The sequence below is a fragment of the Enhydra lutris genome, unplaced genomic scaffold (assembly GCF_002288905.1).
Source record: "Enhydra lutris kenyoni isolate GAN:26980312 unplaced genomic scaffold, ASM228890v2 scaffoldscaffold7, whole genome shotgun sequence".
Lineage (NCBI taxonomy): Eukaryota > Metazoa > Chordata > Mammalia > Carnivora > Mustelidae > Enhydra > Enhydra lutris.
Window position 1 is genome coordinate 3,115,802 of NW_019154091.1, and position 144,179 is coordinate 3,259,980.

Sequence of the window (144,179 nt, forward strand, 5' to 3'; positions counted from 1 at the left end):
TTGTCTTTCGGTTTTGTCAACTGTTTCCTTTGCTATGCAGAAGCTTTTTTATCTTGATGAAGTCCCAATATTTCATTTTTGTCTTTGTTTCCCTTGCCTTTGGAGACGTGTCTAGCAAGAAGTTGCTGCAGCCAAGGTCACAGAGGTTGCTGCATATGTTCTCTAGGATTTTGATGGATTCCTATCTCACATTTAGGTCTTTCATCCATTTAGAGTCTATTTTTGTGTGTGGTGTAAGGAAATGGTCCAGTTTCATTCTTCTGCATGTGGCTGTCCAATTTTCTCAACATGTTATTAAAGAGACTGTCTTTTTTCCACTGGACATTCTTTCCTGCTTTGTCAAAGATTAGTTGACCATAGAGTTGAGGGTCTATTTCTGGGCTCTCTATTCTGTTCCATTGATCTATGTGTCTGTTTTTGTGCCAGTACCACACTGTCTTGATGATTATAGCTTTGTAATAGAGCTTAAAGTCAAGAATTGTGATGCCACCAGCTTTGACTTTCTTTTTCAACATTCCCCTGGCTATTTGGGGTCTTTTCTGGTTCCATACAAATTTTAGGATTATTTGTTCCAGCTCTGTGAAAAATGTCGACGGTATTTTGTTAGGGGTTGTATTGGATGTATAGATTGCTCTAGATAACATAGACATTTTCACAATATTTTTTCTTCCATCCCATGAGCATGGAAAATTTTTCCATTTCTTTGTGTCTTCCTCATTTTCTTTCATGAGTGTTCTATAGTTTTCTGAGTGTAGATCCTTTGCCTCTTTGGTTAGGTTTATTCCTAGGTATCTTATGGTTTTGGGTGTGATTGTAAATGGGGTCGACTCTTTAATTTTTCTTCTGTCTTGGTAGTATATAGAAATGCAATTTTTGTGCATTGATTTTATATGTTGGGGTTGGGTCACATTTCAGTATTAAATTAGGGTATTATCAGGAATACCTTAGGAGGGACACTTTTATCAGAATGTCTTTCCTTTGGGCAGGTGAGAGGGAATGATGCCAAATAAAGATGCATGCAAGGAACTAGTAAGAAGGTTGGAGCTGTACTTCTCCAACATGGACAGATACAGGGCTCAGCTGGAGATCCTGTTACAATGCAGGTTCTGTGTGAGGGGATGTGGAAAGTGAATGGTGTTGAGAGTTTTCTTTCCTAACAAACTCCCAGGTGATGCCCATGCTGCTGGTCACAAGACCCCAGATGTTGGATGAGGAGGGACTGAAACATCTGGTCTTAGAAGGCTTGGGTGGATGCACTGCTCTGAAGAAGCCCCTTGAGCACCAGGTGGAATGGGGCTGAGCAGAACAAACAGAGAAATCACTCAGGGCAGTTGAAGGTCAAGAAAGACCAGTTTGGCTCACTTGCTTAGAGTTATTCTTTCCTGGGGCCCCTGGGTGGCTCAGTTGGTTAAGCATCTGCCTTCAGCTCAGGTCATGATCCTAGAGTCCTGAGATGGAGCCCCACATTGGGCTCCTTGCTCAGTGGGCAGCCTGCTTTTCCCTCTGCCTGCCCCTCCTCCTGCTTGTGCTTTCTTCCTCTCTCTCTCTCTCTCTCTCTGTCAAATAAATAAATAAAATCTTAAAAAAAAAAAAAAGAGCTATTCTTTCCAGGGCAAAGAAGAGATCGATTGATAGATGGATAGATAGATAGATAGGCGCATAAGATTTAGTATCTTATTTTGTATTTCTGATTTTTGTTTTTTTTTTAAGAAAGGCAAACTGCACCTTATTTGGATGTATCTGGAGTCTTGGAAGCTTGACTACCCTATGTTCTCCTACAAATGGACCTTGAGAGCTTGTTTGGATGTTCTAGCAGGGGAGCGTAGCTACTGGTATACCCTTGACCGAAGAACGGTCCTCTCCTCTATTGGGGAAGGTTGTCCTCTTCGACAGAGTGCACAGCTTCAGGAGGGACGCACATGGAACGGTAAGGGACGAAGGGGACACCCTCCTAGCCAGCCAGATCAGCCAAGTCAACCCTGGCAATCAATGGGGTGACAGATGTTGCAGCCCAATCGTCCTCACATCCAGTATTTCTAATTTTATATTATATATATTTATTTATTTAAAACTCATTACATAGTACTCTCTTCAGTGGAATTGAAATCTACTTGTTGGCCCCTGATGAAGTTGTTGATTGTTGATGAGGCTATTCTAAGATTATACAGTCCTTCCCAAACTGAGAGAACTTTAGCTTCCTGACAGAATGCCTGGAGCAACATCTATTGGAAGATCTGGGAAGACAAAAATGTTTTCTTTTAAAATAAACTCCTATATTACAGAGAAGAATGCAACATGTGGATGAACTTCAATGCGTAAGCATAGCAGGGGCTGTGGTTGTAGCTTCGGGCTACACTCTTTTATTCTATCCAAGGTTTTCCTTTCTTCTGCAAAGAAGAATAGGGCAGTGGGGGGACAAGGTTAAGAAATCATGACCAAGATAATGCCGCTAAAGGACATAACTAGGTGCTCTTGTTTGTTTGTTTTTTTTTTTTTTTAATTGTTGATTTTCTCACTGCCATTTCCTCTTTCTTTAGTTTTTGCCTCATGAGGTTATTTCTGGATTCATTTCTAGCTCACTGCTCTTGACTTCCCTTCCCTCTGTACAAATAATATGGTGCTAGTCTGTCTTCCTTTTCTCCCTCTTGTTTGATGTTAATTCTTGGTCTTGGCCTCCACTGAGCCCCTTTTTGCCATCTTCTGCTCGTCTGTCCATCACTCCTGCTTAACTTCCTCAGAGATTGGAGTTACTAATGGCAGACTTTGGGTCAGAGTCCATGCTTGCCATTGTGAGGACTTGACAACCATGGAACTTATCTCACCAATGAGCTCCTACTACCGCTAGCTAATGTTTATTGAGTCCTAACTATGAACTATTAAAAAGTACATAAAAATAACCCCGTGCAGAGATATTCTACCTCTTCTTGGTAACCTGCACTACCACCCCACCTGCCTCCAGCTCAGTGGTGACTCCCAATGCAGAAATGAGAACTGAATTGACAATGACCCCCAGTGGACACTCAGGAGTGGGACCGAGATGACCAGTCCAATGACACTTCATCCCATAGCCTGCAGGGGATACATTACTTGGCTCTCTAGTGCCTGGAATTTTCCAAATAACCACATGACTCCAAATCAGCTTTGGTTTATTTTGCAACATGGCTGCTTTCCAATTACCCCTTGTCCCAATCATTTAAGAGGGATGCATTACAAAATCCAAATAATGGTTCTTTTCCTTGCCATGGTGTTGCTGGTAACCACTAGTTCTTATTTATTTATTTATTTATTTCATTAACTAAAAAACTTTGAGTCAAGATTTTAAAATTGGTATATAATGTCTTTAAAATGTTTTCTTGGGTTCTCTGACTAGGATGAAGGGGAGAGTACAGCAATAAAGGAGGGAACTTCTTGCCTGTGGATAACTGTGTAAGTGCCTATCCACAAAGAACTAAAAGATGGCTTTCTAAAGCTATTGCTTGGGAGTGAAAGAAGTTATGGTGGATGTGTACTTAAATGCAATGTTTTTTCCTTTTCTGACTTGAGTCATCCAGTGCCCCGAGCCACACTGAATGACCCCTCTGGGAGTGTCTAATAGTCTTGCTGCCTCTCTGGTATTTTGATCCTAGTAATCTACTCCAGATAGAAGAAAAATATCCAGCTATGCCATAGATTGCTCAGGCCAGTGCATTTGGGGACAGAGAGAGATCATCAGGTGACATTAAGAGGGTGATGACAGACCTCAGAATCAGGAGAACTGGTTGTTCCATTAGGTGGTTTCTCTCGTCCATTCCAAGTTATCAAAGTCTAATTACAAAGGATTTTATAAATATCTACATGTAGCAACCACCTGAATCTTTGGTACAAGGATGGCCTGGCTAAAATAGGAAATAAAACAAATGTAGAGTTCCATCTAGAATCAATTAATATCATAAGATAGTTGGTAAGAAGACTGGCATTATTATTCCTGATCCTATTCCCAGGAAAAAGAAGCCAAACTTGTATTTCTAGAATTTTTTCTAGGGAACTTGAGTGAGGAAGGAGAAGGAGGGTCAGACATGGAGTTTGGTGAGTGAGGAGAGAGAAGAGTTTGGGGTGTGGTGGGAGAGATGTTAGATGGGATACAGAGAAGGAATCAAAGATGGCTGAGGGCAGACTGACCCCTAACTTTAATAGCTCATATACATAAATATTTATTTAAGTTATAAATCAAGCTAACAGATGGTTAATAAACTAATAGTATCTTCCAGTCTTTATGAGCTGAATCCATAATGACTTGGAAGGCCAGGTTTGAATTGTAGAGTTTTCAGATTCTTGAGAGATACTTGCCAAAATATTGTGACCCACTGCCAGTCTCTGGGCTCCCTGCTTTTTACATCCTACCTCCTTCCTGCATCACATCATGAGGGTTCCCAGGCACACATGTACAGATGCCCCAGCCTCAAGCATAAGCTCTGGTCACATCTCTCACACTCCAACCTCCTGGCAAACGGGTTTCTCTAAGCCAACTCTTGGACATCAGGTTGCATATATTGGTGATATATTGGTGATAACTTTCTCGCTTAGGGGTTTGAACTCAGGGAAAATGACCAGAAAGGCCATAAAAGTGAGCTTGGGTTCAGTCTATAAGATGGAGATATGGGAGGGGTTCCAAGTAGGCACATCCCCTTGGCTTCATGGCTCTCCTGCCCTGTGGAGGGAGATACAGGTAGAGGAAGGCCAGACTGAGGCACTTGAAAGTAGAAGGGTCCCTCTTGCCCAGCTCCAACGCTAGTACTAAGTGGTAGAACTATCCAGTGTTCCCACAAAGAACACCCTTAGAAGTAGCAGGTAAATAGCCAAGCTATGACTTTGGAGGTTGAAAGACCCCAGGTCCACACTTGTCCAGGTAGTTACAGTCACTTGTCTTTGAGTGGACTGTAGTGGGCTGTACACAGACAGACATTTCTGTAGTCATCAGTGTGGACTGAAATGGGGAGACTTTCCTTCTCTCCATTTTCTAGGCACAGAACTGACCTAGGACCTGAGGTAGGACCTCCAAACAGGACAGAGAGCACTTGTCAATCTCCCTGGCTAGTGGAGAGCTCATATTTTAATTTGATTTAGAAAAATAAAGTCACATGGCATGTCTTGTACTTCATCCTAGTGTGATACATACATGGATAGTAACAAAACACAAGCCACATTATCCAACTTCTAAATCCTTATGGTGCTCTCTTATACCTGCTCTCTGCCCTGTTTATGTTTCCCTTTTTTTTTATTAGTCTTCTGCTTTATAAACTCCTTGAAGATATGAAGATGCTTATTCATAGTTTGGTTCTAGCTGAATCCACACATCAGATATACAGTAACTCATTTGTTGAGCTGAATAGAATGTTTCAGAATTATTAAAAATGAGTGTCTAAGGACATATTACCTCATTCCAATGTTTCTTGGAATGAGTGGGTTTTTTTCTATTTCTGTATTAATTTAGGTGAAGCATTCATTAAGCTTTCTTTTAAAGTAAGTAAATAAGCATGATCCTTTAAAACATTTTATAAATGGGAAAGAATGTCCAATGGAAAAAAGACAGCCTCTTCAATAAATGGTGTTGGGAAAATTGGACAGCCACATGCAGAAAAATGAAATTGGACCATTTCCTTACACCACACATGAAAATAGACTCAAAATGGATGAAGGACCTCAATGTGAGAAAGGAATCCATCAAAATCCTTGAGGAGAACACAGGCAGCAACCTCTTCGACCTCAGCCGCAGCAACATCTTCCTAGGAACATCGCCAAAGGCAAGGGAAGCAACGGTAAAAATGAACTATTGGGATTTTATCAAGATCAAAAGCTTTTGCACAGCAAAGGAAACAGTTAACAAAACCAAAAGACAACTGACAGAATGGGAGAAGATATTTGCAAATGACATATTAGATAAAGGGCTAGTGTCCAAAATCTATAAAGAACTTAGCAAACTCAACACCCAAAGAACAAATAATCCAATCAAGAAATGGGCAGAGGACATGAACAGACATTTCTGCAAAGAAGACATACAGATGGCCAACAGACACATGAAAAAGTGCTCCATATCACTCGGCATCAGGAAAATACAAATCAAAACCACAATGAGATATCACCTCACACCAGTCAGAATGGCTAAAATGAACAAGTCAGGAAATGACAGATGCTGGCGAGGATGCGGAGAAAGGGGAACCCTCCTACACTGTTGGTGGGAATGCAAGCTGGTGCAACCACTCTGGAAAACAGCATGGAGGTTCCTCAAAATGTTGAAAATAGAACTAACCTATGACCCAGCAATTGCACTACTGGGTATTTACCCTAAAGATACAAACGTAGTGAACCGAAGGGGCACGTGCACCCGAATGTTTATAGCAGCAATGTCTACAATAGCCAAACTATGGAAAGAACCTAGATGTCCATCAACAGATGAATGGATAAAGAAGGTGTGGTATATATACACAATGGAATACTACGCAGCCATCAAAAGAAATGAAATCTTGCCATTTGCGACGACGTGGATGGAACTAGAGGGTATGATGCTTAGCGAAATAAGTCAATCGGAGAAAGACAACTATCATATGATCTCCCTGATATGAGGGAGAGGAGATGCAACATAGGGGGTTAAGGGGGTAGGAGAAGAGTAAATGAAACAAGATGGGATTGGGAGGGAGACAAACCATAAGTGACTTGTAATCTCACAAAACAAACTGAGGGTTGATGGGGGGAGGGGGTTGGGGGAGGGGGGTGGGGTTATGGACATTGGGGAGGGTATGTGCTATGGTGAGTGCTGTGAAGTATGTAAACCTGGCGATTCACAGACCTGTACCCCTGGGAATAAAAATATATTATATGTTTATAAAAAATAAAATTAAAAATTAAAAAAATTTTTATAAATGTTTAGTTTCCAAAAAGAATATAATTTGACATATAATTTTTCTTAAAAAAGGTGAAATTCAAACAAAATCAGGACAAAGTTGTAGGAAAGTTAATAGCAATGACAGTTTCTGACATTTCTTGCTTTTTGTAGTTTCAAAATAGACTTTTTCTTCCTTTTTGGAATTTTGTGGTGCAAGAGCACCCTTAATAAGAGAAGCGATCATATGTAGAAAAATAACATTGTCTAGTACAAAATATTTTTGAGAGCATAAGTCATGACTAGAGAACCAGGATTTTGTAGGGATACTTTACAGTCACTTTTAGGCGATGTTTATAAAAAGCCTAACAAACTTGACCTTTACTTGGCAAAATCAGTCCATGAGGGTTTGAATTAAGCAACCAACTCAGTTGCTGGGGTTCTGGGGTTCTGACCCAGCAGCCATACTGATTGATTTTGGCAGTCATTTATTGGGTGTACACACAGAGATATGATCTTCTTGACTTTAGAGATACACCAGATTTCTTTTACATAAATAATGTGTAATAATTTTCTGATTAAAATGGGTATTTACATTGCGGTTGCACACATTACTATTTCACAATTATTGGGCATATGGGATGGTAGCCAATACTCTTAACAACCAGTAAGGCAAGATCACCAATCCACCAGAACAGAAGAGGCCAGAGTTTGGACAAAAACACGAGTTTTCCCTTGCTGGTTCCTAAGGTACTACAACTACCTAGATCATCCATTCCTTCCCTTGATGAAACCCTCATCAACCCAGGAGCATGACCACCACAACTTCCCAGCCCTAATCTGGAAAGGAAGCAGAGCAGATGTCTTAAAATGTGTCCCAGAATGCCATGGGCCCATCTGCAGGTCACAATGTATTTAACTCCTAGCACAAAAGACCAAAAGGAAGAAATGGGGGGAGGTGAGGGAATAAACAATAGCTGTGAGGTGATCTACTCACACTTCATTCCATTCCCTGAACGGAAACTTTCTCTAGAAAGTCAGAAAGAGTGACAGGAAGGCACCAAGATGATGATGAGCTCCTATAGATGTTTCTCAACTTCCATATTTTGATGGTCTCCATCAGTTGGAAAGGATGCCATTAACAAACTCTAAATCTGTAATTTCTCTGTAGTCTGCAGTAGCTCTCTGTCACCATAACTAGCTGTTTGGCAGGAGCCCTGATGCACTCAGCCAGGAGGCCCCACCAGAAACCAATGAAGGTCAGGCCCAAGTTGGGTAGCACCCCAGCTTCCACTCTTTTGTCCCGAGTTCTGTCTGAGCACACAATCCCAGACACATAAATGAGCCCTCTGTCACTTCATCATAAGCACTTCAAATTTATTGTACCATTTATTGAATACATTTTCCCTTCCATTGAGAAAACTCACTTGAAAGACTTTATGAAGTCTTGCAGTGAATTCAAATGGGAAAGGGTACAGATCCACTGGTGTTAAGCAGGATTGTGTGAAATAAACAGCCCTGTTTTGCTTAGAAAAATCTCCTAGATCAAAAAAAAAAGAGTGGGTTTTCAAGAGAAAGATGGGTTTTCAGAATTTGACTGTGCTGTATTGTACGATATATATGTGTGAGTTTTTTTTAAAAAATATTATTTATTTATTTATTTGAGAGTGAGAGAAAGAGAGAGAGAGAATAAGAGAGAGGGAGCATGAAAGCGGGGAGGGTCAGAGGGAGAAGGAGACTCCCCACTTAGCAGGGAGCCCAACATGGGGCTCCATCCCAGAATTCCAGGATCATGACCTGAGTCGAAGGCAGTCGCTTAACCAACTGAGCCACCCAGGCACCCCATACAATGGGTTTTTATTCTGTAAAAAATAAAGCATTTACAGCCTACAATTTTAAACTAAAACGACTGCTTTTGCTAATTGTATAGCTTGCTTTTTTTGGTAAAGTACAGTGACCAAGCACAGGCAATAATGACCAAAAATCTGACTTCAAATGAAATTTTGTATGCAATTTTTAATTAAGCAATCCGTGCAAACATTTTTTTTTTCTTCAATATCAGGAGGAAAGAAAACGACCACACTTGAGTGCCTGGTAGAAAAACAGAAAATGCTTTCTCATTGCAACCAGATTTCAAAGCAGTGGCGTGTAGGGAGGCAGGGCCCATGCCCTTAGTATTCCTCGGGATTGCTTGATTGCAAGTCTCGCAAATATGAATCAATTATGTTAGGAGGCACACCTTGCAAGAGGAGCCTGCAGAAGGAAAGGCCACCTAGAGAGGACAGAGAGGAAAAGGCAAAGTCAAAACCGTCTACATGAAAGATGACTCAAATACTACTTCCTGACTAGCTGCCTAGAAATGTGACTAATTACATTCCAGTTAGTTACAAAGATTCATTCAGCCCCTACTTGGAAATCTTCTGGGTTTAGTACATTTAAAATTTAAAGCACTTGGCAACTAGAAGGGAAAACAAGTTCCCAGCAGACCCACAGCAGTTTTTTGTTCCCTGCTATTATTCAATCTTAGTTGAAATTCCTGACTGGTTGGAAAGTATCTATTGTTCTTGGAGAGGTTTTAGGATTCTTCTACAGATGATTTAAGCCTTCTGACTGAATGGCAGATAAATGCAAGCCATGTTATGAATCAGTGGAAAGATCTGTTTCCTGTTTGTTAATGTACTTTTTTTTCCTTTTTTTAAGATTTTATTTATTTATTTTAGAGCATGGGCAGGGGGAGGGGGCAGAGGGAGAAGGAGAGAATCTCAAGCAGACTCTGCGCTGAGTGTGGAGTTGGATGTGGGGAGTATCTCATGACCCTGAGATCATGACCTGAGCAGAAATCAAGAATCAGATGCCCTTGTAATATTTTTTTTAGTTAAGTACAAAGAATTCCTATTCAAGCACACTGGATAAGAAAAAAGGGACCACTCTTCTAACTTTGGCTATTTATATCCTGTCAAAAGTGCAAAAACTGGGAAGATTTTGTTAAAAAGAGTAAAATCCATCCAATACCTTCTGAAGATGAAACACCTACTAATATTTCAAACTTACCTTCTAGGTTTCTAAATTACATTAAAAAAAAAAAAATCCCTCACAAGAGAACCCATGAAACCATAAAAATTCTTGGTCCTTTAAGGAAGTGCTTTACTACTTACTAATAAATTCACGTCCAGGCAAAAACAGCATGCCATTTGAACATTCTTAAAACTTATTTAATGCAAATTTGGGAAAGTCATTCTCCTTTTTTTAAAAAAAAAATTCAAATCACATATTGGTAGAAATGATGCCACTTATGTACATGTCCATTCCTTGATGCAAAGCGTCCAGAATGCTTGGGTATCATTTTCATCTACATTAAATGCTTTAATTCATGCTCTACTGCATTCAGCAACTTGCTCCATGTCAACAGGAGATTGTTGTGATGAATAAGTACTAGCTGTTAATTTCAAGATACTTAAATACAAATTAAAACTACAAAGTTAGAGATTTTAAAAAGTCTATTTTCATTGGATTACATAATGAAAATCATGCCATACTCAACAGGCTTTGTATGGCTTATGATAGTCATAAGCTTCATATGCCAAAACCATATGAAAGCTTACCTTAGATGGTAATATACATTCAAAAATCCTTACTGTGCTACGACTAAGGGAAAGAGAGAGAAAGAGAGAGAGAGAGAGAAGTTGTAAGCATTAATAAAGTTCTAAGAACAAAGTTGAGTGCTTGTTGGATGAAATTATAGTCACAATTACGATGAGGTGATTTCATTAATCCTTAGTCATGTGAAAGATGGAGGAAAATAGAAGCACGTGGAATGAAGGGCAGGGATCCAGTTACTTCAAAAGGATCATTAATATGTAAAACATTTATTAATATGCACAACCACTTTGCCTGAACAGGTGACAAAGCCAATCTGATTGTACAGTGAATATTTATGCTAAGAGCTTCCAAACCATTAGCTTAAAAAAAAAAAAACCTACAACATATATATATTGTGTTTTTCAACAAAAGAAAAACAAAGACAATAGACAAAGCATTAGTGCACATATATATATGTTGAAATTCTACAAGGCAAAATTATCAAGTAGGTATATTACACTAGCGTATCTGTAATATTGTATTCTGAACTGATTATATATGATCTAAATAAACAAAAGGCTTAAACAAACTTAGACTAGAAAGTGACTCTATGTTTAATCTACTAAACCTTAAAGAAAGAGCCCTAATTCTGTCATCTTTTGTAAGCTGACATTATCTCTAGGAATTGTAAACTCAGGCATCTAATGATTTACATCATTAGAGTTTACATCAGGTTGCTTACCCAGGCCTAAAAAACTTAACTCATTCTTCCAAATGGGGGTGTATTATACATAGAGGATAGGACTCATTTATTGCTTAATACACTTAGTAATAGGGCCTGGGATTTTCTTTCAAGTTCATAAATATATGAAATAATTTTGATCCTATGAAAATATCCAAAGTGCCCAACAGATAGATGGGTCACAGACACTCTACTGGTAAGTTTTTCATTGGAAATCTTAACTATGAAAGTTTCTAAATATTGGATCCAAAGATTTCCAAATATTCTTAATTGTGTCCTCTCTCCAACAAAAATGTCCAGAACACTTTTCTACCACTTAACAATTTAAAAACGTTAGTCTTCTGAATTTTAACATGAATCCAAGAAAACTATAATGAAAACTATCTTAAAGGAAGATCATATTTCTCTACATTCAAAAAATGAAAATATTAAAGAACTGTCACTGAGTCCCAAGTTTTAATCATCTGATGTCTACCATGAGGTCATCTTCAAATGCAGCTTTCTGGCTTTATTTATGGAGATGTGTGGTATGGTACTTAGTTTCCTGACAAAACACAGTGCCTACATTAATTAATATCCTTGAATAATTTGGCCTTCCTGTTCATGGCATAAACACCGTATGCCATGAGCTGCTAAGAAATACAATGAAAAGCAAATGAGAAAGTCAAGCTTTACATGCAAAGTGCGATTTCATGTAAGAGGAATGGAACAGAAAGTAGAAATATCCAGTGGGATATGAACTTTTAAAACCTGTTGTTGCCCCTCCAGGAAGACTGGTTGTCCAGGGGTATTTACTCCTTGATATATCACTGTAGAATTAGAATATTTGTACCAGTATTTATTTATTCTCAGTTGACATTCTTACCTTTTTTTTTTTTTTTCTCAGCTTAACTTGATTCAAATCACCTATTATCAGATAACAATCTGATGATCAACAATCTCGGCTTTACTCTTAGGACCAAAAGTGTTGACCAACACAGCACAGTTGATATTTTATTATGAACTTACATACAAGATACATTACTTGTATTATTAAATGCAATCCCTATACAACTTACTATACAATTACTATAAAGGATATATCATCCATATGTACAATATTATTTGTTACTATGGAGGACTCCAAATGGTGAACCATTTGTGAAATAATCATTTTATATCAATAGCAACATGTGTTTATTTTCAAAGCATGCAGACCTGGTACTGGGCTTTTGTTGTTGTTGTTCTTTATTAAATATTGAGACGTAAGTACCAACAATACCTTGAAAATAATAAGGCTAGGAGTTGAGAAACCAGATATATCTGCAACTGTTAACTGCATTTAGAGCTAGTAAACAGCTAAAATAATATTTAAACTTGTAAACACTATCTCAATAGTCACATTTGACATTTTCTAAGAATATTATTGTTTTATATTTGAGAGAAAAAATAAAAAAATTTCCTCTTGTTCAGTCATGAATCTACCATACTGTATTACTTGAGGATGGACAGAAATCAGAGCAGAAAGAAAACAGTTTTTTAAGTTATAAAAATTTTTTTTTCAACAACTATCTTTATTGTACTTATACTAGACTTAGGACTAAAACCTCTTTCTTACATTAGTATTTTAAGTACTTACTATTTTTTCTAAATAGATATTTACAAAGTTATCTTTCTGATTTTTGGACCATAATTTCATAACAGAGAGGTATAAAAAATAAAGATTTTGGTTATCATAAAATAATAAAATATAAACAATAAAATAAAACAATAAAATATAACAAGAAAAAGAGAAAAGACATTTGGATCATGTCACCCATTATCTCATAACAGTGACTCTGACATCTGTAGGAGTTCTCATGGTATCCCAAAATAGGTTTTGATTGTCAAGAAAAAACTTCAGTATAAAAATTAAACTCAATTACTATAAAAACTAATTAAGATGACAGGTTATTCTGAGACTTTTCTACCACATAAATCCTTACATGTTTTCTTGGTTTACATTAGTTGCAAAACTTCTAAAAACTAGTATAAATGTAATGCATACCTATAAATGGAAATTCTCTAATGAGATTTTAAAGGCAACAGATTATAATATGGATATGCTATATTCTATATGTGCAATAGTAAACACTAAATTAGCAAACTTACCCATATATATATTAAAGGTTTCACAAAATAGTAAACTAATTAAAAATAGTACAAATTCCTTAATTGCAGTTTCTTTAGATGGGTTTTTACACTAGACTTTTTTTTCTAATATAGATTATATCACCAAAGTCATATCTCACTAACTTTATTCACTCCCACTGTACCATACACATACTACCATTCCACTGAAATTAATATTCCTTTAGTTAATAAGAACTACAAGAGATGAAAATAAGTCTACTCAAATAAATCAGAGTGAGTGCAGTATGGAATAATGTCTTCTCTCCCAGAATTCTCTTTCCTCTTCCCCGGTCACCCCTAGACATTTTAGCAAACACTTTGGATTTTGCAGTAAGGGCAATAATCAAATCATTTTCTTTCATTTTAGTCTATACAAGAGATCTTCGATGTCATACCTTTCACCTCCAATTTGCATTCGATCTCCACAGTCCCAAGGTCATTGACTGCTTTGCAGCAGTAAGTGCCTCCATCATAGGGGCTGGGCTTGCGAATCTCCAGAGTACAGACCCCTTGGTTGCTGAACATCCTGTACCTTGGGTCATCCACAATAGCAACTTTGTTTTTCATCCAGGTTATTTTGGGCTGAAGATTGAAGTAAGTAAATAGGTCAGAACATATCAGTACCTACTGTAATAAGAGACCATTAAAACAGGGGACCAGATTTTAAAGAGTAGCTTAGAAAGAAAGTACATCTAAGAAGAATCCACATCTGTTTGAGCATTGTTTCTCTCAAATGAAATTCTACTTAGTGCTTGGCAAGAAGATAAATGAGCAGTTCTGAAGAAGCAAGCCAGACTTGTTCAGAGGACTGCTCTGGGGCTTTCTTCCCAAATGCTTCTTCAGAAGCATTCCAATTTGATCCACAGGTCCCTGAAGTCAGCTCGTCCTGGAGAATGTATATTGCTGGGCATTTTTCAGAAAATCCTCATAGGGTATCCTAACCATCTGCTTTTCTTCACTTCCTTTTCCTGACATTCTTTTCTAATTCTTTATGTGCTGCTTATGCCTCCCCACCATTTTATCTCTCCTCAAACACCTCTACTCATCATCCAGTGGAATGGGTCCACTTCAGATAATGCAAGATCAGTAAGGACCAGTCAGTCACCCAGGAAGACGACTCTATTCTCCTTGGCCTCTGAATTATATTTGATACCCTTGACCCTCCTTCTCCCTTCCCATATTGTCTTCTCCTCCCTTTGGTAAATGTATATTCTCCATGTTCTCTCTTCCGCCTTTTATATGCTTTTGCCTTGTTCAGACCCTAGAGACTTCATTCTCTGTCTCCTTCATACTATCACCTTCCTCCTTCCAAATGGGATCATTCACTGAGGATTACACCTTGGACTTTGCCTTTTCACTCACTACTGTCTTTCCTCAGTGATATCCTTTCTAGAGCTTCATCTCCAAGAGGTGGGAGGCTTCCAAATCAAGAGTCACAATCCTGGCCTTTCTCCTAAGCTCTGGTGAACCGCTCTTCTCCCTCCCGGTCATTCCCATTTGGATATATCCACGTTACTTCCAACTAAACGTGAATTCAGGATCTTCCTCTCATCTTCAGTCTACCTTCTTCCTTGACTTCTCTGTTCCTGCTCATGGTATAATGCAAGAAAAATGCCCCTTTGCAATTTTTAAAATTCTAGGGCACTTTTCCCACAGTGCCACCTAGGAATAGATACCTCTATGAGCAGCATTCATTACTTCATTTTTTTTTTTTTCAAATACCAATAAGAAACCTTAAAACCTTTCTGAATCTCTTCAATCAGATGTGATTCCTTCTTTCTGGGTGCTCTGTATCCTTATCCCAGCACATTTTAAATTCTGCCTTGCATTATAATATCATCATTATTTGCTTTAATCTGTTTCAGAGAATTTGGTGAATTAACATTACCACCTAATTTTTCAGGTAAAATGATACTACTTTCATCTCCTTACCTCTCAGCTCTTTTAAGAATAAGTGTTTTTGTTTTTTCTTAATAGGTATCCTTTAGTTAGTAAAGAAATATAAACAGGCTTTATTACTATATTTAAATGATGGACCTAATTAGCCACCAACACCATAATGCTGTACCTTCCTCCCATCCCAGAGAATGACACAATAACACTTGAAAAGTCAGTTTATATTATTACCCACAATAATACTGTGTCTAATATAAAAAAAGGGAATTGGGGACTATTTCTTAAATTTCACTAATGTGATTTAAAAAAAAAAAAAGAAGGTACCTTAGGATTTCCTCTCACACTGCAGTTCAGGGTAGCATTGTAACCAGCCACAGCATACGTGTTAACCAAAGGCTGAGTAAACATGGGTGCCTCTGTGAAATCGAAATCTTCATACACTGGATTTTTGTAGATTTTACCTTAGAAACAAGCATGAGAAATATACAAATTGGCCTGAGAATATATTATTCTTGGCATACTTTACTTATGGTTAAAATTCCCCTGAGCTTAAAAAAAAAACATGTAAAAACATGGGTGAATATCATACTACATTCATTCTGAAGGGTACAAAGAGACAGTCAATCCCACCTGGGACAGAAAGCCAGTGTGGTCCTCTGAGACTGAAAGAAATATTGAGAAGAATTTGGTGTCTGAGTATTTTGATCAACAGTGTGCTTTAATGTGAACGCAATAAGCAAGGGCTTTAAGGAGAGTGGCTAATTTGAAATCAAATTCCTATGTCTATGACTTGAGCCATTTCTAGGCCCACAGCCCAGAAATTAGAATGAATTAAGCTTGCATTTTAAAAAAAAAAAAGGAATATTAAAAATTTAAATATTTTACTGATAAAATGAACATTTTGCTTGAATATTTTTACCGTAATTTAAAAATGTGTGTTTATCAGTTTCTGAATTCCCATTTGTCACATCTCTTCTTCCAGGCCTTTCCATCTAGTCATGGAAAACTGAGGTTTCCAGATGTCTAGTTGTGATATGTTGATTTATAATAAGAAGTAGATATTTGGTCTTCTGGCCACATTTCTGGCACAGAGCTCCTAAAATCCTTAGAATTTCCTATGAGGGAGTTGTAAAAGGGTCTTTTTTACATTAATGAGGTGACCTTTGGACCCAAGGATGGGAATTGGTTGCCAGAGAAACCCAGCCCTGTGATTAGTAGGTTCAAACTCTCAGCCCCATCCCCAGAATTCCAGGGGCAGGAGAGGGGCTGGAGCTTGTGTTTAATCACAAAGACCAGTGATTTAATCAACCATGCCTATGTAGTGAAGCCTCTCTTAAAAAAAAAAAAAAAAGGAAATGCTTCTCACTCCCACAAATTGAAATTGAGTCCAGAACCCCCTTTAAACCAGTCCACTGCTAACTCACCATCCTTGGCAATCACAGCGCTCTCTTTAGTCATTGTTGCGTCCTCACTGAGGCCACACATATTTTCAGCAAAGACCCGGAAATAATATTCATTTCCTATGACCAGTTCAGTAATGGTGGCATTGGTTCGGTGATAATGCTCAATGACAGTGAACCATTCCTATGGGGAAAAAAAGTTTGTTTGAGAAAAATCATCTAAAAATACACAACTATTCCCACTGTTGATTAGAATAAATAACAGGGATGTTTCATTAACTAAAAGAAAAACAGCACTGATTTTTATATTGAGAGTAATAATGACATACATTTAATTTGTTTATACTTTACAACAGACTTATACTTGACTATGTATAATTTAATCTTCATTTACATATTAGATGCATATATCATAGATGTCAACTCCTACCTTTATATTTCCTTCGTAAGTATATAGTGTCTGTCACCTATCTCTTGCATAACGAAGTCTAATTATATGATTTTGTAAGTTGTTTTTTTTTTTTTTTTTAATTTGAGAGAGAGGGAGCATGAGAGGGGGAAGGGCTAAGCAGGGAGCCTGATGCGGGACTCAGTCCCAGGACTCCAGGACCATGACCTGAGCTGAAGGTAGTCGCTTAGCCAACTAAGCCACGCAAGTGCCCCTAATTATAGAATTTTAACTTAAGCTTACCTATTCTGAGGAAGAGATGACATTAAATCACTAGAGAAAAATTAATATCACCCAATAAATTTGCCTTCCAGGTCTTTGCTCAGATATTACCTCCTTCTTAATTGTTTACCCTCCCACCACTCTAGGCTATCACCTTAACCTGGCTAGGCTTTTTTCTTTTTTTTAATAGAAATTGCTACTTTAAATTACATTATATATTTACTATTTTACTTGTTTACTCGCTACCTCCTTCACTGAAATGGACACACCATGAAGGTAAAAAAAGACTTTTCTTCTCACTCCTGTATCTCCAGGGCCTATTAGAATACCTGGCACATAATAGGTACTGTGCAAAAAATAATGGTTTATTGGATACTTGAATAAATGAATGAGAACCCAAACAAATAATTTTCTTTTCAATTATTTTCTCATCATCCTGAGAAACATAGTGATCTCAAAGTTTATCTTGCAACCAGTAAAGAACCACATTGAAGCATGTATGTTCAGTATCACTAATTGAGAAAATATATTTTATGACAAAAAGTTCATAAAGGAAAAGGATTTTTCTCAGAATTTTTAGGGGCCATCATTATTTCTGTATTTTTGGATATTTTAAAGACACCAGACAAATTTAGTTATGCCCTCCTTTATTCCCAAAGCACTTTATTCCAACATTTGGTGTATTATTCTATCATTTGGTACTGTGATGTCTTTCTTCTTGCCTAGATTGTGAGTGATCTTTTCTTTTTTTTTCCAACCCAGCAGCTAGAACAGTGCTCAACACATAGTAAATAAATGAGTAAATTAACATGTTGGCACACACAATGAAAACAATGTTTATGAAGTGATGAATGACAATAGGAATTTAAGTGAAGAATAGCACCTGTAGCCACAGTGAGACAATGGTGTGGTGATCTCCTGGGACTTACACTGGGCAGAGGGAGCATTGTTTGGCCTATAGGTCTGCCCCTGCTGAAATGCAACAGACACACAGGAGTGCAGGGGTTAGGGATCAGCCTCTGTTGCCGGGTACAACTCAGTTACATGAAGCATTGGGAAAGTCCTGGTTCATCTGGAGTTGACTGAATATCCAAGAAGACAAACATTGAGCAAGTATGCTGGGGGTGGAAAAGTAGGGGGAGGGCGGTGCTTGAAGGACCCTCTATTAAAACCATGGTACCCATGGATTCACTGCCAGTATCTGGGCCAAGGTCCAAATAAGAGGCAAGGTCCAAACAAGGGCCAAACAAAACCTTCTCCCTTTCATAACTTAGGTCATAAAATTACAATCTGATGTGACTTCATAACTGAAGTTCTTCCTGAGATCTACTGGTGTAGATGCCGAACGACTTCCTATCAATATCATTAAGTATGATATTTTACTCTTCCTGTGAGAATGAAAAATGGCTCTATGCCATTGTGTGTCCAAACAGTCATTTATTCACTCATTCACTAACAGGTAGGGCAGTAGTGTAGGGTGTAGTGGATGGATTCGGATGCAGGAACACCTAGACTTTAACATTTAAAATCTGGTGATCTCAAGCAAGTCATTTATCCTTTCTGAGCCTCAGCTTCCTCAGCGATAAAATATAGGTAATACTAATTCATACTCTGACTGGGTTGCTTCTGGAACACACTAAGCTCCTTCCCTCTTCAGGACCTTGACACACACTGTTCCCTTTAGAATCCCTCTTTTCTAACTGATGTCTTTCTGTCCATGTTATGCAACATTTATCTTATAAGGAGAAAGAGTTGCACCGATTAAATTTGAGTTAGAATCCAGAGTGAGTAAATATTTGGTGAACAAATGAATTAAGTTTCATTTAGCATTGTGCCAGCTGCTTTATATTGTTTTAGCCCCTCGATAACCAAGCAAAGTTAAGTATTCATGTCGCTATTTTATAGATGAGGAAAATGGAGATCAAAGAAGTTAAGTGACTGTCCATGTACATGTGCTCTTAAGTGGCAATACTGGGATTCAAATCCAACTCTCTGTGACTCCTAAGGCTTTATCTTTTCCATGAGGCCACATTGTTTACCCATGCCCCCCACACATTCCTCACCACAGAGGACCTCATGCCCCACCTTTACCTCTGATAAAATGTGATTCTGCTGCTGCTGAACCAGAGAAAGCCAGACCTTACCATGCTCTTCTTGTCAGCCTTCTGGATTGTGTACCCTGTGATGGCTGCATTTCCATCATCCTTTGGTGGTATCCATGATAGAGCAACATTCTCTCCCCAAACATCCTCAATCTTCACCATTTGAGGTGGACCTGGACGGTCTATAAGATGAATTCACGGCATCACTGTAAGATCACTTTCCCTCTCAACTTCTGCAGTGGGTCCCTCCTTAACAGCACTTTTGCTTTCTGCTGATAACTGAGGTCCAGAGGCAGATGCTCCTCCTTCTGACATAGCATCAGAAGGTCAATGGTAGCCTAACACTATGTCCCAATGCCTGCGTCATCATCATTCACCTCACTTCATGTCATCATGTAGGCATTTTATCATCTCACATCATCATCAGAAAAAGGGTAAGTATAGTACAATGAGATATTTTGTCAGAGAGACCACATTAACTTTTATTACAGTATATGGTTATACTTGATCTGTTTTATTGCTAGTTATTGTTGTAAATCTCTTACTGTGCCTAATTTATAAATTGAACTTTATCACAGGTATGGGTGTATAAGACAAAGTATAGCATATATAGGGTTTGGTACTACCTGTGGTTTTAGACATCTGGGAACATGTCTCCATCAATAAAAGGGACTGCTATACCTCATTACAGGAGGATATTTGAAATATTCGTCCTTCCCTGCATTTCTACCCACATTTCCTTCATCATTCTTTTTTTTTTTTTTTAAGATTTTATTTATTCATTTGACAGACAGAGATCACAAGTTGGCAGAGAGGCAGGCAGAAAGAGAGAGTGGAGGAAGCTGGCTTCCCGCTGAGCAGAGAGCCCGATGTGGGGCTCGATCCCAGGACCCTGGGATCATGACCTGAGCTGAAGGCAGAGGCTTTAACCCACTGAGCCACCCAGGTACCCCTCCCTTCATCATTCTTAAACATCAGAGTAATGGAATGCACTCCAGCTAAGCCTCTCTGAAAACTCTTGACTTTCATCTTCATGGAAAGAAACGGATTTTGAAAAGAAAATTTAAATGAAACTTCAAACCTCATTAGTCATCCCTCCAAGGACAGGCTACTGGCAAAGAAGCACAAGGCTACCCTGCCTAATGGGAAATGTGAGCTGACTTGGGACTCCAAATCATAACAGCCCATTTGGGCCAAGCATCTCTGGTTTTTGGTGAGAGGCTCAGAGGCCACGGCCTGTGAGTGGGTTCCTCTGTTATACCCAAAAGATACCTTTAACGGGCATGAGGAAAACTTGTTTTATCTCTCTGCCAACATAAATTTGGAACTAGTAAAATAACTAGAATGATAATCATTATTTGTTGAGCACTTTGAGCGTGCAAGCAATGGCCCAAGCACTATAACTACCTGATAAAGTAACTACATGGCAAAGTAGAAAAGAAAATTTCTTTTGTATGTTTCAGAGGGCATCACTATTCCAGACCCTCCTATGCAGGCTCCCATTACAATGGAGCCCGGCCAGATCCAACCAAGGGCACAGGGTAGCCTCAATACTCTTCTCAACTTAACAAAAATCAAGAAAGTTTAGCTAGTAGGAAGAGAGTACTTAATTTAAAGGGCATGAACTTTTATCCAATCTGCCACAGGAAGTTGCTCCTTTGGTGAGAAAACCCCTAGTTTCATCAAATCTGCTGAAATATGATAATAAAAATGACTGGAAACAAGTCTTCTATAGCACTGCTCTTAAATGTATTTCTTGACATGGCAAAAATTATAGCAAGTGAGAAGGGTCCATCTGTTAGACTTCCTCCTTCTATTCCCTTAACTCTAGACAGAAGAACTACACTTATTTATTATTTGGACAAGTGAGTGAGTATCTAGCCTTACAGGATCAACCAATTTAGTGTTTAACCATTTATCTTTCTTACACTTAATAAAAACTTTTCATTCTCCATTAAAACTTTATTATTAGCAAATTTTAGGTGTAGTAGGAAACATGTAAATTGTGTCTAGAATCTACTATAGTCATAAAAAAATGCAAAAATTCAAAACAGAAGATATTTTGTCACCAAGGAGTTGAGAAACAGAATAAGAGAGAAGTGGATTATAAAGTAGTACACATGTTTTGTACTAAAAAGTATGTGCCTTAATTTTCTTTAACATGTATGCCCCAAGTCTCCAATGATTAGTATTTTCAGTCAGTAAGAAATTATTTTGAAATACCACCGTTACTAATTTATCTATATTTTCTAATTCTAGAAAAAGAATTTTTTTTTCTAGAAAAAGAATTTAACAAAAATTCTTACTCTTGCCTTAATGACAAGGACAATTAGACCAAATACTGCTTCGACAAAACATTCTAGTTCTTTCTTTCAAACCTACCAACGATCTGTATATCGATTGATGCAGTTTCCACATATTTTTCCACTTTGACTTGCAGATCATATTTCCCAGAGTGGCTCCTCTCTGCTTTTCTGATAAATATGATTGTATCAGTCTCAGAGTTACGAATGTTTATTTGATTCTTATCAATTTCTGCACCATCCTTCTTCCAAGTTAATTCTGGTCTTGGTTTTCCCTAAAAAGACAGAAAAAGTAGAGGGGGAGGGAAATCAGATGGTCTCAAGACTTTTTTTTCAGCGTTACAAAAAATGACAGTTGCTTACCCCATTCAAGGCAAAGTTGGAGACTGTCTGGTGGTCAGCAACTGTGGCAGAAACAGTGATACCCACATTGCCTGTTGTCTGCATTCTTTGTGCAAGGCACTATACTAGGTACATGATGTTTAATATTTCCTTTAATCTTCACAGCAAGATAATAAGTATCATTATCCTCACTTTTTGGATAAAGGACTTGCATCTTCCTTGGCTTTCCTTCTGATTTCACACACTGCATGTAGAAGGTAACTACCTCTTCTAAGCTGTAACTCCAAGTGCAATAAGGGAGGCCCAAATGGCTCTCCTTTAGCTTGTTTGTCATGGGATCCTGGGTTTGAATGAGCTCTGTGTGTATTCAAATGTGTGCAGAAACCTAAATTCTAATTCAAGAGCCATGCTTTCTGAGATAAGAGCCACAAGCTACACATGGCTATTTAAAATAAAACTAATTAAAATTAAGGAAAATGAAAAATTAACCTTCCCAGTTGCACTAGTTTCAAGTACCGCATTTCAAGTGCTCAATGGTCATATTTGGTTGGTGGCCACCACATTGGACATTGATGCTACAAAACATTTCCATCATTGTAGAAAATTCTATTGCTGGCTAGAGGCATAAAAAGAATCCAACAGGTAATGGGGTGGTGGTGCAGTGTTTGTGTGTGTGTGTGTGTGTGTGTGTGTGTACCAGACCAAAATTATTATTGTAGGTGAGGTCTGGTTAATCTTGTAAACAACAGATTCTTTTGCTGGAGCAATGATTTAACAATGTTTGCATCTTTCAGTTAGTGGCCTCAAGATTTCAACATTCAGTTATCCCTCTTCCTTTGGCTTGATTATGGGAACTAAGTACATGTTGTTTTCCTGAATGTTACACCAAGAGCTTCACTTAAAATGAAGATAAGTTTTATTACAGATGTGCAGGGCCAGAATCTTTAAGCTTTTCTTATTTGGTCATCCCCTTGGTATTTCCTCTCTGCCCAACCATAGTCCCTGAGCTTCAGACCAGTTCAACCTAGGCATCATTCATCTCATGGAGAAGGAGTATCTATCAGTTTAATAGTTTTCTCAACAAGCACGGGATTGTTTACTCACTCCCCATATCTCTTGCATTATTTATCTACTTTCCCTCTGAAGAAATCCTGAATCATGATGAGTTTAAGTGCTAGAGTAACTGTTTCTACTTCTTAAACACCCCAGCACTGAAAAAAGAAAATAAATGACCCTGAATCATTACCTGGAAAGGTATAACCAGATTGACAGCTTCACCAACTCTGCGGATATAAGTCTGCTTCAGGTGCCTTGGAATGCGAATCTTTGGAGGCTCTGAGTGAAAGTGGAATAGTATAATTTTGTGATCAGTAGGGTACACGGGAAATAGCCTTACAGAAGCACACTGGCATGATACTCACTGGGATATCCTTGTGCTGATGTCTCTACAGGAAAATCTCAGATGTGCCATTACCAGATAACGTACAGTAACTTTGGTTCTAAACATTTTTTTTTTCAATCAGAGATGTTTGCACAGTTTGACTCAACAGAATTTATCCTTGACCTCCTTGACTTTATGGTAACTTCCCATTTTTACAGTCATTAGAAGTCTAAAGCAACGTTATAGAAAAACAGCAAATTTTCTCTTAGGACCTTTGATATATTTTTCATAGGTTCTAACAGCAAGCATATTCTCCAGTGAACATTCCACAAAAGATCTATAGGCACCACATTAGGTGGTAGGACTGCTCATTTTTTCTCACCAGAAAAAAAACAAAAAAAAAGAGTTTAAGCACATAGCACTTGTTATTTGGGTAATTCTGTTGCAAGTGGATACTAACTCTCTCCCTGTGTGGCTATGACACAATTGGTGGCTCTAGCCCACTATGTACTGATGTTCATTAATTAACCACCATAAAGTACTAGGACATGTTGTTGCAAACCCATCAGAAACAGGGAGTCAAAAGCCTGTAGACTCACAATGATGAAGCAGTTCTCATCATTTGAAGGCTTAGTATGTGACAGACACTGGACAAAATACTTTTCATGAGGGGACTAATTTCAAATTCAAGGACATCTTGTAGGATAGGTACTGTTTTACTTCATGATAAAGAAACAGGAGGGCCCCTGGGTGGCTCAGTTGATTAAGTGGCTGACTTCAGCTCAGGTCATGATGCTGGAGTCCCGGGATTGAGTCCTGCATCAGCCTCCCAGCTCCACGGTGAGTCTGCTTCTCCCTCTGACCTTCACCCCTCTCGTGCTCTCTCTCACTCTCTCTCTCAAATAAATAAATAAAATAAAATAAAATAAAAAGGAAACAGGACTATAAGAGGTTAGGTAACTTGCCCTTGGTGACACAGCCAGGATTAGAAGCTGGAGTTAGCCTTAAGAGCCCATGCTCAGGAGTGTGGACTTCGGAGTCCGAGATCTGGGTTTGAGTCTTAGATCTAATATATAGGAGTTCTGGTTTCAGACTTTTCTTCCATAAAATCAGCATGATGAATGCATCTAATTTGTATGACTCTTGTGAGGATTAAATAAGGTTATCCATGTAAAGCATTCAGCATAATAGTTGAGACTAATAAGTGCTCAATAAACTTGAGGAGATGATGATGATGATGATGGTGACAATGATGACTACTGAATGTTGGGGCTGGAAGAAAACTTGGGAGATCCCCTAGCTCCCTAACTTTACAAATGAGGAAAAAGAAACTCAGCCAGATTCTGCAGTAAACTAAACAATCATCATAATAAAAGCTAACACATATGGAGAGCTTATTATGTGACTAGCATTCTGTTAAGCAGCAACATGGATCCATGTATTTAATTCTCAGAGCCTCTTGATGGGTCAGGTGCTATTATTATCCCCGATTTGCAGATGAAGAAATTAAGGCTCAGGAAGATCAAGTCTCTTGCCTGAGGTCACATGGCTAACACATGATGGAAACGGGATTCAACTTACAAAGGCTGTCTCTAGAATCTACTAAGAAAATGTGCAAGCTTCATGTTTCCTTTCACGCACCCATCCATCCATTCACCCAACCATCCACCCAAACATCTATCCCATAACTCACTTCTAAAAGGTTTCAGGCAGCCACAACACAAGTCTGTGGCAGAACATAGTCTAGAACCCAGATACCCAGGCCCCTGTCCAGTGTTCTTTCCCCTGAAGCGTCAACTCTCAGACATGTTGTCCCAGTATTCTATCATACTCTTAAACATTATCAAGGATCGCTCTCAAAAAAGCAACTTCTCAGCTTTTGTTTATATGTGCTGTATATATCAGTACTTACCCTATTAGAAATTAAAACAGGATATTTGAAATATTTAGTTATTCATTTAAAAATAAAACATAAATAACATTTTAATGGCATTAGTTTCTATTTAAGCACGTCTGCTTAATGTCTGACTTAATAGAGGAGATCTGGAATCTCCAACTTGTTCCTGCCTTCAATTTGCCTTCAATATGTTCCCTAAGTTGAAGTCATTTAGTGAAGAATATCTGGCTTCACACAGACTGGAGAAATATTCTAATAAGCTTTTTAGACAATTTTGGATATTCCTTTTTGACTCTAAACTAAAACATGATAAATTGTAATTTCTTTTTTTTTTAAGTTTTATTTATTTATTTGACAGACAGAGATCACAAGTAGGCAGAGAGGCAGGCAGAGGGTGGGGGTAGCAGGCTCCCCGCTGAGCAGAGAACCCGATGCGGGGCTCGATCCCAGGACCCTGAGATCATGACCTGAGCTGAAGGCAGAGGCTTTAACCCACTGAGCCACCCAGGCGCCCCGATAAATTGTAATTTCTTAAAGGTGAGGGACAATGTGGAATCTGAAACTATTTCAATTAACTTTTCACACTCTGTTACATTAAAAACCATTGGTCTAGCTTACATTTTTTTTTAATTTTATTATTTTATTTTTTTTTAAGATTTTATTTATTTATTTGACAGACAGAGATCACAAGTAGGCAGAGAGGCAGGCAGAGAGAGAGGGAGAAGCAGGCTCCCCACTGAGCAGACAGCCCAATGCGGGGCTCGATCCCAGGACCCCAGGATCATGACCTGAGCCGAAGGCAGATGCTTAACTGACTGAGCCACCCAGTTGGCCCACCTTGGCATGTACTTGATGAAGCATAAAAATTATTAATTTATTAAGCCTTGGTCCTCAAGGACACATTTTTCCTATGTTTATGTAGCAATGAAATGCAAAAGATGTACAGAGGCCTTACACTGCATATTGCAGTGCAGTGGTTGTCTCTAGAATAGCACTTGTGCAACTGAGTAAGAGGCTGAGCTAGTGACCTTTCTCAGAAAATTCTATTTTTACTTGAAAAAATGACTGCTATTTGGCAGGCATTTTGTAGAAAATGAAAGCAATGAGCCTATCACTTCAAATAAAACAACTTACAGTATTTGTTGTCAATGTTTCAGTGAAAAACTAGAATTTTGGAAAACTTATATCCACCCCCATAGACTTAACTGCTCTCAACACTTATAACTGTTCTCATTAAATAGGCAGTGATATTAATGGATGTAATTTTTTGATATTGAATAATGGAATGTGTCAGCATCTGGAAGATCTACATAATTTGGTGAAGCAATATTTCCCAAATGACAAATACATGTTAAAAACATGCATCAGTACAATGTATATTAAAAATGTAAGCTAGGGGCAGCTGGGTGGCTCAGTGGGTTGGGCTCAGGTCATGATCCTGGGGTCCTGGGATCGAGTTCCACTTTGTTCTCTCTCCCTCTACCCCTCCCCCTGCTCATGCTATCTCTCTCGCTCTCTCCATCTCTCAAATAAATAAATAAAATCTTAAAAAAAAAACATGCCAAGGCAAAGCTGGCTTTTTTACTTTAACTACGAGTTCAAGGTGGTGAGGAAGACAGAAATAACTAGCAGAGTTTGGTGGCACTGACTGGGTCTGTGCTGACCCATCCTTTGTGCACCACCAGTGCAGATGTCAAACACTGAAAAGGGCAACTAATGTGTTCATTTCATTATGAAGATGGTTCTGGCCTTGCAGACCCGTCGGAGCCATGTTGTTGCTGTCTGTTTGCCCTGCTGCATTCATGCTCCCTCTCTTTAGTGGAAATCGGCAGCTCAGTCAGAGTTGGCTCATGGAATCTGGCGAGGTTAACTAACTGGTCCTTGTACCGAGGTGCAAACCCTGACCTCACACTGGTGGAAAGGAGATGTTTTGTTCATTCCTAACTTCCAGAGGGGCACTGACTATATATCAAAGGAGTGATAGCAAAATAGAAAGATTTGAGAAAAAAGGGGATTAGAACATAAAACCAAATGATGTTGGAAATGGGGACAAAATTCTAAAAATCTTGCCACCTACCTATGATTTCCTTCACCAGAATGGGCTGGGAGTAGTACTTGGGCTCGCTGGCGCCTGCAGCGTTCACAGCCTTCACACGCACAAAGATCTTTGCATCCGTAGGCAGACCTGTGATGGTGAACTTGGTCTTGTCAATCAAATCTGTGTTTGCAACTATCCAATCTTCAGCTAAAACCCATGAAAGAGAAAGAAAACAAGGAGAAATGGTATTTAGTGAAAGAAATCACCCTAACTGGTACAGTCGGCTCCAAACTAGCATTTGACTCATAATTAAATCAGTTGGAGGAAATACGATTTTGGTCTGGAGTCATACTACATGGGTGAGCATTTTTCATATTTAAATGAAAAATGGTCTCGAATGGCTAAATGTAAATGACAGGAAGAAGGATAATCAGATCCTGCTATTTCTGAAAAACCTCTTATTCAAGATACCATGATACTAGAGTATCCTGAATTCTTGGGGACAGTTACTGTGATTCAGGAAATTAAAGTGATACTGGAGTATCCCGAATCACAGTAACTGTCCCCAAGAATTTTGTAGCAGTTCTATTCCAATTCGGTTTTATAAGGATTGACATAATCATGACATTTAGCCACCTATACATGTTAAACTTTGGAAAAGGAAAATGCTGTTCTTATGAATGAGAGACACAGACCTTTATGGTCACATAATTTCTCTGTTTCATCTTAGCTGGTTTTTTATTATGAGGCACTAATATGGGCCCAGGGAGTCTGATCATGCTCCCATTTATGAAGACAAGAAGCTAATATCCGTGGTAAAAAGGAAACACAGCTTGGGTGGGAGCCAAGACCTCTTAAGGAATTGGCATTCTTCTTTTTACCTTGATCAAAAATGTTGATATTTTTACAAGGTTTTGGTAAGCTTTGTCTATAACATCAAGAGAAGGGTTTGCAAATATTTCAACTTCTAAAGGTTTGTATGCATTATGCCCTCAGTGGGGGGGAAGGGGGAGAAAGCTTGTATTCCACATTATTAATTCACTGCCCACCCACTCCCTTGATCTCGAGGGGCTTTTTTGTGTGTGGGTGGTAGGTGTACTTCATGCTTGGTCATGGAACATTCCCAGAAACGTTTATCATAAGTAAAAAAGTTTGAAAGCTTTCATAGAATACTTTACCTGGTAGATCATATGCAGCCTCCCCATTTTCATCAGACTGTTTTGCTGATGTACCTTTGAGAATCCGTCATTAAAATTAATTAAAGACACCCACTTTCACACCAGAAGAATATCGTATCAGTAGTCAGCATTCTCTGTTAGTAAAGTATGCAAAGTATGCAAAGATATTTGTCTTCAGAGCAGTGACAAGAGACCAAACACATTAGGGAGGGGGGAGTTCCTCAGGAGAGCCACAGCCTGCTCTGTTCAGACTGCGGTTTTCATCCTGAGGCACCTGCCACAGAGAAGAGGAGGAGAAAAGAGGCTGGGCACTTCCAGCTGTGGGAACAAGAGGTAGAGAGGAACAAAGCAAGACCCTGAAGAGAAAAGAGGAGCAGGTCTTGGACTCCACAGAGGAGCAGCACACAGTGGACCAGTCTATCCTTTGACCTGTTCCTGCCCCCTCAGCCTGGGAGGGTCCTCCCAGGTACCCAGGGAACATAGTGCTCCCACCAGGGTGTTCAGTCATCACAGGCTGGGAGTGAGGGCACTTATGATAAAGCCAGCCCTGTCTTCCCAGCAGCTCTGGAGGCAGCCCCCCCTGTTGCCATGGCAACGAGTTCTGCAGTCAAGAAAACAAATTGAGTCTGCCTGGGTCCCTGAGTTTCACATGGGGTGGAGGGAATGTAGCTGGCTCCTGGACTGGTTGTGAGTACACCCCACTGGTTTGGGATGATGCCTTTCTAGTTTCTCAGGAGAGGAGCAGGGGATTGGAAGCCCATGGAACCTTCTCCTCTCTCTGATTCCATCCCTTCTGGGAGTATCAGGGAGAAGGAACAGGGAGACAGAATATCCTGGTGGCTGCAAGGGCATATGGATTGATAAAAATTTAAAAATTTCAATAGGACATCAAAAAAGAGATACATCTTTAAGCCAGTGGTCAGATTGGGAGCTACTGTGCTGGTATTTTCGTAGTGAAGAGACAGTTGATGAGGAAGTGAAAATAGGAGACAGAAAATGTGCTCGAAAGAGTAAAGACCTAGTAAAGGAGAAATTTCAAGAGAAAACAGGATGAAACAAGATCAGAGGGGAACAAAAAATAGCCCATCCCTTCACATCTGAACCACTTTTATTGAGGAAAATGAGAGGAAGAAAATGGTGTCGGAGGGATGGGGAAGGAATACGAAAGTTACTTGATACACGAGGAGAATTTTTAAGAAAGAAAAGAAAGAGCTAGTGTGAAGGAAGACAACAAAGAAGAGTAATGTGCTGCAGGCATTAAAAAAACAAAAAACCAAAACCCCAAAAACAAGAGAAAGGCAGACTCAAAACCAACACACGATCTTATAAAAGAACGAATTTTCTTACAGAATAAAACCTGACATATCTAAAAGCATTAAACACTACAGAAAATTAGTCTGGAGGACAACAGCCATTAAAAAGAATGAAGAATAGGGCAGCCACATAAAGAAAGAAAAGACCGCAAGAAGAAAGATATACACGTTATGAAAGAACTTCCATAGAAAGCTAATTCCAAAATGTTATGTGGCAAAATAGATACATAATAATGACTGTGTACATATATATATGTATAAATGCATATACATATATATCTACACAGACCACACACAAAATTATGTAAAATACACTTCGTTGTATTTTATCTAAGGTGGGTAACATCAAAATGACAGCCATCTATCATTTTGCTGTATCTTCTTACTTTTTAAACCTATCAGAAAGAAAAGAGTAAAGAATTTGCTCTGTTTCATACGTACACAAATGTTCGTGCTCAGCAGCCACATCACATGTAAGATTGGGAGATTTTGCTGCTGGGGTGATATAAATAAGAGTGGATTACTCAGGATTTTTTGAAATGGGGGGGAGGAGGTATGGAATGGGAATAAAATTTATTTTGAAGCACTCAAGAATATACCTGTTGCATTAGTGACACTACCCCACTCCCACACGGGGATACCTGGGAACTTTCTCATAATGTCCCCACTAGTTTTGGTTAGTGGCTTTCTAAGCCCTGCAGAAATCAAGCAGAGTGTTCTGGGAGCCAAGCAAATGAAAATGGAACTGTTCCCCGGATGCCTTGCCCCTCCCCCACCCCCTTTCTTGTTCCCTCGCAACCACAACAGACACCAATGGTGGTCATTTCAAGGGATGTCCCGATCCAGGGGCCTGGGATTTCCTTTTCAGCAGTTGTTTCTTCATATGAAGTTTCTTTTCCATAGAGGTTTTCCTCCTGGAAAGGTGCTTTATGTTCACATTCCTGATTTCTCAAATGTGCTCTGTAGCTTCTCTCCTTCACGTAAGATCCATGTTAAAGTTTGGGATCCAAAGAGTTTCCTCAGAGGTTGTCTTGGCCTATCATTTATAGAGATAGGAACACGCTTCCCGGGTGGACTATTTATCTACCTCCCGTCATCTAGAGTGGAACCTGAGTTCAAACTGGGGCAGTTTTATTCGTCAATTTTCAAATCATGTCAAGCAGGAAATCAAAAAACACAAGATGCTTTCAGTGAACTTCACATCATTTTTGGTTTTAGGTACACTCTGGCCCATATTTTCTTGTGTCATTTCTCTTTTTCTATCAACATTTTGGGGGGGGTGCTGTTTCTCTTCTCCTCTTAAATTTAAGTGATTAAATTTCCCATACAGAGACAAGTTCTGTCACATGTCAAATCTATTGAATACACTCTCTGGGGTTTAATGCTGCTTCCTCTAAGCACTGAAAGATATCCTTAATTCTTCTTCTTCTTTTTTTTTTTTAGGAAGATAGGAGATGATCACCAACTAGCCAAATATAATCTCTTTTTATTACGCAGAAATAGGCAACACTTTTGATAGCTGACCTCTGCTTAGTATAGGGTTTAGAATTCTAACTTGCTTCACCCCAACTAGACTTTTATTTTGCTTAGTACAATTTTAACCCTCAAATTCAAGAAGTGGAAATCCCTGAAGTTTTGTCAGACTCCCTTACTCCTACGTCTTAGACCTATCATGTTGTCTGATCTGGTAGACTAGCTAGGATACTTTTGAGATCTCCATTTGTTAGCATCGAGTACCAAAGAAGGGCTAAGTTTTTATCCACGTTAGAAGGATGACCTGTACCCATTGTCATTTTCTGCGGAAGGAGATTTCCCAAGAATGAACACCAAAAGAAAGGGGAGGAGTGTATCTCACCCATTGATGATGGTATTCATTTTAACTACCAGTTGTACTTACTTCCTTCAAAGCAATACTCTAGCACATAGCCATCTAAACCCGCCGCACCAATCTGGTCTGGGGGCCGCCACTTCATTGTGACAGTGTTGTCAGTTACAGAGTCAACAGTCAGAAGGGTAGGAGGGCTGGTTACAGCTTCAGAGATTAAAAAAGAGAGAGAGAGAGAGAGAGAGAGAGAGAGAGAAACAGAAGACATTAACTATGGTGTTACAGCATAAGCTGTAATAAAATGAACTAGGATACAAAAAAGTATGTACACAGAAGGCCCATCCATGTCTTAATAAAATTCAGTGAAGACTCCTCAAGCCTATACTGTGTGGAAGGCAAAGATTCGCCAGGCATAGAATTTTTTGAAATGCTGCCACACTTTCCCTCTAGTTTGGATTGGCGAGGGAGGCTGGGAGGCCCAAGGAAGTTGAAAAAAGTCAAATGAGATCTAATAACCCAGAGTAAATTTCCCAGAACCTTCTAACTTTAAAGTGCAAACTCTTGCACTAAATCTCCTTTCCATTGAAAGAAGGACTTCACTACCATAAAAGAGTGCGGACATCTTCTCTTGGTTTATTTGTCTTTAAAGAACTGACTTTGGGGCACCTGGGTGGCTCAGTGGGTTAAGCCTCTGCTTTCGGCTAGGGTCATGGTCTCAGGGTCCTGGGATCGAGCCCCTCATCGAGCCCCGCATCGAGCCCCACATCGAACTCTCTGCTCAGCAGGGTGCCTGCTCCCCCCCCCTCCCCCCGCCTCTGCCTGCTGCTCTGCCTTCTTGTCATCTCTCTCTCTCTGTCAAATAAATGAATACAAACTTAAAAAATAAAAAATAAAAAATAAAGAACTGAATTTGGATCAATAGATAACATTTAAGGTGTGTTCGTAAAGCAAAGAGATTAGTTTTCAAGTGTGCTTTGTTGAAGTGGTCTCTGTTTTAGTTACAATGCTTACACCTAGGTGCTGGGTTATACCTTCAGGACACATGGGGAGTGGTCCTGTGTCATTGGGCTCAGATAAGTGCCTGAAGAGGAAAGCAGCCTCCAGAGCCACCTATGGCTCTCACTGGAATTCTGGTAATAAATTCCAGGGTCTACATTATGAAGACATTCAACTCTACCAAAGCTGTTTTTCAGTTTCTTAGAAAATTGTCCCTAACTACCTCCAACCTTCTGCTCACCCACCACTCTAAGAAGCTTCCAGGTGTGCTCCATTTAGAGGTTGGAAGGGAGCAGTCACAAGCCAGGGCAGTGATCTGCATGAAAGAGGCGCATCTCTCTTGACTTACCCAAAGGAACAAAAGGCTTGGAGGGCATACTGGGCTTGGAGATGCCAATGGCATTGACCGCAAAGATGCGGACCTCATAGGCCACACCTTCAATCATCTTCTTGGGCTCAAAAGTTGTTTCTTTGCAGAGATCAAAATTTAGCCTCATCCATCTGGAGCTTTGTTTCTTCTTCCTCTCAATAAAGTATCCTGCAGGTGACACAAAGTGGAAATTGAGGTTTTTCCATGGTCTCCAAAATTAAACTTTGTCAGGTGTTAGAATTCTTAAAATTTCTCATATTCTCAGCACTTAAGTGAAGTAATCAGGTGTGCATATATTTTGTTGTTTGAGAGAGATTATAGGGAATATAAACATTAATGTTATAGGACCTGGATAAAAAGAATATAATATTAAAATATTAAAAATAATACAATAAAATTGTATAAGAAGAGAAGAAAGAAAAATGAATCACAGATATGTAAACTGTAGAAACTTATACCATTCCTATAGTTGAATAATAGATTTGGCTCCGAGTCCCAAGAGTGTAGGTAAGAAGAGGGAAATGACCAGTTTTATGAGTTTCAAGTAGAAAAAATTCTTGTTCCATAGGGGAAGCAAATTCTTCTAAGTATTTATCTCTAAAAGAAATTTCTTCATAGACATAGTTCTATGGAAGTAGACATTTACTGACTAGGACAATTTAAAGTTAGACTTATAGATGATGCAAAATTGGATATTAAATGTAAATGTCAAACAAAAAAAGAATAGGCAGTCAGATAATATTAGAGTTATCAGAGTTATTTAAATTGCAAGTACTTACAGAGAATTCCAACATATATTTCAATTTGAATGGATATTTAAAGTCACAGTATGATAGGTTTTCTTCTAAATGCAGTTTTTAAAAAGGCGCTCTATACTAATCAGCATAAAAAGGATTCCAACTCCACTGGCAGTTCCACGGACAGACTAACACGTAGTTACCTAAGATTGGGGACCCTCCATCATAGGCAGGAGGCTCCCAGTTCATGATGCACCAGTCATCTCCCACCTCTGTCACATTTGGTGCCACTGGAGGGTCAGGGATATCTGTAGTAAGCAAAAGAAATGGAGTAAATAGACTAGAATAAAAAAATAAAATAAAGTAAGCATATATGAGAGCACAAAGAAAAATGTCACTTGGAAAAAGGATTTTTGGTGATAATCATTGAAGCATTTTTTTTCTGAATAATTTTCCATTCTTACTGAAATGTACATAGTAACTAATTTAGGCAAAAAGTCACAGTCCATGTGGGATAAGGGATGATGGGCCCAATAAAGATAAAAATAATAATGAATTCAAGTTCTTTGGTGTTACAACATTAGAGAATAAGCCCCATATGGAACTCAAGACACTTGTTCTTTACCTTGAAAATGGTAACCAAGAAATTACTGCATAAATATCAGATGTGATTTTGTTTTGTGTTTTGTTTTTTTTTTTAAATACAAGGTGAACTTTCAGCAGAACTGAATCAAGGACTATTGTTATAAATCAGTTGGAAGAATAAAGATGTTGACTGGTAGAAATCCAAGTCAAAAATGGCAAGTTACCATGTCCTGTTATCATAGTTCAGTGCCTGATAAAGTGACCTTAGTTTCTGGTCCATTTGAAATATATTTCTTAAGGGAAAAATAAAGTGAGATGAAGAGACCATGAAAACTTGGACCATCAATAATCCACTGGACTCATTTTACCTGGTTTCAAACTTGTACTTAGAAGGTCATCTAAGGACTGATACAGATCTTACTCTTCTACAATGATTGTGATGTTGGAAATTGTTTAGCAATTGTATTTCAGTGAGTTTAGAGGGCACCGAAAGGGAATACAACTGTGAAAAGCTAATGACCAGCAGCCCCAAATGATTAACCTTAGTTATGCATTTATACAATTGGATCTAGGCAAGAAAAAAGAAGAGAAAAAGAAGGGAAGGGAGAGAAGGGAAGGAAATTTCAAAGATTTTTATTTATTTATTTATTTATTTTCATTTGAGAGAGAGACAGAGAAAGCAATAAGCAGAGGGAGAGGGAGAGGGAGAAGCAGACTCCTTCTGCTGGGAGCCTGATATGGGGAGCCTGATGTGGAGCTTGATCCCAGGACCTTGGATCATGACCTGAGCCAAAGGCAGAAGTATAACCATCTGACCCAGCCAGGTGCCTTGGGAAGGATATTTTTAAAAAAGGAAAGGAAAGAAAAGAGAAGGCAAGGAAAGAAAAGAAGTGGCAAAGATAGAAAAATGGTGATTTATAAAATATAGCTATACTGTGTTTTCCTTTGCTGGCTACCCAGAAGAGCTAAGAGAACCAAGAGCTGCCCAAGTCTACTCTCTCTATGGACATGTCGACTTGATTCTAGATGTTTGTTGACCCAGAGCACTTACCCACAACTTTAATTTTGATGCTTGCATGTGCTTCCCCAGCTTCATTTTTCAGATTTATGTGGTAAACACCAGAATCATCTCTTTCAGCAACATCAATGACCAGAGTGCTGCTGTCAGGGTAAGATTCTGCTCTTATCCGGCCACTGCCCTCCGTAATAGCCTAAGAAGGAGAGAAACAAAATATGGCATGACCTATATGACAAGGACTACTCCAGAATGCCTTAGAACTTAAGCTGGATGTGGTGCTAATGCCTAAAATACATGTTCTTAGTGTGATCCTCCACCAATTCTAAGGACAAAGGTATTAACATTCCATATTACACAGCAGGAAGCTGTGGGATTTGTCTCAAAAGCCCACTAACCATGAACTCACCAAAGAAAAATTTGGAGGACAAAAATATGACTGTAGAACTGTTATTTTAGGAGAGGAGTCTCTTTGGACGTGAAATTAGAACATTTAAATTCATATCAGGAACTAATCATGATTTGCTTATTTCCTTATAGGTCTTGAAAATTTAGAAATACCGAAAAGGGTTGAAGAAGACCACAATGCCTATTTTCCATACAAGTTGTTGAGTATTGATTTTTCCCTTCTAACAGGACATGAAAGAATGAATATCTAATTCCTTAAGTAAAGACAGGATAGGTTGGGCCTTCCATTATATTTTCTTTCTTTTTTTTCCTCCTCCTCCTCCTTCTTCTCCTCCTTTTCTTCTCCTTCACTTCTTTCCTTCTTTCTTTCTTAAACCAGAAATTTAAAACAGCATTCCAATTTTCTGATTCCTAGGTCATCTTCCTACATGACAATGAACAGCCAGTATACAAAGAGAAAACACAGAGATGGTCAAGGTAATTTAGAAACTGGGTAATTTTCTAATAACGATTAAATTAACTCTTTACTCTTTTGGGTTTGGATTAGGACTCACACGTCTTCAATAACAAAAGACTGTGACAACAATAAAAATACCTGCAATAGGTTATAGTTTTCATAATTCTTCTGTTTTATAATTGAAAGAAGATGTGGTATATATATATATATATATATATATATATATATATATATATATACATACAATGGAATACTATGCAGCCATCAAAAGAAATGCAATCTTGTCATTTGCAACGATGTGGATGGAACTAGAGGGTATTATGTTGAGCAAAATAAGTCAATCTGAGAAAGACAATGATCATATGCTCTCCCTGATATAAGGAATTTGAGAGGAAAAGTGGGAGGCTTGGTGGGTAGGGAAGGAAAAAATGAAACAAGATGGGATCAGGAGGGAGACAAAACATAAGAGACTCTTAACAAACAAACTGAGGTCTGCCAGGGGCAGGGGGGTAGGGAGAGGGTGGTGGGGTTATGGACATTGGGGAGGGTATGTGCTATGGTGAGTGCTGTGAAGTGTGTAAGCCTGACAATTCACAGACCTGTACCCCTGGGGCTAATAATACATTATATGTTAATAAAAAAAAAATTAAAAAAAAAAGAAAGTTTCCTCACATTAGCTAAATTCTAATTTTAAGATTATAGAAGATGTTCTGCTTTCTTTTTAACGTGAAAAGAAAAACACTTATTTAGGCTGGTGTTATATTATCTTCTTTAGTTTTCTACATTTTGTCTGCTTGTCTATTGTGCTATCATTTACATAGAGTACCATTCACACACTTTTTAGACATAGAGTTCTATGAATTTTTATAAACTTGTGTGATTGTGCAACCACCACCACAATCAAAATACAGACCACTTCTCTGGCCCCCAGTGGTATCCCCATGGTCCTTCACAGTCAACTCACTCACTCGACACTGGTCCCTGGCAACCACCAATCTGTTACTTGTCTTTCTAGTTTTCCTTTTTCTGTAATGTCATATAAAGGACTGAAACCATATGCAGTCTTTTGGATCTGTCATCTTTAACTTAGCATGATGCTCTTTAGATGCATCCATGTTACTACATGTTTTATTAGTACCTTCCTTTTCACTGTTGAGTAGTATCCGAGTGTATATTCCATGTACAGTTGGTGTATGCATGTACAAACTCTATGTTTGTACAACTGGACTTTTCGGTTGTTTCCAACTTTTGACAATTAAAATTAAAGATGTTATAAACATTCATGTACAAGTTTTTGTACAGACACATGTCTTCATTTCTCTAGGGTAAATACCTAGGAATTTTGTTGTGGAGTTTTATGGCAAGTGCATGTTTTCCTTTATAAAAACTACCAAACTGTTTTCCAAAGTGGGTGTACTAGTTTGCCTTTCCACCAGTGATATATGAGTCCTTAGTTGTTACATATCCTTATAAAGATTTGGTATTGTTAGTTTTTAGAAATATTTTTGTTGCTATTCAGCTTCTTTCATTCAGCATAATTATTCATCTAAGTTGTTGTATACATCAATAATTCATTCCTTTTTATTGCTAGTAGTATCCATTGTGTGAATATCCTGTAATCTGTTTATCCATTCATCTACTGATGGACATTTGTGTTGTTTGCAGTTTCTGGATATTATATATAAGGCTACTGGGGCCCCTGGTTGGTGTAGTTGGTTAAGTATCTGCCTGGTCCTGGGATCGAGCCTTCTTCCTTTCCCCTCTTCTTCCTTTTCCCCTCTCCCTCTGCTGCTCCTCTGCTTGTGCTCACTTCTCTCTCTCTCTGTGTCAAATAAATAAGTAAAACCTTTTAAAAAATTTTAAATAAGGCCACTATGACCATTTGTGACAGTTTTTTTATAGGTTACATTGAATTTTCTACATCTATGATTATATCATCTATAATAACAATAAGTAAAGTTTTATTTTTCCCTTTCCAATATGAGTATCTGTTATTTCTTTTTCTTGCCTGATTGCCCTGTCTAGAACTTCTATTATAATGTTGAATAGAAGTTGTGAGATGGGGGGCACCTGGGTAGCTCAGTTGATCAAGCAGCTGCCTTCAGTTTGGGTCATGATCTCAGGGTCCTGGGATTGAGCCCCACCCCCCTGTCTCCCTATCCCATTTGTGTTCTCTCTCTCAAATAAAATCTTAAATAAAAAAAGTTGTGAGGATGGACATCTCTCTTTTGCTGCTTATCTGAGGGGGGAAACATTCAATCTTTCACTATTAAGTAAAATGCCATTGTAGGATTTTCATAGATTTTTTTTTTTTTATCATGTTGAGGAAGTTCCTTTTACTTCCTAGTTTGCTGAGAGATATTTTTTAGGAATAGATTTTGGGTTTTGTCAAATGTTTTTCTTTATCTATGAGATGACCATGCTTACTTTTTTTTTGCTGGTTCGTTAATACAGTGAATTATATTAATTGATTTTCTTTTTTTAAAAAAGATTTTATTTATTTGTCAGAGAGAGAGCATGAGTACAAGCAGGGGGAATAGCAGGCAGAGGGAGAAGGAGGTTCCCCGCTGAGCATGGAGCCCAATGCGGAACTTGATCCCAGGACCCTGGATCATGACCTGAGCTGAAAGCAGATGCTTAACAAACTGAGCCATCCAAGCTTCCCTATATTAATTGATTTTCAAATGTGAAACCAATCTTTGCATTCCTGGGATAAAACCCAGTTGGTCATAATGTATTATTCCTTTTATATATTGTTGGATTTGATTTGCTAAATTCTATTTAGAATTTTTCATCTATGTTCATAAGTGATACTGGTTTATAGTCTCTTCTAATGCCTTTTCCTGGTTTTGCTATAAGGGAATAACTGGGCTTCAAAAATGAGTTGGGAAATACTCCTATTCTCTTTTCAATTTTCTGGAAGAGTTTATGTAGAATTGGTATTATTTTTTTCTTAAATCTTTGATAGAATTCTCCAATAAAGCCATCTAGGCCTGGAATTTTCTTTCTGAAAGGTTTTATCTACAAACTTCATTTCTTTAATTGATATGGGACTATTTAATACTGATTTAGTGGCATTCTGAAAAGTGGTATGCTCATAAACATTTTCTAATTTTCCTTGTGGTTCTTTTTTCTGATCCATGATTTATGCCAAAAAGTGTTAGTTTCCAAATATTTGAAAATTTTCCACATGTTATTGCTATTGATTTCTAATTAACCCCACTGTGATCAAAGAACATACTTTACATGACTTAAATACTTTTACATTTATTGAGACTTACTTATGGTCTATCTTGGAAATTTTCCATATGTAATTTTATTTATTTATTTATATTTTTAAAAGATTTTGTTTATTTATTTGACACAGAGAGAGAGAGAGAAAGCAAGAGCACAAGCAGGGAGAACAGCAGGCAGAGGGAGAAGCAGACTCTCTGCTGAGCAGGGAGTGCCCAATGTGACACTTGATCCCAGGACCCCAGGATCACAACCCCAGCCAAAGGCAGATGCTTAACGGACTGAGCCACCCAGGCACCCACCATATGTAATTTTAAAATAATGCCCATTCTGCATATGTCAGTGGAGTGTTCTATAAATGCTAATTAGATCAAGATGGTTGCCACTATTTTTCAAACCCAGAGTAGCCTTACTGATGGTCTGTCTACTTCTATCAACTACTGAGAGAAGAATATTGAAATCTCTAATTTATTTATTTTTCTTTGCAATTCTATTAACTTGTTATTTGTTTTCTACTTGTCTCATCTGTACTTTATGCCTCTTTTTCTGCCTTTTTTAAGATTAATTAAATATTTTTTGTGATTTTCATATTATGTCCTTTTTTGGCTTATTAACTATAACTTTTTATTATTTTAGTGGTTCCTTTAGGGCTTATGGTATACATGTTTTTCAGTCTACCTTCAGGTGATATTAAAATAGAATACCTCCCTTTCGACCCTCCTAATTCTTACCTTCCATTTCTCCCCTCTTGACCTTATGTTTCTATTGTCATAATTTTTACTTACATTTATGTTACAAACACTACAGCATATGGTTATTATTTTTAATGAGTCAATAATCTTTTTAAGAGATTTAAATAATAAGAAAAAAAACCTCTTATGTTTATCCATGTAGTTATCATTTCTGATGTTTTTTGTTCCTCTGTGAAATTGTTTCCATCTGGCATCATTTTCCTTCTGACTTAAGGACCTCTTTTTTTTTTTTTTTAAGATTTTATTTATTTATTTGACAGACAGAGATCACAAGTAGGTAGAGAGGCAGGCAGAGAGAGAGGAGGAAGCAGGCTCCCTGCTGAGCAGAGAGCCCTATGCGGGGCTTGATCCCAGTACCCAGGACCCTGGGATCATTACCTGAGCCGAAGGCAGAGGCTTTAACCCACGGAGCCACCCAGGCGCCCCTTAAGGACTTCTTTTAACATTCCTTGTTGTGCAGGTCTACCAGTGATGATATCTTTCAGCTTTTATATATCTGAAGACAATTTTATTTTGCCTTCATTTCTGAAAATTATTTTTTTTACTCAGTATAGAACTATAGACTGATAGGTTTCTTTTAGAATTTGTAGAATTTTTTAGAATTCAGGGGTGCCTGGGTGGCTTAGTCATTTATCATCTGCCTTTGGCTCAGGTCATGATCCCAGGATCCTGGGATTGAGTACCACATCAGGCTCCCTGCTAGGCAGGAAGCCTGCTTCTCCTTCTCCCCTTCACTGTGTTTCTTTCTGTAATATAAATAAATAAAAATCTTTAAAAAAAAAAAAAAGGAATTTTTTAGCATTCATAGAAATATAGGTTGATAGTTTTTTCCTTAAAGATGTTGCTCTACTGTTTTCTCACTTGCCTTGCTTCTAGAGACATCTGCTGTCACTGTTGTCTTTGTTTCTATACATTTAATGTGACTTTTTTCTCTGGTTACTTAAGTATTTTTTTCTTAATCAAGAATTTTGAGCAATTTGATTATAATGGGTCTTGATGTGGTTTTATTAATGTTCCTTGTACTTAGGTTTTAATGAGATTCCTGTACCTGAAATTTTAGTTTTTATCAAATTTGGAAAAATTTTGATCCTTATTTCTTTACATATTCTTCTGTCCTCTTTGGGAACTCACAATACACATTTATTTCCCTGCTTGAGATTGTCCCAAAGCTCAGTGATGTTCTTTTTTTTTTCCCACTAGAAAACAGAAACTCATTTTTTTTTTTATACTGAAATCAAAAGCAATAAAATAACAGCTTCTATGAAGTTTTTTTTTATACTGAAATCAAAAGCAATAAAATAACAGCTTCTATGAAGTTTTTTTTTTATACTGAAATCAAAAGTTTTAAGATTTTATTTATTTATTTGACAGACAGAGATCACAAGTAGGTAGAGAGGCAGGCAGAGAGAGAGGAGGAAGCAGGCTCCCTGCTGAGCAGAGAGCCCTATGCGGGGCTTGATCCCAGTACCCAGGACCCTGGGATCATTACCTGAGCCGAAGGCAGAGGCTTTAACCCACGGAGCCACCCAGGCGCCCCTTAAGGACTTCTTTTAACATTCCTTGTTGTGCAGGTCTACCAGTGATGATATCTTTCAGCTTTTATATATCTGAAGACAATTTTATTTTGCCTTCATTTCTGAAAATTATTTTTTTTACTCAGTATAGAACTATAGACTGATAGGTTTCTTTTAGAATTTGTAGAATTTTTTAGAATTCAGGGGTGCCTGGGTGGCTTAGTCATTTATCATCTGCCTTTGGCTCAGGTCATGATCCCAGGATCCTGGGATTGAGTACCACATCAGGCTCCCTGCTAGGCAGGAAGCCTGCTTCTCCTTCTCCCCTTCACTGTGTTTCTTTCTGTAATATAAATAAATAAAAATCTTTAAAAAAAAAAAAAAGGAATTTTTTAGCATTCATAGAAATATAGGTTGATAGTTTTTTCCTTAAAGATGTTGCTCTACTGTTTTCTCACTTGCCTTGCTTCTAGAGACATCTGCTGTCACTGTTGTCTTTGTTTCTATACATTTAATGTGACTTTTTTCTCTGGTTACTTAAGTATTTTTTTCTTAATCAAGAATTTTGAGCAATTTGATTATAATGGGTCTTGATGTGGTTTTATTAATGTTCCTTGTACTTAGGTTTTAATGAGATTCCTGTACCTGAAATTTTAGTTTTTATCAAATTTGGAAAAATTTTGATCCTTATTTCTTTACATATTCTTCTGTCCTCTTTGGGAACTCACAATACACATTTATTTCCCTGCTTGAGATTGTCCCAAAGCTCAGTGATGTTCTTTTTTTTTTCCCACTAGAAAACAGAAACTCATTTTTTTTTTTATACTGAAATCAAAAGCAATAAAATAACAGCTTCTATGAAGTTTTTTTTTATACTGAAATCAAAAGCAATAAAATAACAGCTTCTATGAAGTTTTTTTTTTATACTGAAATCAAAAGAAAACTCATTTTTTTTATTAAAAAATTATTGTTTTTAAAAATTTTTTATTGTTTTAAAAAAACTTTATTTATTTATTTGAGATAGAGAGAGAAAGCATGAGAGAGAGAGAGAGAGAGAGAGCAGGGTGGAGGGGCAGAGGGAGAGGGAGAAGCAGACTCCCCAGTGAGCAGAGAGCTCCGCATGGGGCTTGATCCCAGGACTCCTGGATCATGACCTGAGCTGAAAGTGGATGCTGAACCAAATGAGCCACCCAGGCACCCCTTCTTCTTCCTGTTCTTCTGTTTTGTTTTTTTTTTAAAGAAAGATAGAGTGGGGTTGAGGCGCAGAGGGAGGGAGAGAATCTTAAACAGCCTCCATGTCCAGATTGGAGCCTAACACAGGGCTCAAGATCATGACCCTGAGAATATGACCTGAGCTGAAATCAAGAGTCAGTTGCTTAACCAACTGAGCCAGCCAGATGCCCCAATAAATTACTTTTTGAAGCAGATTTAGACTCACTGCAAAACTGAGTGTAAAATATAGAGACTTCTCATAGATACCCTTCCCCACACATGCACAACCTCCTCCACAATTGACATCCCACATCAGAGTGGTATATTTGTTACAGCTGATGAACCTACATTGACACATCATTATCATTCAAAGTCTAAATTTACATTAGGGCTCACTCTTGTGTTTTACATTCTGTGGGTTTTGCCAAATCTATGATAGATGTCCATCATTATAATATCATATAGGATAGTTTCACTGCCTATAATATATTTCATAGGGAGCCAAAGAGTGACATTTGAACTAGTACTACTCCACCACTCCAACCTTATTTATTATTCTCCTCGTCATTCACTCTGATACAGAGTGGCTTTTTTTCACCTCCTTCAACTCCTGGCTTTTTTTCAACTCCTTTAACACATTAAGCTCATTTTCTCCTCTACTCTTGTCCCTTGCACTTGGAATGACTTTACCCAGAAATCTTTTTCCTTTGATCATCACATAATGGTTTCCTTGTTCTTCAGAAAGACTATGGTCATTTACCTCACAATCACTTGCTAATCATATTACTCTGTTTTTAAAAAAACCTTCATAACACTTATTACTATCCAAAGTGATTTTGTTCATTTACTTATTTAATAATTTATTGTCTGTTTCTCTTCCACTCCATTCTGTGATACCCATTAGAATGAAAAATGGGCCACAAGCAAAAGTATGAAATTGGACCATTTCTGACACCATCTACAAAAATAGACTCAAAATGAATGAAAGACCTAAATGTGAGATAGGAATCCATCAAAATCCTAGAGAACATAGGCAGCAACCTCTGTGACCTTGGCCGCAGCAACTTCTTGCTAGACATGTCTCCAAAGGCAAGGCAAACAAAGACGAAAATGAACTATTGAGATTTCATCAAGATAAAAAGCTTTTTGCACAGCAAAGGAAACAGTCGACAAAAACAAAAGACGAGGACAGAATGGGAGAACATATTTGCAAATGACATATCAGATAAAGGGCTAGTATCCAAAATCTAGAAAGAACTTATCAGACTTAATATCCAAAGAACAAATAATACAATTAAGAAATGGGCAGAAGACATGAACAGACATTTCTCCAAAGAAGACATATGAATGGCCAACAGATACATGAAAAAATGCTCCACATCACCTGGCATCAGGGAAATACAAATCAGAAGGACAATGAGATACCACTCACACCAGTCAGTATGGCTAAAATTAACAAGCCAAGAAACAACAGTTGTTGGCAAGGATGTGGAGAAAGGGGAACCCTCTCACACTGTTGGTGGGAATGCAAGCTGTTGCAGCCACTCTGGGAAACAGTATGGAAGTTCCTCAAGAGTTGAAAATAGAGCTAACCTATGACCCAGCAATTGCCTTACTGGGCATTTACCCCAAAGATACAGATGTAGTGATCCAAAGGGGCACCTTCACCCCAATGTTTATAGCAGCAATGTCCACAACAGCCAAACTATGGAAAGAGCCCAGTTCTCCATGAACAGATGAATGGATAAAGAAGATGTGGTGTAATATACAATGGAATACTACTTAGCCATCAAAAAATGAACTCTTGCCATTTGCAATGACATGGATGAAACCAGAGGGTATTATGGCAAGCGAAATAAGTCAATCAGAGAAAGACAATTATCATATGATCTCACTAATATGTGGAATTTAAGAAACACAACAGAAGATCATAGGGGAAGAGAGGGAAAGATAAAACAAGACAAAATCAGAGAGGGAGACAAACCATAAGAGACTCTTAACCATAGGAAATAAACTGAGGGTTGCTGGAAGGGAGGTGGATGGGGTAATGGGGTGATGGACATTAGGGGGCACAGGATGTAATGAGCACTGGGTATTATATAAGACCGATGAATCACTGACCTCTACCTCTGAAAATAATAATACATTATGTTAATTGAATTTAAATTTAAAAAGGAATTTTAAAAAAGAATGAAAAATGGTATCTTGTTCACTGTACATAAAAAGTTGCCTGGTGAAAAAACAAACAAACAACAACAAACACACACACAGACACAAACCTGCCTGGTCACATAGTAAATAGTTAGAAATATGAAAAGTAAATGAATGATGATTATATTTGCGTAAAAATTAGTCATCTTCCTTAATCAAAGGAATTATATCTCTACTGAACCCCTGTGTATATATTTGCTTTCTTCTTTCATCTAATTGAAAATGGGAAATGGGATCATCAGTGTTTGTGTGTGTGTGTGTGTGTGTGTGTGTGTAAGCAAAACAAACCTTATCTGCTCGGCTCCAAATGGCTTTGGGAGGTGGCTCTCCAGTGACAGGAATCTCAAGACGAAGCTTGCTTCCTGCAATTACTGTAACTGTATTGTCAGCATCAAGACCATCCAGGATGATCTTAGGAGGATCTAGAATATTAAACATAGCCTTTGTTATCAGACAATCATTTCTGTGTGAATATCTGGGCTAGTACTTTCCTAGTGGTAAACACTGGTAGTAACCAATATTTTATCTGGCTAAAAAGAATGTAAGAGGAGTCAAAGTAGTAGGTGCCGGGGACCTTGCAAAACAACTTCACTATAAGACTTCATAAGAATCAACTATTACGATTTATGACATACCAATTCATGCATTTTTTTCTTTAAATATCACAGTTTCGTATGTGTTATATTTCCAAGGTAAGCAAACAACAACAACAAAACATGAATATAAAACTCCGCAATGATTCATCTACTCACCAATAACATGAACTTTGGCAGGCAAAGTAACAGAGTAGGCATCTGGTGTAAATACATATTCACCTTCATCCTCAGTGAGAGCATTGGCTATCACTAGCTTGTGGATTCTAAGGAAACAAGAAAAACATTTCTAAGAATTTACAAAGATTTAGATGGTTTACCACCCAACTGAAGAGATACCTGGCCTTTATCTGATTAACTTGTTTAGTGCTAGCTGGAGAGAAAGATCAGGAAATCGAGAGAGAGAATATGAATGTGAAGGCTTAATTATCCTATTATTGACCTACACTGAATATTCATCTTGGAGTTTATGAAATTATCTGTATGAATACAACCTGCTTATCATGCATGCAAGAGTCCATTATTCTTGTCTCATCATATAGCTTTTAAAAAAGACTGAAATATAACATCTCACCAGTGCCACACTTTAAGATTTAAGAACTTACCAAGAATAATCTTGACCTTGGCTTTTTATCCCAAATCTAAAAGCAGTAGTTCTTAACTCTCTGGCAGGGGAGGCGGTCAGTGAATATCTGATGGACATCATGGATCCTCTCTCTAGAGAAAAGTGTGTATTTTTGTATACACAGACCTTGCTTTAGAGGATTCATGATCTCCTAGGATCCATAGATCCAAGGTTAAGAACTTTTGCCTTTTAAGATATTTGCTAGATTCCAGGGTATTATGTCCATCCCCAAAATTGTGGGAGGTCACATGACACTTATGAGTTAGGGACTGTTAATCCATTTTGATTCATTCCTTAACTAGGACTCAATATCAGTCCTTTAACCTCATGTTTAGATGGAAAGAATTGGTTAATGGCTTTTGAATAGACAAAGCACGAAGTCATGAGGTGCAGGTAAAGTTTCACTGGTAAGACAGGACGTAGAACAGAGAAATCACATGTTCTTGCTATTTGGAAGCAAAGAACCAGACACAGATCCTCTCTTTAGGACAACTCTCCAATCCTCCTCACCAAATATATAATTTAGGAAGTGAAGAGAGAGGATATGGAGACTAGCCCTCCCTTATGAGTCACCTGACTTGCTCACCTTCCCTTGTGAACAACCTTTAGACGGTCACTTTCCTGAACAGGTAGGCCATTTTTAGTCCATTTTCCTGTTATGTTTTCAGAGACTTCACACTTCAAGCAGATTTCTTTTCCAAGGTGTACAGTTTGATCAGTCAGAGGTGTCAAAACCTTCAGAGGTTTCACTACAGAAAAACAGATAATTATAGGTGCCAAACTCAAACTCCGGAGAGGCCAAGATGGTTTTCTTGTTTTGAAAATGAAAATGTGTTCCAGTGCAATTGATATGTTGGGGGCAACAGGAACATAACAAAAATTTTGTGTTTGATGATGCATGATTTGATTCATGAAAAAGAGAAAACAGCACCCAGCTGACTGAGCCAGGTAAGAACACACAAAATGCACTCACACACACGTCGAACATTTACCAGCTCCCTGAATTCACCCATGTGGTATGAGCCACACTCATGCACATCTGAAATTACCACTGTCCATTGAATTTCAAATAGCCTCTTTCCATCACTTCACAGTGGCTCACTAGTGGCAACACTTCCAACACCACTTACACAAGCAAATTCCAGGTCTCACTTAATGTAAAGTGCCATATTTATTAACTATTTGACATGTGTAAAACTGTGATACTGGTTTTTTTTAATTTGGTTCTTCTTTTTTAAAAATTTTTTTTTAATATACGGCTGACAAAATTTTTGAGTGTTGTGCCCATAACCTCACCTTCCCCATTAGTCTTGTGGTTTTATTGCATGACTTCATATAGCTCAATGATTTTAGAAATGCCTATGTTGCATTATAGCAGAACTGAATGTAGTTGCTTTATTTACTTATTTTTTTGGGGTGTGTGTGTGTGTGTGTGTGTGTGTGGTGTGTTTTGTTTTTGTTTTTGTTTGTAATTGCTTTAAATGAAACAAATTTCAGGTAAGGATCTGCCTATGGTTGAAAAACTTTTTTCACAGTAAACTAAAATGGCCGCTGTTCTGTGAAGTATAAGGAGTGTAACTGAGATAACCTCTGAATAACCCAGGGATCCTATGGATCACAACTGGACTATGAAAGAAGTCAGGAAGCAGGATTTCTGCTCTGTATGTATTATGAAACTTCCTGTGAGATTTGTTATTTTAATTCTCATGGTTAATTGGAAGAGACAGACTCTGCTGTTGAGGACTGACTACTATTTGGAGGCATTTGGGGAAGTACATAAATTCTCGTATGCCTCTGGATCCTGGTAGCAAATAATTTCTTACAAGGTTCTCATGTGAGCCTTCTTGGTTTGAGCAACTTTCTTCACACTCCAAATGTAATGCAGAATGTTGAATGTTTATTTAATGAATAGATAGCAAATTCACCCATGGCTTATGCAAACATCAGGATTTTATATGATATCTAAGTATTTACCATCTATTTATGTGGTCTTGGGATTAAAGTATTTCTTAACTATTTGGATAACTTCTCTGGAAGGTGATGTTTATACTCCCCAAAACTGTGTTTTACTGTTTTTTCCCCCTTTTAAAAAATTAACATATAAGGTATTATTTGTTTCAGAGGTACAGGTCTGTGAATCATCCATCAGTCTTACACAATTCACAGCACTCACCATAGCACATACCCTCCCCAGTGTCCATCACCCAGCCACCCTAACCCTTCCCCCTGTTTTTACTATTAAATTGAGTAGTTGGTTTCTATCTCAGAGACCCTGACTGATGTGACATAGACACTTAGTTAGGATGGAATCCAATTTTACATATTTAAAATTGCCAGAAGTAGAAATCAAATAGGTTGAAATTAAAATTGAATTAACAAATGCAACACCAATAGTTAGCCAACTTGGAAGACATCCAAGGACATCTTACTTACAGTCGACACTGAGCTTAGCAGACGATTGTCCTCCTGTTGTCATTACAGAATATTCTGCACTGTCAGCCTTCGTTGCTCCTTCTATGATCAAAATGTGTTTTTTGCCTTCAACTTTAATTCGGTATCTTGATTTTGGACCAGGGATAATCTCCTCACCATTCTTAAACCTGAGTTAAAATAGATTGTAAAATAGATTTTAAAAAGAGTTTTATAAAACTTTTATAAAACTCTTTTTTAGGAGATGGACATTTTTGGTCTTGGTTTTGTTTTTTTGTTGTTGTTGTTTTGTTTTGTTTTGTTTTGTTTTTTTGCTATATCCTGGGATCTAAGAACAATTTGTTGAATTAAAGAATGTATGGATCATTATATCAAATGGATTAATAATATAACAAGTAGTGTTTGAAAAATTACATTAGAAGAATGTAAGTCCCTTCTTCCCATTCAAGATCAATCCAATGAAGATGCTAAGAGTGGATTTTACCTCTTGACCCACACCAGTAAGAATAGCATCATTTAATTAAAAGTTAGCTATGATTCTAGATCAGAATAAACATTCTACTCTGTGCCAATTACCACAGATACATGCTGTGTAATTTACTATACTGCTTAATAAATGATTTCATTTTAGGATTCTGAAACTCTTTGCTTTAATTTTGAGGTTACTCACATAGAACTTGAGAAAACATTCCCTATCCAGACAAAAGAAATGCTTTTATTCTTTAAAGTAATTGATGATTCTTAGTCTAAAATATTTTCCTGTAGTACTGTAACAATAAGGTAACTATGAATTAAATGAAAAAAATATATGTAAGTATATTTTTTCATGTAAGTTGCCAGCATGCCATAGTGAGAGTAAGCACGGTATAGAAGTTAGGAACATCTACCGTATTTAGAGTCTAACAGACCCGGGCAACTGTAAATCACCCATTTCTTAGTAAGTGCCTACTTCCCTACATTATCAATCTAGATTTCCGGATTGCTTTCCAGCTTCATAGGTGAAAAAAACCCCAAGTATCTTCACAGTTTGAGTTACCACTTCTACGAACACAAATGAGATTGCAATTCTTTTCATATGTGTAAAAGCCATTTCCTGTTCTCCAATCCATGAAGGCACATTTTTTCAATCTATTAAAAGTGGACAGACCTCAGGAAAGCTATTTACCATTTCACATTGGCGTCATCTTCAGATACCTCACATTCTAATTCCACTCTTTCCCCACAGTAAGCATTCAAATCTTCCAGCTGTTTGGTTACCATAATTGGAGGCTCTAGTGTGAAAAAAGGGGGAATCAGAATCATTAAATGTTCAAAACCTGCTCATGACCACAGATTTGTTCACAGATTAAAGACCAACAGTAAGAAAGTATCATCCACCATAGGGCTATGGTTAGATGGTGGTAGACAGTTGGTGGGTTTTTTTTTTTACAGCTTTTTTTGGCAAAATAGCTGGTAACCCTGAGAAGGTTTTCTTAATTTCCTCAAATCAAAACAATTATTGTTCTGGAAAACAGGCAAAACATGTATCAAATATCCTTCTTTTGGCAAATGACTAACCATGTGGTAGAAATTTCTGATGAAGGAGAATCTATAACAGTATGATTCTTTGATTCTGGTTCTAGATGGATGATAGAGATTGCAGAGCTGTCTGTATTGAGAAGGTTCATGGACACCCTCAGGCTCTTTCACCATGTTTAAGTCAATGATCATCTTCAGCACCCTCCGTGTCAAACATTGATACCCCTTTATTAATGAAGCTGGTTTCAAGAGAAATCTATTTGTGATCAGCTGAATGTGTGAAATGAGGACTATCCAGTAGAGTTTGCTGGGTTTTAGAAACTATATCCAGAATAATTATATACAGCTTGCTTGAGTTAAAAGCATAAGGCATTTGGACTCAGCAGTTTTTTTCTCCCCTCAGCTTTTCTAGTCTTCAACAAACTTGACGATTAATTAGGATAACTTAAGATAATAATAATTAGTTATTATTAATTAATAACTGCCAGTGTAGAAGAGCTTCCATGCAGAGTCAATCTAACACCCAGGCTAACCCATTTCTAGAGGTACTATTACCTCTGCTCTGGAGCTCCAGAGCTCACCTTGTCATGCTCATTTTAATTACTACCCCTGGGAGGAAGAGTGCCGAGGCTGTTCAAGACTACAGTAAGAGATTTCATTTTACCTCTCACAAAGAGCTCGGTGGAACATTTCTCATCACCAGCTGTCACATAGTACTCTGAGTCATCAGTCAGTGCACAGTTATTGATAAACATGATTCTTTCACATCCTTTATGTTCAAAGATGTATCTGTGTTAAATAGGAGGGAGAGAACAGTTTGTGAACTTGATTTTATTCTTTGCTTTATTACCAGCAAATGTGGCTTATAATTCAGTAATGTTTGAAAGTCAGGGATATAATTTTGATCTGTAATTTATGTAGCACATCCTATGTAGTTAATAGAAAAAATGAAGCCAATTGTTATCTTTCTAATGCATAATGAAATACATATGCATATTTACATATAATATATAATTTCATTTTTTACATATAATATATAATTTCATCTATAAATTAGTACTCATATATTTGTTATTTAATTTTTTTAACCCATTGTTGGAAAATGGGGTTGGCTGAGGTTGTCAGGGAGATTTAGAACCTTGTACATTTTTTTAAATGACCAGTTCTTTTACTTTATAGGTAGACAGGGACTCAATCGTACTCATTGATTCATTGGTGCCACTCATTGCCTAGTGCAGTGTCACAACAGATTTTGTTAGGTGAATAAGTGATTATACGGTTTAAGCAATACTATGAACTTAATCACTAACATAGGCGGTAATTTTATATAATGTGATGGTCTTTTAAATGAGCTTAAGAACTAGTGTTATCATAACATAGTAAGCACCTACTGAAAAAGGACTTGAGCATTTGGAAACAAAAAACTAAAAGCCAGGAATATCACAAAATTTAATTGTCTGTGACTAGATTATGGGTAAGTATATTTGGGTATAATAGCAGACTAACAAGTTCTCATTTGGAAAATTCTCAAATTGAACACTTTAAGAATAAAGCATTACACAACATTTTCTAGATAAAGATAACATTAAAATTGTGTTTTTGGTAAATTCAAGCCACTTTCAAGAGATTTTTATCAGACTAAACATTATCATCACAAAGTCACTCTGTAGGCATGGCCCCATTAAGAAACTGGAAACCACCTAAATGTATTCCAGAAGTTACAGATTTTCAGGATTAAAGTCTTTTGTAAATGTACATGTGACTCCTGTTAACTTAAAAAAATATACTGGAGTTGAAAATCTCTCAGGCTGAGAGGATCTCTGTAAAGTAGTTTCATAATAGATTAGCGATACCATCAGACATCAGGGATTAGTCTGTTTCCTTCATTTGAGAGAGGGCCAAAAAATAAAACACAGTCCTTAGAAGCTCTTCTGGAAAACCATAAATTCTCTAATTGTAAGGTGTTATTTCCAGTTGTTATATCAAATATGTATTTCAAAATTTTATTTTAAAAATTGGGAGAAGTTTGACAATGCTCTTGACATTGTATTTGACAATAATCACATATAATGTATATTGGCACATCTGGAACTGGAATCACTCAAAAATAGTTTGTATAGAATTAAAACAAAAACCAAGGTTGTATTTATATAGCACGATAATTTTAATGGTTCCAAAATATATGAAAAGTTTTTACTCTCCCTCCATATGATTTTGCATTAAAAAGGTATAATAAAATGTTTTTATTCCCAGAAAATTGAGTCAGACTACTGTTAGATTTATATAGCTATCACTGATTATTTTCAAAGCCTACTTACTTTGTACTGGGTCGAATTTCTTGACCATTTTTATACCATTTCACCTCCAACTTTGGGTCTGCCAGTTCCACAACAAACCTCACTCTGCCTCCTTTATCAATTTGATATGCAGGATCAAGAATTTTTGCAAAAGCTGGTAGAGAGAAAAAGCAAAACTATGTCAGTATGTGCATATATACGCTGTGAACTTAGTCGATGTGTCTAAGCACCTGAAACTAAATGAAAAATTGAGACTTGAAGTAGAAAAAAATTAGGAATCTTCCAAATTATCCTCTATATTTTAGAATTCTGTGTTGATTTATATATGACAAGATGGTCTAAAAATTTGAAGAGAGTCCACATGTTTTTGAAAGAAACATAAGAATTATTGAAGAGCAAAGAAACTGAGGGCTGCTGGAGGGGAGGTGGGTAGGGGGATGGTGAAACTGGGTGATGGGCATTAAGGAGGGCACATGATGTGATGAGCCCTGGGTGTTACATGCAACTGATGAATTACTGAACTCTACATCTGAAACGAATGATGTGCTATATGTTGGCTAATAGAATTTAAATTTAAAAAATGGAAAAAAGAAAGGAAAAAAATAACTATTGAAGAACCTTTAAAAGTGATTGTTCTAATTCTTCAGGAAATTATAAAGCATCCAAATGAAACTGAGCTTGAAGAGCATGCCTGTTCTTCTAGCAAGATTACTATCAGGATCATTGGCATTCTACTTGTACTCCCTGTATATGATAGTTTTTTTAATCACAGAGTTTACGAGATAAACTCAATGACTCATAAGATTAAATTGAATGCCTTTGACTAATTGAAATAGTAGGCTTATCCAAGTTTTCATACTGTGGAAACTTCCCCAAATAATGACACATTTAAAACACTCCTTATATAAAAATGGTTAGGAACTTGGGATCAGAACACTGTAAATGACAAAGAACATAGTAGTTTTAAAAAAAATCTTTGAAAGGTCCTAAGCAGTTGTTAACTTCTTTGCTTGATTTAATCATTTTTCCCTGATTTTAATATAATACTCATTTAGACAGTTTGGAAGATACACACAATTGTGGAATGCCTCATGAAATTTTTATGCTTGCATTTCCATCATTCCAAGTTTGTTATACTATTTCTTAATCAGCTCACCTCCTCATACCTTAACATAATAAACACCAGCTTTAAAAAAGTTATCTATCATTTACCTCAAGACATCAATTGAGAGCTAAGTGATAAGAATTAGATGGGCCAGTTGGAGGAAAAGAGATGTCAGCTTGGCATTCGCATGTTTGTGACTTTACCATCTCAGACACCTCTTAATAATAAAACTTAAAAAAGTTTTGAAGCTTTGAAATAGTGGGAATGGCTGAGTTATGTAAACAAGCAAAAACAAAACTCTTCTGTATTTCTTTGGGTCTAATTGTTCAACCAGTTTACAGGGAGGTTTAGAAATAAAAGGCAGATTTTTAAAAAGAGGTGGATAAATTAAATAGATAAATTCTATTTGGACACCCAGGTTGAGCGCCTAAATAAATAAATTCTATTTGGACCTTAACAAACAATAAACAATAATAGGACTGATATGTTACGTTTTCGTGTCACAAAACGTATAACTGACAATGACCAAGTACAGGAAATTTTGAAGAGCTTATGAACAATTTAAAATGTATTTCTTTTTTTTTTTTTAATTTAAATCGCAACATTTGAAAGTTTTTAAAGAGATATTTAAAACCACAACAAAATGCAGTCACTTCAGATCTTTATGCAGAGGAGCATAGCTATTTTACAAAATAATCTGATAACTGCATTTGGTGTGAGAAGTGATTTCCCCACTCCCCAGTAAACGAGTAGAAGAATACGATGGTAAAACAAAGGAACATAGAACCAACTCTACCTAAGTAAGAATCAAGAATTTGAGAGGGAGGGAGATGTGGAGTCTGGAGAAAGGGGCCACTAAGAAATCCCCAGTGACAGCGAAGGTACTTGATGTTCCATTACGTGTTGTATGTGGTACTTGTAAAGTAAATCTCCATTACCTTAAACTTTCGCTAGCTGTCGGCTACCGTCCTAGCTACTGATGTGCAGAGCGGGGAGCTACTTCGCCTGAAGTCACAGGTAACGAAGAGAAGGGTAACGACTGCAAATGCCACCCCACCCGTCCCCACCTCAAACCCAGCCAGAGACCGGAAGGTCTGCTGCGTAGAGGAGGCGGTCCCCGCAGCCACACCCCCCAGAGGACTCACCTGCGCTCTTTTTCTCCACCCTGCGCATGCGCTTGAGCCGCTTGAGCATGCCACGCAGGTCGGTGATCCCGTACTGGAAGGCGATCCTTTCGTACTCGTTGGGGTTTGCGTTCTTCAGCAGTTCCCACACGTCTACCTCGGGTTCTTCCTCCTGCTGCTTCACCTCCCTAACCGGGGAAAACCATTCCCTAGTTTAGTAGCCGCCCACCGGCCCTTAAGGACAATGAAGGTCGGAGTATGGTACCCATTTCTCGGTTCAGGGTTAAAAGCCCCCACACCCCCTTTTTTAAAGCCTGAGTACGTAGAACCCGCAGTCTCAAGGAAGCTTTCAGGCAGTTAAAGATTAGATGTATGCACTTATATTAGCACTCTCGTTTTCTTGGTTAAAAACAGAATATTAGGAATAGAGAAAGAAAATATTCTGAATATGTTTTTATTTATTTTCACTTGAAAGTGTAAGGAGAAGGTGAGATTTTGAGGATAATAGATCAGTTGTCACCTAGGATATGGGTACTGAAATAATTTCGAAAAGTGGATCGAGAATGAGAAGAGTTAAACATTGGTTTATGAAAGAAAAATGATCTCTACCTTCATTACTGTACACATTCTAGCTATATATGAAGACAGTATAAATAAGTATTTAAAATCCTAGGAATTTGCAAATAGCAGTTTTCCTATCATATTAGTAAATGTGCACACTAATCATATTTTGCTGTTTTTTATGCAAAAAAATATTTGAAACTGCCAGAAGCTTTTGTTTTGTTTTAAATATGATTTTTGTGGCTATATTGACTTTTTAACAAAATTTTTTCTAACTTGGCAGGGGAAAAGGAAAATGAAGCAAAAAATTCTCTCATATTTCATCTTAAAGTACTGTCTTGAACTTTTTTGAAAGCAGGTTGAGTATGAATTATAAAAATATAAATGTTAAACTGCAAAGCAAATGGCTAGGTTCCAATGAACAAAGGGAAGGTAACTTCTTAGTGTAATTATCAAAATTATGACCCAAATTTTTATCACTGACTAAAGAATATACAGAGAATATAAAGAACACATATGAGTAAGAAAATATAAGATTTCAAATACACTTGCCTGCCGTTATTTTAAAACTAACTAAATGAAAGAAAAACTCAAGAATAAACACTCTTTAGGGAAAGGGCCCTAGTGTAAATGCAAAATGTAATTTAAATTGATTTCCTTTGCTGGCTAAATAGTCCTGATTTTTTTTTTTTAAGATTTAGTTGACTGTTTCTATCAAATTAATTTGGAAATACTATAGTGAGTGCTTATTGTGAATAATACTGGTTTGGATATGGTTTTCCAGGAAAACTGGTCAACGGGTCTTAAACACTGGTGTGAAAACAGATTCATGCTATCATGTTAGCATATGATGGGTTACATATGTTTGCATTGTCACACTAATTATACCTGTTTCTGCTTTTTTTTTTTTTAAGGAAATACCAAATTGTAATCGTAGGGAAGGGGAGGAGAATGTAAATATTAACAGAGAATTTAAGGTAGAGTTAGGCAAGGATGACTTTTGAATGTCTAATTTACATTGTCATGTAAGTCTTTTTGCCCAGTGGAGGATGATGCTGAGGCAAATCTCCTGGAAAAATGGAAGGAAGTGAGAGGGCATTGGTCCATCAGTAACCTTTATGAGAAGACTAGGCAACACCATTAGGAAAATGTAACTCTTAAAAAACTAAAGACACGGGCACCTGGATGTCTCAGGTAGACATGGACATGACTCAGTAGAGCATGGGACTCTTAATCTCAAGGTCATGAGTTTGAACCCCACACTGGGTGTGGAGCCCACTTAAAAATAAATAAATAATTTTTTAAAACTCAAGAAACAAGTATTATCTTCATATGTCAATGAAATCATAATTACACCCTCTATTAACACAGGTAAATTGAAAAGCTTAAGAAAATTGTCCTGAAGTTGGAATATCGGTAATAACTTGCCAATTCTAATAGGTCTATTGCCTGAAAGCAGTCTAAATTTTAAATACATCCTTTAAATATTTTGTAGGAAGTTTTGGAGAATTCCAATTAAAATGTGTCTTTATGTATCTATATATTGTTTCTGTAGATGTTTCTTCAACTACTTTATTAATGCTCTATTTTTGTCATAGTCCAGCCTAAATATAGTCCTCAAACTATAAAACTATGCCATATTACATTGTGTTAAATTTGTATTTCAACCAATAATTAAGTATACATTTCAGCCATTAAGTATACATTTCAACCTCCTAACACTGGTGAAAGGATTCAAAGATACCAAACTAGATTAAAATAGATAGGAAGCAGCACAGGTCAAACTCTGAGACATACCTAGGTCCATGAGGTGAATATTTATATAAGAGAAGCCAATATAAAGATCATCATTTTCAGTGTGATTTCTTAAGTCAGTTTTGTTGACAGATTCATAAAACTGATCATCCTCACAATTTTTTTTTCATGAAAACACCAAAATATACCTCACTCTACCATGTTCTTAATCTTATCAAACTTGGTATAAATATACCAGTGACTTCTTGCCTATTCCTTCTTTTTCTATCCATTACTTAATTCAATTCCAAATTGCAAGAAGTATTCATTATTTTTTACTAGAAAATGAGGTTACCTTAACTCATCCAGAACATTTCTTTACTTACCATGGTGGCTGCACTTGGCCCTATCTGCATGGTTATGTTAAATTATAGTAGGAAGAAAAACTCAAATTCCATAGGCACCACTGATGCCTTTTCAAGCATTGGGACAGACATATATAACATTTGCAGTACTTACATCTACATCAAAATTTCTCTAACTTAATGGTCCTAGTAAAGTACAAAGCAATTATAGAAATTTTATATAGAATAAAAATTTCAAATATATATGTATTTGACATATATATACACACATATGTGTGTGTGTATACATATATATAATCCCATAACGAGATACTGCCTAATAGATTTAATCTGATTTAGTTCATGTCTATTTGAAATACTCTGGCTTTGTTCGGGTCAGGGAGATCTTTCGTTGTAGAGAAATGTTGGTTGTAAAGATATTTATTCTGGTAGGGATTTTGCCACACACTCTTGGAGGAGTAGAAATGGTGTCATTACCACAATGAAAACACATGCAATCACAAATCAGTAGGGAAACACAATGATTTCTAAAGTTATATTGGTAGATTAGTATATCATATTAAATGAGTATAGTCTTTTGCTAACAACAATTTAATTATGAGTCAAAATCATAATTAGGGGATGTAAAGAAAATGAGAACTGGAGACCTATTGGCTGCCCTTTTTTTTTTCTCATTTTTTTTCTTTATTCATTTTGATCATGCATTAGATTTCTTTTACTCTGCAAACTACTGCAGTAGTTTGGTCTTTTTTCTTTTGTTTTTCCTTCTTAATCAGAGCATGGGGTTTAATAATCGATTGTGTCACATCTTGATTGATTCATGTGTGTGTGCGCATGCTTGTGCCTGTGTGTATTATGTCTTTTTGTGAATATAGGCTCTTCAAGGGAAAAGGTCACATTTTGGTGGGAGTGAATATTTGACACATGCTATGAGCCAGCCTCTTACATAATTTATCAACTAGTCACATAATTACACATAAATCACATAACTGATTTAACTAGATTTTGTTCTCCACATTTATAGATGTGGAAATAGTCTCAGAGAGGACATGTAATTTGACCAAAGTCATGCAGTTAGTAACTAGGAGAGTTGAGACCCACATCCATGTTTTTATTGGTACCTTTTTCTTCCCACAAATGCGTATCCAACCCTTTCTGTGTGCCAGACACTGGAAGGCACTGGCACACACATGGCACAAAGAAAGCATTTAGCGTTTTCCTGACTGAGTAAATGATAGCAGGAGGAAAAAAAATGTTCTTTTCTCAAATTCTCAATTTGTATTATAAACCGAATCACCCAACTTCCAAGGCATATTCAGAGTGGTATTTCTTACGTGGAGTCACAGGAAGTGAGCTGACTTAGAGGGAAACTTGGATTTAGGTCCCTGCCCCGTTTCTAAAGCGCTGTGTGACTGAGGGTAAGTCACCTGACATCTCTGGTCTTTGTTTTCTCACCTGTAGAATGAGGAAGGGTAAGGTTCAAGGTTCACGGAGGGCCACTTCCTATACTATTGCTTTAAATAAATTTGGGGAATTAATAAATATTATTTAGACTAATGATTATTTGAAGTATCTAAAGAGGGAAAGATGTATTTTATACTGCCAAGGTCTCTTGATTGGCTAATATCCATTGGTAATTAATAAATTGCACCTGTCAATATTTCTGTTTTCAACCGAATTTTTCATTCACAGGGACTTGGATAAAGCCATCCAACCAAACTGAGAATGATTAAGCCGTCCAAACTGAGATGGATAAAGCCATCCAACTAAACTAAATAGAGTCCAGTTTATTACTATTTGTGATTTGTTGTGAAGCATATATACTTGGGCTTCTTTAGTAACCATAGAAAGCACTAAAAGTAATAAAAAGTGAACCTGAAAAGCTAAATGAAAATGAATATCAATATTATATATTATTAATTTAGAATCATAGTTTTATTATTTATGCACAAATTTCATATTTAAATAAAATCCTAGCAAAAATCAAGTTCTTTTTGTTGCACTATAGTAAATATCTGGATATGTATAGCTTTACATATAACACATATATATGATTATATATATGCATATGTGGGCAGAAATCCTGTGAGATGGTTATGTACTGAATATCCACAATTAAATCTATAAATTTTATTGTAAGAGAACAATGTTAAGGGAGTGTGAGTGATAATACTAAATATTTATTTCCATTTTACTCCTGTATTTTATCTCTTCTAAAATGCGTATCTTTTGACATTTTAAACATCTTAAATAAGGATGTATCTTATAATCAATAGTGTGTCATAATAAACTCTTTGGGGCAATTTTTTCATTGCTTAGTAATTTATGAAATACAGGTATATATTCAAATGAATTGTGTCTTAGATTTGATGGAATACAGTTAATCATAAATACTGTTTTAAAGTAGATCTGTATATATATATATATGTACATATATATATATATAAAATATGTGCACACACACACACACATATATACACCTGCAGAGACTTTTACCAAAATTGTGAAATTGATTTTTTGGTAAAATATCAAAGGCGGGGGAATAGAGGTTTTATTTATTTGATCATGACAAGGAGTCATGATGGAAATGATAGAAATTATCAGAGAAATCAGAGACTTCTAGGTATTTAGGTCTTCTGCTTCAGTTTTCAGATCTCCTCATCCCCAACAGAAAGATTTAAAAAGATTTAAAAAGAAGGTTAAAAAGCATCAGCTGAAATCTTTAGCAGATTAGTATGCACTGATTTCTCTGTCTCTTTCTTAGTTGACTCTGTGTTATATTCCATAAGCGAAACACATTTTAGGAAATGAGAAATTCTTTGAAAAACATCCACTTTAAACTTGACTTCTCTGAGTGGGTGTCTAAAAGATTTCCAGGCCACAGCGCCTCACTCCATCGCTGGGTTCTCACCTACGTTTCAGGAGACCACTAAAGTCAAGTTCCCCTGCATCCTCTTGACCTTCTCCACTGTCATTAACAAAAGAAAAGCAAATCTGGGTTTAATACGAAGACATATACACACAGTTTCCCCCAGACACTCTACATATAACGTATATGCCATTTCGTACCGGCACACAAGTCATGGGACTAAATCAACACAAACTCTTTCTTTTCACACAAGTGACATTTTAAGTTTTGGAATATGTACTTGTGGAAAAGTAAACGTGAGAAACTTGTGTTACTCTACGATTTCAGAAGACATATTTTTGAAGATTGCATATATGAAACTGCTTGGATTTGTGTTAAAGCAGAGTAACACAAATGCACTTAAGCCAAGCAACACAAAGTACTTTGTTTTTCCAAGTTGGGGTTTCTAGAAACATACCTATGTAAAAAGCAAAGGACTTTTGCTGATCTCTGTTATTCAGGTCAGAGATTGGCTTGGAGGACGAAGTATACCAGTGTCAAATATATAAGTACAAAGCTTATATTCAAAGGTAACTTCTTTGTGTCCATCAATAGTTGAATCAGATAATGTGATACCAACATAACATAAAAATGGAGCTAGTGCAGAGCTTTTCACGAGATGCATTCCTTTCTGTTTTAAAGGGATATCATTGTAAGCTTTTCACTCTCTTGTTAATATTTATACCTTTTAAAATGTATTTTTCAAAAATTTGCTTTTGAATTATTGATGAACCCTTTACTAGGAGTGCTTTCCTACTGAGAAATGCATCTTAAATTAGGCATGCATTGACCTTCATGATTTCATATAAACTCTAAATAGAAGCTATGGAGCTGACATTTAAATGGCACTACGTATTTACTTACATGTTTAATTTTTTAATGAAGATTTTGTTTCCTGTCTTTACAAATGTTAGTTATGGTTTCTAAGAAAAGAGTCTGCGGGTTTAAAAACAGTGTGTATAACACGTAAGTTATAAGAATTAAATAATGTGTTTTCAAAATTTCTTTAATAGTAGGTATTTAGAGAAGACCTTTTGAAATAAACCCATTTCTATTCTCTTAAACCACAAAACTTAGTGGACTCCATCTCCTTCTCTTAGAATATGCTCATACATTGGATGAACCTACTTTTGGACCCTTTGCATTTGTTGAACATGGGGTGAAGGAAAGTGGAAGGAAAGTAATAGGAATTAAGCTTATGACTTAAAAAAATACCAATTGATTGATCAGGTAATATTAAATATATTTTTAAGCAATTAAAATTTTCATTTATTCATAATTTAGGAGAGAAATATGCCTTTTATTAACACACTAAATCATTGCTTTATAATAGTTTGGGATGACTTTCCTTATTCAACAAAACTAAGCAGATTCAGTCTTCAGAAGAACAAAATATCTGCTCTCATTGATGAACTTACATTATAGAAGAATTAAGTGCAGAGAGTAAAATAATGTCAGGAAGGGGCTAGTTACATTTCTTATAGCCTAGAACTTTTTTTTCATTTTTCTTCCTTGTCCCCACCTACCCCTAATTTTTCAACCTTGGCAACTGCAAAATAAACCAAATAGGTATCTATATTTTATCTTTCTACAGTGTTCTTTGTTCTGTCAGACTCTGTGGTCTTTCGTTTAGCAATCCAATATTTAAATAGGGCTAACTTCAGTAAGTAGCTACTTAATTGTGGTTTTCTGGACACATGAATAAATAGCTCCATAAGTAATTTCTAGATGAAAAACAATATAAATGAAAGTTTTCTGACATTACGTAACTGATGCTTTATTATTATATACCTTTCTTGGCCATCTGGTCGAAAATAATGCAATTAAGGAAGAAGCCACATGTGAAGACATAAGAGTATGTTTTTATAAGGCAACTGTGAAACCTGGAAAAATGGGAGCTTCACTATGACAAGAATATTCTAAAAAATGATCAGTTTATACATTAAACCTATGGCTTTTCTAGAACACTGACCTTTGGGTACACAGTATGTTTGACTACAGTGAAGAGGTGCTCTCTCTGGAATACAGAGTGTGGAGGAAGGGAATGTGTGCTTTGAAAACCCTCCACTTGCTCATTATACAGAAGCTACCTAAATTCCCCTTTTGAAGTTACCTTCTCTTGAAAGCAGATCTGATGTCAATGTTTGGAGTAGTCCCGGTAGATTCTTTGAAAGGAAAGAAAACGATAAAATAAATACCCATTAAGTAGGCAGTTTTGTGCTCAGTTCCTTTCCAGGCTGTGGGGATTCTTCAGATGGAAGGAACACCAGGTGAAGGGGGAGTGGGGATGGCTCTCCTCCTGGATGGCTGAGCCACTGAGGTCTCATACCTCATCCTCCTTCACACAGAATCAATGTGGGGACTGCAGGAATTACCATATCCAGTTGTCATTCCACCTGCCTTCCCACTAGAATCACCTGAAGAACTTAAAAAAAAAAAAAATCAGCTTCTTGATCTCCTTGTTGGAGATTTTGATTCACTAGATCAGGAATGGGCACCAAGAAATCAATATTCTTCAAAAGCCCTTCAGGTGATTCTCAGAAATGCCAGGTTGAAAAGGCATCACTCAGCACCAGATTCCCACTCAATACAGAAATCTCTACAGCACCTCCATGATCACCCAGCCTTTATTTCAGATTTCTTGAGATGGGCCTCTCACACCTTTGCCAGGCTATTTACAGAGCTTTACATAGAAAGCTCATGCTAAAGTAAAGACAAAAAATTCACTTCCTCCTAATTCCTACCTTTAGATTCTAATTTGTCTGAAACACTTTTGTGTGACAGCACTTCCCCTATTTATGCGTTGTCTATGCCTGGCCTCCCTCACACTCCATTCAGCTGACTAGGGTGTTGTTTCTGAGTTCTTTATCCTCCTGGGTACCATACTCTATAAGAGATCCAGGCTGATGTGTGGTGACCATGGCCAAAGACATTACTCCAAATGTGGAACAACTAACATGTTGCAGAGAGTAGTGTTATTTCCTAAACCTAGGTCCTATACCACTTATAATAGCCCAGTATTAAATTACACCAGCTTTGTTTCTTGTAGCTTTATCACATTTTGGATTCGCCTTAAGTTTATGATCTTTGCTGCCAAGTCAACTTTCTCTTTGTGTACTTATAGAAGTGGTTTTATTCCCCCCAATCTACATGTACACCTTTACATTTACTCCTGTTAAACTCACTCTGGACAGTATACAGCACGTATGGATGGATAACTTCCCCATCGGACATTAGTCCTTATAAGAGAAATCCTCCCTTCCACCCAGATATCCTGACATCCTTGTACCATATAAAATTTCCCCCAAACTTAGGTGGGAATAAGTGAACCCAATGAAACAGGCATGTTCAATAGAAGAAAAAATGGCTCCAGCCCTTATCTGGGAGATTGAAGGAGTAAGGTAGCATGAAGAAGAGATACTTAGCAGTGAAATCCCTGAAATTCCACTTTAAAATTGCTTCATAACAATTTAACTCAGCAGGCTTCCTGAGGCTACCACAATCAGAAACACACACAGTTTGAAAGAAAACTTTATTTTCAAAATCTCAGAGTATTAAATGACTTTCTTCTCTTCTATCCCCTCACACACCATGAAAAAAATCCACAACTATCCAGACAAGAAGACTCTCTTACCGTGTACTTCAAGATCGAATGTGCAGCTGTCAAACTTATCCTTATAGCTGACCTCACACCTGTAGTTTCCTGCATAGTTCTCTTTGGCCTTGATGATCTGCATCTCGAATGTGTATATCTGCAGTGAAATGCATCAAGCACATTTCAGACCTACCGTGTCAACAGAAAGAAGCTATCACATTTTGATGATTTACGAAATTCCTCAGAACTGGCTTAAAGCTGTGTCTGTATCTGGGCATTCCAGCCCAGCGTTCTCAACACGGGATGGGTCAGTGTGATTCCCAGCCCTAGGGCACAACAGGGCAACCATGCTTGAGTGCAGACACCAGGAATGATAACTCTAGAGAAATTCTCTGGAACTGAAATTTCTCAAAGCTGAACTTGAAAATGACCTTCTCTCCACATGGAAGGAACGACTTAGCCAAGCCCCTGTGCCAGGAGTTAAGAGCCTTACCCGAGTTTGCCTTTCGAAGGTTTCTTTCAGCTGGAGGTGCTTCCCAGCTTTGCTGGCCAGGTCCATCCATTTCCCTTTGAACCATTTGATGGTGGGTTTTCTAAGAAGATCTTCAGCCTTGACTTTAGCTATAAAGGTGATATTTGCACCTAGAAAAAGCACAAGTGATTCAGACTGTGGCTTAAAAATTGCTGTTTGTTTTGGGAAGGAGTTATAGAGGATTGCACTGTATAGACTATGATGTGACTGGTGTCCCTGGAGTTGTGCCCTGAATTTTTTACGCACGCTCTAGGAGTCCTTAGGACACTCCAACTTGTTCTGCTTTTGAGGTTTAGGAGAAAGAAAAGGAGAAATGAGTTAATCGGTGGGAATAGTTTCTGTTTGGCTTTATCATATATACATGAAATAAAAATAGAAAGTCTCATAAATGTATGGCTTTTTTTCTATCCTTCTTATTAGGTAAGATGATGGGAAGTCTGGACTTACATGACTAACTATGACTAAATGAAACTAATCTTTTTTAAATCAACCTGCCTATCTGTTTGTATTGACTGACTGGACCCTAAGGTCATCAAAACTCTAGCCCAGCACTTTGGCGTCTTCCAGAAACACAAGGGAACAAATATTCCCATCTACCTGCAGTATGCTTCTGTATTATAGATCTGAAAGAAGTAATTTTAAAATATAGTCAGTTTTGTTCTCATTTGTTGTGATTACAATATATTCCTTATAAAAATTTATTTTGCAGGGTACCTGGGTGGCTCAGTTGAGTAAGCATCTGCCTTTGGCTCAGGTCATGATCCCAGGGTCCGGGGATCAAACCCTACATGAGGCTCCCTGCTCAGTGGGGAACCTGCCTCTCCTCCCTCTGCTGCTCCCTCTGCTTGTGCTCTCTCTCTCTCTCTCTCTCTGTGTGTGTGTCAGATAAATAAATAAATAATTTTTTAAAAATTTATTTCATCAAAATTCCTGGACCCCCAAGTCCTCTCTAACTTACCGTACTGTTTATTTCCTTCATGGCACTTGGCTTTTGTGATTACCTGTTTGTCTAATTTCTTGTTGTATGTTCCTCCCATTAAGACTGTGAGTTCTGAATGTTCACATGTTATACTCAGTGCTCAGCACAGTGCCTAAAACAGGTGGTGTAATCAATATTTTTTGAATGAATATCTCCAAAGTTGAGCCCCCGTCCCACTAGTTTCCTCTGAGATACTACACCCTATCATACGATGTGTATGCAGATTTGTAATCATCTTATGGAAGGAGCATGTCATAATGATAACAAACACTGGCTCAGAGCTTTAAGATATACCGGGTGCTGTTCATTGTAGTTTACAAGTAGTACTCCCATTTTACAGATGAGGTGATTGATTTGAACCCAATCTGGCTCCAGGGTCCAGGCACTCAACTACTATGAAATGATAGCTGTCACTCTTCTTTTCAGGCTATAAAAAGCAGGATTTAGGATATAAATACAAAAGAATAGTATTCATCCATAAAAAGGAATGAGGTACCAATTCATGCTACAGCTTTAAGGAACCTTGGAAACATTATGCTAAGGGAAAGGAGCTGGACACAAAACATCGTATATTGTGTGGTTCCATTTATACTAAATATACAGAATAGGGGAATCCATAGACACAAAGCAGATTAGTGGTTGGGAGGGAGGAGAGAGGAACGGGAGGGAGAATAGGGAGTAATGGCTTAGTGGGGTACATGGTTTCTGTTCGGGGTGATGAAACTATTTGGGAACTAGAGGTGGCAGTTGTACAACACTGATAACCACCGGTCGTTTGTTCACTTTAAAGGTAAAGTGCATGCAATGTGAATTTCACTTCCATTTAAAAAGAAAAGTAAGACTTCATGCTTGGCACTCACCAACTTTCACTGATCCTGACTGAGGCTTTTCCACGAACAGAGTGGACAGCTGGGAATTGGCATTCTGCTTGTCTTGTTCCTCCCCAGCAGGTGATTCACCTAGAGACCATTCTAATGAGCAGAAAGGAAGAAAAGGATCATTTCAGGACCAAGTTCTTCTCAGGCAGACTTACCTGGGTTTGTTGTTCTTGTCAACGCTGAGGCTTTTCTTTGTCTAATAAACCTGGATAAATATAACATCATTCTCTCCATCCCTCTCCCCTGCAGCCATCAGGAGAGAGTGACAGATTCTCATTCTTACAGGGATGCCTCTTTCATGACAGGGTAAAGAACATTTTGTATTCCTAGAAATAGTAAAACTTTTCAGGTACATTGTTACTCTGTGTTTGTTGGCAGCCATGGTTTGTTTCTCCATTCTGTCTGTCTCCTAACAGATAAACAAGTGGGAAGTATACTGTATATTGAGGCAGTACCACGTCATATTAGGTGAATGACTATAGTGTGCCACATCCATACAACAGCAGAACTGGAAAAAACTAAAGGGATAAGTCAGTTTGCTAGTCAACTGGGAAGGATCAAGCAGCCAAACCTGGCCTGGTATTCCTAGATTCCTTGCTGCTATAGGATTAGATAATTCCATTAGGGTTGTATAGATGAGGCCATAGTTGGACGATTAAGTAAGGGATCATGACCTGCAGGCACAAATTTCAAGAATACTAGATGCAAGAAAAGCAAAAAAAGAAAAAAAAAATCAATTCTTTGAGGCTTTCCCGTGAAGAGAGAGAAGCTGAAAGTGAAGTTTGTTTTCATTTTCTAGGTTGCACTCCAGGTGCTTAGCTGGTGTGAATCAGCAGTCCACTCCAGTGAGGAGGGCAGGGGAGAGAACTGAAGACATTCCCTCTGTCTCCACGAGCTAAATGTAGAGAAGTTCAGTTTCAGCCACTTAGTAACTGGGGAAAAAAAAAATGCATGGGTGCCAACTCTGTTAATGTTTCTTGAAAAGAAGGAAAAACATTTAGTTATTTTAGTTTTCATGTATCAATCATGCTATTCATGGAGATCATCATGAAGTGATGTGAACTTTCACAATGAAGTTATGCAATGTAGTCACATGATTATGTGGGGGGTGGAGTGGGGTATGTGTATGTCTGTGAAATTCATAGTAATAATGAATTGTGGCCACTCATATTTGTACTATGAGGGCAGGAACTTGTATTGTCTTTTTTTTCCTTTTTATACCTACAAGTACCTACAAAAGTGCCTGGTCCATGAGACCCACAGTAGGATTGTAGTAGGTCCTCAACATGAATTTATTGAATGAATTGTAGTGATTGCTGACAAGATGCATTTGGAGGCTTTTATAAAATGTAATAAAGTTCTATGGAAATGTGAATTATTCTCTAACTTTAGCAGATCCCCTAAATGGAGATTTTCAGTTTCTTCATCTCTGTGCATTTGCTAAATGTTAAAAATGTCAGCTATAATGACCACAAATCTGTGGTATATGTGGTTAAGTTACTGTATGTGTGTGTGTCATGCAAAATTAATTATTTCTCAATAAATTAGTTTTCTTATAAGAAGGTACATAATGAAAGATTGCTAAAAAAAAAAAAAAAGCTACAAACTGAATAAAACAAAGATTAGAATCAAAACAGCTTCAAGAGATGAGGTCATTAGTGACTATATTAGGATGGCGTCCGGACGCCTTACTCCAGGCGAGTGCTCACCTGAATCTTTTCTTTCCAGGGCCCGACTACCCATACCTGAAAGGAAAGCGTGATTTGGATGATACAAGGGCAAGGAGTGAAAATGGAGAGCTGACTTCAACCTTCTTGGATTCCCCCAAACCCCATCTCTCCTCATGATGGGGAGAAAGAACTAGAGTCAGCTTGGGTTGAAAATCAGTAGACCTTCAACTATGAAAGCATCTATTAAAAAGTGTGTGTCTTATTTAAGAAACAATAATAAAATAAAATAACTCAAATATCTAAAGAACAGGGGATAAGGGCATACAGCTGGAAATAGAACAAACATTTTGTCCTTAAAATTTATATCCAAGATTTACTAATCTGATTTATTTCACAAAGAAATTCTCCTTTTGTTTAAAAAAAAAAAATAAAAGATCACCATTAAAACCAAAGTATCCCTCCTGGGCTGACAGGGGCAAAACTTAGTGCCCCTGTTCTGCACACTGTCTCATCAAGGTTCTCTGCCTTTTCTTTTCCTTTACTGTCAATTAACAATAATTATAATGTGGGGTAAGTTGTTGGAATTGTCCTAACCTGGAGGCAGGGCACTAGGTGGGGAGGCTTCCTCTTCATCTGAAACAAGAAATAGGAATAAAAAGTCAAGAAGAAAAGGATTTTGTCCTGAGTATCCTGCAAAAAGAGAAAGCTGAAAAAGAAGAGAAGAAAACACAAAACGCTTTAAACTGATGAGTAAGCTTCAGAAGACTCAGTACCTAAAAGATTAAACTCAATATTTCAGATCAAAAAGAAAAATAAGTAAGTAAATGGATGAGAGAATAGAGAAATCCTCTGAAATTGTAGATTGAGAAATGAAACTCTGTGCAAATATTTCATGTGATTGTACATTAGGAAAAAAATTAATGTTAAAAACCAAACCTTGACAAAGTCAACAATAGAGGTGTTTTCAAGTTCTTATTTTGTAACCTAAAGTCAATGTCAGACATAATTCATATGCCATAGTCATTTGGACATAGACATAAAAAAGCATAAATGAATGAGAACTTAGTCTCTTCTGCCCCCGAAAACCTTGTGATTAATTCCCCTTTTATATTTAGGAGACAAAAGGCAAAAGTGACTATATTAACTAAGATAAATAAATTTGTCACACTTGCTAAATTTACCAATATTTATTTTAGGAAATTTGAGGGCATTTTCCCATGATTATATTAATGTTGGTATGCTGTATGCTTTTTTAATCCTTATGAAAGCATGTTTGTAAAATTCAAAATATGCCTTATATTATTTATGTACAGAGGCACTGAATATTCTCCTTTTCTAAAATGTCTGAATTTCAAAGTGTCTTTACAATTTTAGATGTTTAAATAGGCATTTGGTGTTATCTGAATCTCTGCCTTTCCTTTCCCAAAGCATAAACATTAATGTTACTGTAAATAATAATAATCTTTGTACTTAAAACACTAGAATAGTTGTGAATTTCAAAGCACAAACCTATATGACTATATAAAATAGGATACGGGACACATGTACCCAGCTGTTAATTTTCAAGTGCTTTAAAAAATTCCCAACAAGAGGTAAAATAGCACATTTTTATATAATCTATTAGAATAGTTACTACAAAGATTATTTACTAGCCTGAAATTCTTTTCTAAAACTGCCAACCAGTAATATGTATTATTACTTTTTAACAAAATAATGAATGTAATACGTAAGAAACTTAATGTCATTATCTTTCAAACGGAGGAGATTCGCTGAACACTGTGGGATTTAGGATTCTCCAGAGGAAACTTTCTGGGCTCAAAGAAGCTTGAAAAATGCTAAACTAAATGAAGTTAAATGCGTGTATTTTACTGGATTGTATGAATGTGCACTTCCTGAAGGGTATCACAGACTTCTGTGTGCTAATGGGCACTGACATTTAGGGATAGAGACAAAAAAAGATCTAACAGTTAGCCTTTCCCAAACTTCGTTCATTTTTTCGATACTTTTCTCCTGAAACATCTGTTAATATTCCACAAAATCATGCATTTGGGGAAACATAGGTATGTCTGAGCTATTTCAGAACACCGTTAAATAATCACAATTCTGCATAACTAAAAATAAAATATCTCGAGATTTTTCTATATTATTTACCATGCATTTAATTCAGTATTTAGAATTTTATTCTTGCAACCTATTCAGAGACTCTTATTTACTGAAATATGTAAAGAAACTTGACTTTAGGGATGCCTGTGTGGCTCAGTCGGTTAAGCGGTTGCCTTCGGCTCAGATCATGATCCCAGAGTCCTGGGATCAAGTGCTACATCGGGCTCCTTGCTTGGCAGGAAGCCTGCTTCTCTCTCTCTCCCTCTGCTCTGCCACTCTGCCTGCTTATGCTCTCTCTCTTTCTCTCTCTCTCTCTCTCTCTCCCTCTGTCGAATAAATAAAATCTTAAAAAAAAAAAAGAATCTTGATTTTAAAGTCCTGCAAAATTCTTGAAAATAAAGTTTTATTTTTTATTTTTTTTAAAGATTTTATTTATTTATTTGACAGAGAGAGATCACAAGTAGACGGAGAGGCAGGCAGAGAGAGAGAGAGAGGAGGAAGCAGGCTTCTTGCTGAGCAGAGAGCCCGATGTGGGACTCGATCCCAGGACCCTGAGATCATGACCTGAGCCGAAGGCAGCGGCTTAACCCACTGAGCCACCCAGGCGCCCCGAAAATAAAGTTTTAAACTTCAAACAAATCCTAGAAAGGAGCATCTTTACTATATGTAAAGTAGAAGCTAGAACCATTTTGAGTCAAATGATCGCTTCATTTTAGGCATTTTTATGGTTGCGTGTTTGCTTTGTGCACTGTGCATGGTGAATTGAATTAATTGTCTGGAATTCAAAATGATTGAGAAAAGAGTATTAGCATACCTTCATAAAACTAAAATGAAAGGAGAATCCACTTGTTAAGTAAACATTTGATAGGTGAGTAGTTTCAAAGTCCGCTAAATGATGGAGGGGAGTGGGCAAAGAATGAGCTAGTTGGGTGATGGGCTTTAAGGAGAGCACTTATTGTGATGGGCACTGGGTGTTAGATGGAAGTGATGAATCACTAGATCCTACTCTTTTTTTTTTTTTTTTTTTTTTATTTGAGAGAGAGACAGTGAGAGAGAGCATGAGCAAGGAGAAGGGCAAAGGGAGAAGCAGACTCCCCACGGAGCTGGGAGCCCAATGTGGGACTAGATCCCAGCACTCCAGGATCATGACCCAAGCCGAAGGCAGTCGTCCAACCAACAGAGCCACCCAGGCGTCCCACTAGATCCTACTCTTGAAACCAATATTACCCTATATGTTAATTAACTAGAATTTAAATAAAAACTCAAAGCAAACCTAAAACCTTTTGGGGGGACATGTCTAATTATTTTAGACTATTACTGTATTAAAGCAGGGCTTTAAGGTATCATGAAATGATACTCTGGATGATCCAACATTACTTCCAAACACCAGTTACTTCTCAACTGACGATTCATCATACATACATACATGCTCAAATTTACTGAAGTGCTAAAAAATATAATGGACCAGGGGCAAAGTTTTTGATTCCCTTTCAAAAGTAGCTTTGGTCCTGGCATCCCATTAGATTGGAAATGTAGTTAGGATGTTGGATCCTGACCTTAAATTCTTGAGAAGTTGCCTGTTTGAATTTTGTTGAATTGGATGAGAATGAAAGGTCTAATTGTTCCCATTTACTGTGAGAAAACAGGTTCTACTGCTAGCAGAGAAACTGAATATCCAACTCTTCTGGGTTGTGCCTAATTCAACAACACATATGTGAAAGGCTTGGCATCATACAAAGAATATTTTCAAACAAAACAAAACAAAAAATACAATATGTAAGTTATATTTTCTTTTTTTCTGTTTACAAGTGACTACCATGATGATGAAAGACATCTGTTCTTGGATCCTTAGGATATAGCATATCTAAAGACCACAGACCACAGCAGCAGACTCTCTCCCCTAGTTCATGGAAGGAAATTTACCAAAGCAAAATTTCACTTGTCTTTAAATCATGGGAAAATAGCATTTGTAAAACCATAAAAATGATTCTTGAAATAACTGAAGTTCCCAGAGAAGAAGGCCTGGAAAGCGGAGAAGAAACTCAGTCTCATATTACTAGCCTGGGATTTTAGGGGGGGCACACATGAAATCTGGAATGCGGGGTGAAAACTGAAGAGAGAGTAGAATATATAGATTCTTATGCTTCTACATACTTACTTTGCCATAAAATAACTTCTACCTGTGGTTGATTTAAGTTGCCTTTCTAAATTAATTTATAAGTCATGCAAACTTGGGACAATTGATGAGATCTTTGCAAAGACCAAAAAGCACATAAAATTAAAATATATGTGACTCTCAACAAACCTCACTTAAATGCTGATATAATACCTTGTTTGATTGTGACTAAGATCAGAATCCTCAAGTGGAGAAATCAGTTGTAGAAAACGTTGGCTCCCATGACAAAAATAACAACACCAGCAACAACAACCATGTGTGGAAGGCAATAGCATCAACAGCTAACATGAATTCATCATGTTTGGAGGCATTGGATAAATTTATCATAGTTTCATAATGAAAAGGCACATGCCTTCACACCTTGATGCTTCTAAAATCAGAATACATATATTTGATGAGTTTTTTCCTCCTGCAAATCTATTAAATCTATGTTGCAACTTATAATGGTTGTGTCCCAGAATTGAAAAGTGTGGTTATATTAGCTTCTAACAAAGATCATTACAAAAAATAAATGTAATTAGAAAGCACAGAGAAAGTCCATTAGATGGTTGGTTGTCTGACACCTAAAGGTAAAATTAGACATAAAAAAATGTAGCATTGAGTAAAAAGCACCAGAATAATGTTATTGCAGAAAAGGGATCTAAATGAAGAAAAAGAAGTTTAATCATTCTTTTAAGAATTTTCATATCAGTTAGGAGAAAACTGGCTGGAACTTGGTCTGATTCACTTCCTCATCTGCCAACCACATTCACACCAAATGAAAGATTCTTCATCTCAAGTTACACGAGATCTTTAATATGCACAAAGTTCATTCATGATAGTTTATGTGGTAATATTAATGTTAGTGCCTGGAAAAAGAAAATACATCTTTATTTACTTGCAGTGATTACAGAACCAAAAATTTTTCTGGAAGAAAAATAAAAAGAGGCAGTAAATATCCCAGTTGGGCTTACTGAAATATGGACAGACTATAAACTATTAAGATGCAAAAACAAAAAAATCGTTTTTAAATGTCAGAAGTTATGTATTGAAATGAATACTGCTCTTTAAAGTAGTGTCTGGGGGCGCCTGGGTGGCTCAGTGGGTTGGGCCGCTGCCTTCGGCTCAGGTCATGATCTCGGGGTCCTGGGATCGAGTCCCGCATTGGGCTCTCTGCTCAGCGGGGAGCCTGCTTCCCTCTCTCTCTCTCTCTGCGTGCCTTTCTGCCTACTTGTGATCTGTCCCTGTCAAATAAATAAATAAAATCTTTAAAAAAAAATAAATAAAAAAGTAAAATAAAGTAGTGTCTGATTCTATGCTCTGACACATCTGGAGCTACTTTCAAGACTTGTTTTGAACCTCCCTTAGGGCCAATTGTTAAGGTAGAGAAGAGACCAATCTCATTACCCTGTGTTCACATATACCAAGGTTGGCTGATCAAAAGAAGTATGATCCTACTTGATCACCCACATTATTCTTTACACATGGCTCTCCGTGACAATTGCCTTTTCTAAAACTGTCCTCTGCTGACGGTTGCTCTCCTCTCCAAAGCTCCCTAAAGTTGGCTTCAGAACTGCAGGACCCAGCAGCCAGACCCGTGCCTGGCACAGAGCCAACACTTAGTGAAAACTTACTGAATAAAAGGACACTGGGATAAAAGACAGATCTTTGGTCCCACTGAGCATATAGAAAGTACTTCGTTGATTTGCCACCTGTATTATTCTGGATGAATTCTAAGCCATGGTAGCATTGTTTTTATGAGGACATTGCTTCCCAGTATGATTACCCTAAATGGGATTTGTGCATCTAATTTCTGGTATTGTTGTTTGATTACACACATTTCTATATTGTCATCTCTTTTGTTTCAATTCCAGGAGAAAGTTGGCAGTACTAGGGAGCAGGATCGCTGGATGGACAACTCCAGAGGCAAGCGAGCAAATTAACAAACACATATTAAAACTCCTTCCTGGGAAATCAGTTATTTCCCAGATAGAGACCCTTAGTAAATGTGAAATATTTGGCAAATCTAACTACAAACACTACTTATAAGATTGATTGAGGAACCAAACAACATTCTGCAGCTATGAAAAAAAACGAAAAAAATTTCAGAACATTTCCAGATTGTTGTAGAAAAATTCAGGCAATCTGAGAAAAATATTAAGGCTACATTGTTGTGAATGATGTTCTTACCGGTAATAGTTTTGGAGCTATTAACTGAATATACATCAATTAACTCAACAGAGGACTAATTAAAGTACTGAAAATGTACTAATATCCAGGAGTGACCATTTTCAATAGTTTTAAGTGAGTTGGCCTTACAGTAAAAATCATCCATCTATTCTGAGGAGGAACACTCAGAATGCACAACACCAGTGTCTCCTCCTCAATCTCATTGACTAAAAGTATGCATGCGATATTCATACTCCTGTCCAGCAAACATGGCAAAAGGGAATACAAATCTCTGGAGATGACCACTGTCCATATCATCAACAGCTAAGCCCTCCTGGAAACTCAGTTGTTCATTCTACAAGTATTTACTAGGAGATTGCCACATGCCGCTCTCTGCCAAACACTGGAAGAAATGAGCTAAGGGGACCAAAGAGGTGTTAAGACATGGTGCCTGACGGTCAGAAAACTTCTAACCTGTTAGGGAAAGGAGTGAAGCACTAATACGTGATTAAGTGGAGAAAAGAGTGATTTAGCAACAGAGGCGATAGGTCCAAGAGAAATCAGGAGGAGGAAGGGCAGATGAAAGTGAGCTAAGACAGTCAGGTGGAAGCTGCACAGGGGAGTGGAACCTGAATTGACTGGTTAAAGAACAATGGGATGGGCTGAGGGCTGGGGGAGGGTAAAGGGTAGGAAGGGACACTCTGGTCAACGCAGAAGAACATGTCCCGTTGCCCCTGTCAGTCTTGCTATGCTCATGCAAACCTTCTTTCTCAGCCAGGGAAATACATATAGCCATGATTGTATCTGCCTTTTACTTAAGCATTTTCTTTGAAATTTCCCTGTCCTTGATGAAAGCGAGTAATAGTTGGAGAGGAGTGTGTATTAAGAAATAACTTCCAACCACCTACTTTCTTTATTTAGGGATGTCACTTTGTATCATAAACCGATTTACTTCCTAATCTTGTAGAGCAAATATAAACATGGCAGTTTATGTGGTTGGACACGTGACTACATGTGGCCATGGCCTTGCTTAACTTCTGCAAATGTCAGAAAAAGTGAGGCTAACTACAGGATTCCTTAGTCATCTGCCTTTGCTCTTTTATCATACTGTGCTCTGCATATAGTAATGAGCTTTTACTGTACATTGGTTGATTTTAACCATATTCTCAAGTAAGCATGTGAATATAATATAATGACTTTTCACATTAAGGGTCAGTCACAGGCTTTGTCTAAACACTGACAGCTTGCCCTCTGGGATTATATCATCTACTTTGTTGGTTGAGCCTTACAGCCTAGTCCAACTACCTTTCCAAATTTGGAAACAGAGGTGTATGCCATTGGTCTTGTAGAGAATAATGTTACAATAGCTTCAGCCAAGATGCCCAAACATCCTTGAACCCATCTCATGGAAGGAGTTCTAGGAGTTTGCACTGTCTGCATTCCATAAGCAAATAACCTTCAGACTGTAGCCCACATGGCCAGGAGTAGTATTCATGTTACTATCCATGGGAGCCACTGAAGGTCAAGGACAAAACGAGTGCACCAACATTGTGTGTTCATTTATGAAAGTGTAAGTTCAAGGTAGCTGAAGTAAAGAGGTCCAGTGTACTGAAAAAAAGAAAAAAGTATTTTATTAATGTATAGGAGACAATAATACCATAGGAATTAGGTAATGAAATATGACATAGTAAGAACAAAGAAATACTTAGCATAATTTTGAGTAGCATCCGAGACAAAGAGGAACATCTTATTGCAATCAGGAAATAATTGGTTATTCCAAAATTTAAACTATGTGATTCAATTCACAAATAAAAGATGAATGTTTAAAAATGATGATACAAACATATAGGCAGAATTGTCAAATCTACCTCTGTGAAAACTTTCTTTTTTGGAAGAGTAATGCTCCTTAGCTTAGAAGAGTTGGTCAGTAATGACAATGACTTCCTCCATGGGGAGACAAAGGAATGAATATTTCATGGATCCACAGCAGTACATGATAAAGATTATTCATTTTCTCAGATTGGATTATGTCCATATAAAATAAAAATAGAATAATATTGTAATGATAAATGAGTTTCCAGCTCAATAAGGAGCAACATAATGTTTGCTTAAGGTTGCACGTGTCAACATATATAAGCCATTATATAAGTCCATGCAAATTCATCATGCTACAAAATGAGATGCTAGCCTTCAAGATTACTAGTGAAATCTGGAACAGTTCACACAGTAATACAAAAACAGTTTATTTTTTTTTAATTATGTGTAATCCAGATAACTTTCCAAACTGGCGTAATCCCCTAAAGATCAGACACGTCTTTTCCTTCACATGCACATAACTTGCAAACTACCAATTAATTTGCTGGCATCTCAACAAACACTTGTGATATTTTTATCATTGTTGTTTTTCTTTTAGAAATATGTATCATGAAAACTGATCCATTCATTATGCTGACTGGTCATGCAGAGAAGATGCAAATGAAGAACTCAAAACTACACTGATGAAAGGAAATGCAGAGAAATTCTATCAGACCATCATGACAATCATTACTGACCTCTTTCTGCTTCTAATTTTGTTGAATTCAGCCTTGTTCTCCCTCCCTCTAACTCACCTTTTGCTGGTGTAGTTCCAGCCTCCTTCTCTTTATTTGGTTCTGTGTGGAAAGTACAAGCACATTTTTAAAAGTGTCTTAAAGAAACCATTTTATTATGTGATGAGCAATGGGTGGAGGGTGGGAGAGAAGAAATTAATGAGAACAGAAGACATCATAAATGATGCTACATATTCATTTATTATGCTATACATGAGTTATGAACTTGGGAATGATAATGTAGAATCACATTAAAATTTTAATAAAAGCAATGAATAAATCTGATCACTTTTGAAAAAAGTATACAGAGAAACATGCAATACAGATTTTGTTAAAATATACTTAGCTATGCTGGGACTATGTTAAACATGCTGGTGTGAAAGTGAGTATAAAATGTGGGTCACTTCATTTTAGATCCCAAAAGGGACTGACTTTTTTTTTTTTAAAGATTTTATTTATTTATTTGACAGACAGAGATCACAAGTAGGCAGAGAGGCAGTCAGAGAGAGAGGAAGGGAAGCAGGCTCCCTGCTGAGCAGAGAGCCCGATGCGGAACTCGATCCCAGGACCCTGAGATCATGACCTGAGCCGAAGGCAGCGGCTTAACCCACTGAGCCACCCAGGCGCCCAGGACTGACTTTTTAAGGAAGCTTGACCCATGTAATGATTCCAATTGTTTAGACTTCCAGTTAATATAATAGTAATGAGTCAGGGTATAAAATCTATAATTGTCCAGTAGTTTCAAGGAAAATATTTTGGTGCATGTACTAATTTTCTAGGTTGAGATGAGTGGCAATTAATGGAACCCGAGAGCAGTAACATCCGATTTCATCAGTTGAGACAGACTATCTAGCTTACTTCTCTCTGTCCGGAATCATATTTAGATACCTGCAAATGGTGTCTGACTTGTGATATGTGTAAGAAAATAATTATTTTAAGCATGAATTCTCTCTCTTTCTTGGATTGATGAGCAGAGGTCTGAATCTCAGCTAACTAATAACTATTTTAACAGAGTTTGGGAGGAGACCTGTTTTAGCAACAGGAGGTCAGTATTATACAATGAATATGAAATATGCGTATGCTATAACAAGGGAAACAGTGACAGCAACTGATCTGAAGAATAGAAGGAAAAGGTTATGTCCGTAATGGCCTGTAGGTCCTCAGTGTACTCAGTATTGTCAAAAATAAATTGGTATGTGCAAGAAGAAAACACACCAAAGAATGTCCTAAGAAGAATGTCACACTATACCGGCTAAAAGAAGACTAAACAGAGCTTGTCCCTGTTTGAACCCATAAGGCACAGAGCCTCATTCATTCATTTTGATACATAGCAATATTCTTCTATACTGTTTAAAGGCTTTGAGAGTGTGAATCCAGTGTTCTTAGCTGGACAAAGGGGCTCCTATGAACAGTCAGATTTCTCAAAGTTCCCTCCTGAAAATGATCTCCAGGATGGAAGAGCTTCATAATCCCCTTATAAATGTCCATGCAAAATGATCACCAGCAACTAAGGCCTAGTGAGCTTCTCTTTCACCTAGACTGTGGTCTCCAGTGCCCTCTCACCCCCTTCCTGCACACCATATTGTCAATTTAAGAAACCTGCCTTGAATCACAGATGGCCTTGGGAGGTTCTCCTGGTATTGCTTGCGTTTCAGTTTGGCGGTTGTGTTATACTAAGGGGTTCTTCAGGCTGTATTTTATCTTCTACTCGGTTGTAAGCAAACAGAATCCAGGGAAATGTTTTCCGCTTAGAGTTCCAGTCTTTTTCTCTTCCTTAGGTCTATGTGAACGCAAAAGTGGGCTTCACCTGCTCTGTGAAGTAGTAATGCCCACTGTCGCTCCCTACAACTCTTTACTCCTTGTTTTTTTGTTGCCACCTGGTGGACAACAGGGTACTAAGAATGGGAGAAGTGGAGCCTCAGAGGCCACCAAACTGTCCTGGAAACTGTTTCTCCAGGTGCTTGCTGGTGATATAGTTCAAGTGGGCAGGGGGCTGCTTGTCTTCCAGGACTGAGGTAAAATGTGTTTCGTAAGTATGTGATATGCATTCAAATCAGGTACCATGAGAGGGATATATAAATACAATGCATTATTATTATGACTATCATTATTAGTATAAGCTTATGACAAGTGTGGTCATCCAACTTCTCCATAGGAGTTAGGTTAAAACTCACAGCTTCAGTGGAGGCCAGATCATGCTGGGATGGACGTTCTGTATTTGCGGCCCAAACACGTGAAGCGGTGTTTTTACTCACCTGGGGGTGGGGCTGGGGCTGGGGCTGGGGCAGACACTTCATTTTCTGGAAATGAAAAGAATAATGGAAGTGTTAGTCTCACTTCTCACAGGCAAAAGCTATTTTCCACAGCCCCACGCTGCACTCAACTCTAGGCAGCCAACTCACCTGTACTGACAAGAGGGATGGAGCAGGAAAAGCTTCAACCTGTGGCCAAGACATACTGCCTTTTAGTGTATGGTATGAGGTGAGGATCTAAATGGTACTCTATAGATTTCCATGGCGTACTGATGGGCAGAGCACAGGTAAAATGGGAATCCAGGGTGTCCTGGCCAGCAGGCAGAACATTTAATGGCATTTAAACTGAGCCTGTTTTCCTTTTCTGGAAAAGTGAATACAACACCTATCCCATATGCACAGGTTGCAAAGAGGATAAGATGAGACACACTGATTGGCGTTCGTGTCCCTCATGGTCCAAAGTACTCACACCCTGCAGAGCCTAAGGTGAGGACAGTGCTCGGTAAATGAGAGCCCGCTTTCCCCAGAGAGCGAGGACACTGCAGCATCTCTGACATCATCTTGCCCCCATGAGACGTACTTCCTGAATGGTGATGAGACCAAAGTCCTCTGGCTCTGCCGAGTTATCACAAGTCAAAGCAAGACTCATTGGGAAACAGAATCAACTCCTCTCCCAGTTATTTCTGGGAATGCACGTATCTGGTATAGATTTCTTTCCTTTAAAAAAAAAATTATTTATTTATCTATTTAGTTGCGAGAGAGAGAGTGCATGTGAAGACGAATGGAGGGGCAGAGGGTGAAGGAAAGAGAGAATCTCAAGCAGGCTCCACATCCAGCACGGAGCCCAATGCAGGGCCTGACGGCAGGACCCTGACATCAAGATCTGAGCAGAAATAAAAATTCGGAAGCTTAACCAACCGAGTCACTCAGACACCTCCTGGAGTAGATTTCTATCTACACATATCCAAATTTTTGAGAGCTTCGGTTCTGAGGTTTTTATACCTGGCTTTGGATATCCAGAATTATAGAGAAGCCTGGCAGTGAATTCTATTAAAGAAACTTCTGTTAAAAAATATACTATGTCCAAGTAGTTAAGGGCACATCCAAAGGGCATGGAATTTCCCCTGTTGAATCCCCATGGATTCTGTGAACTGGGAATTAGTGACATGTGTGTGAATCAGCTTCTCCTACTCCAGGGCAGAAGAGGCAGTTAATGAAGGTAATCTTTAAACTTATTTTCTACTTGTCAAAGAAAAATTTGCATATTATAAGCACATATGGGATCCCAGGAGCTCTGTTCTTGTCCAGATCTAGGATTTTCTAGTTATTTTTCCCACGACTGGCTCTTTCTATGCAAAGAGGAAAACAGCTCACAGCAAACAGTTTAGCCCAAAGGTCATCACATGTGTAGTCCCGGCAGGCTGGAATGGACATAGAAGAAAGAATGGACTGCACCCCAACAGAAATCAAGAAAGGAACAACACAGTGTTATCAGGATGCCGTGATATCTCCTTCCATCACTAATTTTTTTTTGTGTGTGTGTGCTGGGTACAAACTCCAAATTAAAAAAAAAATTTTATTTTCCTTCAGATGCCCATAAATACGGTACTATTTACTAAAGAGGAAGAAATAAAACCAAAGGAGAGAAAACGTATAGCTTTCGGGCAGAAAGTAATGTGGCAGGATGCAATATAGTTTGAGGATACAGTGAAACAAGTGTCCCCTGGATGGCATCAAGGGAAACACTTTAGTTTCTTTACCACATCATGGAAAGGATCTGTAGTGCCAGATCAACCAGAAGACAAAGCCCTCGGCCAAAGCATTTTATTTTCAGAGAGCTGAGTGCAGAAATGGGAATCTAATGTTGACCCCTTGGCTTTGGGTGAGTCGTTGCAGCACACAGATATCAGAATACAGAGAGCAAGAAGCCAACTTCTTTGGCATACTATCTTTCGGACAGGGTCATTGTTGCCTAATGCCCGAGAACCTCTGCCTGGTCTCCTTGTAGATGAGTTCCTCTGGCTCCCAGCCTCTTTTTCCCATAACTGCAGGGATTACTTAATGCCACAACTGTGTTTCACCCTGTTATTCTACCAGAGAGGGTCTCTGTTACCTATTTGGTTAGGTCTACACTCTTTAAGTTCACATTCAAAGCCATTGCCAGTGGGCACTTCCTCCTCCTTCCCTTCCCTTAGCGCACCCTGGTGGCCCCCGTGGTTCTGGTTTCTCTTTTCAATGTCTGACCTTTCTGCCCCTGAGAAGAGTGATGATCTTCTCCCCACTAGACTTTGTTTATTCTCTGAATGTGATTGTGACAGGTAGATCTCAGTTCGAATCCTGAATCTACACCTTATTAGTTGTGTAATCTAGGGTAATCCTTAATCTCTGTCAGCCTCCCTGAACTCATTTGTGAAATAACAACAAGGTACTAATCTAACTAAATTATAAGCACAGTTCCCATATGTAGATAGAGCTCTATAATTTACAACAATAACTACTATCCTTATTTTGTCAGTCTTGGTCTATCTTTTTATATTTCTCTGAGGATTCCCAGAACTGATTTTCCCTTCTGTTCCCCTCCTTTATTCTCTTGGCATTCTGAACCCCATGATAATATACTCTTTATTCACTAATTATTTTAAAATTATTTTCCAGGGGTGCCTGGGTGGCTCCATGGGTTAAGCTTCTGCCTTTGGCTTGGGGCATGATCTCAGGGTCCTGGGGTTGAGCCCCTCATTGGGCTTTCTGCTCAGCAGGGAGCCTGCTTCCCCTCCTCTCTCTCTGCCTGACTCTCCACCTACTTGTGATCTCTTTCTGTCAAATAAATAAATAAAATCTTTAAAAAAAATTAAAAATAAAATTGTTTTCCATTTATCTCAGTGTATTTGTTTCTTTTCCCTCCTAGCTGAACAAGGACAGGGATCTTTCATTTCCTTTCTTGTCTCCCTAATACTTCATTTTCTTGTTGGAAACACATTAAATGCATAGTGAATTGATAAAAAAGAATTCAAAGGGCTTCACTGGTGATCGTGTAGGGACTATCACACTGGCCATGCTTTCTCAGCATCTATGTAAACAAAAGCCCATTTTTGTAAGGGAAGCTGTGCTTACTTAAAATCCTGTTTTGGAAGTAAGGCCAAGGGTGAAATCTAATAAAAATAAATAAAAGAGAATTACTCTGGATACTGAAACTAAGTGTGTTCTGAATGTGAATTGTCCGTTTCCATTGTGTTTGTATGTAAAAGCCCCAAAATCAAAACAAAATGAGAATTTAAAGGGCTTAGTTCAAGTTCCAACAAATCCACAGAACTTTGATCATTAACTGCTGATTGGATTATCAACAGAACATCAGCAGAAATATTATAGGATATTAATACCGATATTTTTAGAATGTTTGCAGGAAGTGGAAGTAGGAAAATGCATGCCTGCCTGGTATGAAGGCAGAGCCAGAACTTTTCCTTCTTGAAATCATAGAAACCCTGTTACTTTATAGCCAGTGGAGAAATAAATAGGCAACAACTACTTATAGGCACCCACTGCATGAAGGACACAGTGTATGCTGATGTGTGTTAATCCTTACCATCCTTACTACTCTCTAAAATCAGTGCTTTAAATATCCCCATTTTGCAGATGGGAAGTGAGGCCCTTTGAGGTCCTTCAGCCCATTGAAAGGTGGAGCCAGGCTCTGTCCGGGTCTGCCTGACTCAGAACCTGGACTTTGTCATGTGGGGCTGCACTTCCCTTCTCAGCTTTCATATTTGGTGGAGGCAGAAGTGGACTGATGGACTTTCCAGAAATATCACTCCATTTTTCCTGGTGAGTTGGTTGATTTATTGCCATGGCCACATAACCTCCTATGGGTGTTGTACTAGCTGTAGGAGTGGAATGTGCCTGAAGTTCCTTATCTATGTAGTGGAAACAATAGCGTAACCTATCTTAAGAGTTGTGGGGAGAAGTGGGTGAATTCCTGCGGAAGCAAGGAATGTGGTAACACCATATACACTTCAATCTCTTTTTATTGTTATCACTGTTATTGTCATAATTTTACTCTGACACATTTGTGAATACAGCACTCCTGTCTTTCTACACATGCCATTTGCTAGGGATTTGCCTTATTTCTAGGTCTGTGGCTGTATCACGTTAGAACATGTTTGGAATTGGGTTGGGGGCTGAGGAAGCAGAGGAGGTAGACCCCTCAATCTCCTAACCGTAAAATGGTAATAATAATTGATTTTTGATGAAATTTACATACACTGCAGAGTCTGTACAATGTAGATAAATGGACCCACCAATCAGTAAATCCTGGTAGAAGAGAAAGGATAAAAAGATGAACTCTCAATAGTTTGCAAGACATTTGAAATGAAGAATTCCAGCTGTCTTAGACCTGGAGAAATGGGGAAGCTGGAATAGTAAAGGCCACGAATTAAAGGAATTAAAGGAATTAGATTGAAAATGCACAATTACAGGTATGTCTCAGAACCTAAGGCATCTCCTTTTGCCTCAAGGAACTGCTCATATATCTCTCTTACTCCAAGGCATCTTTTGTCGCTGATAGGTTGTGCCAAGCCCAGCTTCACCCACACCTCTAAGAGCCATTTGTATGTTCCCCAGATTCATTAGCTGCCTCTATAACAATGATTCATTCACAACGATTTCCACAGTACCCACTGAATGGGAACTGTAGGAAGAAGGACCCAGGCAGCCAGAATTCATTGAGCATAAATCTATTATAAATCTCCCAAGAGTGGGCACTGATAAGATGAGATGACTGTGTTTAAGAAACTCACAGGTTGGGGCTCCTGGCTGGCTCAGTCAGTGGAGCATGCAACTCGTGATCTTGGGGTTGTGAGTTCAAACCCCATGTTGGGTGTAGAGATTACTTTAAACATTTTTTTTAAGATTTTATTTATTTATTTATTTGACAGAGAGAGAGACAGAGAGCACAAGCAGGCAGAGAGGCAGGCAGAGGCAGAGAGAGAAGCAGGCTCCCCACAGAGCAAGGAGCCCTACGTGGGGCTCGATCCCAGGACCCCGAGATCATGACCTGAGCTGAAGGCAGCGGCTTAACCCACTGAGCCACCCAGGTGCCCCTAAACATTTTTTAAATAAAAAAAAAAAAAGAAGAAGCTCATAGGTAAATTAACTACTCTTTTCTATCAAGTCAGTCACAAAAGCAGGTGGCTTTGCACTCTCAAAACATTCAAGACTCAACATCTATAGTCCCTCTAGTGCTTCTGAAATTGCTGTGCACAAATGAAATCACCTAGGGATTTGGTCAAGTGCAGATTCTGATTCTGGGGGTCTGTGGCAGGGTTTAAGTTTCTGCATTTCTAACAGGCTCCCAGGTGATTCTGATGCTGCTAGTTCACACCCCACACTTTGTGTAAGTAAGCTCAGACTATGCCCTAAATATCACCTAATCCTGTCCCATTTCAAACGTGATTGTAAATGGTGAAGGGTTTACAGCACATGGGGAGTTTTCCTCTCTGATCACAAGCTTCTTGAGGACAAGGTCTGTCTCCTCCTCCTTTTCAAATTCTGCACAGCAGGTGCTCTATAAATATAGTTGACTGGCAGAGTGTTCCTACCGGCACAAAAACCCCTTCTTCTCATTGCCAAGAAATCAAGAACCATTTGCTGGCACTCCAAGGGCAACTTTCTTCATCTGCGTTACCCACAGAGAACACTATGTCTCCCATTGGCGACCCTCCTGCTGGCTGAATAGTGGGAGGCATTCACCCAACCCCATCGTTTCTTAACAATGGCAGGAGAGAAATCAGGCTAGAGTTTTGCCCCTTGGTGCCGATACAACCCTTGCCTTTCTAAGGAATTCCGCCTTCCAAAATCTGGGCTGCAAATAACCCAAATAATAAAAATCTCAGCAAATAACCCTCCATCAGCCATGCCAGCTCCACTGTCAATTAGCTTAGCCCTGTCCACACTCTCAGGAGGCACCTGTCCTTGGGAAGCTCTCCATGTCTTTAGATTTAGAGCAGAAGGTTATTTATTGAAGGGAGGCCCTGCTATGCTTCTGCTTATTCAAAAACCCAAAGGCAGCTTTTGTAGGACTTTTCTGCCAGGTGAATGAAGTCGGATTTTTGTCTCCCTCTTCCTCTTGCCTTGATTAGGAAAGACAGGATGGATGGACTAAAGGATATAGAACCTGCTGTTTTAAACTTCTTTTTAATAAAAGGAAGAAACTCGGAAACCCAGAAAATAATAAGCCCAAAGAAATATTCTTATGGACAACATGAAAACTAACTAGATTCTGAACCAGCAACGAAAGCTACCTCCTTCTTCCTCAGGCAAGGACGGCTGTTCTTTGATCCTTTTTAGTTCACAGATAGAGTCTTTCCCTCCCTCTGCAACACTGAAACGTGTTCAAAGGGCTTGATCTATTTATGGTGGATTTTTCCTATGACCACCTACTGTAAAAAGCACAGGTATGCCACCAATGGCATGCCCGCACGGAGAGTGCCAGGGCATTCTAACTGACGGGCGCTGGTGGCAGCTAGTAAACAGACAGCCCATATGTGGCCTTGGTGCTCTGCTGGAAGACCAGAACCTAGTCACTCCATAAATGGTCAGGTTTTCTCCAATGAGGTCCATTCCTATTTTCCAGGATCAAGGGTTCCATGGTCAGTAAATTGAAGGAGGAAAAAAAAATCTTTAGTCTTAGGAGGCATTAATTAACCTGCCTCTCTCTATCTAGGTGTCTCCACACCAAAATGATAGAAACATCCCAGCTCTCTCCTTCCCATGGGCTCACGGGCTCATATAATACATTGTTTGACCTACTTAAAAGTATCCTATTGACCCTCAATTTAGCCTTTTGCTAGCATGGAGAACGTAATTACAACATATGAATATGTTGTATAGGCATGGAAAAGACAGGGAGAACATAATAATAACAGTTGTTATGACCGAGTGGTAGGATTGTATGTCTTTTTTGTGGCTTTCTTTTTGTCACTTTTTGGGGATAAAATAAATGTGCTAAAACCATGTTTTGGTAATTTGGTGTGTAGACGAAGACTGTTATGTTATTCTTTTTTTTTTTTAAATTTAAGATTTTATTTATTTATTTGACAGAGAGAGAGAGAGCACAAGCAGGGGGAGAGGGAGAGGGAGAAGCAGGCTTCCCTCCGAACATAAAGCCCAAGGCGGGACTCGATCCCAGGACCCTGGGATCGTGACCTGAGCTGAAGGCAAACGCTTAACCGACTGAGCCACTCAGGCGACCCTGTTACGTTATTCTTAATTATTATTTATTCTCAAAGTCTCACTCTTGGTTTGAAATAAGCTGTGTGAATGCTTTATATATTGTAAACATTGCGGTGAATGAGGCTCTATCTGGCCAACTCCTGTTTTTGTCATTTTTGGTAGTATAGCAAGTTATCTTTCTTCTTAGGTTAAATAGGCTAAACACATCTGGCATATCCCCTGTTGATAGTGGGGTTTGGGACTGTATGCATGTTGCAGCCTCGACCTCATATGTCCAGCACAATGGAGACTGCTTTAATATAAAATATTATTTGCATGAAGATGTTAATAATACTTGGAGAAGTTTTGGATATATGAATTATAAATGTCATCAAAAACACAATGACAATGCGTTTGTACTGGTCATATTCTTTATGCATCAGAATCTAGATTTTGGACATAAATAAATGTTTAATGTAACATTTTCATAGTTATATGCTTAATTTGTCCCCTATTCTATTCATTATAGGCTGTGGGTGTGGATATCTTGTACCTTGGTATTTAAGGACTTAGATACTTTTTTAGAGGCGATTCTTTACTGATTTATAATAGTGACTCCTAAAGTATTGTCTAGGCTCCTCGAGCGCTCCTGAGACTTTTTTAGGGAGTCTATAAAGTCAAAACAATTTTCATAATAATGCTAAGACATTATTTGCCTTTTTCACTCATATTCTCTCAGCAGATATGCAGAGGATATATAATGTGTGATGACATCAAAATTGTCTGAAAGCTAATAGAATGTGTACTGTGTATTTTTATGTTTTAAAATTTTATCATTTTTAATTTCTAATATAGTAAATATTGACAGATACAATGTGTGTAAACAAACACATTTTAGTATCTCAATAATTATTAAGTGCCAATGTATCTGAAACCAAAAAGTTTAAGAAACATTTAGAATTTGTGGTAAATCTTCTTAAAAAATTATTTTGTGGGTGCCTGGGTGGCTCAGTGGGTTGGGCCTCTGCCTTTGCTCAGGTCATGATCTCAGGGTCCTGGTATGGAGTCCCGCATCAGGCTCTCTGCTTGGCGGGGGGCCTGCTTCCCTCTCTCTCTCTCTGCCTGCCTGCCTCTCTGTCTACTTGTGATCTCTCTCTGTCAAATAAATAAATGAAATCTTTAAAAAAAAAATTAAAAAAAAAACTCATGTCATATGTCATTAAGGAAAAATCTGTAGCTTTGATTAATAAAATGAATGAAGCAGTCAAAAATCATAAATTGATTTAGTGGGCTGAAATATAAGTTATTTTCCTTTGTGTACAGTAATAGAGACAAAAGGGCAATAGTGTCTAGTACCTCACCATCTCCCTACTCAGAATTCAAGTATCTAGCAACCTCACTTGTCCAGATAACAGCTGCTGACCGGCCAGTTTAGAAGGGTCTCCAAAATGCGAAGTAGATTTGTCTCCAGCTCCTCAAGCTCTGTGCACTGGGAGTGCCAAATGCTTTACTCACAAGAGAGCCCACCCAGGTCCTCAGCTAGCATGGGAAGTGGAACTAGAGTGAAGCAGGCCAGGGGCCAGATTTAAGGAGGCCCTTGCTCACAAGTGCCAATCCAGCACTTGCATGACCCTGAGAGTGAGTGCCTCCTTAAACATATCGCCACAGGTGCCCCAGGGACACTCCACAGTGCAGCCCCACTCTGGGGGATTAAAGACCTGGCCTTGGGTCCACAACAAACAAGAAAAGAGAGGGCCACATCACATACTGACTGACAAGAGTAATAAAAGAAGACAGTGGACTTGTAGCAAGGGATAAAACAGGAGAGCTGTGAAAAACTGTACACAAACTCAAAATACAAGTAATATGAGCCCATTTAATACGAAAGCAAATAATATGGGCTCTCAGGATATCGTGTACACTAACTGACATCTATAATTTAAGACAAAGTTATACGCAGCTGTCCTTTGTTTTTAAAAGCAAGGAGTAATATGTTCCATTTTCGGTATGTTTCTACCCAAAATGGTTAAAATAATAAGGTTCAAGAGCAAAATAAACTCTTAGATATCCAAGGAAATCAGCTGTTTCAGAAAGCTTCAGTCAATTAAATCCATATTCATTCACTGGGGCTAAATATTGTCGGACCATATTCTAAGACTCTGAAGAAATGAATCTAATTATGCATCAAGTATGCAAATTTTCAATGACTCATTATTCAGTTTGATGGAATTTCCCTGAACTCACAGGATTTTTTTCCCCCTTCTAGTCAAATTGTGCTTATGTCTTTCTAATTACACTGTGTTTCAGCTTTGCAGATGTCATTCCACACAGGAAGAGGATTAAAATACAGTTAGTATTGCATAGCAACACTATGCCTCTCATTGTTAACATGGGGCTGGATGAAAAAGAGGTCTTTTGCTGAGATCTGATGAATTGTCTCTTTTATGTTATTCTTAAAATGTTTTGAAGTAAGAATCAAACAGGGGTTGGAGTGGCATAGATGGGGGTGGTGGTATGGGAAAATCTTTACGCAAATAGAAAAAGTTTAAAAATTTAGCAGAGGTCACAAGGAAATTATTGCAAAAGTGATTCGAATTGTTAACAATTTCCCCTTTTAGTCCCTGATTATGCCTCTCCTGAGAGTCTGTTCCTGGGCAGACCTTCACCACAATCACACCATTCTTAAGTGGTTCTATGGTTATCAGATACATCCCCTACAGGCCTTGCGGCAAGGCATTGCTGGGCCTCACATTGGGTGACTTTTTAAAAATAGAGGAAGGACAGGCCTGCTGCCAGGTGGGGTCATAAAAATAAAATTCCACAGCAGTAAACACAGTGGCACTCAATCAATTACATCCATATGTGGTCATGGAGAGTTCGTTATGTGGATATCCTAGAAATATTCAGACCTGAGGAAGACCCCACCTGCTAAAAGCACCCCTGGTGGGGAGAGAAATCTTAATGTTCCACCAACCCAAGCCTTTCAAACTTTGGGGGTGGATATAGTTACACGGTCAACTGTGCAGGGTGACTCTTTCATCTAAGTGGGAAAGGCCACGCTCCCACAATGGAACAGTGAAGAAACAACTGGTCATCTTCATCTGTTTAACAGCTGGAGACCCCCAACTGGACATGGCATATTTCAGTAGGAACACAGCAGAGGCTCTGGAGCGTAGACCTCTTATTTGATCTGGGCTTCTGTGGGGGGAAGCTAAGATGATTTACAAGTAAAAAAAGGAAATACTCATGTTAGTGGCGATCATGGCTAGGATAATAACAGCAACTGTTTGGGAATGTATTCTAAATATTGATGATATTTATTAAATAAATATTGAGTAGAGGAGCAGGCATTGTTAGGTACCTTACAGTGGTTGCTATGGGTTTCTGGAATGCCCTCAAAATGTATGAGAAGAAGAAGGCATGTAACACCTTATGCTACATTCTGAGCTTGCTGTTTTAGAAAGAAAAGAGTTAAGCTCTTATAAGCTAGGTCCTGTTCTGAGTTTTTTACCTTATTTATCTTATTTCCTTCATGTAAAGACCTAATGGGTTAGGTATTATTATTATTCACATTACACAGAGGAGGAAGCTGAGGCATATGTAATGTAACTAACTCAATACATGGTCCAGCTGGAATTGGAAGAATCTAGAATGTTCTATGAATAGTACACTTTGTTTATGTCACTATGCTTAATAATGATTATTAGTTAATAGGCATAAGGAAAAAGCCCAAATGCATACTATATGCAGGACAAGTCTAAAGACATCTAACTTTTAAAAAATGAGAAATTAAAATGAGGAATTATACAAATAGGTGAATTTTTAGTTATAAATAGAGCATCTGTTACAAGATACATAAAATTTTGTTAAATGCAAAAGCTAATAGCTGATACAAGCAAAGAATTCCTGAGGAGTTTAAAAAGAGATTTGGTACTATTTTGAGGGAGAATTAGATGATTTTGGAGGAAAAAAAAATATTTTCTAGCCTAGGTTCTTGTAAATATCTACAGTACAAGCCAAAAAAAATGAATAAAACAAAATTATAAGATCTAACATCTGACATATTATTAAACATAACTTTAGGTGTTATATTGATGTGCCAAATTGGCCCATAAAAAGATTCCTAAGGGAGTGTAAAAGGGCAAAAGACTTATCAAAGTGGATTTCAGACTTGAAAGGCATAATGAAAGTCAGATTACAGTTAGCTTTTTATGAACTCATTTTAGAGAGAGAAGTAAGCATGTGATTAAATGATCCTGGTTTGCCAAATCGACTACTTCACGCCCCAGTCTGATGGAATCTAAAATGTTACTCTGGAAATGCATAAATAATGCACTGCCCATAACACAGGAGTAGAAAACCCATAAATAATCTGTCCGTGAATGGGAACATCCTGAAATTCTGTTTGTTGTCTACTGGTGAGGCCGTCCAAAACAAATGTGCTTTTTGTAAGTTAAAACTGGGCCTAGCGACACAGAGGAGAGCAAACAATATTGTCACTCTTATAGTTTGGGCTCGTCTTTATAAAAAGCTGTGGGGACTGAAGCCCTGTTCTCTCTGGTTATGAGATGATTTGCATACTTAGAGGAAGTTAAGTGATAAAGTCTTCTTTTTCACAGCTTCATATTCTTTTATCACTATACCTTCAAGTATGAGGAAGCTGCTCTTGAGTAAATAATAGCTACTTCGTGATTACCCTAACTAGGAACACTGTAAGTCAGTAACTGCCTTTCTACATATTTTTTGGGTTTTCCTCGGGTGTAATAGGCTGTACCAACAAGTACTCCAGAAAACACATCTGTTCCTGTCAAGAACTGACATAGAATAAAAACAAAGAAAGAAGACATGGCCGAAGTCCCTCAGGTACACACATAAAATAAAAATTTTCTGCTTATTTTTGATTGCTTGAGCTTTCTTTAATCCTGTTCTTTATTACCTAACACATCCAAGTATGTCTAGAGGTGAGGTCTAGAATTACCAGAAGCCATAGGCTGCCAAGAATATTTTGTGTCTCTTAATATAGGTTTCACAGACTAGTTAAGGAGGAGCACAGATAAAAATAGTCATTATTAACAATAATAAAAATTCTTCTCTCTGTGTGCGTAAAGAACCTACAAGTAAATTTTAGAGAAAATAATTATAAGAAATTTCAGCAAAAATAACAAAAACGCTTTCTAGGGCAGTAAAAGAAACCACACTTATTTTCTTTCATGGCGGTTTCATCCCACAACTCTCTAACACTTAAAAAAGGGATCTATTTGCTTATGAAAGTATTACAAAACCATTGTTTTCATATTTGCTCGAGTTTCTAAAAAGGCCACTTGTTTATTTAGTCATTGCACCCATGCATTTCTTAAAAGTGACTTCAGCCTGGATGGTTTCTTCAGCGTTCATGTCAGATTCGGGGATCCTTTGAAGTTGCTATAAATAAGGAAAAGTGTGAATTGTGTGTCCATAAGGGGCCTAAAATAACATGTTTCAAGGCCACGTCTTGTGTCCAAAATAAAGGGAGTCATTGCTGGAACGGAGGCTGGTGGGTGCTTTCCTTTTTCCTTTCTCTTAGGTCCCTTGGACACACAGGAGAGCCCAGCCTTTTCCTTTGTTCATTTCAGGAACTCTCTTACCGCTGACTTGGCTGGGGTTTGAAAGGCCTGGGGAAGACTTCTTCAGATTTACTGGATGAGAAGCAGGGATACAATTTGTTTTTCCAAAGTTTTTTTAAAGCGATATATTTAGGACGCTTGAGAGGAAAGAATTGGCCAGTCCTTTATTTATCTTCCTAACAGGTGCAGCCCGAGCAGTCATAAAAGCAGGCTACTGAAAAAGAACGATTTTGCCAAGTATTTAGCCTCTCTGGTGTGCATTTGCCCCAGAGTATTCCTTCTTACAGCAGAGAGCTCAGATCTCCCCCACCCATCTCCTGTTCGGTGTGGCAAAATTTTTTCAGGGGGAAAAGAGCATGGCATTCATTCATACAACTTCTTTATTCCTCATCCAAATCTACAATTTGGCCTACACGAACCATTTCAAATTTGGAGGAAAATTGTTGCCCTTGATCAAATAGCTCCTCCCTCTTCTCCCATTCTTTCCCTTACTTCCTACAAATTAACTCTCCCTCAATTTTTTTTAAAGATTTTATGTATTTATTTGACAGAGAGAGAGAGAGTGAGGGAGGGAGGGAGGGAATACAAGCAGGGGGAGTAGAAAAAGGGAAGCAGGCTTCCAGCAAAGCAGAGAGCCTGATGCGGGATTCCATCCCAGGACCCCGGGATAATGACCTGAGCCACCCAGGCGCCCCTTCTCCCTCAATTTGAATGAAAGGTGGTATTCTAAATGTGAGATGACATTTCCCCCCCAAATTTATTTTGGTGTTTGAAATAGGCCTTCCAGTCTCATGCAGGTAGAACTTGAACGTCAAGGAGTAAATCTGAGAGGGAGGCTTGCCATCACCAGGGCACATTTTCTGACGATGACTAAGCCTTGGGCGATGCTGAGGAATAAGCAAGAGGTCATGAATCCTGCTCTACATTCAGATAGGTTTGGGGCAGAAGTTTAAAATGTGATGAAATCTCTAGGGACCAAGAAGGAAGGATAAAGCAAAGGAAAATCTCCTATGGACTGAAAGAAAGTTTTTCTCTATTACCATGTTCCTGTCTATTCCTACTGAAAAAGGCCAAGATGGTTTTGACAGATAGATCTTGTATGTTGATATGACAAAAGAGTCCATAGCAACAATGCCATACCTTTTATCCCTGGAGTTATCGGAATGGTCCCTTAAAGTTATGGTCATAAATGAACCTATGTTTTGTCATATGTTTGAATTTTCAGGAAGAGGTTTTACATGGAAGACGAGAAGGCTACAGTGTCTCTCCCAAGGTTTTATGAATCGCACCCAAGCACGAAAGAGAACTTATGCCTTTTCCCTACAAGTTAAGCACATGAAATATAACAGGGCTTGATATATCACATAACAAAAAGTGAAATTCTTGTTAAGGCCTCAACTTGGTATTTTAGAAGCTAATTTTTCTAAGCCCTATAGATTGTGACAGTTAACAATTGTCTAAGTATATTAAAGAACCAGATTTTAATGATCACGTACTGAGGAGACAGAATTGAGGAAATCATTTTTGTGGATTGAAAAGCCATTTACAGTATTTTAAACTATTAGGGATTCTACTGCAGAAGAATTTTCTAATTTCTAATTAGAAATTTTCTAGTTTCACGTTGATAGAAATCACTTTTTGACAGGAAAAGAGAAATTTCTAGTGAAAGGTAATTTCTTTACATAGTAGAACCCAGAGGCAATTAACCATGAGGGCTTTTAGAACAGAATCCCAGAGACTAGCGTATAGTAAGTCCTCAGTTCATGGCTGATACATAAATACATGTATCAGTAAGGCATTCTGGGAGATTCCCACAAATCTGAAACTTCCGCCTACATCCTGTGTTACTATTCGATTAGAATAATCTAATTTTGCTAGGCCTCAGGTTCTCCATGATTCCCCAGTGCAAGATAGATCTTTTATTTCCAAATGACCAGTACAAATACTCTAAAAATTCTCTGATGAGTAACTCTACAATTGATGAAGGTGGAGAGGAGGGCAATGGGAAGTGGTTACTCCTTAAAAGCAGGGCTTTCTTTCTCCAAAAGAGGTTACTGAACCATCCAGAATATTTTCAAGAGCCTAAATCAGGACTGTTGACTAATTACTTCCACTAGACTTCCTCCTTGAGGGACAAAGTTACACCTGTCCTTCCTCCACCTCCTTAGAAGATTTTAGTTCTCCCAAGACCCAACATGAAGCTCCCAGAATTCAGCCACTGTAGATTGGGAGGTGATTAAGAGAGAGATCTTTTACAGGTGCTGAAAGCTCAGCCTCTTTTGAGGAATTGCCAGGTCCTCCTGGATCCTAGGCCCATACCCTATTAAGATTCATAGCAAGTGGTGATGTCCTTCCTGGGCATGGTTCTCCCAGCAGGAGAAGAGATGTAAGGAGATCTATAGGGACTGCAGGAACCTGTCCCTTGGGGGTGTTTCTGTCGATAGTTCAAAATGACTCTGAAGAACTGGTTTGGTGACATGTTTTATTCTTGAGGCTATCATCCAAAGGGATGCTTTTATGGAACAAAACCACCCCCAGTGGAAATGAAATCAGTTAGGAGAAGGTGCAAGGACCAGAAGTGTTCCTGAATTGCCGTACTCCTTACTCCTTAATAGAAACACTATTAAAAGGCAGTGATTTCATTAGGAAAACTGTGTAAGGTACAGTTCCTTTAAGAATCAGTTCTGCTCACAAGGAAACAAACAAATAAATCCCTGTGCTTCCTCAAATGATTTTAAATATATCAGTAAAACTCTTTTTATCCCCACCATCCAAATTTAAACTAACGAAGAATCTATGAGTATATAATTACTGTCCTGGGTTGGGGGACTCCGACACAGCATATCAACAGTGCTTTTATGGCAAAAGATGATCGTGGCGACTATGGTATCTGTATTGATTTATTCAAAAGGAAAAAAGAAACATTTTTGGGGCGGTATGCTGAAGTTAAAGATAGATCTTCCTCTTTGTAGCTCTAAAATTTCATTGTCTCTAAAAGCAGAGTGGGTCAGATTCAGTTGTCAGACCAAGAGTAAAACTTCATCACCTCTAGCAATCAGAATAATTTAATTAGCTTTATAGGCTCTACAGTCTGTCATCTTATTTATTAGTTTTTCAGCTTGTCATTTTCAATGGAGTGTTAAAATAACACATGCAAATTCATCCACTAAATGCAGGATAATTAAAACAATATTCTGTCCTTAGTCAGGAAACTTAGAATGCAATTCACCCAAATAAACCTTGAAGAGGCTAGTCAAGTGACAGATCAAATAAAAAGGACACTTAATACACATGTAAATCATTTGCATTACAAATAAGACACTTTAGCAGGGGTTGGACTCACTGCCTGATAGTCGGGATTAAGTTCCCATATTAATGCATGCATTTGGTGTGGTTATTTTGGGTGGAAGACTTCATCCATCAATGCCCTCCACCACTAAGTAAAGCTAACCTGTAAACTGATCACCACAGCCTGTCAACACTAGCTACTTAATTACATAAAGAAAATATATTTCAAAGACTTTTGATAATTTGGGTAGCATTTCAACTTCAGGTTCAATGTCTAGCATCTTTTCCAAGGTTCTTCAAAACAGTGGTTAAAAGCAGTTTTAAGAATTAAAAATTGAAAATACTAAATACTATTTTTATGCTTCCTGCTCATCTTTTTTTGGTTTTATTTGCAGAAGTAAAAAATAAAGATTCAGTAAGCACTAATGAAGACTAACATGAATGAAATAATATTTTAAAAAGATATTTCCATTAAAAATTAAACTCAATGTACTTGTGCAGCTAATGTGGGTTTTTTCATTACTTATTTTAGTAATTTCTAATTCCAATTTATTTGTTGCTAATTAGTAGTTTTCAAATACTTATTTTTTCATAGAAAGGAGAAACTACTGATTGGAGGAAGCATTTCTTCTAATGAAGAATATTATCATATTTTCAGTGTAATTCTTTTTAAAAGGCTACATATTATGAATAGGTCTACAACAAAACTCATTAAAGAACACAACCTAGCAGTAATATTCTTTTATCAAGTTGTCTGATTTCCTTTTTGCATGCAAGAATTTAGCAATATAGTAAGTAATGAAGTTTCAAAACACCGGTAAAAACAAAAAAATACCTGCATCTGTATATCTGTATATTATAAATGTCTTTCCATGAAAAACTATAGCAAATCTGGAGATACTGTCATAAATTCTTTTTTGAAATCTCGATCAAATTTATTAACTAAGAAAGTGCTACAAGTCCCTCCCACCACCCACGAGTTTCAAACACATGGTGAAAACTTTGTTACTGAATCTAAAAGAATATGCTTGAAAATGCAGTCTATTCATCATGAGCAATTTTCTTTACATGACACTTTGATGATTCCTTTCAACTTAATGATAACATTAAAATTTGATCATTTTAGTCCCTATACCTTCATAAATCATCTGTATCAGATATTTTTCAATCTGTTATACTTTTCCTATAATTTGCCTCTGGTCTGTTTATTGTAAAGGATCTTTTCCTTAAATCGCAGTGATTCTATTATCTTGTAGTCTGTTGAAGAAATAAACATACTTTATTAAAAAGTGCAACAAAGAGATTTGTGGATGTCTTACCCTCTTTCTTAGTGGGTTCTGGCATGACCACAAGAAAATGTTATTCTCCAAAGAGTTTGTTCCCCTCCGACACCGGTTGACAGAAACCCCACAGGCAGTCAGAAAGGGAGCAGGTCAGCGTGACAAGCAGCTGGGGAAAAGTCCAGGGCTTTTATACGCTGTCTGCACAGCAATCATGTTGGCACCTCCCTTTCTTCAACACAAGGATGCTGGAACTTGACAGCTAGGAGGACCTTTCTCACATCTGTTGTCTGCACTCTGCTCTCTCGCCTACTGGAAGGAATCTCCTGTCCATCTCATGTGGCTATGAGAACACCTCTAACTTTCTAAATTCAGCTGCAGCTTCGTTTTCCTTCTTAGTTTTCTCTTTCTGTCTGACAGAGGCATGTGACAACTCAGGAGTGCGAAATGTTTGTCAGATGATAAAAAATTAAGTTAAAAATCATAATATACTCATTCAACATACACCTTAATTTTCATTAAGATTATAAGGAAAAAAAATCTCTGTGTTTGGAGAACAATTTTATGCTCCCATTAGCTTTTCATATTCATCTGTTCTTAATCATTGGTTTTAAGGTTCTTTTTAAAAAGATTTTTAATTTATTTATTTGAGAGAGAGGGAGCAGACTGACAGAGAGAGAGAGAGAAAGAGAGAGCAGGAGTGGGGAGGAGGAACAGAAGGAGAGGGAGATGCAGACTCCGCGCTGAGCAGGGAGCCTGATGCAGGGCTAGATCCCAGGACCCTGGGATCGTGACGGGAGCTGAAGGCAGACGCTTAACCAACTGAGCCATCCAGGTGCCCTGGTTTTAATTTTCTTTCCCATTTTTATTAACACGTTAACATTAATTTGTCAAGCCAAATTTCTTTTTTTAAGATTTTATTTATTTATTAGAGAGAGAGCGAGCTCACAACCAGGGAGAGAGGCTGAGGGAGAAGCAGAATTGCCGGTGAACAGAGAGTCTGACTTGGGGCTCTATCCCAGATCCTGAGATCATGACCTGAGCTGAAGTCAGATACTTAGACACTTAACCAACCGAGCCACCCAGGCTCCCCATCAAGCCAAATTTCTATACTGATGATCCTGTCTCATTTTCTTTCCGAAGAATAGCAAGTGTTTCTGTTGAGGAATACATAGCGTTTACTTTTTTAAAGAAATGTCCTTTAAAAAAATGAAACAAGATGGGTTCAGGGGGGAGACAAACCATAAGAGACTCTTAATCTCACAAAATAAACTGAGGGGTGCTGGGAAGCAGGGGGTAGGGATAGGGTGGCTGGGTTATGGACACTGGGGAGGGTATGTGCTATGGGGAGTGCTATAAAATATGTAAGCCTGGTGATTCACAGACTTGTACCCTGGGGCAAATAATACATTATGTGTTAATAAAAATAATTTAAAAAAAAAGAAATGTCCTTTAAAAAAATTATAGGGCGTGTAAAAGAATGAAGTAACGACAGAAGTTACAACATGCGTGAAGCTTCAGAGTGATATGCCAAGTGAGAGAAGCCAGGTGCAAAAGACCACAGTGTACAATTCCACCGATATGAAATGTCCGTGTTAGGCAAATCCATAGAGTCAGAAAGTCAGTTCGTGGTTGTCAGGGTCCAAAGGGAGCTGGAATTGGGAGTCACTGCTAATAGACATGGAATTTCTTTGAGGGATGATGAAAATGTCTTCTAGAATCCGGTAGTGGTGATGGTTGTACTGGATATATTAAAAGCCAAGGAATTGTACACTTAAAAATATTTGGGCTGTGAGGAAAGATAGACTAGTAGCCATTGTCTTGCTTCAGGATGGCAAGCAGACACACAAACGTAAACTCACATATTGGCAGACTGTGTCAGATTTGGCCACTTTCTTCCAAAACTCTCATAGAACTGATGAAGAAATATGAACTATCATGTGATCAAATTAAAAAACACACCTTGCTTTCTTTGTCTCATACATGGCACCTCAAAGACCAGGACTAAAATTAGTTTATGTGACAAGACAACCGTTCAGGTATCTTTATTGGTATGTGTTTTTGAGATTATTTTCAAGGGACTTTGATTGATTTGTACTGAACCAGCCACACTGTCTCGTTTAATTTCCCTTGTGGCTAAGAGCGCAGCTGGTCAGACTTAGCTCTACCAAACTCTGTGCCAAGCTAACTTTTCATATAAGGATGGAAACTCAACTTAGAACTCAATGGCATCATGCTTTAGCTATGTGGTGGGGAGGGGAAGGAAAGCCAGTTAAGAAGGTCAGTGAACATCTTCTACAAAGAAAGACTTTTTCAGCCACATAAGGAGACAGGCCACATTGTTCTGCTGTTTAAGATATTCTTGTGCTCTTAGATATGAAACAGCTAAATGTCAGCCAGAAAACAGCAGATTCTGTAATACAAAGTTAAAGTGCCTTGAAAGAAACCGTAACTTTTTTTCCCCGAGTCTACCGTGAGAATATCTATTCACAGATGAAACCAATTAAAGAGGCTAGAATCTGAAGTCAGACCCTTGGATTCTATTTTTCAACCTACCATTAACCAGCTGAGTTAGTCTAAGAAAGGGGTGGCCTTTCTAGGCCTCAGCTTTCTTCTGTGTAAAATGAGGGGTTGAAAAAAAATGACCTCTGAGGCCCCTTCTAGGTTTAACAGCATGATTCTTTATGAGTGGTCCCTAAAAAGAATCTTTTTCCCCCCAACATTCCCAGCACGCTGGACACCACATATGAAATGGACATAAGGACAAGGTATCATGTTGCAGAAGAATGTCTATAGTGATGGACAGATTTCACACATGCCACAAAAGAGGTGCCATGCCATCATTGGCTTCTGCAGAAACTCCATTGGGTCTTTAATGCACTGATCATTTTACTGAAGTGAACAAATGCCAGGATATATTGCAACCCATGGAGAAAATATTTTATGACCTATAAAAATTTTAGTGATACAGGACTTGATTATAAAAAGATAAGAACTTACTGGAGGAATTGGAGTACAGACAAATTCTAGGACAAATGGTTGTGAAGTGTAAAAGATGGTTCAAGTAAGATTTAAATTAGAATAGTAAGTAGATATATGTAATTTTTCTAGGACTGTATTGTTTTAGGAACACACAATCCTTATTTCGGATCTAATATATCCATCTAGTAGGTTACAGACTTCAATCCAACAACACTCTCAAGAAGTGGGGAAAATGGTCAACAACGCTCTTTTTTTATTAAAGAAAAATAATTTTATTAAATGCTTTTTCGGGTTTTTCCTTTTTTATTATTTAGGGTTATATTTGAGTGAATATAGCTCTAAAACAACAACAGTTAAACCAAGATATTTCTTGCTCACATAAAGCAAATCCAAAAGTAACTAGATTAGGGTCATTAGAGTGGTTCCACAGTGTCATCAGAAATCCAAGCTGCTTCTTCCTGCTCCACCGTTCTCCAGGTAACTTCATGCCCGAGTTTGGCTGCGAATGCTCTGGCCATTACATCCACATTCCAGGCGGCAGCAAAAAAGAAAAAAAGAACTCATTTTCTCCATTTTAAGAGAACTTTTTTGAAGTTCTACACAAAACATCTAATACATCCTGTTGGCTAGAACTTGATTATATGGCTGCCTTTGGCTACAAAAGAATTTGGGAAGTGTGGTTTTTTTGTTCTCAGTGGCAATGGACTTTTATTGCTAAAGAGAGTAAAGAGAATGCGTGTTGGACCTGCAAGTATCAATTTCTGTCACAGCTTCCAAAACAAAAGCAATAATGTTCCCTGCCCCAACCAAAGAATACAGAGAAGTATAAATATAAGCCTCATCCTCTTCCTAACCTTGTTCTCACTCCATTATGTGAATTAAGGTCTAAATTTCCTTGTGTATAAAAGTACAAACTTACATATTCACATATGGGGAGTTATTCATCTATTTTTTAATTTACATTACTCTTCAACTTGCTTTTTTCACTTAACCTGTCACTTCATGCTAATATATGTGTGTGTGTGAATGCATACATATATATACATATGTGCGTATATGTATGTGTGTGCATGCATACACATATATACACATGTGTGTGTGCATATGCATACACACACATGTGTATATGTACATATACCTAACTCAATCTTTTTTTTTTAAGATTTTATTTATTTATTTGACAGACAGAGATCACAAGTAGGCAGAGAGGCAGGCAGAGAGAGAGGGGGAAGCAGACCCCCTGCTCAGCAGAAAGCCCGATGCGGGGCTCTATCCCAGAACCCTGAAATCATGACCCGAGCTGAAGGCAGAGGCTTAACCCACTGAGTCATCCAGATGCCCCTAACTCAATCTTTTCAATTGCTGAATAATCATTCATGGTATGGGTGTGCTGTAATGTGCCTTATTTTTTCAATTAACTTCCCTTTTGGTAGACATTTAGATTGTTTTCAGTGTTTCACCACCACAATTAATACTGTAGCAAACATTATAGACTATAACCTTATATCTCGATACTTTCTAATTAGTAGGATAGATTCTTAATAGTGAGCTTGCTGATTCAGATGCATAGTTTGAATCTTAATAGATTTAATAGATTTTTACTAGAATATTTTCCCCCCAAAATTATTGTTATTATTATTATTAATAATTATTATTCATTATCTAAGTTTCAATTTTTCCAAAAATTTAGGCAGTATTTCATGTTTATTGGTGATCTGTTTCTTTTTCTGTGAATTGCTTTCAAATACTTTAGTTTTTATTAACAATATTAACTCTGTAATATATGTTTCAAATAACCTCCCCCTTTTTTGTCTTTTGATTTTATGATGTCTTTTGATAGAATAAATTTTTAAAATTTGTATTTATTCAAATCTGTCATCTTTTCCATTATGGTTTCTGGATTTCCTGTCTTACTTTAAAAAAAAAGTCTCTCCACCCAGAATTATTCAAAGACTCTCATAAATTTTCTTCAAGTCCTTTTAAATATTAAAATATTTTTATTGTGTGAATTAGGGGCTATAAACTTGTTTTTGTTCACATCCCCCAGCTTAACAGAGACTCATGCCAGCACCATTTCACTGTTACTTTACCACTGACCTGGAATGTTACCTAGATTTTATGTTAAGTTCCCACATAAACTTAAATCTATTCATAGATGCAGCGTACATTTTTCACTGGTTGGTGTGCTTTCTCTTTAAACCCATCAGGCCATTTCTCCTTATTCACCCTCCTGCCCAGCCCCAGCAACCAACAATATGTTTTCTGTCTCTGTGGATTTACCTATCCTGTGATTATTTTATATAAATGGTCATATAGTATGTGACCTTTTATGGCTGGAATATTCTCTCTGATATTGATGCCAACCTCTATCCCTTTCTGACAATAGATAATATCCAAGTATGAATAAATATTTAATTGGGAAAAAAGTATTCTATTTCCAATAAAATATTATTTTGTGCTTAATAATTTCTTATCTAGTAGTATCTTTTATATTGTTTTAATCAATTGTGTATAAACAATACTTATAACAATAACTAAATTCTAAATACACTGCTAACACTCTAAAGCTCTGTGGTCACAGAAAAAAAAAGGTTTCTAAAAATTTCTAATTATATAACTTTTGGGGCAAAGAAATATAAGATAAAAGTTTTTTTAAAACTTAAGGCAGGGCGGGGCGCCTGGGTGGCTCAGTGGGTTAAAGCCTCTGCCTTCCGCTCAGGTCGTGATCTCAGGGTCCTGGGATCGAGCCCCACATCGGGCTCTCTGCTCAGTGGGGAGCCTGCTTCCCTTCCTCTCTCTCTGCCTGCCTCTCTGCCTACTTGTGAGCTCTCTCTGTCAAATAAATAAATAAAATCTTAAAAAAAAATAAAACTTAAGGCAGGGAGCCTGGATGGGGCCATCAGTTAAGCATGCGACTCTTGATTTTGGCTCTCAGGGTCATGAGATTGACCCCCCCCATCAAGTCTCACATCAAGCTGCATGCTCAGCGCTCAGTGCAGAATCTATGTGAGATTCTCTCTCCCTCTCCTTCTGTCCCTCCCGCTCATACTCTCTGTCTTTCCCTCTCAAAATAAATAATCTTAAAAAAAAAAAAAACCAAGGCAAGAAATTATGTTAAGTGGAGTAGAATCCTATAGAATGAAAATATTTACTCAGGGAGAAGAGGAATAATGTTAAATTTCCAGGGATTAAAGAACTTATTTATATGTTTAGAATATATTATGAAAGCTATTAGTATCACTTTGACATTTTTATTCCATGGAGATATTTAAAACAGTGAGGTTACAGTTTTATTTTTATTTTTGATGCCAACTTTTATAGAAGGTTGGAAATGGCATTCTTTGCAACTATTTAAGCTTATGACAGAAAATTTTAGATAGCAATTGGAAAGAGGTGTCTGGATAGCTTAGTTAAGCATTTTTTTTTTTTTTTTAAGAGAGAGTGTGTACACATGTGCAGGGTTTGGGGGTCAGGGCAGAGGGAGAGGAAGAGAAAAAGAATCTTAAGCAGGTTCCACACCCAGTGTGGGGTCCAACAAAGGGCTTGATCTCACAACCCTGAGGTCATGACCTGAGCCAAAATCAAGAGTCAGACACTTACTGGACTGAACCACCCAGGTGCCTCTAAGTGTTTGACTCTTGATCTCAGCTCAGGTCTTGATCTCAGGGTCATGAGTTCAAGTCCAGTGTTGGATTCCACACTGGGTATGGACCTACTAAAAAAAAAAAAAAAAAAAAAAAAAAAAAAGAAGCACTTTGAAAATCTGTAAAGGCTGTCCAAAATTTTCTTTGAAGGTGCGGTAGTCTGCTCAGGTTTCCATAACAAAATACCATAGATTGGGTATCTTAAACAGCAGACATTTATTTCTCACAAGTCTGGAGGTTGTAAGTCTAGATCAGAGTACCAGCATGGTCAGGTTCTGGTCTTCTTCCCCATCTTCAGACAGGTGCATTCTCATTGTGTCTTCATGTGGCAGGGAAATACAGAGGTCAAGCTCTCTGGTGCCACTTTTTTTTTTTTATTAAGATTTATTTATTTTAGGGACACCTAGGTGGCCCAGTTGGTTAAGCATTTGCCTTTGGCTCAGGTCATGATCTCAGGGTCCTGGGATTGAATCCCACATCAGGCTCCTTGCTCACCAGGAAGCCTGCTTCTCCTTCTATCTGCTGCTCCCCCTGCTTGTGCTCTCTCTCTTTCTGACAAATAAATAAAATCTTAAAAAAAAAGGTAAAAAAAAGACTTATTTATTTTAGAGTGGGGAGGGGCAGAGAAGGAGAGAGAATCCTCAGAGTCCCCGCTGAGTGCAGAGCAGAAATGGGGCTCCATCTCACAATCCTGAGATCATGACCTGAACCAAAATCAAAGGTCAGACACTTAACTGACCACGGAGCCACCCAGGGGCCCCTCTGGTGTCTCTTCTTATAAGGGCTCAAATCCCATCATGATGATCTCATCCTCAAGACCTCATCTAAGCCTAGTTACCTCCCAAAGGCCCAATCTCCAAATACCATCAATTTAGGCTTAGGACTTAGCATATGAATTTTGGAGGCACACAGTTCAGTTCATAGCAAAAGGCATGTGAACAAAATAGCTTCAAGGCTTTGTTTAAATGATCCATTTCAGAAGAGGACAGTGGTCAGGAAGAAGGGGTCTCTCCCTTGGTGAGCGAACCCCCTCTCACATTCTCAGCTATTACTGTGTGAATGACTCCCAGAACCCATCTCTGACCTCATTCCTGAGTTCCACTTCTGAACCTACCATGTGTATTGGATATTAAAAATTTAATCCATTAGAGATGTTATAATTGTTATGTTGTTATATTTCCTTCCATTTTCTTCCCATACATATTTTATATTTGTTATGTTTATTTGTTATATTTGGGTTTTCTGATTTTTTAAAATTTTAAAAAAGATTTTATTTATTTATTTGACACACAGAGAGAGATCACAAGTAGACAGAGGCAGGCAGAGAGAGAGAGAGGGAAGCAGACTCCCTGTTGAGCAGAGAGCCAGATGTGGGGCTCGATCCCAGGACTGTCAGATCATGACCTGAACCAAAGGCGGAGGCTTAACTCACTGAGCCACCCAGGTGCCCTATTTGTTATATTTCCTTCCATTTTTTCCCCATACATATTTTATGGAGAATTGTGAGTTTAAACTAAATTGTGAAAAGCACAGGTCCAGGATCCAAAATTAGATGAGTCAAAACTCATTCTGCTTTAAACAGAAAGCAGGTTATCTATTAATTTAAATGTGAAACCTGACCCCACAGAATTCTTACTGATATCCTCATGTCCATCAATTTTCCCAATCAAAAACTGCCTCATTGTATGCGAAACAAGAAGGGAGAAGAGGCAAAGATAGTGAAGGCTTGGCGAATTTGCAAAATTTTAGCAGAGTTTTGCAAGCGATGACTAAAGTGAAATTTATTTCTCTTTTTTTCCATGTGTGTGTGTATGAAGTTTGTTCTATGTGCCCTTACAACTACCAGGACAGTGATGTTTCTACTCATGGCATTATAAATTGGTATTATGAATAACCAGTCTTTAAATTAAGCCCACGAATGAACAGATGGTGATAAATGGAAGATGTTCCCCTCCCCACAATACTCAAGGGGAATCTATTCCATTTTTAAAAACTTTTTTGAGCAAAATGCTCCTGGATTCCTCATTCTTGAAACGAGAAAGAAAGAAAACTGCCTTCTTTGACATTCCTTAGTGCGACTTTGAATTTCATCTCACACCAAGTACAAGTTCATGCTGGAAGCCTTGCAGGCTATCAATAGAACTCTGCTCACCCGCCTTATTTTAAAGCAGAAGCATGTTAAGCTCTCTAAGCCTCCTCTCATAAGACATACCCTTCATCTCCCAAATTAGTCCTGGTGCCTCTGCTGGATCCCTTCCAAGACTCAGATGTTCTTTTAAGCTTCATGTCCTACCACACACCATGCAGTAGACTACAAGCAGTGAGTGTTCCTCTGCCTCAAAAATCTCCATTGATTTATGGACCCTAACAATTTCCAGCCTCCGTATCTCCTTCTCTGTGCTTACAGTGCCTACTGAAAACACACAAAATTTTTCCTAAGTTTGATGACTGCAGATGATGTGTAAAATACTTTTTTTTTTTTCAGTAAGAAACTAAAAACAAAGCAAAACAAAAAACAGAGTAGAGTGTAATGGAACCTGAGTTCCCTGACCTTGACCCATCACTTCCCATCTGCAGATCTTCATTCCTACTGTTTCCGGCAGCTGAAGCAGCATTTCTACCCATCACAGTGGCTCCAAAGCTGACCCATTTTGGAAGGATAAACTCGAAGGTGACTTCTTCCAGAGTCATCTCTAATGTTCTAACTGCAAATTATATTTGACTTCTCTGAATACTTCATGTACAATCCTTGCAGGGTAATTACAGTCTTGTTTACCTCATATTGTCCTTATTTATGTGTCTTATTGCTTAAGCCAGAGATCTCAGACTGGTAGCCTATAAGCTAAATCCAGTTTGCAGGTGAATTTTGCTTGGCCCACATACTTCATACAAAAAATATAAATATCACATAAAATATGAATGTATGGCTTCCCTTGGAAATATCTGGCCCAGATAGAAACAATATGGTGGAACTTATAGGGCCACCCTAAGTTGTTTCTTGGGCCACTTCAATCATTTGTGTTACATGCCTGGTCCAGGTGGGCATTTGAACTTGCAATACTTTGTCTAGACTATAGTATTATTGAGGCAGGATTTTCTCTTAATCACATTTATAGCCTTACAGCAGACACTTGGTAATTTGCAGCTGAAAAAAATAAATGCATCTGGTCCAAGAGGCAAGTATTTTTTTGTTAATATTTTATTTGACAGAGAGAAATCACAACTAGGCAGAGAGGCAGGCAGAGAGAGAGGAGGAAGCAGGCTCCCCGCTGAGCAGAGAGCCCCATGCGGTGCTTGATTCCAGGACCCTGGGATCATGACCCAAGCCGAAGGCAGAGGCTTTAACCCACTGAGCCACCCAGGCACTCCGAGGCAAGTATTTTTTTTTTTTTTTAGTAACTTTGAAGTATGCCATTGAGATCTGACCAATTCCTCTCATTCCCCTATCGCTTTGTAACATTGTTCCAAATCTGTCAGTAAGTATCTACTCATCTTCTACTATTTGCTGAAAACTTGGAGATACAAAACAAACAAGTGCAGCACCCTGCCTCATCACAAAAGGGACTATTTGAGGTAATAAGAAATACACATGGAATAATTTGTGAATGAGATATCACTGCCATTTCAAGGCCACACAAAGAAGTATTAAACAGATGAGATGCTGGGACCAGATAGAATTGGGTCTAGATTTGGCCCTGTACTTAGAATCTTCTAATACTGAACAAAGTATTTGCCTTCTGAGCCTCAGATTCTTCTACCATTTGCTGGCCCCCTTTCAAGATCTAGATGGGCACAATAATAACATCAGCCCTGCAGAGATGTGGGAGGCTTAAATGAGCTAATACATGTCAAGTGCCTGGCATGGTGTCTGGACCTGCTAAGTGTTTTACAGGTGGGAGGGGTTGTTCCTGGCAGTGAAATGATTCAGAATCACCTGGGGTAGATACAAGAAGATCTCATCACTTGAGAAAATTTGCCAAGCCCTCTTTCTCATCTAGTCCCTATTATTAGTTAGGTGGCTATATTCTACTAAAAATGGCCACTTAATATTCAGACTTTACTCCTATGAGGGATTGCTGACGCTGTGTGTGTGAGTGTGATGGAAAAGACGGCTTTGTCGCTGGGAGTCCTTTCACACTGTGGACATGTAATGGCCAGTCCTGGGGCTGCAGCTGCAGCTGCTATTTGCAGCCCTGGGGCCTCCGAGATAGGATTCTGGGGCTCAGATTTATTTTCTGCCCTGTCCTTTGTTTGAAAAGACTCTGGTCCCTCTCAGCTGCCCCGACTGCTGCTGCTGCCCCACAGTGCCCTCAGTTTGCCTCCCCGGGTGAAGGTGTGTTTCCTCCCTCAGCTGTCTCCCAGAAAATTCAGGGCAATCACCGTCACTATTTATTAGTAAACATTTATAGTGTCCTGGACATCTTGCTAAGCATTTTACATGTATTATCTCATTTAATTCTTTAAAAACTCTGTGAGATGGGTAACACTGTTATCATCATTTTAAGATGAAGAAACTGAGGTACAAGGAGATTAAAAATTTTCCAAAGCTCATAAGAAGTGAAGCAAGTATTTGAAAGCAGTTGTTTCTCAGAATCCATGTTTTTTTTGTTGTTGTTGTTTGTTTGTTTTTTTGTTTTGTAAGACAGAGAGAGTGAGGGCATGCAGGGCATGAGAGACTCCCCAATGAGCAGAGAACTAATGCGGGACTTGATCCCAGGACCCTGAGATCATGACCTGAGCTGAAATCAAGAGTCGGACACTTAACTGACTGAGCCACCCAGGGGACCCCAGAAATCCATAGTCTTAGCAATTAAACTATTCCTCCTCAAATTTAGGTGAACATCTTTCCTTTGAAAACATATTTCTTCCAACCTTCAGTTGTTTAATGTTCTTTTAGCATGACAACAAGGGTGACAAAGAGATTCCCTCTGTAGGCTTACTTCATAGAACTCTGTAATGTCACCTGCAACAGGACTTTAAGGACATTGAATTTGGGCTAAGTGAGGAAAAAGAAGTGATCCATTAGCAATTCTGCTATGGACTTTCAGAATGTCTATCTATTGATAATGAAGTGGAAAGATCCATAAGAAAGGATCTTCGTGGGCGCCTGGGTGGCTCAGTTGGTTAAGCGACTGCCTTCAGCTCAGGTCATGATCCTGGAGTCCTGGGATCAAGTCCCGCATCAGGCTCCCAGCTCCACGGGGAGTCTGCTTCTCCCTCTGACCTTCTCCTCGCTCATGCTCTCTCTCACTATCTCTCTCTCTCTCAAATAAATAAATAAAATGTTTTTTTTTTTTTTTAAAAAAAAGAAAGGATCTTCGTTTCTTCATTTTGAGGGAACATATCAATAGAATGATTTCATGAGTTAGGACCACAAATCAAAGTCATAGCACGATCTTAATATTCTTGAAGGGTATGTTGTCTTTAATTTCCTAAAGTAAAATAGAGAAACACTTTCCTATCTTAGGACTTTGTCAAGTTCTAAATCTTTTTTTTTTTTTTTTTTTTTTTTTAAGAGAGAGAGAGCACCTGCATGAACCTGGGATGAGGGCAGGGGAAAAATGGGGCAGAGAAACAGAGAGAGAGAGAATCCCAAGCAGGCTCCACTCCCAGCTCAGAGCCTGGTGTGGGGTTCATCTCACATTCTTGAGATCAGGACCTGAGTGAAAATCAAGAGTTGGATGCTTAACTAACTAAGCCACCTAGGAGCCCCAACTTCTAAGTCTTTAAAGTTAAGAAGAAAAACATTTATGTATCTTCAAATTATATCAAGTCCAAAAGTCTTCAGGATAAGTGAGAAACCTACATACATATCTTAAGAGCTGAAGAAACACAAAATACAGCCATCTTATTAGCATGGTTCAGAGTTGGTAGGGAGCTGCGGACTCTTGACAATGGAGAACTGGGTACTGCAAGATAGAGGACAGCCTCCCAAAGCCCAAACTATAATGACTACAAGAAGGACCTCCAGGTTGACAGTGGAGTGTAGAATATCTCTGGAGTTCTAGGTCTCCTGTCTGGACAAAATCTCTAGAATAGTTTTTTCATTGTGAAAAGGGCAAGCTTAGTTAGCTAACATAGTAATCATCTTCATTAACTGACAATGTGTTTCTTTAAACTCTGGAAATATTTAATACTAAGAGTAGAAAAGTTTCAGAGAAGCAAAATCATGGTATGAATATTTTTGTATTGCTCTTTGGCATTTGTACTGTACTATTTAGGAGACAGCCTCATAATTCCAGTGTAAAATGTGTAATTGTTTTAAATTGAAACCTCATTGAGATTTTGGGCAATATCAGCATATCTCAGAAAATTTTATTTTATATATATACACACAAGTTATTCAAATATTTAAGGTGTTATTTAATTAATAAAAGTAAAATCTTTTAAAAGAAAACCAAATACATAAATTTATAAAACAGCCTATTAGAGTGATGTCCTGTTTTAGAAAGATGATTTAGCTCACTAGATTTTCAAATAGAACAATCTAATGTTATCTCTTTAAAAGTGATGGCTAAATTTTACCACAGGTAAAAATATATTTGTAAGTTCAATTTAAAAGCTTAAAAAAACCCCTAGATTTATAATGTGCAATGACAATAAATTGTTTATTCCAAATTAGTTTCTGAATAATCTTTTCTGCATACAAAAGCCTCTGGCATACCTTAAACCTTCCATGGGCAAGAAGCATCTCTTATCTATCATTTGATTCAGTTACGGTTTCCTAAGATATCCAAGACTCCTATGACTAATCCTTATAAGGGACTTCAATTCAATTCTATGTCTATTTATTGAGCATCTCCTTTGGGCCTAACACAGTGTTAGCCTGGGTTTTCAATGATGAAAAGACCCACCTCAAAGAGCCTATAGTTTGCTGGGGAGACAGACGTAAAAATTCACCTCACGGCAGTTCACCGCGTTATCAGACTCATGGTGGAGGGATGGGTTGACACTTCTTCAATATCACCTAGTAGACTAGAGCTCACTGTTTCTGATGCCACTGTTGATTTAGTGTGACTGTTGGTGACACCATGAAACTATTCAAGAAGCCAGATACGATTTCTTTCATTGGTTGAAGAAAGATCTATCCCCACCTTCATGAAGGACTTCTTACAGTCAGAGTTGCATTAGCCACAGAGCATGGCTATTGCTTCTCCCATATTCCTTGCCAGTGTTAATAGCTCTACCACCAATCCACTCATCTAAGCTAGAGTATTTGATTTCACATTGTCCCTACTATCCTTCAAGCTCTACTAAGTCTAGTTCCACCATAACACCATGGTCATTTACCCTTTTATTTTTTTTTTAAGACTTTATTTATTTATTTGACAGACAGAGATTACAAGTAGGCAGAGAGGCAGGCAGAGAGGGGGAGAAGCAGGCTCCCTGCTGAGCAGAGAGCCCAATGTGGGGCTCGATCCCAGGACCCTGACCTGAGATCATGACCTGAGCCAAAGGCAGAGGCTTAACCCACTGAGCCACCCAGGCACCCCCATTTACCCTTTTATAGACAAAGGGAGATCTTCACATTGCACATCTAGACCAAGTTTCCTGTTACATCCATGTGTCTCTATTTGTGTATTATTTGTCTCTTGGGACATATTCCCAAGTAGAATATCTACAGAGTTATATCCCAAACTTATATTACATAAACGGTCTAAACTTCCAATAACATTTTTTAAATCCTGTGGTTTGGATGTATGTGATCCTGGGCCACCTACACAGGACCTTAGTTAGCAAGCTCCCTTGAAGTTTGGTCTGTTCTATAATCCCAATTAGGGAATTAAACATTTTCTCCAAAGAAAGTTACTAAAGAGGGAGAAGGTACAGATATGGTATTTGCTGTGGGTTTTTCATAGATGGATGTGGTGATATTGAGGTATGTACACTCTATCCCTACACTTTGAAGAGTTTTAATCAAGAAAGGATGCTGTACTTTGTCAAATGCTTTTTCATCATCTACTGAGAGTATCATATGTTTCTTGTTCTTTATTTTATTAATGTATTGTATCACATTGATTGATTTGCAGATGTTGAACCAACCTTGTTGCCCAGGAAGGTACAGATATGGCTAAAACCTCTTAGATCTTCCCTTCTAGGGATTAAGAACTTTCCCACACAGGCCCTTCAGCTCCTCAGGACCATGTGGATGGGTTCTGAACCTCCCAGGCTAACACCACAAAACAAAAACTTAAAAACTGAAACTAAAACAACCAACTCAGAAAAATACTTGGCAATATTTATAAAAAGCTGAATCTGACCTTGCAATTCCACTCCTAGTCACATACCCAACAGAAGTACATTTTTTATGCACCTGACAAGATAAATAACGTTTGTCATAATATAAAGAAAACTGGAAAAAATCCAATTGTTCACCACCACTATAATGGATAAGTCATGACATATTAGCTAGCAATGAGAATAAATGATATGGATGAATGTCACAAACCTAACGCTAACCAAAAGCTATACAGAAGCAAAAGACACAGAGAGAACATACTATATACACTTCCATCTATGAAGAACAAAACAGGCAAATCTAACCTATGCTGTTAGAAGTTATAATGCTCTGTTTCTCAATCTAGATGCTGGTTACACCAATGCATTGTGTCTGTAAAATTAATTGAGCTATGTTATTATGATCTATGCACTTTTCCATAAGCATATTAAATTTCAATAACATTTTCTAAATGGAAAAAATAAAGTAAGTATTTTAGCTATGAAAAAGATCAACTTTGGGAATATAGGATTTGCTCCAAAATAATACAGGAAGCAAGGGACTTGGTAGAATATAAATAAAAAAGATTGGCTATGAGTTGATAGTTGTTGAAAGTGGGTGATGGATCATTATACCTATAGAATGAAAGTTCATGATCTTATTCTTCTGTTTGAATTTTTTTATAATAATACAAAAACGAGAGAAAAAAGCTGACTACCTCTCTCAGGCTAATTGTGACTGGAAAGACTCTGCCTGGAGGAAATAAAATCATCTTTCCCCATTTTCTCCCACTGTGAAACACTTGGAAAATAATAATTTAGTAAAAGCCTCTTTATTCAACATGATAAAATGGTAGGTTAAGGCAGCACCACTTGTTATTCAGAAGAGACCACAAGGAGAAGCAAGATGGTGGACAAGTAGGAGACCTAAACATCATTGGGTCCCAGGAGTTCAGCTAGATAGTTATCAAACCATTCTGAACACCTACAAACTCAATAGGAGATTGAAGAGACGAAGAGCAGCAATTCTAGGAACAGAAAAGTGACCACTTTCTGGAAGGTAGGATGTGCGGAGAAGTGAATCTGAGGCGATATATGGGAAGATAGAGCACAGTGGGGAGGGGCTGGCTCCCGGCAAGTAGTAGAGCAGCGGAGCACAAAATTGGAACTTTTAGAAGTTTGCTCCACTGAGGGACGTCGCTCCAGAGGCCAAGCGAGGGGGTGGATGCCTCGCTGGGACAGTGTGGTCTCAGGACCCATGGGGTACAAAAAGACCAGCGGTGTCTCAGTGTGGCAGAGCTCTTAGATATTAGAGGGGGGGAGCTGGCTGCAGAGATAGAGATGGAGATGAGAAGTGGGCCTTCAGCTTGGGATTACCTTAAACTGTGATCCAAGGCACAGTCGGGCCACTGCTCTTCAAGCAGGGACTCCACAGGTGGCAGATCTGGAGAGACCTCCTCCTTCTTCCTCCAGGAGGAGTGATGTGGGAGCACACTGCAAAGATCTGCTGGGTTTGGAGACTAAATGGGGCCATGAGCCAGAGATAGAAATGCTTGATCACAGGCTGGGTGAGTTTGGAGGGTGGCTGGAGAATAGGGAGATGGGAGGGATTGACTGCTTTTCTCTGATGGTGCACTGAGGAGTGAAGACCCAAGCTCTTGGCTCCTACAGGGTTCCTGGGCAACAAGGTTGGTTCAACATCTGCAAATCAATCAATGTGATACAATACATTAATAAAATAAAGAACAAGAAACATATGATACTCTCAGTAGATGATGAAAAAGCATTTGACAAAGTACAGCATCCTTTCTTGATTAAAACTCTTCAAAGTGTAGGGATAGAGTGTACATACCTCAATATCACCACATCCATCTATGAAAAACCCACAGCAAATATCATTCTCAATATGGGAAAAACTGAGAGCTTTTCCTCTAAGGTCAGGAACATGGCAAGGCTGTCCACTATTACCACTGCTATTCAACATAGTAGTAGAAGTCCTAGCCTCAGCAATGAGACAACAAAAAGAAATAACAGGTATCCGACATGGCAAAGAAGTCAAACTCTCACTCTTTGTAGATGATATGATACTTTATGTGGAAAACCCAAAACACTACACTCCAAAACTGCTAGAACTCAGACAGGAATTCAGTAAAGTGTGAGGATATAAAATCAATGCACAGAAATCTGTTGTATTTCTGTATACCAACAGCAAAACAGAAGAAAGAGAAATTAAGGAGCCAATCCCATTTACAAATGCACCCAAAACCATAAGATACCTAGGAATAAACCTAACCAAAGAGGCAAAGAATCTGTGCTCAGAAAACTATAAAGCACTTATGAAATAAACTGAGGAAGACACAAAGAAATGGAAAAACGTTCCATGCTCATGGATTGGAAGAGCAAATATTGTGAAAATGTCTATGCTCCCTAAAGCAATCTATACATTTAATGAAATCCCGATCAAAATCCCATCAATTTTTTTCGAAGAAGTGGAATAAATAATCCTAAAATTTATATGGAACCAGAAAAGACCCTGAATGGCTAGAGGAATGTTGAAAGAGAAAAACAAATTTGGTGGCATCACAATTCCAAACTTCAAGCTCTATTATAAAGCTGTCATCATCAAGACAGTATGGTACTGGTGCAAGAACAGACACAAAAACAGACACACACAATGGAACGTAATAGAGAGCCCAGAAATGGACCCTCAACTCTATGGTCAACTAATCTTCAATAAAGCAGGAAAGAACGTCCAGTGGAAAAAAGACAGTCTCTTCAACAAATGGTATTGGGAAAATTGGACAGCCACATGCAGAAGAATGAAAGTGGACCATTTCCTTACACCACACACAAAAATAGACTCCAAATGGATGAAAGACCTCAATGTGAGACAGGAATCCATCAAAATCCTTGAGGAGAAGACAGGAAGCAACCTCTTCAAGCTCAGCTGCAGCAACTTCTTCCTAGAAACATCACCAAAGGCAAGGGAAGCAAGGGCAAAAATGAACTATTGGGATTTCACCCAGATCAAAAGCTTTTGCACAGCAAAGGAAATGGTCAACAAAACCAAGAGACAACTGACAGAATGGGAAAAGATATTTGCAAATGACATGTCAGATAAAGGGCTAGTATCCAAAATCTATAAAGAACTTATCAAACTCAACACCCAAAGAACAGATAATCTAATAAAGAAATGGGCAGAAGACATGAACAGATGTTTATGCAAAGAAGACATCCAAATGGCCAACAGACACATGAAAAAGTGCTCCACATCTCTTGGCATCAGGGAAATACAAATCAAAACCACAATGAGATACCACCTCACACCAGTCAGAATGGCTAAAATTAACAAATCAGGGAATGACAGACGCTGGCGAGGATGCGGAGAAAGGGGAACCCTCCAACACTGTTGGTGGGAATGCAAGCTGGTCCAACCACTCTGGAAAACAGCATGGAGGTTCCTCAAAAAGTCGAAAATAGGGCTACCCTATGACCCAGCAATCGCACTACTGGGTATTTACCCTAAAGATACATAATGACCCAAAGGGGCACCGGTACCCCAGTTTTATGGCAGCAATGTCCACAATAGCCAAACTATGGGAAGAATCTAGATGTCCATCAACAGATGAATGGATAAAGAAGATGTGGTACACACACACGCGCGCGCGCACACACACACACACACACACACACACACACACACACACAATGGAATAATATGCAGTCATCAAAAAACGAAATCTTGCTATTTGCAATGATATGGATGAAATTAGAGGGTATTATGCTAAGCGAAATAAGTCAATCAGAGAAAGACAATTATCATATGATCTCTCTGCTATGAGGAATTTGAGAGGCAGGGTGGGGTATAGTGGGGGGTAGGGAGGGAAAAAATGAAGAAAGATGGGACCAGGGAGGGAGACAAACCATAAGAGACTCTTAATCTCAGGAAACAAATTGAGGGTTGTTTTTTGCACTTTCTCTCCCACCCCGGCAAATAAATAAATAAAATATTTTTTAAAAAGGTAATAATATCTATTATTCCTTGACTACTTAGATAGGATATCTAACTCAAGCATTATGTTGAGCATTTTGCATAGATGATTTGATTTAATCCTTTATTAAGGATTCTGCATTCACTATTTTGTTTAATTCTTCCACTATCCCTGAAATTATCATCACCATTTCACAGATGAAAAAAACAAGTTTGAGAGAAATTGAGTCACTTGTCCAAATATATAAATATTTAGGAAGTAGAAGAGTCATAATTTCAACTTATGTGGTCTGTCTCCAACACCCACCCTTTAACTGCTGTGGTCTCTGCTTCTCATGTTCAGTCAGTCACGAAAAGCTGGAAAGAAATTGTTAAGACATGTCCCTATTTCCTAAAGTAGGAGAATGCCGTTTGACCAAAAATGTCCTCCACTTGAAAGTGTCAGAGACTCATATTTTGAGGGCTTACTAAATAGGGGAGAGGGCAAGACATCAGAGGAAGCCAACTGGCTTCATCTTTTCTTAGGAAATGTTCTGAAGGATGCAAAGGACCTTGGTAAGCACAACGTCATAAATAGTAGCTGCGAGGCACCGTCAGTAAGACAAGTTCACTTTCCTTAAATAATTTCCATGGGTATCTTTACACAAGTCAGATTTTCTTCTCTCCCTCAACTGTCCTGGTTATTACAGTCCAATTGCCCTCTTCTGAGGAAGGGAGGGAAAAAATGTCAAGTCCTAAGCAGATGCTTGTAAATTGCTCAGGGAATTTGAAAATAGAAATTTTTTTTTCAGATTTAGGGGGTTTGCAACCCTGCTATCCATCAGAATTTCCTGGGGAACTTTGAAAAAATACCTATATCAGGCCTTTCACTGCCTTGTTCGGGTCCACATTCAGACTTAATTGGGGTGGGTAGGAGAGAGCACCAGCATAAGGATTTTTTTAACTCACATTCTTCCAGGTGATTAAAATGCACAGCCAAGTCTGTAACTACAGGTCTCAACAGTCAGACTTTTAAGGACCAAGTGGTGTGGTTGATTGGTCCAAGGGAAGGATTCCTGCAGGTGTAGCTCCCTTTTACAGTGGGGGTATTCCTGAAAGGCCACTGAAATTATTATCATCTCCTTGCTCACTAACTTTATAATTTCAAAAGGCCTATTTTTTCTTTCATGGCTGCTCACTGACATTTCAGCTTCTTTGTCAAATAGCAATGACCTAATAATTCTGCATTATATAATTTTTAAAGATGTGTGAAAATTCACCACCTATTTCCCCCCTCCCCAATAACAATATCATGATATGTTTAGCTAACTTAGGACAAAACAAAGGTGTTTTTAGTATATCACTGGTCCACATCATCTGATTGTTTATGAAATAGTCTGTTAGAAAAGACCCTAACTTTACATTTTCTAATTGATTTGAAAGGGAAATAGGAGAAAGAAAGAAGATCTGGATTTTTTTTTTTTTTTAAGATTTTATTTATTTATTTGTCAGAGAGAGAGGGAGAGAGAGCAAGCACAGGCAGACAGAATGGCAGGCAGAGACAGAGGGAGAAGCAGGCTCTCTGATGAGCAAGGAGCCCGATGTGGGACTCGATCCCAGGACGCTGGGATCATGACCTGAGCCGAAGGCAGCTGCTTAACCAACTGAGCCACCCAGACGTCCCTATATCTGGATATTTTTTGAAGACTATACTTTTGCAAGTTATGCTGATTATGAGCAAACCCCATGTGTCAGAGTACAAAATCGGCCCCAGAGGGACCAAAGTGGAATTTTCACAGTGCTACATGGCGCAATTGGTCAAATATGTCATAAATTGTTATCTTCCCTTTCCTGCCAAACCCAAAAGCCCGTCTTTCTTATCTATTCTGAGAAAATCCCATGTGCTTGAATTGTTCTTTAAGAGAGAAAAGAACTCTGAGGGACATTCCCATATTTACAGAAAAAATAAATCATACATTTCCAGTTCTCTCTTATATTTCTCTTCAAGGTACATTCAAGGTCATATTAATGTTTTTTTTTTAATAGGAAAAACTTTACAGTCACTCTGATCAAATAGCTTTTTTTTTTTAAAAGAAAGTAAACAATTAAACTCTTACGCTGAGCTTTTCTGAAACATTTATTTTAAAAGACACTGCTGCCTGCTCAAAGCAAAATGATGTGTCATCACATTTTTTAAAAATTAGACTTTGCTGTTCCTTCCTTCCCCTTTGGCCATTTTAAACACGTATATTTATAGGTTTGATGAAATGCATACTCTGTATATATTTATCCCACCAACTCTATATACTTAAGGAGATTTATAGAGTCCTTTTCCCAAGCATAATGGATTGCAATTGTTCTTTGAGACTTCTCAGTGTCCCTGCAGCTCTGTGTTCCCCTCTGTAAACTGAGTGACCAACACAGGAGTCTGAAATTTTCTGAGAGAAAAGGACAGCTCTGCGCATTTAAAGAAAGTTCTCCCTTCCAGAATTTCCCAGTTTCTAAAGACGGAGAACTAGAGACACTGGTTGAGAGGCCCTTCTATGGGGGAAGATTCTTCATCCCAAAATAAACTCTTCCTGCTCAAGTTAGAGCCTCAGGCTTAAAGTCTCAGCGTCCTGGAACCAGAACAATACAAACATGGGCTAAGTGGAATGAGACAGGAGCATTTGTACGTGATGTGATCATCGCTTTGTTAGTGCGGGCTCAGTGACACCTCGGGAATGTGTGGAAGTTAGGGGGGATTTTAGTCAATATAAAGGAAGATTAGGTGCCATCTACTGGTGAAGAAACTGAACACCCCCCGTTTTTCCAGCTTAAGTGTCTTTCCAGACAATGCAGTGTGCAGGAGCTGGTTACAGGATATACAAATCATCATCCTGTTGTCATGATAAACTGGAAAGGCTGTCAAGCACATTCCCCAGCCTGCTTTGGAAACTTACATTTCCATTTCTAAAAATTTACTCACAAAACTCTGTGCACAAGACGGTAAAGATTACGTAAAAGGGTATTTACTGTGGCACTGTTTGCAATTACTAAGGAAATGAGCCAAGGGCCCAGTAACAGGAATCTGATTAAATGTATTATATTTGTCTGCAGCACAATAAGAGGGCACGTGCAAATAACTTGCAGCCATCAAAAAGAAAGAAGTAGAGTTAAACAGTTTGTCATGGAGCGCTATGTTTGACATATATCAAGGGAAAATTAGCAAGCAGAACAGAACATATAAATATATGTAAATATATATATCTAATGTGAACCTGTTTTGTAAATAATAATAATATGGAGGATTATTCAATAAAATAGTGACAGTTCTTATACCATGTCATATTTGTAACTAGGATTATAAAAACCCAACACAAATTATTATTTTTTTTTAAAGATTTTATTTATTTATTTGACAGAGAGAGATCACAAGTAGACAAAGAGGCAGGCGGAGAGGGAGAGAGGGAAGCAGGCTCCCTGCTGAGCAAAGAGCCCGATGCAGGACTCAATCCCAGGACCCTGAGATCATGACCCGAGCGGAAGGCAGCGGCTCAACCCACTGAGCCACCCAGGCGCCCAACACAAATTATTTTTAAAGGAAAGTAAGAAGTTTGCAAGATTAAGCTATGTAATATTTTATTATTTAAATTTTATTTCTAAAATAAAAATGGTTCATGCCCTTTTAAAAAATTTTGATTTACATATACATTTCCTTTTCTAGAAATTTATTATACAAAAAACACTTGAATGAAATAGCAAAGATTGTGTAAAATCATGCAGATATAGAAAAGCTATAGAAATAGAGAGGGGGAAAATCCCACATGATATACAAAAGAAAAAAATTAGTCCCCTGAAATTCCACCACCCAAGTATTCAATGTTGTTGGTCTGTTTCCTTCCTTTTGGTATCAGTTCCACACTAATTTTTATACACATGGTTTATATGCTGCTTTTCTGTGCCACTTTACAATAACTCTAGAAACTGCCCAGTTTTAAAGATGCTCCTTTTCATTTCTTATGCTGCATCCTGAGGTAATTTCAAACAAAGCATTTGCAGTTTTACCCTCCCATTTCAGCCCCTTCTCTTTGTTAACCTAGTTTAAATATTGTTTTCATGCCGTCACTAAGGATAAAACTCTAGCATCTTCCAAAATAGAGACCAAGGAAACGATCAGATTTCTTTAATGCTCAGCTCAGCATAATAACTTGGCTGATGAAATAAATGCATGTTAAAGAGTGGCACACAGGGCCTTGTAAATAAAGGGCTGGTTGCAAATATCCCAATTCTTGCAAAATCTGACCAATTAAGAAAATAAGATCCTTTGGTGAAATGAAACCAGCTGGGAAGATTGACTTAATCTGGTTCGAATCTGAGTGAAGAACAGTGTAAGCCACTAGGAAAACTTACTTAGAGAAGTACTTGATAAGTCCCGGCTTATGTACTTTCTCTTTAACCGACAGGGAGGCTCCCAGTAGACTTGGAAAACAAAAACAGGGGTTTATGCAACCCTGAGTGTTGACGGAAAATTTCATTCAAGTGCTGGCTCACCTAAGAAAGAAGGAGAGAACAATTGGGGTGACAATGATAGGGAGCTGGAGGCTTGAGGGTTTTGCTATGTGAGGCCCCACTGTATTACACTGGGAGTTATTTTGGGATGGTCACGAGAGTACTTGAACCCTGAACAAAGAACCTCTCCTTCCCTTATCCTCCTGCAGATGGGAGTGAAGTGTTTCAAGTGCCCAAATCTAAAGCAACTGTGAAACTCCAACCAAAAGGCTAATGGGTAGGGGTCTTTTCCATTCTTTCCGCCTGCCTTTCTCCTAAAAACCAGTAACGTTCCCAAATGCATATTAGGTCCGTTTTCTCATGGCATTTATAATCATCTGCTTAGGGGGCATTTGATAGGACTGATGAAAGAGTGGGCATCTGATACAGCTGGTGACAGGTACAGTAAGGAAATGTCACTAACTCTGGTTACACCTGGTTATGGCCAACTTTGTCCTCAGAGCACTGCCTTGGCTACTGGTGGGAGTTGAATTTAGAAAAGGAAAAACAGCACTACCAAGAACACATGACCAAAGTCATTTTCCATTGGCGGTAAGCAATTCAGGAATATTCAAGCCTTCAAGACTTTCCTACAGAAGAATAAGTTTTTAAATACTAATACAGAGAAAAACATTTTTTAAGAAAAAAATTTAGTTAATTATCATACAGTGCAATATTGGTTTCTGGAGTGAGAAAAACACTTTATGATAAAAAAACAAACCACACTGTGGTTATTGGATAATATTAACTTCCCTTCAAGTTCAATATTACTCAGTATCCGCTCTTGAAAAAAGATCTGTAACAAGTTAAAATGTAGATTCTAAGCCCTGTTATAGGTCAGTACCAGCTACCTAGAGTTTTTTTCCCCCTGCATCATTGGCCTGAACTTGACTTGGATCCCAAATGAACGAGGACCTTTCATCTAAGCAACAGACTTCCAGGGCAGTTATAAATATAGTCGTGAACTGCCTTGCTCATGGGGTTTGGTTTAACTTCTGATATACGAAGTGCTAATAGTTTCAGTGAGGACCTGGCAGACACCTGCTGTGCTCTCTTTCCTTGTAATATATTGTGATTCTATTATCCAAGCTAATTACAAGTCATTCAAATGAAAATTTCTCCTAGCCCCTTTGCTTTCTCTCTTCATCCCATTCAGATTCAATTATAATGCTCAAGTTCTATTTCATCAAACATTTACTGTAAGAAGAAAACCATTCTCAACTCCCCATCTCAAGAGGGCTAATGTAATATTACTCCTTACTATTGATCACTACAACAATCCTTTGTGGCAGGTAGTATTATCAACTTTATTCTTCAGATGAAGGAACTCCTTTCACCCAAGTTACACAGCTAGTAAGTGGTAGAGATGAGATCTGACTCTGGATTATTAGGTTCCAAGCCCGTAGTTTGAAGCTTGGAGAAAATATAAACTCACTAATACCCTCAGTCTTTCATTTTATCTCCCCACTCAATGTCAGCTTGTTCATATATTTTGAGCACAATTCGGTGAAGTGTTTGTTGCTAATACAATTCTTCAATAATTCACTTTCACATATAATACTTAAAGATTGAGGCAATAACATCTTCTCCAAAGATACCAGATTATCTTATCCTTCTGGATAGTATTCATTCACTAGCTACACAAATTCTACCATACTAATAACATCCAATAGAGTTACAGTCAGGTGGTTAGTCACCCCTTTCTCCTTTCTGTCCTGGCAACCCATCGGCTGTTGTTACTCCTTTGGCAACCTGCAAGAAGGAATATGACAGAGTCAAATGGAAGAGGAGAACCAACTTAGCAGGGGAAAGGCATGTGAAAGGTCCCTTGTGATGGGACCAAGAAAAAAAAAGTTGATGCCAGGATATCTACAACTTTCCTTTCCTCACTGTCTCACCAAAGAGAATTCTCTCTTTCCTCAAAGCCCCCCCTCCCCAAAAAGAAGGATTCTGGCTTGGTGAAAGAAAAGCTAGGTCAATTCAAAGATGAGGAAACTGAGTCTTAGACGTTGCTATCCCAAAAGTTCATTCTGTGGTTCAATGATAACACCAAGATTCTAAATCTAAATAGTACTGGAATGACATCTTATTAATGCTTGTACACAACATGGTAGCATGGGGCTACGCGCTTGGTCAAAATTTGTGTAAATGAAATGGATAGGAAGGAAAAGAGGAAAAGAGAGAGGAAAAGCAGGGCATCTGGGTGGTGCAGTCAGTAAAGCATCTGACTCTTAGTTTTGGCTCAGGTCGTGATCTCATGGTGGTGGGATCAAACACCACACTGGGCTCCATGCTCAGCATGGAGTCTTAAGCAGACTCTCCCTCTCCCTCTGCCCACTCCCTCATGCTCTCTCTCTCTGAAATAAATAAATAAGTCTCTTTTTTTTTTTTAATGAGAGAGAAGAAAAGAAAGGAAATTGCTGGCACGTGGTATTTATTACTGTGCTTGAACTCATGGAAGGCAGTGATAAAATTAAGTGAATTTATTATCATGGTTGTTTCTGTGCTTCTTCTAACTAGAACCCCTTGGTGACATCTGAACATGACCTTCGTTTATGCCTAATTCTGTGTTAGAGTTGGTTGCATAACAGTGAGCTGTTGAATCATCAGTGAATATCCAATTTTCTTTCTGGGTTTTCATTCTGCATGGATTTTGCCAACCAGCATATTTGGAGTCCTGTTATTTACTAGTGACTGACTGTGCAGGGTAAAAGAGGAACAAAAAATGAGTAGGAATGATAATCTCATTGGGGGTATCACAATGTAGAACCAAGTAGTACAGCATGGTAGGTGGTCTGGTGGAGAAATGTGCCCAGTGCTGGGAACAGAGAACAGTAGTTCCATCTTCTGTGGGAAAGAAGAAAATAATCAGGGAAAATTTTGCAGAGGAATCCTGGAGGGTAGAAAGGACATTCCTGATAGAAAAAGCAGGGACACCTGGGTGGCTCAGTTGGTTAAGCAGCTGCCTTCGGCTCAGGTCATGATCCCAGCGTCCTGGGATCGAGTCCCACATCGGGCTCCTTGCTTGGCGGGGAGCCTGCTTCTCCCTCTGCCTCTGCCTGCCATTCTGTCCGCCTGTGCTCGCTCTCTCTCCCTCTCTCTCTGACAAATAAATAAAAAAGAAAAAAAAAAAAAAGAAAAAAAAAAAAAAGAAAAAGCAGCCAAAGCAAGGGCACGGAAGCATACATATCATGCTGTGTTCAGGGGCTGGCAGAAAGGCTGGTGGGGCTGGTGCAAAGTGTCTGGTGGAGCCTGCATGGTGCCAAGAGCAGAGACAACAAGGTGGCTGAACCAGATTCTGAGGGGCCTTATCTGGTCTGCTAAGGAACTCAGGCTTCTTCTTTCTTTCTTTTTTAAAATTTTTTAATGTTTATTTATTTATTTAAACATTTTATTTATTTGACACAGAGAGAGAGCACAAGCAGGGGGAGTGGCAGGCAGTGGGAGAGGGATAAGTAGGGTCCTGGACTGAGCACAGAGCCTGGCATGGGGCTTGATCCCAGGACTCTGGGATCAAGACCTGAGCCAAGGGCAGACTCTCAATGACTGAGTCCCCCAGACGCAACCCCCCCACCACTTTTTTTTTTTTTTTTAAGTAACCAGGCTTATATAGTTTTCTTGCATAGACATATAGCTGTGCATTCCTTGTTCTCTAGTCTCCGAGTGGACCTGCTTCAGTGCTTCCACCAGCCTGTACCTTGGTCCTTTTGGTAAGAAGTCCTAGAAAACTCTGTTTTGGTAAGACTGCAGCTGCCAGCCACAGCTTGATGAGAAGCCTGGAACAATGAGGATATTCTGGAGATGTGTGTGTGTGTGTGTGTGTGTGTGTGTGTGTGTGACATAATAAACATTTGTCCCAAGCACACCAGAAAACATTGTTTTTGTTGTCAAAGGACAAACATCTAAGAAATTTTGTTTCTTAAATTAGCTTTCAATATTGTATATATATTTTTGTTATTATGTAATTAACTAAACTTAAAGTAAAAGGTCAATAAAATTAAAGAGGCAAATAATTCCATGTTAAAATACCAACTACTAGCATTATAAATTTTCTTTTTTCTTTTAATCATTGTGTATATCATTTTTATATAACTAGTATAAAGCACACATGTCCTGTTCTACTTTTTCACTTAGCCGTATCCCATACAGAGTTCTCCATTTGTCTATTCATTTTCTCATTTATTTCATAAATTATGAAGTAATAGTAGTAACCATAAGGATATGTGTATCTTAGCTAATCATCAAAGCAAGTCTATTTGTTAGATACTCTTGTTATCTCCATCTCAAAATGAAGAAACTAAAGCCCAAAGAAATTAACTGACATTTTTAAAAAAGATTTTATTTATTTATTTGAAAGAGAGAGTATGAGAGGGCAGAAGGTCGGAGGAAAGCAGACTCCCCACGGAGCTGGGAGCCTGATGCGGGACTCGCTGGGACTCAACCCTGGGACTCCAGGATCATGACCTGAGCCGAAGGCAGTGGCTTAACCAACTGAGCCACCCAGGTGCCCCATTAACTCACATTCTTAAAGTCACACAGCCAGCAAGCGATAGACCCAGGACTCAATCACAGGCAGAGTGTATATCTAGTTCCAGCCTTAATGATTGTATTGCAATGTACTTAGTACATTACGGTTTGCTTAATTACTCCCTGGTTTTCAGCCATGTGAGTTTTCTATTGCATTGTTGAAGAAAAGTTTATACAATTTTTTTTTTTAATAAAAGGGGTCATAAAGAGGGGAGAGGTAGCTATCTCTTCAGGGTATATTCCCAAAGTGAGTGCCATTTATTCTAGGAAATTTGTTTATGTGGCTCAGCTCCTTTCAACAATGATGTTATTGATTCTTACAGACCCCAATTACCTGTCAACAACATCTGCTGCTCAACAGTCCTGCCAACCATGAGGGTTTTTTCCCTCACCCTTTATTTGATTTTCTTTTCAAATCTCAAAAGAAATGCCTGCTTTTTGCCACAAGCCAACAATACAATTTCCTCTACCACAAAATCATTCTTCCTCAAATCTCAAGGTAATTAATAGTAACAGTTGAAATATATCATTCCATATCTTTCTCTGTCACATACAAATATATTTATACATATGGAGGGCTTTTCCTCTTACCTTTTTTAACTTGAATGGATTGAGTTATACACATTATAGTATAACTTATTTTCTCACTGTAACATGAATAGTACTTAAAATAAATACATACAGTATTATTTTTACTAGTATGGATATACTACAAATTTTCTTTTTTATATTAATGGAATTAATATTTTTGCTCAAATAATGTCACACTAAACATCCTTGTATAAATATCCTTATATTCTGGTGCTTTTATTTATCTAGGAGAGACTCCAGAAAGAACCAAAGTGTATGAATGTTTTTAATTTTAGTGTATACTGCTATATTTCTTTCCCTGAAAGTTGTAGTAACTCAAATTTTTTTTAGTAATTTAAATTTTTAATAGCAATGCATGGCAATGTCTATTCCCCCATATCCTTGTCAACATTGGATATTACTAATATTTTTAATATTTCCTCAAGTACTCCCCCCAATGGTATCTCATTGTTTTAATATACATTTTGATGATTATCAGTGAGGTAGAGTATCTTTTCATGTATTTATTATGTATGTTTATTAGCCTTTGAGGGAAGTTTCTCGTCTATGAATACATTTTTATTTATAAGTGCTTTATAATATGTTGCTCTAATTGAAAATCCATGAGTGAGAAACAACAGTCTTTATAAATCTTTATAAATTGATAAATGTAAAAGAGCTTATTTAAGGTAGAGAGAGGAGTTGTATAGATGGGTTGATTTTGAGGTGTTTCTATTTACTAGTTAAAATGTTTTTATAGATATTACTCTGTATGCACACAGTTGTTTTTGTGTTCTCTTCATTTTGCTTTTCACTCTACTTTTCTCTTTCTCCATAACAGATCCTGTTGGTGCCCTTTTCCATGACCCCTGGGCACTAACCATTCCAGTCATGCCTGTAGGAGTCATCTTCCCTTAAGGGCCTGTTCTTGGTCCCCTGGAAGCAGGCTAAGTGGTTCGGAATTGGAGGATAAATACCTTAGCTTCTTCCCCTCTGGGGAAGGCAAATAATTTTGAGATGCCTCTGAGATGGTCTCCCAGATTTCCCCAATGTGATCATGTCAGGTACTCAGTGACACACCATTATTGGCCTTCTCTTCCATGTCTCTCTTCTCTGCCTCTTTATTAATGCTTCCTCTAGGAATATCTACTTCAAGCCAGGCCCTTTTTGAACTGCTGGCTACACTCTGTTGAGGAAGATGGCCAAGGTTCTTCTCCAGGTGAACTTAGTCTTATTTTTTTTATTTTTTGCTTCTGAACTTGTTGAATAGCATCAGCAAGTGTAAGTTGCAGGAAACAAATGCTGCTGAGCCCAACATTGTTCTTAAGGAGGTCTAATATTCAGATGGTGTTGGAGTGAACACAAAAGAGGCAGAAAACTTGGAATCTGCTTTTTTTCCCATTCTTTGCTAGGAATTTGGCATGAACATGTCTAACTTGAGGCATGTTTCCATAATCAATCCCAAGTGTTTACATCCTTTACCCCAGCCCTACCCTGGTGCCATCTCCCAGTTAGGAACACAACTTGACTGATAAGTAAATTCTCAGTCACAGGAGATCTCAGAGCACAGTGTTCATCTTGACTCCACGTCCTGTTCAATGGATTGAAAGACTCCCCTACACACACACACACACACACACACACCTACATAAGTGAAGAGTCAGAGTACAAGCTTCAGAAAATTTCTCTTTTAATATGTGAGTTGCTATGGTGATGGGAGAGTGGCAGAATTGGAGGAGCCTGTGGAAGTGATTATAAATGAAGCTTAAGTAATCTTCAAGAACGTTTTCCTTTCAAAGTCAGGCTTGAGCAAGAGCATCACTTTGGGCTCCCTTGGCTTGTGATGAACACATTTTTATGTTCATTCATTTAATAACTTCAGTGTGGTAGGTAATTGATCTACTATGGTAAACACATACCTGCCTGCCAGGGGTCAATGGTGAAATAAGACACCATCACTAGCAAGTAGAAGCATAAGTAGGACACACGGCACCAGGCAAAGAACAGGGGCTATAAGGAGAATTCTATTTTATATTTGTTATTTATTTCCATATCATATTTGTGGTAGCATACAAGGGGAAAACAGAGAGAAGCTTGGGGAAGGGAAGCTTTCTAAGGAAACATTAGCAAACTACGATCAGAAGAATGAGTGATGGTGCTGAGCCATGTTTGAGGGTGGAAATGGAGGCAAAGCAATAGCCCTGCAAAGGTTAAGGAGTGGGGAATATGGTGCTACATTCTGGGAATGAAAGCACAGGGAAGGTAGAGTCTGGTGAATGAGATGAAGAGTGGGGAGATGGGTTGGAGTTGGAGGTGGCGCCTGATAGCTTCATACCATATGTATTCACATGTCTGTCCCTAGATCGTTATTTCGCTCCTGGAAATCCCTTAAACTGGGATTTTCTTTGCCTCAATTCCCTATCTGAAATATGCACCAAGATTGATAACTGGACTACCTATTTGGGAAAAGATGAACCTGCTTTTGGATAGACACTATTACCAGGAAGGAATAAGAAATGATGTGTGCCAACAATCCCACTAAACCTTCGGGAGCATATCCCTGTGTTGATACATGAGACCACTTGCCAGGGTCACCCACGTAGGATTTCTGTGCTTCCTGAAACACTTCCTTCCCTTAGCTCCCATGACTCATGCCTCTCCTAGTTTCCTCCTGTGTTGACATTTGCTTCTTTTTCTCCTTTGCAAGCTCATCACTGGCTCTGGAATGATGGGTGTCCTTCACAGGTCAGCTCTCATTTTTGCTGGTTAGTGCCTATTTATCACTCAAATCTCATTTTAAGCATCAGTTCCTTGGTGAAGGGCTTTCCTGGTCTCCTTGACTAATCAAACCCCCATGTGAATGGAATGTTTGTGTCCCTCTAAAATTCATATATTGAAATTTTAACTTCCAGTATGATGGTATTTGGAGATAGGGTTTAGGGACATAATTAAGTTTGGATGAGGCATGAGAGTTGGGACCCCATGGTGGGATTAGTCTTTTTAAGAAGAGGAAGAGACCAGAGCTCACTCTCTCTCTCTCTCTCTCTCTGCCATGTGAGGACACAGAAAATGTGGCCATGTGCAAGCCAGGAAGAGAGCTTTCACCAGAACCTGACCATGCTGGCACTCTGATCATGGACTTCCGGTCTCCAGAACTATAATAGATCTCTGTTGTTAAAGCTGCTTAGTCTGTGGTATTTTGTGGTGGCAGCCTGAGCAGACTAAGACATGCTCCCTTCCAGGCATGGCAGTATGCTCCTGTCCTTCAGATGTCCTTAGAGAGTCATGATTTTCAGTTAATTGGTGTGATTAATGAATCCTTTCCAGAATTTAGCTCCAAGAGTACACATGCTCATTTCCTAAGGCTTATCATACGAACTGGTTTCATGTAATGTAGTCACACAGTCCCTATGCTCAGGAGGGCCCCATGCTTGGTTTAATGCTCTGTGGTCACCATCTTGAAATTCTTAATGCTTTTTGAACAAGGGACCTGCATTTTCCTTTTTCACTGGCCTCACAAAGTATGTAGCTAGTCCTGCTTATCTTTTATCTCAGCACTGAACACAGTGTCTGGCACATAGTAGATCCTCAATAAATATTAGTTGAATGAGTGGGTGAATGCATTAATAACTGGCTGAATATAAAATGCCAGAGCTCAGAATTATGGGCGGGTCTGTCTGACCCCAAAACCTATACATTTTCCGCCTTCCCATATACTACTATTTGCACTTACATATGGATCTGGGTTTGACTAAATCTGCCCAAGGACCTTCCTCTCTCACTTATTTTCAAGTTATTTTCTCCTGGGGCATCTCTGGGGTAGTGTTGCAGTGGCAGCATTCTCTGGCATAAACATCCCTCTGAGTCATAGAGCAATGCCATCGCAAGGGGCCAGGACAGCTGCAGCTGTCAGGCATCTGTGAGTTCCTTTGAGATGGCATGAAAAATATCTCCCGATTGGTTAAATCTACCTTACGTCCTGCCCCCAGATCTGTAGGATTGACATTTCCAGAGAATGCTTTTATATACGTATGAAAATACACCACCTGCTGCTGAAGGGAATGGGCCTTCTCAAACTCAGTGAAGAGAATCCCTCACTTCAAAGTTAATTCAGATTTTATCTGAAGCTCTTTGACACCTCTCTAGTCATAGTTAATTAACAGGAGTAATGTGAAAGGATCACACTTGGAATCAGAAAGCTGGGGCAGTCTGGGAGAATTGATTCAGTTTGGGTAGGGGAATTTGTGTATTGGCTTGCCTTCCCCAAACCAAGAGTTCTGTCTCTATAGTTAAGCGTGTAGTGAAACAGATTTGTAAAATCCTACCTTGAAGCAACCATCAAAGCTAAGAAGCTGTGGCCGCCTTTGGTGCAGCGCCCACTGGGCAAATATTTAGCTCTTTCAGCATTCCAGAAATGAGCTCTGTGCCCATAAACTGTCTTCAAATGCAAGCTGGGGAGAAATTCAGGCTCAAAGAGAATTAGCTGGTGTGCTTTCAGTCATGCATAAATCCCACCCTGGGTGAGGGGCAAGGAGCAAGGGTTGCTGAGCGAATTGATCAGCTCCAGGAATAGCAAGGCCTAACATTCTCTAAATAAAAATCTGATCAGGGCTTTTATTGTGAAATTGTGCTTTGCTGCATCCACCATGGCACCTACCCTATCACGGTCATGCCACCTTTGCTTCGGTTTGTCCTCTTGGTATTACAATGCAGGGATGGATAAATCCTTCTACTTTGGGCTCCTTTTAAGGGTGGAGGGTATTATATTTTGGATTTTTTTTTTAAGATTTTATTCATTTATTTGACAGAGAGAGATCACAAGTAGGCAGAGAGGCACAAGGTGGGGAGGGGGGTGAAGCAGGCTCCCTGCTGAGCAGAGAGCCCAATGTGGACTCCATCCCAGGATCCTGAGATCATGACCCGAGGTGAAGACAGAGGCCTTAACCCACTGAGCCACCCAGGTGCCCTGTTTGGTTAACATTTTTATCCCCCACTGGATTGTAAGCTCATGGGGCAGGGACTGTATGTTCTGCTTACTATTGACTCCTCAGTACCTAGCAAAATTTCTGGTCCATGGTAAGCCTTCAATATGCATTTGTTGAATAAATGGATAGTTGAATGACCATACATGTAAATAAATGGAAGAATTAAGATTTAGAGACATCAAAAATATACTTTTAAGTGGCCCAAAATAACTGTTGTAGAATTACTCCATTGTTTATTCAAAAACTGTCATAAAGGGCGCCTGGGTGGCTCAGTGGGTTAAAGCCGCTGCCTTTGGCTCGGGTCATGATCCCAGGATCCTGGGATCGAGCCCCACATCGGGCTCTCTGCTCAGCAGGGAGCCTGCTTCCCTTCCTCTCTCTCTCTCTGCCTGCCTCTCTGCCTACTTGTGATCTCTGTCAAATAAATAAATAAAATCTTTAAAAAAAAAACTGTCATAAAAGTGCTCTAGGTAACAATTAATATATCATGGTACTTGGGCCTTCAAATATATCCTGTGGTATTAATATGGATTTGTAGCTGTAAGCTCCAGTTTCAAGAAGACAAGTGCTATCTTCTACTATAGTGAATCATGGTTTCAGTCTCTGAAGAGATCACCGGAAGCAAGCTGGAATACTTTTATAGCTGTGAGCCTAATTTTATATCCCAATAAAAATATGATATTGTTTATTTGGAAAATTCAATAAGAGACTATTTGCAAGAGCGCCTGGCTGGCTCAGTTTGTAGAAGGTATGACTCTTGATCATGGGGTCATGAGTTCAAGCCTCATGTTGGGCCTAGGGCCTACTTTAAAAAAAAAATCTTTTTGCAGACTTAATAGTATAAGAAACTAACAAAATAATATAAGGAGCTTTGTGGAGTTATAGGCTACCCAGCTTTGTGAAAGCACAGCTCAAGACCAAACTCCCTGATAGTCTTTATTTGAAGTGAGATAGGAATTCTGGAGTGGCGTATGATTATCTTTGCCAAATGTCAGACACATAGTCCCTATTTGGAAAGCTCAGAGCCAGACGTTATTGAAAGATTGATCATTATAAGGATGTGGCTACATGGATATCTGACCATAATAAAAGGTAACATTTACTGAGCGCCAACTCTGTGTCAGGAAATGCTCTAAGTGCTCATTTAATCCATATAACAATTCGAAATTAAGTAGGGACTATCAATTCTCCCAGCTTATAGATGAACAAACTGAAACACAGAGGTTATTTAACTTTCTTAAGATTACACCCCTAGGTATTCTGGCTGCAGAGTACCCACACTGCCCAATATAGTACCCACCAATTCACGTGGCTGTTGAACACATGAAATGTGGCCAGTCAGAATTGAGACGCGCCATATGCTAGATCTTGAAGACTTAGTATAAAACACATACAGCTCATTAAATGTTTCTATCGGTTATATGTTGAAATGATATTTTAGATAGGGTTTATTAAGACATGATTAAAATTAGTTTCATTTATTTCTTTTTCTCATGAAGATATGAGAAAATTTCAATTACATTCATGGCTTGTGTTCTATTTTTATTGGACAGCACTGATCCATACTCTTACACTGCATTATACTGTCTTTTCATCTGGTAGCAAGGCCTTTCATTGCTAATGGCTGCATTTTGTATAGGACTATTAGCAATGCAAATCAAGTGTAAACATGAATGATGCTGTGAGGATTGTGGAAAGAAACAAAAGAGGAGCAGAGATGTCACTTTAAGTCATCAGCAGTAAAATGTCAAAACAGTGAGACATGTTGGCTATCGTCTTCAGTACATATAGCTCTGTGGCACTATTTGTTGTATGGAATGCCTACTCATTTCTAGACTCTGTCCTGGTTCAAGCCTTTAATGGGTAGATACCAGCAACCAATTAACATCTTCCTTACTCCCTTGTACAGAATAAAAAAACACAACAGAGCAAAACAAAACATTCCTCTTGATGATTTACCTTGGGGCCCTTCAACATAATGTTTCTCTCTACATAGAAATGGCATTCATTCATAGATTTGGTCTGTTATTCCCAAGTCAGATGAAATCCTTGCCTTTGATGTTTTGAGGAAATATAGCCTCCTTTTCTCCCTTTTTGCAGATCCCAAGGGGCAATGGGTGTGGGGACATGCAGAGAGGAAGAAAGAAACAAGAAGAGAGGGACTCCACCTGAAGAGGAGGGTACCATGGTGGTCATGGTCCAGGGTACAAAGAGGACAAACTCTCCTTGTCTCTCTGTCCAGTGGCCACAACCCACTGTCACCGTATGAGTTTTGCTCTCTCTTCCCCATTCACCATCTCCTCACTACTTTGACTTGGCCACCTCTTTCAGGATTTATGTTTTAGTTGTTTTCATCTGAGTCTGCAAAGGGACAGAGTAATTAGCCAGAGGTTAGTCATACAGGAATAGAAAAGGGTGGACCACAAACTACATGGATCCTGATGACATCAGAAAAATGTCTTTTTAAGACTTAAAGAAATGTTTCAGAGTCACAAGATGAAATGGTAATGCCTGAAGACTCAGAAACTGAGAGGTGAACATTAAGTCCCAGACTTGGGATTCTTTGGCTCTCTGAACAGATACTCCAAGGTACACAGTACGGGACCTTCACTGGACAGTCATTGATCCCCCAAGAACATCACGCCCTGGATAAATTTCCCAAAGACATAACTTAAGTATTTATTTTTCCTTTTGCCCCAGCAAACCCCATGTGTTGACTCAGCAGGCAATGGATGTTAAGGTCAGACGTACTTAAAAAATAAAAACTAGAAACAGCTCCCAACCTAACAGAAAGTGAAATAAACAACAAATGGAAATGCAAGAATATAAACAATATTAGCTTGATTTAGTTTTTTAATTTGTGTATATGTTTTACTGAGTCTTCATATATCATGCACTAGAATGTAGTTCCATGAAGGCAGAGTTTTTTATTTAGTTTGTTCATTGCGTAGTATCCTCACTTAGAAAATGCGTGGCGCATAGCAAATACTTGAGATATTTGTTAAATGAATGAAGAAATTAATATATAATAGGAAAAAGTGCCTCAAAATGTTAATGAGGTACAGACATTGTAGATGAACTGTATTTTTTCTTTTTAATATTTTGTATTTTCCAACTTTAAAATAACTATGAATTACAATTGGGACAAAATAAAGACTAAAAAAACTTCTGGATGATTAATTTTTAAGGCATATTAGTGTATTTAAAATAATATAAATATTTTTGCAAAGGGGAAGGGGCACCTGTCTGGTTCAGTTGGTACAGCATGTGACTCTTCATCTCAGGATTGTGTTTGAGCCCCACACTGGGCATGGAATCTACTAAATAAATAAATAAATAAATAAAAATAATATAGATATTCTCTCTTTTTTACTATATGCCCTGGGGCACCGAGACATGCAGGTCAAACTGGAAGACATTCAGCATGAAGGCTGCATTTTAACTCAGGACCTACTATGTATTGGGCACTAAGGACACAGAAGGCTGAAGATGATAAAGCCATTGCCCTTAAAGCAGGTCATAGGAGAGAAAATCTGAAAGGGTGGTATAAAGCTTTAAAAAAAATCCTTGGGGCGCCTGGGTGGCTCAGTGGGTTGAGACCTCTGCCTTCAGCTCGGGTCGTGGTTCCAGGGTCCTGGGATTGAGCCCCACGTCGGGCTCTCTGCTCAGCGGGGGTCCTGCTTCCCTTCTCTCTCTCTGCCTTCCTCTCTGCCTACTTGTGATCTCTCTCTCTGTGTCTAATTAATTAATTAATTAATTTAAAAAAATCCTTGCGGGGGCACCTGGGTGGCTCAGTTGATTAAGTGTCTGCCTTCAGCTCAGGTCATGATCTCAGAGTCCTGGGTTTCAAGTCCTGAGCAAGAAGCCTGCTTTTCCCTCTCCATCTGCTGCTCCCCCTATTTGTGCTCTCTTTCTCTCTCTCTTCAGATAAATAAATAAAATTTTTAAAAAAATCCTTCCAATTGTTTTACATTTATGATTTTACATTATCACAAGAGAACAAATAGAGAATTTCTGAGGAAATTTTTAACATTACAGATGAGGTTGTGTTGCTGAAAAATGGAGTTGGTTGGTTAAGGTCAAGTTGTTAGAAAGTAGTAGATCCATACACACCCAGGTCTTCACACTGCCCTGTGTTTGTCAGCTTTCCAAAGAGCTGCCACAAGGAAGCTCTGCCCAGGGCTGGGGCGTGAGGGGCGGGTGGGGAGACTGTTAAGTAGAAATTTGTGCTTTTCCAGCTGTATGTGTCTATTTAAATTTAAATTAATAAAAATTAATTAAACATTAAACATTCGGTGCTTCATCTGTGTCAGCCACATTTCAAATGCTTAATAGCCGCATGCGGTTAATAGTTACTGAATGGGACACTTAACCAACTGAGCCACCTAGGTACCCCATTACTGGTGTATCTTAAATTTGCAATTGTATGTCTATAAGAGTCCTTTTAGCAGATAAAAAGGATAATTAATTAACATGTACTGAGCACTTACTCTGTAGTAGACTCAGGGGGCCATCTCTCACTCAAATGGACTTGGAGCCACCATCTGACTTGTCCACAGTCACACAGTTACTAAGTGGTGGGGCAGGGATGTGAATCTAGGCTCCTGGCCCCAAAGCCCATCCTCTTAACCTTGAACCCTTACTCAGAAAATGCTGGAGAAGCAACTCTTGGTGTCCCTGAATAAAAATGAGTTTTCAAATTCTCTGCTGCTGGAATGTCCTCCTCATTGCTTGTGTCCTAAAGGATACAGACTGTCTCTTCTCCCCAAGTCACAATCTATCCATTTCTTAAAGTGTATCACACAGGGAGGCAGGTACGGGGATGGGTGGAACAAGTGAAGGAGATTAAGAGTACATTTATCTTAATAAGCACTGAATAATAGAATTGCTGAATCACTATATTGTACACCTGAAACTACTATGACATTGTACATTAATTATACTTGAATTTTTTTTACAAAGTGTATCCTAACATAAAGATAATTTTTCACATCAAAATACATCTGCTCTAGAGAGTGCCAACATAGAGGTTCAGAATTTCTATTCCTGAAGGTTTTCAAATAATAAATATTCATTCATTCATTCTTCCATATAACAAGTTATCAAGTGCCTTTTATGTGACAGGCACAGTCCTAGGCAATGAAGAGCAAACAATGGTTAAGGGAGGAGGTTCCTGCTCGTGGGGCTTGTGTTCTAGTGGGAAATAGACAATAAACAGGTAAGCAAATAAATAGAAATGATAAACACATTGTAAAAAATAGTGGGAAGGAAATAAACAAGATGCTAAGAGCTGTGCTAGGGGATAAATGCTGGTCATTAGGCATAGGGATAACTTCTCTGAGAAGCTGACCTTCAGGCTGATACATGAAGGATGAGGAGAAGCCTGTCATTCAAAGAGCCTAGGAGATGGCATTCCGGGTGGAGAGAACAGAACATGCAAAGGCCTGAGGCAGAAGAAAGCTTAGCTCGTTCTAGGAGCTGACAATCTGTGGAGCATAAGAGGGTGAAGGGAAAGCTAAGTTGAGGTTGGAGAAGCAAGAAAGAGCCAGGTCTGCAGGGCCGTGTGGGCCAAGATAAGAAATTTGCATTTTATTCTAAATGGGATTTTATGCTTTAGCAGAGGAATGGCATGATCATAGTACCTATTCAATAACTATTTGTTGAACAAGCAAATCGGTCAAGGGCATTGTAGAACTGATTCTATTAAGAAGAGCTCTATTTTTTCTTCTGAGAATAGTAAAGCGGCAGCTCTAATTTATGAAACACCTTTTACATGCCAATTGTGCATTTATTAACGGTCCTCACAACAATCTAGTGAAGTGGTGCTCTTATCATCCCCTTTTTACTATTATCATCCCCTTTTTACCGAAACTGAAATTCACAGACATACCTTCAACACATTTACTCAAGTGTTTATTGGGTACTTTATGTGTCAGGTCTCATGGATAGTAAGTGGCAGATCTAGTCTGAACTGAAGACTTTCTGAAGCCAATGCTCTTTTACTAAGTTATACTATGTCTAGTGAAAATCAGAGAATTGAAAAATCTGTTATCTCCCTAGGTTTGCTCTGTAACTTGTAGGTATCAGCAAGTACAAAATGGGAGTTGGCTAGGTTGTGTTTAGAGCATTTATGGCATGTACCTGTACCCCTGACCTTTTATCCCCAACTCAGAACACTACTATGCATGACACCAGGATCTCTTGTCATGGGTGGAGACAGGGAGCTGGCCGGCTCCATGTGTCTACATTCCCACTTGCTGTCCCAAAGGTCCAACTGCTTGCAGATCCCCGACATTATGCCCTGATTGCTAAGTCTGGTCTGGCACAGGGACAGAGGGACTCCGAGGCCGAGGAGTTGAGAATTCTTGCTGGCCGCTTGGGAGGGCCAGATAACACAAGTGATACGCTGGCATGCTAAAAAGAGGGAGTGCTATTTTAAGAATCTGTTCAAGTAATGTTTCACAGTGGAAAAATGGTGGCACCCTGCACAGGATGTGACCTGATGGGAGTTGTCTCAGGCGTCAGGGTCCTGGGTTTCTAATTTTATTGTTAAAACTTGCAATTTGAACTAAAAAAGGCTGGACCCTAAAAAATAGGTAAAGATTGGTATGAAATCTGGAAAAATTTTCTGGAAATGTCATGGATCAAGATTGGAATCTATTAAATACATCATGCCATATCTATACAAGGAATACCATGAAGCTATTACGATGATAATATGAAGCTCTATTTGCCTACAAAGAAATATGTTCATACCACATTTTTCTGTGCAAAGAGATGATTGCAAACAGAGTGCACACTTATGGCACCATTTTGTAAAATACCTGCATATGTATATGTGTATAGAAAAGGTTTGGAAAGAGATATTTTTAAAAGGTATTAGGTATTATTGGGACTTCATATCTGTATTTAATGAACTTTTTACTAGACATATTCCCTATATGTGTGCAACCAGAAAAAAAAATGAAGCAATTGCCATTTTGAAGAAAAAAGATGGTGGTCAAAGGGGTTCCTGACCAACTGATTAAGGGGAATCCTGTAAGGTAAAGATTAGGTAAGAAAAGGCTGAAGTCCTTAGCATGTGCTTGGTTTTCATCATCATGAAAGAAAGTGTTCTATCCCCGAAATTATACCAAAATTTCTTATACTGTGATGATTACATGTGAGATCAAGATTAGATGTGTAGTTTGGGTTCAAAGAATATCTGAAAAGTCAATGAAGGAAAAAAGAAATAAAAATTAACTAGCCATTATATCCATAAGTTTATAGTCAGTTCATGGGAGCTAATTAATATGGAAAGCTTTGGCTGGGACCAGGACCACTATTTACATAGGGGTAATAGAAGTCTACCAAAGGGAGAGAGCTCTGTGAGAAAAGAAACTAAACGCTGCAAGAGTTTCAGGTATCTTGACCACGAGAGTTAATATAATGGACACATTGCAGAGAGAAAATAAAACTTACCTCTCATGTGCTAGTGTCACAAATCAACATGTGCTGCCATGTTAATTTTCTTAGCTCTTTAATTTAGAGGGAGGATTTTTTCCTCTCAAGCCCCCCTTGACTGGATAGTCTGCCTAGATGTCAATGCATGTAAACTGCATAACGTTTTGAGTAAATATTTAATTGGAAAGAGGGGTTTTTTTCATTAATACTTTAAAATATATTAAATATTATGCAATTATCTTATGTAGCACAAAGTTCTCTGTGGCTGGGTTTGGGTTGAGTTGTGTCTCCCCAAAATTCATATGTTGAGATTCCAACCCCCAGTATCTCAGAATGTGAACTTATTTGGAAATAGAATTAATACATAGTTAATTTGAGGTCATGCCATTGTAGGGTGAGCTTTTAATCCAATATGACCAGTGTCCTTATAAAAAAGGGAAATTTGGACACAGAGAGATACACAAAGGGAAGATGATGTAAAGAGACACCAGAAAAGAGACCAAGAACAGATTCTTCCCTCATGCTCTTAGAAGGAGCCAACTCTGACATCTTGATTTCTAAGATGCTAGTCTATAGAATTTAAAGATAATGAACTTCTATTGTTTCAGCCACCCAATTTGGTATACTTTGTTATAGAAACTTAAGCAAATGAATACAAGAAACAATATATCCTAAGGATATGTGTGTGTTAAATTCTAATAATAGGCATTTGAGTTGGATCATCATATTTTCCTCTTTTATAGGGGATATCACCAGCTCTAAGTGAAGAGCATGACTAAGGTCAGTCCAAGTTGGAAGTTATCTCCGTGTTCTCTTTCTATATCTGGGTTCCTCCAGAAACTGTTCTCAATCCAGTCTTTAGAAGGATATTACAAATGGTAAAGCCATTTATCCCAACCAAACCAATCCCTTGAGGATATGTAGACCTTTTACCCATCAACAGCAGAAAGAGTCCTGGATCAAATATTACCAGTAACATGATAAATTGAAGGAAGACTTTGTGCTTGCTGAGTTTTCTCCAAGGGAAGAAAACCATCATCTAAAATGAAAAGTCTTAAGGATCTATGAGCAGTGACAGAGCTTCTCTCCACCATTTCACTTTTATGTCCCCAGTTTTAGTTCTCTGCAAGGCATTTATAACATTTTTGTTTGTTTGTTTATGATCTGTCTCTCCCTTCTAGAAAGTGAGCTCCATGAGAGCTGAGACCTTGTCTAGCCTGTGCCCCACTGTATCCCCAACGGTATCTGGAGCATAGCAGCCTTCAATAAATGTTTACTGAATAAACAAATAGATCATTTTAAAGTAAATTAACAAAGAAGTTAAGCAATTTTACAGGATGTTGTTGTCAAATTCTGTTGATGCCAATTCTTAATGCTAGTGTAGAAGTAGGAAGATTTTTAACAAAGTCAGGTACACCACACACTCTATGAGAGGCTGAAGGGTTTCTTCCTTAACCCCGTATGGAAAGACATAATGGAATGATGGCGCTATATAGAAGTAGAGGAATCTTAATATATGATAATGCATTTTAGGCTGAAAATCTGGCAAAATCAACAGAAAAGAAATGTTTCTATGTAGAGCTAGTAAATTAAATTTCCAAGTTTATTCCTAGGCCTAATGACTTAATCGATTTTTGTAGTACCGGCATGGTAGTTAAGATCAGGGTCTCAATAGTCAGACAGTCTAGGCTTAAATTCCAGCTCTGCCTTTTCTTAGCTGTGTGACTGTGGACCCAAAGTCAAATAAGCTGAATAAGTTATTCAGTATGAAGGTAATAAGATAGCAAAAATATTTTTATGAGTTTGAATGACATATTCCTTCTGTCGCTCAGGGGACATGATAGGATATTCTTGCTTTACAAAAATGTTTTTACATCATCCTGATATCATGTAGTCCCTACATATAAGGCTTCTAAAAATATCCATAATAAATGTTGTTTTTGCCTCTGAAAAAATTTACATAAGGAAACCTAAAAGAAATACTAATTTCTTGTAACCAAATGCATACAAATAATGGTTTTCCTTGTATTTTAAAGTACCTTACATATTTTAAAGTACAGCAAAATAATAAATCCATTTGAATAGCCTAAGAAACACTAATGTCTCTTATGTTCATTATCTAACCTCCTTATATTAGATTAGGTTGATTTCCCAGTGATTTTAGTAGAAGTGCCACACAAAGTATGTAAGTCATGTCACTGTCTTTCAAGGAAAACTCAAAGGTAGCTTGCCAAAAAAAGGCAATGAAAAAAATAATGCAATAAGTGGATAGATAGATAGATAGATAGATATGTATGTAGTCTATGCCCCAATCTACCTAAGAAGGCTATAAAGAAGCAAGCAATAAGTACACATGAAAGTGTGTTTGATAGGGGCACCTGGGTGGCTTAGTCAGTTAAGCATCCAACTCTTGGATTTCAGGTCAGGTCATGATCTTAGGGTCGAGACACAGAGCCCTGTGCGGGGCTCTGTGCTGGGCACAGAACCTGCTTAAGATTCTCTCTCCTTCTCCCCTTGCCCCTCCCCACCCCACTTGAGAGCTCTCTCAAAAAAAAAAAAAAAAAGTGTGCTTGATAAATGAAGAAAAATAAATAAACATATAAAGAAGATGGATAATTAAATCAGGATTATGAATTAGAGTGTTTAAATGGATAAATAAATGAAAGGGACTGATTGTTATTGAAAGTTTATGACGTTATGTTCTGAATTTCCTGGCTATTATAGCAACAGAGAAGGAGGAAAAAGCAAATTAGATGCAATCACTGTTCTCAAACTTCCCCACTTAAGTTCAAGGAGAATGATTTCTGGGATTCGTAAACTGAAACAGTTCACCAGAAATGGAAAATCATTTTATGACTTAGTATAAGAATCAATGGGTCACAGACCTATACCCCTGAAGCAAATAATACATTATATGTTAAAAAAATAAATAAATACAATTAACGGAAATACTGTGTTCTATCATGAATGCATTCAAATTTGTTTTAATAAAAAAATGATTTTTCTTATCTCTGCATAGAATTTGTTCTCCAAAATGAAGTAGCATGTTGATCCTTAACTAAACACCATGTTCCCACAACATCATACATTTCCTTTTATTCCTGGGAAGTAAATATGCAGTTTTAAAAACATATGTTTATAAAACTCTCATCTGATTTATTTGTTAAAATCAGTCAACAGATTTTTCAAAGTAAAAAATTTAAATTTAAGTATAACACATGTGCAGGGTTATACTCTAAGAAATAGTGTTTAAAAGAATAGGTTTTACCTTATAAAGACTGAAACTCAGTCTTGAATTGGCTCAAGCCCTGAATGGCCTGAGGTGATCTATAGATCTAATCTATATTCTATATTCTAACCAAGCTAAGAAAAAAAATCTTTGTGGAGGAAATAAGACCATTCAGGGTGTATAATTTTTCATATTAAATATCTAGCATTCATTTTAAAATTACCAGACATACCAAAAACTGGGACCAAGAGGAAAAATAGGCAATAGAAATATACCCACAAATGATCCAGTGGAGAGGTAGTAGCTGCCTTGACCAAGAAAAGTAAATTTCAAATCATATATATACAGAAGGAGAAACTTAAGAACCAAGCTGATTTGCCTCTGAGAAGTTTAAGATTTGGAGGCAACAGGTAGCATAGAAAGTGGAAGGCAACTTAGGGTCGAAAACAGGTAATTAGTTGGAAGTCTTTAAATGGAGTGGTTTCATCACCAGTTCCTCCATCCAGAAAGGTTAACTCTCCCAACTAACAGGAAATTATAAATTTATTATGTGAAGAAATTGAATCAGAATGGTTCCAATTTATGGTTGGAGGGTAGAGTGAAATGTGAAGCTAAAAACACTGATATTAAATGAACATCTGATTATCGAATTTGAGACACTTAGATCCTTTTTCAACCTGCTCTGAGAACCCCAGGAGCCTGTCAGTCTCCCCTAGCAGTACTGCTCTTGGGAAGATTTCTTTGCAGGTGACAGTATTTGGATTTCCTAAAGAAATAGCCATCTCTCAACCACACAATCTTAAAGTGAAGCCCATAGTTAGCAAATTCCACCAAAAAAAAAAAAAAATGCTTTTTAGTGCCTTTCATATTAGTTGAGAGTCAAGAATCACCAGACATTTGAAGAAAATCACAAACACAAGACAGAAGGAAAAGTAATAGGAAAAAAATTAGAGGAGAGTGCTTGGGAACAAAAAAAAGGAAATTATGCTGGAAATGGAAGAAAACATATATTTAACCCTGGGGAGCTAGTAGAAGATAATGCAACCATAGAATAAAAACAAGATACAGTGAAAATGAAACAGAAGAAAAGATAAAACATTTGGATATATTTTTTTAAGATTTTATTTATTTATTTGACAGAGATCACAAGCAGGCAGAGAGGCAGCCATAGAAAGAGGGGAAACAGGCTCCCCGCTGAGCAGAGAACCCCATGTGGGGCTCAATCCCAGGACCCTGGGATCATGACCCGAGCTGGAGGCAGAGGCTTTAACCCACTGAGCCACCCAGGTGCCCCAACATTTGGATATTTAAAATAGAATAGCTAAAATCAAATTTAATTGGAATAAAGGAATTAGAATATGAAGTTAAAGAAATATCCCAGAAAGTAGAATAAAAAAGATGGAAAAGAGAAGAGAAAAAAAAAAAAAGACTTACAAGATCAATTCATGGAGTCTGAAGGTTAGAATCTCTAAAGTGAGAGACAGAGAAAATAGTGGAGCGGAAATTATCAAAGAAATAACAAGAAAAATATCCTGTAACTGAAAAGCTTAAGTCTTCAGGCTTAAAAGACCCCATAAATGCTAGGGATATTTTTAAAGATACCCATGGCAGGGCACAAATCAAGAAATTTTAGAATACCTAGGATAAAAAGGGGATTCAAAAGCTTTCAGAAAAGAAAAGAAAAGGAGCTACTGTCTCAGGGGCCTGCAGTGTCACAAGAAACAGTGAACGTGAGAAGATAAGGGAGAAATGCCTTCAAAATTCAGAAGGAAACTGGTTTTTAACCTTTAATTCTCTACCCAGTCACACTATGATTCAAGTCTAAGGATAAAATGAAAATCTTTTACATATACATGAATTAAAAATATTAGCCTATAATGAAATAATATTAAAAGTTATTTGAGGGATGCCTGGGTGGCTCAGTTGGTTAAGCGACCACTCTTGGTTTTGGCTCAAGTCATGATCTCACGGTCATGAGACAGAGCCCTGCGGCAGGCAGAATCTGCTCGGGATTCTCTCTCCTTGTCCCACTCCTTTTCCCTGCCCTCCCAACTCCTGCTTGCTCCCTCTCTCGTTCTAAAAAATAATAATAAATTACATAAATAAATAAATAAATAAATAAAGGAGTCATTTGAAGCTATTCCTTAGCAAAGTGAGAGGAAGACTGATATCCTGTAAGTGGGGGCCCAGCATAGGAAAGTGCAGGCAAATAATGTTAGTACATAATATCTAAAGTTGAGAAACCAAGAAATAGTAGCACTAGCATTTATTTAGACATGTGTCATAAATATAACAGAAATAGCCAAAAAGCTTGAAGTGGTTGCCTCTGGTGAGCAAGTCTGGAAGAAGAGAGGGTTAGAGCAGGGTTACTACTGTTTTCCATTATAAACTTTTTAGAACTATTTAAAGCTTAAATTCTGTACATTAGTACTTTGACAAAAATTTAAAAGTCTACTGGTTTCTAATGATATGGATTTAAGACTGATTAATATAATCACATTTTTTCCCAAAGGTATACTAATTTAAACTCCCATCAACCATGATGGAGAGTAGGTGGTTATTTTATGTATGGTTTTTGTTAATAGTATTGAATAATTCTAGCAAAGGCTTTTCTGCAAAATGCTAATGCTATGGAAGAACTAGGAGTGACACAGGAGAGAACCTATATTAATGCATGCTTAAGGTAATGTTTACATCAGCAGCCATTATGGCGTAGTAGAAAGAATTAGATGAAACGGAGTTCAGACTGTCAATGGGACACTCATTAGCACGGTAACTTCAGAAAAAGATAAATTCTTCTGGTATCAGTTTCTCCATCTATAAAATGGGGTGCTACCACCCACCTTGATTCATAGTATTGTTTGCCTAAAAGAGAAAGGGAAAGAAGGAGAGAGAAGATGGCAAACATACTAGCATTCTAGTAAATCCTATCTTCTGGTCCACTGCTCGCATTCAGAATCGATACAACTGAGGGTCATAAGTAACTTGATTCAGTTAATGGCTCTTATTGGGTCTTTCCCCTCCTCCAGAAACTGTCACTAAGACAAGAATGTGAAAGTTAGTAGTTTGAGAGGTGGTTCCAGGAACTAGCAATAGGGGAATAGGGACCAGCAAGAGTATTTCTCAACATTATTCCAACCACAGGATGAAGAAGCAGAGGTTAAGTATCTACCAATTTGCATATGTCATTAATTGAGAACTGCTTCTAAGGGTCCATTAAAAGCTTGAGTACTTCTAATGTACCCCCTCTTATCCTCAAAGCAAGCTTTGGCAACCAGAAAATGCTCTTGGGGAAAAATCAGTATTGGTTATCTTATTTAATTGTAACTGGTTGATTATTCTGACTTCTTCAAATTTAATCCCAAT

The 144,179-nt window shown here is 38.2% G+C and overlaps 1 protein-coding gene across 1 annotated transcript; it reads right to left on the reverse strand.

Moving 5' to 3' along the window:
- Positions 1 to 8,852: 8,852 nt before the first annotated feature.
- On the reverse strand, positions 8,853 to 79,549 carry LOC111142313 (myosin binding protein C, slow type). Its single transcript, XM_022495362.1, has 29 exons — positions 79,496 to 79,549; positions 68,673 to 68,784; positions 68,118 to 68,153; positions 66,391 to 66,501; positions 64,513 to 64,661; positions 64,059 to 64,176; positions 62,538 to 62,589; positions 60,428 to 60,484; positions 54,878 to 55,044; positions 52,649 to 52,781; positions 50,995 to 51,119; positions 49,978 to 50,083; positions 48,816 to 48,982; positions 46,969 to 47,131; positions 45,917 to 46,023; positions 45,453 to 45,586; positions 35,413 to 35,572; positions 33,980 to 34,084; positions 33,019 to 33,207; positions 31,746 to 31,880; positions 28,536 to 28,589; positions 27,397 to 27,564; positions 23,288 to 23,376; positions 21,779 to 21,974; positions 19,439 to 19,578; positions 16,649 to 16,808; positions 15,549 to 15,685; positions 13,724 to 13,910; positions 8,853 to 9,128 (listed from the first exon to the last, which is right to left on the reverse strand). Exons 1-29 carry the CDS (start codon positions 79,547 to 79,549, stop codon positions 9,028 to 9,030), a joined length of 3,612 nt encoding a protein of 1,203 aa, XP_022351070.1. The 3' UTR covers positions 8,853 to 9,027.
- Positions 79,550 to 144,179: the final 64,630 nt, after the last annotated feature.

Coding starts and splice junctions, on each gene's coding strand:
- LOC111142313 (XM_022495362.1), bottom strand. CDS start 79,549: ATGTCTTGGCCACAGGTTGAAGCTTTTCCTGCTCCATCCCTCTTGTCA. Junction 62,590..64,058: donor ATTCGATCTTGAAGTACACG/GTAAGAGAGTCT, acceptor TTCCTTTCAAAG/AATCTACCGGGACTACTCCA. Junction 9,129..13,723: donor ATGCAAATTGGAGGTGAAAG/GTATGACATCGA, acceptor TGTCCTCTCTAG/GTGGCCTTTCCTTCTGCAGG.